The sequence below is a fragment of the Lygodium microphyllum genome, chromosome 5 (assembly GCF_053477565.2).
Source record: "Lygodium microphyllum isolate KBCC chromosome 5, Lygodium_microphyllum_v1.1.10, whole genome shotgun sequence".
In the NCBI taxonomy this organism is placed as follows: domain Eukaryota; kingdom Viridiplantae; phylum Streptophyta; class Polypodiopsida; order Schizaeales; family Lygodiaceae; genus Lygodium; species Lygodium microphyllum.
In genome coordinates, this window is record NC_141139.1 from 124,716,286 (window position 1) to 124,860,464 (window position 144,179).

A 144,179-nucleotide genomic window follows, 5' to 3' on the forward strand; every position below is an offset into this window, starting at 1 on the left:
TCATGCGAGCCATCACCCTCCTCCCCTCATCATTCATGATGATGGCTCCTGATCTACTATTGACTAGATATCCATAACCCCCTGGATTCTGCCTAAAATGTGTCCTCTCCCATCTGTTTCCATGCTCCTGGGCATATCCAGGAGACCCCTGTGCATCCGGTATACCGACGGGGATAATATCTCTCGGAGTGGCACCCAATAGGGGTGGCACCTGCTGACAGCTGCACAAAAGCTGGAGTAACTAGAGTAGATGTCCCCACAGGTGTGACAAATTCTGGAGGTGACGCATCTCCAGCTGAACGACGAGACGGAGACATCGCGTCTGTGTCTCCACAGCATCCACTTGAGCTTGAGGCACGCTCCTTGGAAGGGCCACGAGAGCGAGGAGTCGCACCTGTATCTCGTGTCGACCGCGGGCTCATTGTCTCTGTATCTCTGTAGCATCCCCCTGATCCCGATACACTCCCTCCCTCTGGCCCAAGTCATGAGCATCGAGCTCGTCTTCTCGAAGTCAAAGCATCCGATCGTGCTGAAGCAGATCTAGTAGAGTGCCCTGACGAAGACTGAGACAGCTCTTGGTCTGCCATCTCTCTAAATCTGGCGATCTAGTATGGAGACATGCGTGCGAAGATGTCTTATAACTCCTCATCTCTCATCCCTCGACTCATCCTGAAAATGTCACCTGCACAGACAAAAAATGATGTTAGAATAATCAATTTAAATCATACAAAGCATAGTAATATAAATCATTTAAAAAAAATCTCACTTAAAATGCATATCTTATGTACCCTTATAAGCGATTGGTCAACGAATTGAGTAAGTGGATGCTCCAATTATGAAGTATCCTGTGGTCCCATGTTAATCTCCTAACACAACTCCACATACATTGGAAGGTCGATAGACATGTCACCACAAAAGAATGAGTCTGCCTCGTTCTCAAAGAATTCTTGGACTCCTATATTTCGATCATTGTTAGCCGATGCTGGCTCCAAGCTTTCGACGGCCTCCACCCCATGCAATATCAATCCCTCTATTTCCATATTATCTTCATCTATGCTCGGAACATCACTTTGATCATATACTCTCGCACTTCGGGGAGTTGAAGGTATAACATACCACCATCGAGGTTGTCGGGGGTTTGGATAGAAGATTACCTATTCACAAACACGTACAAGAGAGTTCAAACCATTGTGACATAAACCATGTCATAATACAATTAGCAAGCAAATGAGTCCATGCACCTGTTCACAATGGGCCGGCAACACAAAGGTATCGCGCAAATCCGTCCATTTTTTTTCAGAATCTATTTCGAGAAATCCAGATGGACCTCGTCGAATTGTTGCTCCAGATCCTCCAAGTACCACTTTGAACCACTGCACATCGAATAGTATCATGGAGAAGCTACGGTAATCCACCATAACAATACTTTGCAAGTTCCCAAAATACTCCATCTCATCCACAACCGTGTTTGGATCCGTTGCTCGTCGCCGGCTCTCTTGGTCGAACCTTGCCATGATATCACAATCCATTGTGGAGCGCATTTTGTCAATGCGCTCCATGCGAAAATGCCGTCCGCACGACCATGCTGCACTATATATTTTGTACTGTACATTGAAACACTCAAATTAGATATCTTATATAAAATTTAGATACGACAGATTCTAAACCCCTCATCACCTTTGGACTGCATCCCCTTGAGAATTCCCACTCCTCCATTGAGACCTCTGTCCCTTCGGGAGACACTCACTACAAAAGAAATGCCCTATAGACGCGCACTCTACACGCGAAAAAGCAGGCGCATTTATAAGCGCGTGTATTAGTGCGTCTATTCACGCTAGTATAAAAAACGTGTCTACATATCCGCGCTGATAAACGCGCTTATAGATGCAAAAATAAACGCACATATTTTTCATTTCTCATAAAGTCCCTGAATATGACCAAACCTCTTTACAGCTAGTATTTGTTTGAATAGGGCATGATTGGATGTATATACAACATAATTACACCTGGATCATACGCTAGGACATGATATACATGTATAGGATCATAGGGACATGATATACATGTATATACGACATGATATACTTGTATAGGGCATATACATGCATATGACATGATATACATTACAAACTTTACTTCTTTCTGAGTATTACAAATATACATCCAATCATTCAAAGCTAATTATATATATGTGATTTCATGCCCTATATACATCCAATCATGCCATATACAAATGTGATTGGATGTATATATAGATCAAAGGTTGACTTGTGCATTTGCAATATATATATATATATATATATATATAGAGAGAGAGAGAGAGAGAGAGAACTGATCAATACACTCACATGTCTCATTTGTTGTGCACTTAACCTAGCCATGCATGCCAATTCATAGCATGAGTAGATTGATGTAAATCAGTTGGCTTGTGCATGTGCAAGCTATTCCAATCATGTCAAGGTGCACTTATAGCTCCCATATAATTTTAGATAAGGTGGACCACATGTAGCCAATGTGCACATGTCCTCTTTTCATCATCTTTAGCCAGTGTGTCCACTTATTGGTGACTAATACCAACAAGCCAACTACAAATCTCTTATCTATGAATTAATGTATAAGTAAATTAACTTGGTTAATTTGATGAGGCCAAGTTTTTCTTCCATGGACAATGTGGTTGGCTATATTCTACTTCAAGGTTATAGGAACTTACAGAAGTCAATGGAGCATCCTAAAAATGACGATACTTTTAATTACTATATCGAGTCACTTCATGTACATATCTTTGATTGATTGATAGATAATAAGCATTTCTCTATCTCTTTCATATGCACCTTCATTGCATTATCTCTCTCTAGCTAAAAACCATTCGTGCTTTATCCACCTATTGATACTTGTATGCAATTGTAAGTGGGATGGTCTAGTAAGTCACTACATATATGCCAATTGACTTGCCAATGTGTTATCTCTTATGCTCAAGCTTTGTTATATATGTCACCACACAGGTCAATTGATTCCTTAAATGCATGCATTGATTCCCTAAATTTTTCCTGTGCGTCTGTAAGCGTGTGTAATAGGCATTATCTGCGCATATACTCGTGCAATTACACGCGCTTACAGACCCGCCACGCAGGTATAGAAAAATTTAAAAAAAGTTGTGGCTTTCTTTTCAAACCTGTGCTTTCCTGCATTTTTTGTGCATTTTCTGTAGTTCGAGCTCGACATCACTACTCGTGTCTATCTATCACTTCATGAAGACAATGAGGCAAGGAAATAAGAGTAAAAAGAGGACAGGAGGAAAGAAGAGCCAAAGAGTAAAGAACAAGAGCCAAACAGCAAGGAAAAGAAGAAGATTCAAGCAACTTACCAAGGGAAGGGAGAAGGAGGACAAGGAGCTTGCAACCTAGCCGCCACCCATTGTTGAAACAAGCAAAGAAGGTGAGTTCTTCTTCTCTCTCTCAATCTTGTTTGCTTTCTCTGTTTGTTTGTCTCTCTCTTCTCTCTTCACATGCTGGATCTTGTCATCTATGGATTTTTTTTTGCACATTTTTTAAGCAAGTTTGAAAATAAATGGTCCGACTGTGTGCGTCTGTTAGCGCGTCCAGATGACAGTGTAGACACAGGTATAGACGCAGAAATAGACGCGCTGATAGACGCCCACAGAGACGCAGATATAGACACAGCATGTAATATGTTTTATCTGCACATGGTAATATGATTTTTCTTGTGTAGATGTGGAATCCTGGATCCTCCAGCACCCCATTCAACAAGGAGCAATTCATGGGGGAGATGACCAATAATCTTGGTCGCCCTCCCACTGCAGAGGAGGTTTTTAGTGTGATGTCTGGGACACCTATCACATCTTTGCCTACACAAGGAACACTTGAGGTACATGGATTGGCTGAAGCACGCGCATCTGCAGAAGCACGTGTATCGAGTGAGGTAGAGGGTAGTGCACGTCGAGGGAGGAGGGAGAGTCATGCGGGAGGACGAGGTGGTCGAGGGCTTTGTGGGGGTTGCCTAGGTGGTGGCTCTCGATCACCTCATCGGAAAATGAGAGAGGTGAGCCTCCACAAATGTACTACTCTCACTGATGTTGGTGGTATCTTGCATGACTTTGAGAGGACGGAAGTGATAGCCTACTTGAGGAGTGTTGTGCATGCCACATACAAAGATTGCATGATTCCCTTCAAGCACCAAAAAAATGGTTTCTGGCAAGAGGTGCTGCGGGTAGTACATAGAAGGTACCCTAATCCCGAGAATTCACGATTCTCAGATGATTGAGGATGGTCAAAGGTGAGAGACGCGCTTCATAACAAGAGGTCTCACCTTATGACGCACGCCAAGGAGTCATTGCGGAGACAAGAGTAGGGGCGCCCTGGATATGGCCAACCACCCAATTGCCACCGCAAGGAGTGGAAAGAGGCCAAGAAGAGAGCAGCGGAGAAAATGACAAGTCGCCAGTATGCAGAGGCGCGAAGTATCTAGATGGCAACCATCACTACAACAAAAAGGTCTCATAAATGCACATTTAGACACGATTTTTGAATATAGAGAAATTCTTACGGGCGCGTCTATCCGCCCATCTATTTGCATGTCTACCATTGCGCATCTATAATCACATGTATCAACAAACTTACACGCACAAATAGATGCGCAATAGACGCACATATAAACACGCTGGTAGACGCGCTTTTACAAGCACTGATAGACGCAAACGAAAAACAAAAAATGTCATTTTTTTTAAAAAAAATTAATTTATTTTTTAAATTTTAATTATGAAACGCGTGTATAAGCGCGTGTAGTCCGCATTGTAGATGCGCGAATAAACACGAATTATTTGCAATTTAGACGCGCTGATAGATGCGCAAAAGCTCTCTGGTTTTTTTTTTCCCCTCCCATACATCAGATTGTGTATTTGAGAAAAATACAATGTATCTTACAGGCACGAGAATTGAAAATAAAAGTCCATGTACTCATTATATATCAAAGCATTTACAAGGGAAGTTTAAGTGCTTGCGACCTAAAGCATGGCCGCAAGCTGTAGGCTCAAAGAGATATCATACATATAGAAGAAAAGAAGGCCTCATGAGGAGGTATGGTGCTCCTCTACGAATCTGAAGAGGAAACATCCTCGCTAGTACCACCATGGCTACTAGCGTCGCTATCCCCCTCCTCGCTATGCTCCACATCCGGGTTCGCCTACACACACAAAAGATCAGGGTTGCTTATATAGACAAGGTGGAGAAAAAGTTATAATTAGTTATACTTTTAATAGGAAAGTAATAAAAACATACCTCCTCTGGCTGTCGAATCCTCATGGCCCGGTTGTATTGGTCCTCAGTGATAAGACCCTCCTCATAAAAGTGAAGCCATGTCGCTGCGCGGTTATGGCCTCGATGGTAACCTACCTCTCTAGGGGTAGGTGTCCTACCAACGATGGTAGTATGCAAAACATTTAGAGATATACAAACAATTAGACGTCACAATATATTAGACTAAAATATATAAATAATTGAAAGAAATATAAATTAAAAAAAACTAAAAATCAAAATATACTTACAAACTCTGCCTCCCACGACTCTCTACCGCCCGATCCGTAATGCGACGATCCCATTGTTTCCATTTGGATCCGTCGTGCCTCTGTATGCTGGCGACTCTTCACTTTCTCAGCTGCTTTCTTCTTGGCTTTCTTCCACTCTATGCGGTGGCACATAGGTGGTTGGCTATAGGCTCCACGCTCCTTCTCCAGCCTCCGTAGTGAGTCCCTGGCCCGTGTCATGAGGTGGGATCTTTTGTTGTGAAGCATATCCCTCACTTTTGTACGTCCCCAATCATCCGAGAATCGCTGACCCTCAGGATTTGGGTACCTCCTATGGACTGCCCTCAACACCTCCTGCCACAAGCCGCTTTTCTGATTTTTGAAGGCAATGAAACAATCTTTATACGCCGCATGCACGATGCTCCTCATATACGCCATTACATCCCTTCCCTCATCATCATGAAAGATGCCACTAGCATATGTAACTCTATAGTACTGGTGTACTACCTCCTCTACGTGATCTACTGGTGAGGGTGATTGTTCGTCACCTCCTAGGCAATCCCCACACAAGCCTCGTCCTCCCCCTTGACTCTCCCTCATCCCTCTCTATCGATTGTCCTCTGCCTCACTGGACGCACGAGCTTTTGCAGATGCGCGTGCTTCTACAGATGCTTGTGCTTCAATCGATGCACGTGGAGCACATGGAGTACCTGCAAATGGAGTACCTGCATATGGAGTACCTGTATGTGGAGTACCTGCATGTGGAGTCTGGGAAGTAGTGCCATGAAAAGACGCCAGAGACGTCCCAGACATGACACTGAACACCTTGTCCACTGTGGGAGAGTGGCCAAGGTGTCTGGTCATCTCTCCCATGAAGTCTTCCCTACTAGGAAAACCTCCAAAAAATGCATTGATCCCCCTGCCAAAGGAGGCCAATGTATCATTCATGCAATCCACATCTGGGTCATTGCTAGATGAACCAGGATACGACATCTGTAGAAAAAACACAGGAAAAAGATAAATTTATTTGCATACAAAAAATCATGTATTACCTACATTTTCAAAGAGCTTTCTTTAGACATTGAGCATAACACTTAAGTGCTAATGCTTCTCTTAAACAAGAAAACTGATAAACACAAACATGGGATTGGTCACATTCATCATTGCAAAAATATATTGTTCACTATCAGAACTGGGAGACCTGGCATGTGTATCCCCGCGACTACATTGCAAGTTAGACACGCCCTCAGACGCGCTCCAGAGTGAACCTTCTATCCAACGCATCTATCTGCGCATCTAAGATGCAGCACAGACACGCTGTCAGATGCGCATTCCAGGTCAATGCGCGTGTATAATCGCGTGTAGACTGCAAGTTAACCTTCTATACAACGCATGTATGATCGCGTGTACACTGTAGAGCACACGCGCCAGCACACACGCTGTAAGACGCGCCCTCAGACGCTCTGAGAGGAAACATTTTTTCACGTCTATGTCTGCGTCTACATTGAGATGTAGACACGCTATCAGACGCGCTCGGTCGGCCGATTTTAGGCCGACGACCACCATTGACGATTTACAAAATGCAATACATAATGAAATCACAAATCCTAAATACACAGACAGAGCAGAGAGAGGAAGAGAGAAACAAAGAGAGAGAGAGAGAGAGAGAGAGAGAGAGAGAGAGAGAGAGAGAGAGAGAGAGAGAGACTCACCTTGGGTGTTTGGTGTGGTGGGTGGTGGCGCTTCTCCTTCTTCTTCTTTCTCTCCTTGGTAAGTTACCCTCCCTTGATGCTTGTTTGCCTGCTTACTGCTTCTTCTTGTTCTCCTCTTTCTTGTTCTCTCTTTCTTCCTCTCCTTGGCTTTCCTTTTTCCCTTCTTGTGTGGTTGAAATGAAAGAAGAGGTGAGTCATGAGGAGGTGAGGCATGAAAAGACTACGTGAGGCATGAAGAGACTGTATGTCAGCTAAACTCAAGCTTCAGAACTGCAAAAAACGCAGGAAAGAAAAGGCGCAGTTTGAAAAGAAATGATTTAAGTATGGTTTGAACTTTGACGTGTGCATCTATTTTCGCGTGTATATGTGCGTCTATTGTTCAGATAGACGCGATTATAGACGCGAATATAGACGCGTTGTTAAACGCAGATATAGACGCGCATTTGGGATTTATCATAATTTTTTATTTTTAAGATAAGTTTTGATAGTTAATTCTTATCATAAGTTTTAATGTATTTATGATGATTTTTGTGTATTTAAAATTAAGATCTTATGTAAACATATGAATGACAAATATTTTGATGTTGCCATGAATTAGGTTTAATCATGTCGATGTCGTCATCACCTAGTGCGGTGCAAGCTGGTGAGTCAATGAGCACATCCTCAAGTGTGGATGAAACATTGTGTCTTCATAATCGAGATGCATGGCTACGACAAAAAATTAAATGCATGTGTGATCGTTGTCGAGGGTGTATTTTTCGAGCACGTCGAATTGCAATGTCACACCTCAACTTGTATGGAGAATGGGACGGAGAAAAATCACTGCTATTCATAGTTTTTTTTTACCACTAAGATTGCATGTCTATGTTATGGGAATTATATATCAACGTACATGAAACTCCCTTTTGTGGTTGAGTAGGATGCGGTGCCACATCCGTAGATGCTCCCTCTCGGGCGTTGAGAGGCTACAAAACATCGATGCGAGGAGGCAGAGTCTTCAAGAAGAGTAGAGACTGACGACCATGATAGTAGCCCTCATGAAATACCCCATCAAGTCGTAGAGGATGAGATTTTGGACAACATGATACACCATCTATTTTCGCAACCGGTTCAAGGAGAACGTCACTCTACGAAGCCAGATGATCCACTATATGTAGCATCATCTACTCCGTTGTATGAAGGTTGTATGTACTCCGTTCTTCGTGCTCCCTCGAGATACTTAACTTGAAAAAAATTTATGGATGGAGTAATGTCAGTTTGGATGCATTATTGAAGTAGGTATCAATTCAGTTTGGCTTATATATGAATCATAACATTAATTGTTAATTCTATTTTGAAATCAGACAGAAATATATGTTGGTGTTTTTTTAACTCACTTTTAAAAATATATGTAGGTTATTATCACAAATGCTTCCAAAAGGAAACAAATTGCCAACTAAGAGAGAGCAAGCAAGACATTACTTGACATCTCTGGGAGGCCTCGATTATGTCAAGATCCATGCATGTGTCAATGATTGTGTCTTATTTCGTGGGATTCATGAGTTCGCACGAGAGTGTCCTGTTTGTGGCGAATCAAGATACGAAGTGGAGATGAAGTCAATGGATGTGCCTCGTAAGGTTTTGCGACATTTTTCGATTGTTCCACGTATAAAACTTATGTTCAAGTGTAAGTCTATTGGAAAGCTCATGTCATGGCATGCTAGTCATCGTTCAAGTGATGGAAAATGGAAGATCCCTGCAGACACACCCGCATGGCAACATATAGATAATTTGTGGCCCGTTTTCAAAGAAGAGCCAAGAAATTTGAGATTTGGTTTAGGTATGGATGTAATCAATCCATTTGGCATCAAAAGCACATCATACAGTGTATGGCCAGTGGTATTGGTGAACTATAATATTCCTCCATCCATGGCAATTAAAAAGGGACATGTGATGTTGTCCCTTCTGATTCCTGGAAAGCATAAGGTAAAAAACATGGACATTTACTTAGAGCCTTTGATTGAAGAGTTAAAAATGTTATGGGAAGGTATTGAGGTGCAAGATACAAGTGCATCTGCATCCTTTAGAGATTTCACATTGAAGGCCATGTTGTTGTGGACCATGCACGACTTTCCAAGATACGGAGAGTGTTCAGGTACATGTATGTAACTCTATATTTGAAATTCAAGACTTGAATCAATTGCATTTTATTAATTCACTTGTTTTTTCAGGTTTAACCACGTCAGGATATCATGCATGTCCTATTTGCGGTCCCTCTCTAGTTTCCTCTAGGCCGGCACATTTAAAGAAGGTTATCTACGACAATCATCATCGATTTCTTCCTATTGATCATCCCAAATATGTTCTCCCTACTAATGGAATGACTCCATAATCTCTAACCATTCGAGATTGGAAGGAGGGATGGATTAATGCCGACAGCCACCCTCCACTCGGCATGAGTCGGTAAGAAGTGCATTTCTCTCGATTGACTTTAAAGTATTTAGCATGATGAATTGTTTACATAATATATTGTTTGTTTATTAGGTTCTCTATATTCTTTCGTCTTCCGTACTGGACTGAACTCAAGATCAATCACCTATTGGACCCCATGCACATATTCAAAAATGTTGTATCTACATTATGGGATCACTTGATAGGGGCTCGTGATTCAGTTAATGTAAGGGAGGATTTACGTAACATTGGTTGCATGAGACGAGCCTGGCCATGCATTGGACCCAGAGGAAAGATTGAGCTACCCCATTCACCTTGGATGTTGTCAAAGAACGAGGAAACAATAGTGAAGGAACAAATATATATCTTTCGAACACCCATAGGATGTATGAGATGTCTCAAGGGAGCCTTCATAAAGAAAAAGAAAAGAGGTGTGGAGCAAGTATCTAGTTTGAAGTCCCACGATTGGCACAAAATGATTCAAGGGTATCTCTAACCATGAATATAGTAATTAGTGGAATAACTATGTGTAAACTTTGGGATATGATGACTTTTTCCTCAACTAATCATTTGATCTATGAATATTGTTTACATTCAGTTCGTACTTCCTACTAGCATATCCCATTGTGCCTCCAAAGATGTATGTGATATCATTTACAAGATGGGAGAGCTTGTGAGGTGTGTATACATTGTGTTTTTTCATTATATATCTTTGAATTTCTACACAAAAATAAACAATTCTCAAATACATCTTGAGAGATACGTGAGCTCGAAGGAAATTGATCCAAACACATTGCAAGATGCTCGAGTATTATCTGTTGAGGTGGTTTGTTTGATGGAGGAAATTTTTCCTCGATCCATTTTGACTACTCAATTACATTTACTCGTACATTTGATTGATGAGATCGCACTTTGTGGGGCAGCTCATGTAAGGTGGATGTTTTTTCTTGAGTGCTTCATGAAAACCTTGAAAGATTTTGTGAGGCAAAAAGCACGGCCTGAGGAAAGCATGGTTGAGGGTTGGTTAGTGCAATCATCCCTTGTTTATATCTCTGAATATCTTGCTGAAGTGGATCCCTCTCAACCACGACTATGGAAAGATGATGAAGACTTGAGGATGACCTCTATAGTACCTCAAGGAAAAGGAATGAGTAAAGTGCTAACAAAAGAAGAACTTCGTAAGTTCAATAGTTTTTGTGTGCTCAATAGTGATGTTATGAGAAAATGGGTGACACTATATAATGAAGCAAGGGCAAGAAGAAAAAGCGAAAGATAAGAATTTCGCACTAGATATGGACGTAATGTCTCATTTTCAGATCATCTAAATGCGCTCCCACGTCATATTGATATAGATTGGTTACATGAGGAAATGGAGAGAATGGAAAAAGATGAGGAAATTAATATATCTCAAGAAGAGTGGGAATATGCACGAGGTTGCTTATCAAAGGTGAGACATATTATCAAATAATTTGTTTCTATAAGTTTTATTTTATATAAATAATTGACATGTTTGATCTTTTATCTTTTACTACTAGTGCACATTATTCAATGCACTTTGGTGTGAGGGTAAACATCTTTGAACTCAACGTATAGATGAAAAGAGAAATACCCAAGATTGTGGTGTCCTTACTCACTTCAAGGCTGCCAATGGTACCATGGAAGGTTATTGTGGCTTGATCCAAGATATTCTGAAGCTTGACTTCAGATGATTCTTTATATATGTACTGGATGTGAAGTGGTTTAAAAAAGTGGTAACAAATGGTGAGCATTGCACAATCAGACGTCATCCAAGTGGTTTTGTAATCATTGACTCTACAAAATTTTACCAAAACAAGAATGACACATTAGTACTACCTCAACAATGCGAGCATGTATATATGCAAAGGTTAAAATTTTTTAATGTATACATGTGATACATATACACAATATAATAAGTACTTAAGTTTTTTGCTTTTGTTTTTCAAATACAGGTTGTGTATCATCCAATGGTAAACAATAACCGATGGTGGTATGCCATCTCTACATCTAATCGTTCAAAATCAATATATGGTAATATTACCGACGTGGAGATAGCAGATGACAATCCAACAATTAATGATGATGTGCATGATGACACCATAATGGATGATATGCGTGATATAGTACAAGATGAACCTCGCGAGGATGTTCAAGGAAATGCAGAAGAAGATAATAATGTGATTGTCGATGATATTGATGAAGTTATTGAGCAATATAGCAACACATCTAATAGTGGGATAGACTTATTTGTTTCGTTACCTCTTGGTAACATAGACCTAGTAGTAGATAGTTTAGCAAGGGCTAATCACATTGAAGATGAGATGGATCATTCACTGTAACATACTTAATTTGCTTATTGATTCAATGTGTATTCCTAATTCTATGCTTTTTATCATGCGCACACGTGCATACTCAAGAATCAATAGTCAATTTTAAAGCAAGCATTGAATTTTCCATAATAAAAAGGAAGTATCTTTTATCATCTTCAAGTACATAGAGAAATTACGAGATACATATTGCAATGCTTGCTACTAATTGTAAGGTTTCTGTCGCTTGCCGCTAATTATTTATATCAGGCTTGTCAACTGGAGGAACTGCCATTCATTAGAGAGCAATGAAAAAGTAATTATTAACTCTATTTTTTTAATTCAATGATTCAATGTGTATTCTTAATTCTATGGTTTTTATCATGCGCACATGTGCATGCTCAAGAATCAATTTTAGGTGGTTAAATAATTATTAACTTTGGTTTTTCAATTATGTGAATTGCTAATTTTAGGTGGTTAAATAATTGTGCGTCTGCTGGCGCGTCTATATTAGTGTCTATTTGCGCGGATATATAGACGCAAAATTCGTGTCTATTTACACGCACGTTTAAACGCATTTATAGACGCTCTGATAGATGCGCCCGACTTTGCGCGTCTAACGTGCGCGTCTATGCCTCGTTTCTGTTGTAGTGCATGGGATCATCGCATTATGGATCGGGTGGCAAGAAGTCATGGGAGGCTGAGTTTTTAAGTATTATTTGATTTCTTTTTTAAATTAAATTTTGTAATTTGTTTCACTTCATTATGTAGTGTGTTTTAATACGTTGTATGTTCAAATTGTTTTGTAGTATCATATTGTTTGTAGGATGCCTACTCCTAGAGAGGTAGGCTACTATCGAGATCATAACCGGCCGTCCACTTGGTAGCATTTCTACGAGGAGGGACTCATCATGGAGGAGCAATATAATCGCGCCATGAGGATTCCACCACCAGAAGAGGTATGTTTTATTTTTTATATGAAAAGTATAGATAACTCTAATTTATTGTTTGTAATGGTATTTATATACCTTAATCCTTTGTGTAGGCGAACCCTGATGCAATTGAGGATAGCGAAGGGGGAACTAGCAGTAGCGGTGGTGGCAACGGAAACGGCACAGGCAACAGTGGTGGTAGCGATGATGATGCCTCTTCTGAGGAGATATAAAGGAGCCCCATGCATGCATGCCTCCCCTTGGCTTGTAATTTTCATTCACTACAAGATATAGACCTTATAGCGACGTTTAAAGCAACGAAAATACAAACAAAAAAATTTATCCCCGTCGTCGCAAAAGTATCATTATTGACAACGCCATAGAATCATCGCTATTTGCGTCGCTATTTGCATCGCTATATGCGTCGCTGTCGCAAATGTGACGCATATAGCGACGCAAATAGCGATGGTTGCAGACAATTTGCGACACTCATAGCGACGCCAATAGCGACGCAAGCAGTAAATTTGCGATGCAAATAGCGACGATAACAGAGAAAAAAAAATTTGTGGCAGGGCAGCAAGCTACCCTGCCACATATAGCACTGTGTGCTGTATGAGAACCATACAAAATAGTTTCTGCACTGTTGCATACAAAGCATTTGCAAACAAAAAGAATGTATACTAAAATCATAAAACTGATACATGAAATAAATACATGATCGCATAAAATGCCATTGGTACAATCATAAAACGATATCACTAATACAAAGAAAATATCTATATAGATCAAGCGACTAAAAACTAAAGGTGTGTGAGCTCTAAGGATCCAAGGGCGAGCTACAAATCCTCGTCCCCCGAAAGCTCGTCCCACTGCAAAGGAGCATCAAACGGATTCTACAGAAAAAGAAACAACATATCAATCCACCATACAATAATGCATTCAAATATCTCATGGTAACTACGGACAAGAAAGATGAGTGACTTACAGGGCCGCCGCGTCTATATAATCCGTCGATCAATGCCCTGAGACCGTGCCTCTCTGCATATCGAGTCTCAAGGCCTTGCGGATCGCGATTTGTAATAGAGTGCTGCAAAGAAAACAAAATGCTAATTGTTAGAAACATGATTGTCAGTACAAAGAATATCTCAAAAAAACAAATAAGCAAAACAAAAGAGAAACTTACAAAGTCCTCCAAATATGTCCTGTGGCCGCCACTCCCAAGATGATGCACCGATCCGGCCTCGATTCCTGCCCTCGCCACCTCCCGCTGCTGACTCCAATGTCCTGGCGAATCTATAGCCTCCTCCCTCAGTCGACACCAGTCGTCTGCATCTAACCACTCGGGCTTTGGAGCCCCACTCTTGATTGCCTTGCGTGCGTTGGATCGTCTATGTGATATGTATGCATGCATGCAATCCATCATCCAGCCCGTAGAGAATCTATCTACTGCGGCTGGCACCGGGAACTCCTCGTGCAAGGATGCTACTATGTAGTTCTTGTTCCCCTCCGGTATGTTCCTCCAATGATCCAGGACGTTGTGCCGAAAAACTTGTTGGCACAACTCCCTCATGAGAGCCATCACCCTCCTCCCCTCATCATTCATGATGATGGCTCCTGACCTACTATCCACGAGGTATCCATAGCCCCTAGCAATCTGCCTAAGATGGGCCCTCTCCCATCTCCGTCCACACTCCTGGGCATATCCAGGAGACCCCTGTACATCTGGTGTACTGACGGGGGTACCCTCTCCCGGAGTGCCACTCAAAGGGGTGCCACCAAACCCTCTCCCGGAGTGCCACTCAAAGGGATACCACCAAAGGGGATGCCACCAAAAGGAGTGCCACCAAAAGGCGTGCCATCTGTTGGCGGCTGTGCAAAAGCCAAAGTAACTGGAGTGGACGTCCCCACAGGTGTGACAAATCCTGGAGGTGACAGAGCTCCAGCTGAACGACGAGACGGAGACACCATGTCCGTGTCTCCACAACAGCACCCCCCTGATCCTCCTGCAGTCGCAGTCCCTCCCTCTGGCCCAAGTCGCGAGCGTCGAGATCGCCTGCTCGAAGCTGAAGCATCTAATCGTGCTGAAGCTGATCTAGCAGAGCACCCTGACGAAGAACGAGACAGCTCCTAATCTGCCATCTCTCTAAATCTCGCGAGCTGATCTGGAGACATGCGTGCCATCATGTCCTGAAACTCCTCATCGCTCATCCCTCGACTCATCCTAAAAATGTCGATACCTGTACATATAAAAAATGATGTTAGAATAATCAATTTAAACTATACAAAGCATATTAATATAAATCATTTTTGAAAAATCCCTCTTAAAATGCATATCTTATCTACCTTTATGGAAGATCTAAACAACGAATTGAGTAATACAATTCTCCAAGAATGAAGTATTCTATGGTCCCATGTTAATCTCCTGACACAACTCTACATACACTGGAAGGTCGATAGACATGTCACCACAAAAGAATGAGTCTGCCTCGTTCTCAAAAAATTCTACGACTTCTGTATTTCCATCATTGTTAGCCGATGCGGACTCCAAGCTTGCGGTGGCCTCTACCCCTTGTAATATCGATCTCTCTATTTGCATATTTTCTTCATCTATGCCTGGAACATCGCTTTGATCATATACTCTCGCACCTCGAGGAGTTGAAGGTATAACATACCACCATCGAGGTTATCGGGGGTTTGGATAGAAGATTACCTGTTCACAAACACTTACAAAGCGAGTTCAAACCATTGTGACATAAACCATGTTGTATTACAATTAGCAAGCAAATGACTATTTGTACCTGTTCACAATAGGCCGGCAACACAAAGGTGTCGCGCAAATCCGTCCATTTTTTTTTGGAATCTATTTCAAGAAATCCAGATGGATCTCATCGAACTGTTGCTCCAGCTCCTCCAAGTACCACTTTGAACCACTGCACATCGAATAGTATCATGGAGAAGCTACGGTAATCCACCATAATAATACTTTGCAAGTTCCCAAAATACTCCATCTCATCCACAACCGTGTTCGGATCCGTTGCTCGTCGTCGGCTCTCTTGCTCAAACCTTACCATGACACCACAGTCCATTGTGGAGCGCATTTTGTCAATACGCTCCACCTGAAAATGCCGTCCGCGCGACCACGCTGCACTATATATTTTGTACTGTACATTGAAACACTCAAGTTAGATGTAGCAAGCAAATTTAGATACGACACATTCTAAACCCCTCATTACCTTTGGACTACATCCCCTCGAGAACTCCCACTCCTCCATTGAGACCTCTGTCCCTTCGCTGGATGTTGCGGTCAAGGCTCCATGCAACCATCGTTTTGACATAAACCGTGGGATCTCCTCCATACCTTCGGGATATCGAATCGGTCGGTGACGCATTCTGCGTCGGAATTCAGCTCGCGCTTCCTCTCGATCTTGCCTTGCAATCTGGTACTTGGCGAGCCACGTCTCCATGAAGGCATGGTGCAACATACAAAAGCGATTCACCTTCTCTTCCATTGAGGCATCCATTCTTTTTTCTACCCCATTTCCAACCACCACATCTCCAATCAGCCTATCATCGTCCTTCAGCGTCCATAGCATTTCATTGTCTGGTTCCACCGTTGGTAGCCATTATGAGATATGCACTAACACCTCTGACACCAACCAACCTTCGGCCATGCTACCTTCTGCACGAGCTTGTTGTCACACAAAGCCTTTCAGGGTTTTCATGAAGCGCTCCAGGAAGAACATCCATCGCGTATGGACAGGTCCAACAATCTCCACTTCATCCACAAGATGCACAAGAGGGTGAACTTGTATCGTGAGCATGCTAGTGGGCAGGTATTTCTCAAAAAGACAGACCGTCTCAACTGCTCCCTGCCTTGCGGATTCAATAGAGGACTTCTTAATGTCTTTCTGTGAGATCCATTGCACCAAAGTCAACAACTTGTAAATGGCCCCGCGAATTTCTGGAGTAAGGCATCCCGTGATCGCGATCGGTAGGACAAACTGCCACAAATGAGAAAGCATTATGAATAATGGCTGCATTCCAAATAGTAAAATGCCCACACTAATTACAATCCATTCGTAGTACAAACCTGACATATCTTATGCCAGTCATGGGATTTTAGCCCAGACATTTGGTCATCTTTAGAAAATGTGGACCTGAGAGAACGCATCATACCCGTCGGAGTGCGGATAGACTTGATTACTTGCTTCACAATGCACTCTTCTTTGGTAGACAAAACCCAAGGAGCGCGAGGAAGCTGCACTCCCCCTTCAGCACTCGACTGCGGCCAAAGCGCCTCCATCTTACCTACCTCCTTTAAATCCATTCGTGGCCCTATAATGTCTCTCTTTCCTGTGATGTGGTCCCATAGCAAGCTGCCCACATTTTTGAAAATATGCATGGGATCCAACAAGTGGTTGACCTATAAGTGGGTCCAATATGGCAACTCGTAGAAAATTGAGAACCGTCGCATTCCATTTGGATGTGATTCCGGGTTTACCATTTTCAGCTCATACCAGCTTACAGTGTTCATACGTGCTGGAGGTCGTCCAAGAAAACCTTCCCTGAGTTCATGATCCTCCGGCAAGAAAGCGGCGTGTCCTTGATATACAATCTTCTTCATGGTTCGTGACCTTCGGGAGTCTAACTGTGGCCCACACAATGGACATGCATGATAACCTGAGGTAACCAGACCTGTAAGGTGATCCATGACCTAGTGAATACTTGATTGAATGAAATAAAATATAGATATTACCAGCGAGAACAAAGGTCTGCTCACCTGAGCACTCTCCCAATCCCGAAAAGTCATGCTTCGTCCACATGAGAATGGCTCGAATGTTGGCTGACCATCGACCATCGCGCCTGCTTATATCTTGCACCGTGACCCCCTCCTCCCACAAAATCTTAAGCTCATCGACGAATGGACGAAGATACACGTCCATATTTTTTACTTTGTAGCCGCCTGGGACGAGCAAGCTAAGGATGAGATGTCGTTTCTTCGTAGAAAGCCATGGAGGGATGTTGTAGTTGACAAGCACTATAGGCCACACACTGTAAGAAGTAGAGCGCAGACCGAATGGGTTCACACCATCCATGGCGAGACCAAGCCGAAGATTCCTTGGCTCTCGCGCAAAGCTTGGGAAGGTAGAGTCAATGTGGCTCCATGCACGCAAATCCACTGATATTCGTTGAACTCCATCCGTGGACCTATTCTGCACATGCCACGTTGTCAAGCTTGCCATGGCAGACGTGCGAAACATGTGGTTTATGCGGGGGATGAGCGGAAAGTGTTTGAGAACTTTTTGAGGGATGGTTTGCCCTTGCAAGTCCTGTCGATACCTGTGAGCACCACACTTTGGACATGTCTCCATAGTCTCGTATTCATCTCGAAACAATATGCAGTCGTTGATACATGCATGGATGTTATTGTAGTCCATGCCAAGCTTCCGTAAAACATGTCGTGTATCATCACGAGACTCACGCATGGTATTTGTAGGTGGCAATATATGATATTTCAATAACCTGAAAAAAATCATAAAAGACCTTGAAAAAACACAAATGTTTGCAATAATACTGTTAAAAAAAAATCAATGAAGCCTGTGTGCAAGGTACCTGAATAACTCAGTCACACTCGTATCGCTCCAACCGTATTTTGCTTGCACACTTAAGAGTGCAAGCAATGTCTTCAATGAGATACTCGGCACCCATCATATAATGGTATGGATGCTTCCTCTCTAAGCGGGTCAGATGTCTCAACATCCATGGGAATCAATGCATTGATCATTGCCTCCATCTCAGGCTCCAAGATTGTAAGCAAGTCGGGAAGGTTGTCTGTCTCCTCTGGCATTGACGGTATAGATGGGCCTTGCGAGTGGTCGATTGGCTCGTGCAATCCATCCATCGCACGTCCACGAACTCTTCTAATTGGCCGCAAAGGGTGCACTCCCCCTTGGGTCGAGACATCACCCCCCTGGATAGAAAATTTGCCAACAAGACCCAATCTTATTGTGCATGGTTTACAATTAGCTTGAGAGTACAATGCATAATTAATATTAACTTCAAATTACCGTTTGCTGAAAATCCGCAATCGCCTCATCAATGATCTCAGATTGAAACTCGCCAAATCGTCATACGTGTTCTATAGACAATTGGCGTTTTCGTCTAATTGCCAACTTGCATTGAGAGCAAGGACATGGGACACGCTGATTAAGATACGTCTCGCGGTCTTGAACAATAAGACATTCTTCATTTTCCATCTTATCTACATTACAGACAAGGCTTAAATGGATAGCTTTATGGAGATGTACGTCAAGTTGCAAGTTGACCATAAATCTTGCATTGTATATAGTAGTTGAGAGATTTTCCGATGTTATATCTCGGCCTTGTATCATGCTCAAGGATTTGTTTGTCCCGGTAGATAATTATTTGTTATATCTCGGCTTTGAGTATAAGTAATCCATTTTAAAATTAATGCGCGCCATCTATGAAATTTAATAACTATAGTAATAAAATTTATTTCAATCAATTCTACTCATAGTCATAAGACCTTAATGAAATTATCCTATACTCAATTGAAGGGTTTCTTCTTCTATAACAATACTTTTGGGTTCATTTTGATGAAGTACCTTAATGACCATTAGCTAGGGTATCATTTTCTTTTAGTCCTTCCGTTGACTTGTTGGCATGATTTCTAATTTGGCATGCCTATAAAGTTAATACAAAAACAATGAATTATGCATATCACAATTAGATCCCCTACTTGGACATTATGAAGGAATTGACCATTTTTAAGCCATCTTAAAGAGTTACCAATGTACGTGGCCCATGGCAAAGCACATTGCATACCATTATCAATAAGTCTATTATCTTAAATTTCCTTCCCCTCCCTCTCCCTCTCTTTCTCCCCCTCTCTCTCCCTCCCCCTCTCTTTCTTTCTCTCTCTCACCCTCTCCCTCTCCCTCTCATTCTCTTTCTCTCCCTCTCTCATTTCCTTCCCCTCCCTCTCCCTCTCCCTCTCCCTCTCATTCTCTTTCTCTCCCTCTCTCATTTCCTTCCCCTCCCTCTCCCTCTCCCTCTCCCTCTCTTTCTCTTTTTCTCCCTCTCCCTCTCTATCTCTCATTCTCTCTCATTTCCTAAACAAGCAAAAAATAAAGTGATTTAAACATCCTCCAAGCAAAAGGGAGAGGGAGAGATACAATGCACTCTCCCTCTCTTTCTCTTTCTATCCCTCTCTCATTTCCTTCCCCTCCCTCTCCCTCTCGCTCTCTTTCTCTCTCATTTCCTCTCCTAAACAAGCAAAAAATAAAGTGATTTAAACATTAAACAAGCAAAAGGGAGAGGGAGAGAGAGAATGCACTCTGCCTCCTTCTCCCTCTCTTTCTCTTTCTCTCTCTCTCTCATTTCCTCCCCCTCCCCCTCCCCCTCCCTCTCCCTCTCCCTCTCTTTCTCTTTCTTTTTCTCTTTCTCTTTCTCTCCCTCTCCCTCTCCCTCTCCCTCTCCCTCTCTTTCTCTCTCACTCTCTCATTTCCTTCCCCTCCCTCTCCCTCTCTCCTAAACAAGTAAATAAGAAAGTGATTCAAACAACAAACAACCAAACCCGTCGTGAGAGAGTGAATGCACACACTCTCTCTCACCCTCTCCCTCTCCCTCTCGTTCTCTTTCTCTCCCTCTCTCATTTCCTTCCCCTCCCTCTCCCTCTCCCTCTCTTTCTCTTTTTCTCCCTCTCCCTCTCTATCTCTCTTTCTCTCTCATTTCCTAAACAAGCAAAAAATAAAGTGATTTAAACATCCTCCAAGCAAAAGGGAGAGGGAGAGATACAATGCACTCTCCCTCTCTTTCTCTTTCTATCCCTCTCTCATTTCCTTCCCCTCTCTCTCCCTCTCGCTCTCTTTCTCTCTCATTTCCTCTTCTAAACAAGCAAAAAATAAAGTGATTTAAACATTAAACAAGCAAAAGGGAGAGGGAGAGAGAGAATGCACTCTCCCTCCTTCTCCCTCTCTTTCTCTTTCTCTCTCTCTCTCATTTCCTCCCCCTCCCCCTCCCTCTCCCTCTCTTTCTCTTTCTCTCCCTCCCTCTCTCCCTCTCCCTCTCCCTCCCCCTCTCTTTCTCTCTTACTCTCTCGTTTCCTCTCCTAAACAAGCAAAAAAGAAAGTGATTTAAACATTAAATAAGCAAAAGGGAGAGAGAGAGAGAGAATGCACTCTCCCTCTCTTTCTCTTTCTCTTTCTCTCCCTCTCCCTCTCCCTCTCTTTCTCTCCCTCTCTCTCCCTCTCCCTCTCCTTCTCTTTCATTTCCTCTCCTAAACAAGCAAAAGAGAACGATTTAAACCTTCAACAAGCAAAAGAAAGAGAGAGGGACACTCACCATTGAGATATGGCGAGCGTGGGGCGGCTTCTCTTTGCAATGAGGGCTCCTCCTCTCCTTCGCGAACAACGGCGGTGGCGGTGGCAACGGCGGCGGCGGCAGTAAGTCTTGTTCCTCTTCTTCTCTCACAAAGCCTTCGCTCTCTCCCTCGCTCTCGCTCTCAAAAGTCGAAGCAAAAGAAATGAAAACGGCACTCGGGTTTCAGCCGTGTTTTTTTTCCTGCGGCAACGCAAATAGCGATGCCAATAGCGATGTAAATAGCGATGCCAATAGTGACGCCGATATTCGCCGTCGCTAATCGGCATCGCTAATTGCCCAATTCCTTGTAGTGATTTTTGATGTGTATTACTTTCAGCTAGTGCTTGCGACCATGACGTCACAAGCACTAGAACTCATAATGTAAAAACGTTTCATCTATATATATGAAATTTCGTGTTCTACATACATTATTTTGTTTTCAGTATCCAATCTTCAAAATAATATTTCTCTGTTTTTCCTAAGCATACAATTTGATGTTGATGGGGGGAAAAAAAACAGAGAGCATGTGGCTTGCAAAGCCACATGCTCTCTGGTTTTTTTCTTTCATACCTCTGTTTTGCGCGTCTAAATTGCAGGATAAATGTGAGTCTATTCTTGTCAAAAAATTGCAGAGTAAACGCGTTTTTAGACACGTAGATACATGCGTGTATAGACGTACAATATGAATATATTTACTTTTTTATAAATATGATTATATATTTACGTAGCGCATCAATACGCGCATCTGCATGCGTGTCTACATGGGCGTGTAACTCTGACTATAAGCTCGCTTTTAGATGCGATACGGTAGACACTGTCAAGTGTTTTTCTAAAAACTAAAAAGCCTTAGTCAAACTGTAGTTAGGTTTGATTTTTGCTAGCTTAGTTGTTTGCATGACAGTTTGTTTCGTTATTTCGTAGTTGGATTTCTTGTGTTTGTTTAGCCTAGGATTTGCTTTCGTCATTTTGTTTGATTTGTTGAGTGTGAAACTTGATAGCCTTGGTCAAGCTTGGTATTTTTTTGAACAGGATGAAGCTTGTATTTGTCAATAGCTACTGAACATTGAGGAGATAGGTAATGCACATCACAGGGATTATGGGTTCATGAGCACTTCACAATGCACTTGTTGATACATTGCACTCGGGGGTCATCTCCTGTTCTTATCAAATACTTCCATGCCATGGGTTGGGATTATGCACGTTTTTCACCATCATTGAGCACTAGCACGGCATGAGGTCCGCTGCAACTATATGTAGTAAATCTTAGATGCACGCGCACAAGAGAGAGCACCTGTCATTGAGCACACACGTTTCTTGCACGCACCATTTGGAATATTCATCACAAAGTTAGGAACCTCTGGTTGAGAGGGTAAGGTGGTTGGGTGACTTAGAGGGTCATGAAGGACGCCACCAATTGTGAGAAGGGTTGTTCATATTTGGTCAACATCTTGAGGACCACCATTTTCTAGAGTGATCGTGAGATTTTGGATGGGTGGAGCGGAGTATATCATATCTTTTCTATGAGAGTTGAGAGGTGAGAATAAGGAATTTTAAATTAACAAGGAATTTTGTTTGCATCTTTCATGACGCACGATCACATCTAGATAGGCTAGGCACAACTTCTTCAGTGCATTCATAATTTTTGTGTGGAACATTGATTGATTGGTTGCATATCATGGATCCAACACTGCATATTTTTTCAAATCATGATTGATTGGGCACGAAGTTCATTTCTAAAAACCATACTTCTACTAGGGCACACTGCATAAAAAATAGGTTCATATCCAGAGAATATTCATTTTAAAGACTCAAGGATCAAAGGAAAAGGTCATACATTTTAATCATCAGCGAGTACTTCTGAAGGAAAAGAGGACATGTGTGGTGAAAGAGTGTGCAATTACAAGAACAATAGGCCAAGGAAGAGAATAAGTCGTCCAAGATAAAAGATGAAGAAAAATGATGTGATTTACGAATATCAGTATTTTTGCTCGATTTTGATGGATTTTCGTAATTCTGCCCTCGCTAACTTATCGACCACATACGTTCCGATTGTTTTGAGTACCGAAACAACTATATTCGGAGTTCAAATGACGAAGTTATGATCCAAACAAGTTGCAAACAAGCATAAAGCAAAAAAAACAAAAATAGTGGAAAGCAGTAGAAAAGCAAAAGCCAAAAGCTGAAAGCTGAAAGCAAAAAGCTTAATGTGTGTGAGTGTGGATAGAAAAATATATAAGGAGAGGACATTGGAGAGTTAAGGGCCTTTCCCCTTTATTACAATTGTATTTTATGAGAGAGGAGAGTGGAGGGTCGCATGCTAGAGTGAGCTCTTATCATGCCAATTTGGAAGTTGGATCTTTTGGGTGTCAAAGTGCTGAGCATTGGCTTAAGGTTGTTAAGGTACGAGAATATATTTCTCTTGGTTTGCTTTCGAATTATTGGTATTTCCATTGTGTGGTTGTGTGATGCTCTACCCGCATACGGGTTTTTAAAAAAATTTGAGCTATAAGAGGCATTGTTTTTAGTCTTGTTTTGTGGTGTTTTATCGAATATTTGAATTTTTCAAATTGAGTTGTCCATTCGACAAAGTCAATTACCCCAACCCGCACTCCTTAACATCTCGTTATCGGGTTGTGAGTGAGGCTAGCTCTCGATCACCGCTCGCGTAACATCTCTTTTTTGGTGCCCCCACTGAGGAGTGCCGAAATTGACGTTGTTGTTGTTTTGAATGTGAGTTTGTTTTGATTTCTTGTGATTTTTAAAAATGGCTAATGAATTTCCTGAGTTCCATGGTAATCATACTAAAGATCCCAAAAGATTTTTAGAAAAAGTAGAGTTGTGTTGTTTGATAGGGAGAGTGACCAATCGTGAGGATAAACTCCAGATTTTTAGATATCAATTGCAAGGAGAAGCACGAAATTGGTTGCTTGACTTTGAGAGAAGCTTGAAATTTAAGAGACAATTTTTGGACTATGAGACCATTAAAAATGCTTTTTTATCTAGGTTTTAAAAAAAGAGAAAGTCAAAGTGAGATATGGGCAAAAATAGAAACTTGTGTTCAAAAAGCTGATCCATGTGTTGAGGACTTTGCTAGGGAGTTTGAAAGATTGTGGAATCGATGGAGTTTAACATTGTTGGAAGGTGAGATAGCCCCAGTTATGTTGAAGATAATGTATTTTGTAAATGGGTTGAAATTAGAATATTGGAGAGTAAGATTAGAGGTAAAAAACCCTAAGACTTTTGAGGAAGCGGTGAAGATAGCTCAATATCAAGAGAGGAAGACCAAAAGAAAAAAAGAGTTAGGGTTTAATGAACCAAGGGAAAAGTTGAGTTCAAGGCAAGTTGAGAGAAAAAAATTTGAGGAGCAGAGAGTTGGTTATGTCTATCCTGAGAGAGATATACTATATTCTCTATTTAGGAGAGATGAGTTGACTTGTGAGAAATCAATTGAAGTCTGTGAGGAGAAACTCCCTAGGGTGGTTGAGGAGAAAAATACTTGTTTGACTGATTGGAGTGAAGAGTCTAGGAGTGTGAATTCATACCCATTGACCACGGATACTTCTAGTTCAGTGATTAGTGATTTAACTAAAGAAGAGGGATCAACTAATGATACTTTGGAGCTTGAGAACTATAAAGATGAGCTAGAGTTGGATCTGAGTTGTAAAGAAGAAAATGAGAGACCATATTGTTTTAAGGACCAAGAGTTTTCTTGTTCTTTGGGAGAGGATGAGAGTCAAGAAAGTTTTGATTTTTCTGATAAGGGAAGGTGTGATGAAATTTTTTATAGTCATGGCAGTGTTAAAGAGAGTAAAGATAATTTAGAGAGTAAGCTTGTTTGCCTTGGTGATAGTATAGATGGATCTGATTGCTTGAAAGATGAAGAGAGAATAGAGGATGAATTTTTGAGTTTGTTATAAGACCATGAGAAGGAGGGCTTAGAAACTGTAAGTTTTCAAAATGAAGTTAAGGGTTCGAATTTTTTGCCTAATGAGTTTGTTGAGATTTGTTATGAGTTTGATGATCAAGAGAGTATTGAGGTTTTAGGTTCTGACTCATGTTGTGATTTTGGTGTTGGTGTTGTTGACTCAGTTGAGTCTTCCGAGTTGGTTGTTCATGGTTTAGTAGCCCTGGAGAGGCTTTTGTTTGTGGTGTTGATGATGTGGTTTTGAGTAGACCTAATCTCTTACTTCTTAATAGTTGTGTAGATAATTGTTTGGTTGATTTAGGCAACAATGTGGATGAGAAAACTTCATCTGATAGTCTTTTAGTTTCTTTGAGTTCTCCTGAAGGTTTTAATATTGTTTGTAATGATTCTGATTGGGGTTTTGAGGATCTTGAGAGTGACATTGATGAGGATGTGAGAGAGAATTTGAGTAAGGCTTTAAAAAGGATTGAGAATTTGAGGGAAGAGCAGTTTAAAATCAAGAAAATAGAGTTGGAAGAGGTTTGTGAGGAGGTAGTTGGGGATTTGGTAGTTAAGGAGTCTTTAGTTGAGGTCTTAGACCCAAAATTGTTGTATTGTGAAGATGTTATTTGTGATGATAAAGATGTGAAAGTTTCTTCAGTTTCTTATGAGATTTCTTGTAAGGATACTATGGAAGGTGTTTACCACTCTTTGTGTGTGAAAGACTCGATGGAGTCTTGTATTGTTGATGAGTTGAGTGATGTGGATGGGTGTCCTAGAGTGACCCCATTTGTGGATGTTGTTGGTTTTTGTAGTGTTATGAGTCCGGAGTTGACTCCTTTTGATGTTGTGTTTGATTTGGATATTGAGTTGGGAGATCCTTACATAGTATCTTTAGGAGAAGTTGTAGATGAATCAGTGGATGAATTTGAGATTGGTAATAAAGAAAGGGTCAAAACTTTATTTAGAGACTCTAAAAGTAACATGGTTTTTCCTAGGGAGGATGGGTGGGATATGAAGATTTTGGATTATGGTTGGGATTTGAAGACTTTGGAGGATGATATATTTTCCCTAGATGGTGAGGATTGTCTCAAGGATTTGGATGAGAATTTCATGGATGAGTTTTGTCTACCTATAAAGGAGTTGTTTGAGAGAAATATGCCATTTGTGTTTATTGAGAAGATTGTGGATAGATCATATGATTTGATTTTTGATTGGCTTATAAATGTTGCATCGTTTTATGAAAACAACTGTTGCACATGAATGTTTACACACTAGGGGGAGGGCTAAATATGTCAAGTGTTTTTCTAAAAACTGAAAAGCCCCAGTCAAACTTTAGTTAGGTTTGATTTTTGCTAGCTTAGTTGTTTGCGTGACAGTTTGTTTCCTTATTTCGTAGTTGGATTTCTTGTGTTTGTTTAGCCTAGGATTTTCTTCTGTCATTTTGTTTGATTTGTTGAGTGTGAAACTTGATAGCCTTGGTCGAGCTTGGTATTTTTGAACAGGATGAAGCTTGTATTTGTCAATAGCTACTGAACATTGAGGAGATAGGTATATTTTCTTGTCGAGACTCATGCACATCACAGGGATTATGGGTTCACGAGCACTTCACAATGCACTTGTTGATACACTGCACTCGGGGGTTGTCTCCTGTTCTTATCAAATACTTCCATGCCATGGGTTGGGATTATGCACGTTTTGCACCATCATTGATCACTAGCATGGCATGAGGTCCACTGCAACTATATGCAGTAAATCTTAGATGCATGCCCTCAAGAGAGAGCACCTGTTATTGAGCACGCACGTTTCTTACACGCACCATTTGGGATATTCATAACAAAGTTAAGAACCTCTGGTTGAGAGGGTAAGGTGGTTGGGTGAGTTAGAGGGTCATGAAGGACGCCACCAATTGTGAGAAGGGTTGTTCATATTTGGTCAACATCTTGAGGACCACCATTTTCTAGAGTGATCATGAGATTTTGGATGGGTGGAGTGGAGTATATCATATCTTTTCTATGAGAGTTTAGAGGTGAGGATAAGGAATTTTAAATTAACAAGGAATTTTGTTTGCATCTTGCATGACGCTCGATCACATCTAGATAGGCTAGGCACAACTTCTTCAGTGCATTCATAATTTTTGTGTGGAACATTGATTGATTGGTTGCATATCATGGATCCAACACTGCATATTTTTTCAAATCATGAATGATTGGGCACAGAGTTCATTTCAAAAAACCATACTCCTACTAGGGCACACTACATAAAAAACAGGTTCATATCCAGAGAATATTCATCTTAAAGACTCAAGGATCAAAGAAAAAGGTCATACATTTTTCATCGTCAACAAGTATTTCTTGAAGGAAAAGAGGACATGTGTGGTGAAAGTGTATGCAATTACAAGAACAATAGGCCGAGGAAGAGAATAAGTCATCCAAGATAAAAGATGAAGAAAAATGATGTGATTTACGAATATCAGTATTTTTGCTCGATTTTGATGGATTTTCGTAATTCTGCCCCCGCTAACTTATCGACCACATACGTTCCGATTGTTTTGAGTACCGAAACAACTATATTCGGAGTTCAAATGATGAAGTTATGATCCAAACAAGTTGCAAACAAGCATAAAGCAAAAAAAACAAAAATAGTGAAAAGCAGTAGAAAAGCAAAAGCCAAAAGCTGAAAGCTGAAAGCAAAAAGCCTAATGTGTGTGAGTGTGGATAGAAAACTATATAAAGAGAGGACATTGGAGAGTTAAGGGCCTTCCCCCTTGATTACAATTGTATTTTATGAGAGAGGAGAGTGGAGGGTCGCATGCTAGAGTTAGCTCTTGTCATGCCAATTTGGAAGTTAGATCTTTTGGGTGTCAAAGCGCCAAGCATCGGCTCAAGGTTGTTAAGGTACGAGAATATATTTCTCTTGGTTTGCTTTCAAATTATTAGTATTTCCATTGTGTGGTTGTGTGATGCTCTACCCGCATACGGGTTTTAAAAAAAATTTGAGCTATAAGAGGCATTGTTTTTAGTCTTGTTTTGTGGTGTTTTATCGAATATCTGAATTTTTCAAATTGAGTTGTCCATTTGACAAAGTCAATTACCCCAACCGACACTCCTTAACATCTCGTTATCGGGTTGTGAGTGAGGCTTCCTCTCGATCACCGCTCGCGTAACAACGCAAAAATAGACGCGGTAATAAACGCGCCCGATATTTTTTTTCACAGTTCAAATATTGCATCTACAAGCGTGTCTATGGAGCATTTTTGTTGTAGTAGCTGTGGGTCAAGGCTCCATGCAACCATCGCGTTGACATAAACGACGGCATCTCCTCCATGCCTTCGGGATATCGAATCGGTCGATGATGCGTACTACGTCGGCATTCAGCTTGCACTTCCTCTCGATCTTGCCTAGCAATCTGGTACTTGGCGAGCCACGTTTCCATAGAGGCATGGTGCAACATACAAAAGCGATTCACCTTCTCTTCCATTGAGGCATCCATTCTTTTTTCTACCCCATTTCCAACCACTACATCTCGAGTCAGTCTATCATCGTCCTTCAGCGACCATAGCATTTCATTGTTTGGTTCCACCGTTGGTAGCCATTGTGAAATATGCACTAGCGCCTCAGACACCAACCAACCTTTGGCCATGCTACCTTCTGGTCGAGCTCGTTGTCACACAAAGCCTTTCAGGGTTTTCATGAAGTGCTCCAAGAAGAACATGCATCGCGTATGGATAGGTCCAGCAATCTCCACTTCATCCACAAGATGCACAAGAAGGTGGATTTGTATCGTGAGCATACTGGTGGGCAGGTATTTCTCGAAGAGACAGACCGTCTCCACTACTCCTCGCCTCGTGGATTCAATAGAGGACGTCTTAATCTCCTTCTGTGAGATCCATTGTACCAAAAACAACAACCTGTAAATGGCCCTGCGTATTTCTGGAGTAAGATATCCTGCGATCATGATCGGTAGTACAAACTGCCACAAATGAGAAAGCATTATGAATAATGGCTGCATTCCAAATAGCAAAATGCCCACGCTAATTACAATCCATTCGTAGTACAAACCTGACATATCTTATGCCAGTCATGGGATTTTAGCCCTGATAATTGGTCGTCTTTAGAAAATGCGGACTTGAGAGAACGCATCATACCTACCTCCAAATCCATTCGTGTCCCTATAGTGTCTCTCTTTCCTGTGATGTGGTCCCATAACAAGTTGCTTACATTCTTGAAAATATGCATGGGATCCAACTAGTGGTTGACCTGTAAGTGGGTCCAATATGGCAACTCGTAGAAAACTGAGAACCACCGCATTCCATTTGGATGTGATTCCACGTGGACCATTTTCAGCTTGTACTAGCTTGCAGCGTTCATACGTGTTGGAGGTCGTCCAAGGAAACCTTCCCTGAGTTCAGGATCCTCTAGCAAGAAAGCAGCGTGTCCTTGATATACTATCTTCTTCATGGTTCTGACCTTCGGGAGTCTAACTATGGCTCCCACAATGGACATGCATGATAACCTGAGGTAACTAGACCTGTTCCAACACCACGACCTAGTGAATACATGGTTGAACGAGATAAAATATAGATATTTTCGGTGAGAATGGAGGCCTGCTCACCTGAGCACTCTCCCAATCCCGGAAAGTCATGCATCCTCCATATGAGAATGGCTCGAATATTGGCTGACCGTCGACCATCGCGCTTGCTCATATCTTGCACGGTGACCCCCTCCTCCCACAAAATCTTAAGCTTATCGACTAATGGACAAAGATACACGTCCATATTTTTTACTTTGTAGAGGCCTAGGACGAGCAAGCTAAGGATGAGATATCCTTTCTTCGTAGAAAGCCATGGAGGGATATTGTAGTTGATAAGGACTATAGGCCACACACTGTAAGAAGTTGAGCGCAGACCGAATGGGTTCACGCCATCCATTGCAAGACCAAGCTGAAGATTCCTTGGCTCTCGGGCAAAGCCTGGGAAGGTTGAGTCAATGTGGCTCCATGCACACGAATCCGCTGATATTTGTTGAACTCCATCCGTGGACCTATTCTGCGCATGCCACGTTGTCAAGCTCGCCATGCCGGATGTACGAAACATGTGGTTTATGCAGGGGATTAGCAGAAAGTGTCTAAGAACTTTTTGAGGGATGGTTTGCCCTTGCAAGTCTTGTCGATACCTGTGAGCACCACACTTTGGACATGTCTCCATAGTCTCGTATTCTCCTCGAAACAGTATGTAATCGTTGATACATGCATGGATGTTATTGTAGTCCATGCCAAGCTTTTGTAAAACATGTCGTGCATCATCACGAGACTCGGGCATGGTATTTGCAGGTGGTAATATATGATATTTCAATAACCTGAAAAAAAATCATAAAACACCTTGAAAAAGCACAAATGTTTGTAATAATAGTGCCGAAAAAAAAATCAATGAAGCGTATGTACAAGGTACCTGAACAACTCGGTCACACTCGTATCGCTCCACCCGTATTTTGCTTGCACACTTAAGAGTGCAAGCAGTATCTTCAGCCGAGATACTCGGTACCCATCATATAATGGTATGGATGCTTCCTCTCTATGCGGATCAGAAGTCTCGACATCCATGGGAATCAATGCATCGATCATTGCCTCCATCTTAGGCTCTAAGATTGTAGGTAGGTCTGGAAGGTTGCCTGTCTCCTATGGCATTGACGGTATAGATTGGCCTTGCGAGTGGTGGATTGGCTCCTGCACTCCATCCATCGCACACCCACATACTCTTTTAATTGGCTGCAAAGGGTGCACTCCCCCTTGGGACGAGACATCACCTCCCTGGATAGAAAATTTACCAGCAAGACCCAATCTTATTGTATATGGTATTCAATTAGCTTGCGAGTACAATGCATGATTGATATCAACTTCAAATTACCATTTTCTAAAAATCTGCAATCGCGTGATCAATGATCTCAGATTGAAACTTGCCAAATCATCGTACGTGTTCTATAGACAATCGACGTTTTCGTCTAATTGCCAACTTGCATTGAGAGCAAGGACATGGGACACGCTGATTAAGATACGCCTCACGATCTTGAACAACAAGACCTTCTTCGTTTTCTATTTTGTCTACGTTACAACAAGCAATTTGTTTTTGTTATCATTCATTTCTTTTCTTAGATTGTTATCATCTCCTTCCATCTCTCTCTTTTTTATGACCTAGCATATAGTATCATAGAACACTAGTATTTAGTACCTAGTACTCAGTACCTAGCACATAATATTTCGTTTTCTCTCTTCCTCTCCCTCTCTCATTTCCTCTCCCTCCCTCGCTCTCACCCTCTCTTTCTCTCTTTCCCTATTAGATTTAATGATATTTCTCTTTTTATCTCTCCTCTCTCTCTCTCTCTCATTTTCTTTTTCTCTCTCCTCTCACTCTCTCATTTCCTCTCCCTCCCTCGCTCTCACCCTCTCTTTCTCTCTTTCCCTATTATGTTTAATGATATTTTTCTTTTTCTCTCTCCTCTCTCTCTCTCTCATTTTCTTTTCTCTCTCTTCTCCCTTTCATTCCTCTCTCTCCCTCTCTCTTTTTCTCCCTCCTCTCTCTCTCATTTCTTTCCCTCCCTTGCCCTCTCTCATTTCCTTTTCTCTCTCCTCTCTCTCTCTCATTCATTTTTCTCTCTCCTCTTGCTCTCTCATTTCCTTTTCTATCTCCTCTCCCTCTCATTCCTCTCCCTCCCTCTCCCTTTTTCTCTCTCCTCCCTCTCATTCCTCTCCCTCCCTTACCCTCTCTCATTCCTTTTTCTCTCTCCTCTCTCTTTCCTTTTTTTCTCTCCTCTCCCTCCCTCGCCCTCACCCTCTCTTTCTCTCTTTCCCTATTAGGTATAATGATATTTCTCTTTTTTCTCTCTCCTCTCTCTCTCATTTTTTAATCTCTCCTCTCCCTCTCTCATTTCGTTTTCTCTCTTCCTCTCTCTCTCTCATTTCATTTTCTCTCTTCCTCTCCCTCTCTCATTTCCTCTCCCTCTCTCACCCTCACCCTCTCTTTCTATCTCTCTTTCCCTATTAGGTTTAATGATTTTTCTATCTTTTTCTCTCTCCTCTCTCTCTCTCATTTTTTCTTCTCTCTCCTCTCCCTCTCTCATTTACCTTTCTCTCTTTCTCTCCCTCTCTCATTTCCTGTCCCTTCTTCACCCTAACCCTCTCTTTTTATCTTTCTCTATTACTTTTAATAATTTTTTCTCATTTTCTCTCTCCTCTCTCTCTCTCTCATTTTTTTCTATCTTCCTCTCCCTCTCTCATTTCCTCTCCCTCCCTCACCCTCACCCTCACCCATACCCTCTCTTGCTCTATTTTCCTATTATGTTTAACATCTTATCTCTTTTTCTCTCTCCTCTCATTCTCTCTTTTTTTCTCTCTCTCTCCTCTTCCTCTCTCATTTCCTTTTGCTTCTTCCTCTCCTTCTCTCATTTCTTCTCCCTCCCTCTCCCTCTCTCACTTCCCTGTTATGTTTTCGTCTCTCCCCCCTCCCTCTCTCATTCCCTCTCTCTCCCTCTCCCTCTCCCTCTCTCATTTTCTCTCTCTTCCTCCCCCTCCCTCTCTCATTTCCTCTCCCTCTCTTTAATTTCCCTCTCTTTTTCCCTCTCCCTCTCCCTCATTTCTTCTCCCTTTCTCATTACATACAAATTATACAAAAAATAAATAAATAAGAGAGAGAATACACTCTCCCTCTCTCTCGTTCTCTCATTTCATCCCCCTCCCTCTTCCATTTCCTCCCTCTCACTCTCCCTTCATCCCCCTCTCCCTCCCTCCCCCATTTCCTCCCTCTCCCTCTCTTTCTCTCTCATTTCCTCTCCCTCTCTCAATATATATACACAAATTATAAAAGAAAAAGGGAGAGGGAGAGAGAGAATGCACTCTCCCTCTCTCTCCCTCTCTCATTTCCTCCCCATCCCTCTCCCTCTCCCTCTCTTTCTCTTTCTCTCCCTCTCTCGTTTCCTCCCCCCTCCCTCTCCCTCTCTTTCTCTTTCTCTTTCTCTTTCTCTTTCTCTCCCTCTCTCTCGTTCTCTCATTTCATCCCCCTCCCTCTTCCATTTCCTCCCTCTCCCTCTCCCTCTCTTTCTCTCTCATTTCCTCTCCCTCTCTCAATATATATACACAAATTATAAAAGCAAAAGCGAGAGGGAGAGGGAGAGAGAGAATGCACTCTCCCTCCCTCTCCCTCTCTCATTTCCTCCCTCTCCCTCTCCCTCTCTTTCTCTTTCTCTCCCTCTCTCATTTCCTCCCCCTCCCTCTCCCTTTCCCTCTCCCTCTCTTTCTCTCCCTCCCTCTCCCTCTCCCTCTCCCTCTCTCATTTCCTCTCCTAAACAAGCAAAAGAGAAAGAGAATTAAACCCTAAACAAGCAAAAGAAGGAGAGAATGGAATCACTGATGAGATATGGCGAGGGTTTGGCAGCTCCTCTTTGCGATGAAGGCTCCTCCTCTCCTTCGCAAACGACGCTGGCGACGGTGGCGGCAAGCCTTCTTCCTCTCCCTCTCTCACGACAGTCACTCTCTCTCTCGCTCTCCCTCTCAAAACGATCAACGAAAATGTGGAAATGAACCCGTGCTCGGTTTCGCCCTTTTTTTTTTCCTATGGGCAACGCAAATACCGACGTCGCTACCTGCATCGCTATCCGCCATCGCTATAGGTTTAAATCCTTGTAGTGTTTGAGGAATTCAATGCCTATTTTTCAACCACCAAGGCTTCCTTCTCCAACCCAACTCAAGCACTTCTCAATTGTTGAAACTCTCTTTGAATGTAATAATGGCGCACTAAAAAATTGACATGTGTGAAAGCAATTTGAAGTGATCGGAGATTATATCTAGTATGGGATGTTAGCAGTACATACATTAAAATAGGGCAGCTTCATCTTCAGAATTCGCCATCATCACCTTCAGAGCTCTTCTTTGTCACCTTCAGCGAAGATCCGTTGTCACTGCAACTTCTTCGGTCTTCTACGTTGTCGCTCTCTCTCAACTTCTCCTTCAACTTTGATGTCATCTGCTGCTTTGTCACTTGTTGCGACAATGTCTAGTCCTCCTCTATCGCATTTGCAGCTTCGTCTTTGTCTTCGTCGGCTGATGTTGCACATGATTTGACTACTTGATTGTTGATCAATCTTCTCCTCGTTGACACCTTTCTACCATTTCTCCAAGCACTTCATCTTATTCTTTTGCTCCTCATCTCCACTTTGTCTACAGGACTTCTAGTCTTCCTTCTTTACCTTCATCTGCTTCATCTTTGTCACCTTTATGTTTGTTGTTTTCCCTCTTCATTGCCTTTTGCATTGCTCCAGCTTCATCACCACCTTTGACTTTGACTAAGAGTCATGTTTGATGATTTTCCAAAGCTCATTGATCTCTCCCTTTTATAATCGTCTGCTACCCCGTAAGCTTTTGAAAAGCTTCAAGAAAAAAACCATTGTTTGCTAATATCGTTCTGCTTTTTCTGTTTGAGGTGCCAACAAAAGCTTTAAAAACATTCCTTATTTTTTTATTATTTTTATCATCATCATTTACGTCATTGCTATGAGACATGCTTTTTATAATGGCCCTAGTGTGCTCATCATTCACCTCAATAACAACTTTCTCAATGGGTTCAAGTGTATTGACACATACAATGTGACTTTATTGGCATTCCTTGTATTAAAATATGACTATTGCTTGCTTGGACTCCAAACTTGTCAAGGCCTAGGAAGATAACTTTGGTGTTGAATGCCATACTAAGGAGAAGCACATACTGAATACACCATGTTTAATTGGTGCGCAGATTGGACGCAGGTAGCTCACGTAGTGAATTCCCAAAGGTCCCCAAGAACAAAGCACTCTACTTTTTAGCACAAAAACCAATGTAAAAGCAAGCACGACATGAGACAAGAGACAAATTGGGTTGAATCTCCCCCATGCCTTGTGTGAGCGCTTCACAAAGCATGTATTTAATATATATTTTCAATCTTTTTGCTCAAAAATAGCCCAATTACAAAAATATGACAAGCTTTTAGCTTTTGAGTTTGCTTTCTACCAAAAATAGGAAAATAAAGCTAATGGACGGTGCCCAAAGAGTCTGGCACGCCCAATCTCAATGTCCAAATAAAAATAACATATCCAGGCGCATAAGCGCATACAAAATAATAATAAATAATCGATGTCTCTATAGACATAATCAAAATATAGGCGTGGCGCCTATCAAAATATAGTCGAAAGGTCAAAAACCCGCTAGACTCCAATGCTTTCCTCCGCCACTGCTGCTATCTCTACACATCAACTGAAGCATTCACAATCGTTAGTAAAATAACACATTTAAACCGACAAAAGTGAATACCTAGCAGTCTTCAGCTACATAAATAAATCAACTGGTTAGAAATAAATCCTAACCTTAATTTATTACGAGTGCGCACTCTAAACTCATAAACGTTTATTAATTTAATATGCATTTTGCGGAATCACCCGCTATGGAATCACCCATGTACACACTAAATTAATGAAACGCCCGAAAAGGACAGACGTCCCCATCAACTTCTCGCACAAAGAATCCTCTTTGCGTATGAGCCCCGATCATCTAAGTTTACGGAATCCACCGTAAAACCTCACGGAATCCACCGTGGAATATGCCTCCTGGCATCATACCCCCGGGGTGGGATAGCAATTGACCTCAATTGCTATTAGCTCAATGTGGAGCTAACAGAGTGGGGAAAGCATTTAGGTCTCTAGCGTGCATCCATTGTGCTTCTTCTACAGGATGGTTCTTAAATTTCACTAGATATCTAGAGTACCTTCGGCCAGTTCTAGTGGTCATGTAGTCAGTGTCTATGATGGCTTTTGGTTCAAGGATTTCAGTCTCTTCTTCTAGTAAAGGTGGGTTTTCATAGACAGGGTGGATAGGTAATTGTCCTCTAAATGGTCTCAATAAACTAATATGAAAGGTATTATGAATTTTCCAATGAGATGGTAGTTCTAACTTGAATGCATTGTCATTAATCTTATGAATGATTCTAAATGGTCAGTAGAATCTAGGGGCTAATTTAACAACTGGATGTCTATCTACACTTTGCAGTCTACGCTTTTCTATTCTAAGCCAAACATAATCATCAACTTTGAAATTCATGGCTTGTCTTTTCTTGTTGGCTTGTTTGGTATATGATTGTTGGGCTTTAGCAATCATATCCTTTACCTCATCAAAAATAGTGTTATGCATAACAGCAATATCATCGGCACTTTGTATTCTATTAGACAAAGATGCAACAGGTGTAGATAATCTATATCCATAAATAACTTCAAAAGGTGCTTTCTTTGTAGATGTGTGCGGTGTATTATTGTAAGCAAACTGTAATAAATGTAAATGAGTATCCCATGTCTGAGGTTTAGAGATAGTGTATGCACGTAAAAGATCTAAAATAGTGCTATTTGTGGCTTCTGTTTGTCCATTTGTTTCTGGATGAAATGCAGATGAGAAATCAATCTTTGTGCCTAGATTTGCAAACAGTGTAATCCAAAAATTATTACAAAATCTAGAATCTCTATCTGAAATAATCACTTTCGACAATCCATGGTTAGTAAAAATAGTTTTCAAAAATAACTGTGCTGCTTGTGATGCTGTTAAAGTTTTCTTACATGCAATGAAATATGCTTGCTTACTAAATCTATCTACAATTGTCCAAATCATGTCATGGTTAGATTTAGTATTTGGTAAGCCAGTAATGAAATCCATAGATATATGTTCCCAAGGTTTAGATGGAATAGATAAAGGCATTAATAACCCATACTGTTTACCATGATGTCTTTTTATTCTTTGACAAATCAGACATTCAGAAACAAAATTAGACACATCTGCATCCATATGCGGCCAATAAAAATCTTCAGTTAACATGCGTAATGTAGAAATGATACCTCTATGACCTTGATATGGGGGACAATGAATTTCATTCAAAACAAAAGATCGGAATGGAATAGTAACACACAGTCTCTTTTCAAAGAACATGAATCCATCATTATATGATAATGAATCAACAGGAATGAAATTATTTTGAACTAATTTTTGCCAATCAGAATGAAAAGTAATATCCTGGTGATATGTGTCTTTCATAGCAATCAAAGAATCAAAAGATATGATAGAAATGTTATAAATTGCAGGTCTTCTATTTAATGCATCAGCAACTACATTTTCTTTTCCAGGTTGGTATTGAATGATAGGATGGAAACTTTGAATGAATGAAGCCCATTTGATATGGCGGTCAGAAATTTGGGGTTGGCTAAGTAGATGTCTAATGCTTTGCTGGTCGGTCTTTATCATGAATTCTGAACCCATTAAATAATGCTTCCATTGTTTTAATGCTTGGACAACTGCTAAGAGTTCCTTGTCATAGGTGGAATATTTAAGCTCAGAGGGTTTCAGCTTAGAACTAGAATATGCTATTGGATGGTTATCTTGCATTAACACGGCTCCTATTCCTGATCCGCTAGCATCAGTCACAACTAAAAAGAATGGTCTACTAAAGTCAGGTAATTGTAGGACAGGGGCATTGGTCAATGCACGTTTAAGTAAATCAAAGGATTTCTGCTGGTTTTCAGTCCATTGATAAACAATGCCTTTCTTAAGAAGTTTGGTCAGTGGTAAAGCAAGTAATGAGAAATTACGTACAAACTTCCTATAGAAACTAGCAAGACCAAGGAATGAGCGTAATTCATGTACATTTTTAGGAATAGGCCAATGCAATATTGCGTCAATTTTCTTAGGATCAACTTTTATTCCTTCTTTTGATACAATATGACCTAGATATTCTATTTCTGTCTCAAAGAATTCACTCTTGTCAGGATTTGCAAACAATTGATTTTCTTTCAGTAATTGAAAAACTATTGATAAATGCTCGTAATGCTCTTTTTCACTTTGACTGAATACTAAAATATCATCAAAGAAAACAATCACACAATACTGATATTTTAGAAAAATACGATTCATCATTCTACTGAAAGTGGCAGGTGCATTAGTTAATCCGAATGGCATAACTAAGAATTCGTAATGGCCAAACTGTGTCCTGAATGCAGTCTTAAATATGTCAGATCTATCTAACCTCACCTAATGATATCCAGATTTAAGGTCAATTTTACTAAATATAGAAGATCCTTGCAGTTTGTCCATAAGGTCATCAACTCTAGGTATAGGATACCTATTCTTTACAGTGATCTTGTTTAATGCTCGGTAGTCAATACACATCCGATAAGTATTATTCTTTTTCTTGACTAAGAGCACAGGTGCACCGAATGGAGAACTGCTAGGTCGAATTAAGCCTCTATTTAGTAATTCTTCTACTTGACTCTGGATTTCTTTTTGCTCTATTTGATTGTGCCTATATGGGGCTTTGCAAGGTGGTTGTGTGCCAGGTATTAGGTCAATCTTATGGTCTTCTGGACGTGATGGAGGTAAACCTGGTGGTAGGTCTTCTGCAAAACAGTTCTTAAAATATGCAAGAAATTCCTTATGTCTAGGATGGATATGAGTTTCTTTTGCGTGCAATTCATTCACCCAAATGAGATATGATTTAGTATTCTTGCGTAGTGCACGTTTTGCTTGAGTATGCGAAAGCAGTGGAAACATATGAGATGCATGCATACCAAATAATGTAATAGATTTTCCTTGAAAATTTATATTCATTGTGTGTGTGGAATAATCTATATTGGGATTATGCTGGTGTCTCCATGGCATTCCTAGAATAATGTCGCTAGATTGTAATGGGACAACTAAGAAATTTCTTCTTTCAATATATGGACCAATTTGAATTTCTAAATTTTGAACTTCTTGTGCGCCATTGTACCTAGTGCCTAAAAATGCAGCTTTTATGCGATAGTGCGTAGGTACTGTATGCAATTTCAATTCCTTTACCAATTTTGCTGAAATAAAATCATGCGTACTACCGTCATCATGCAATACAGTTCTTTCTTTTCCATGCACCATACATTTCATAGTCAACAATGAATGTAAAGTAGGCATACCTGGTAAAGTGTCGGAAGTAGTAGTAGGATCGTCTTCTTCTTCAGTGAAATCCGGCATATCCTCATGCTCTTCTTCGTCCATAGCTCCAAGGTAGTTGATATGTGCTGATGGCTTCTTTGAATGACAATTTGCTGCGAGATGGCCTGGCTGGTGACACTTGTAACATACGATGGGCTTGGCTTTGGTCACATTATTTGCAATGGCTGGGAGTCTGGGTATATTTGGATTTGCTTGTTGGATAGGCTTAGGATTTGGATTGACAGTGGATGGTAATGCAGGTGGTTTAGGCCAATTCTTGCGGAAAGATGGTGATGAGAAACGACCTGGATTAAACCTTCTGAAATTTGAATTGAATTGTTTAGATCCATAATTACCGTTTGCTTGGAATGGCTGTGGTCGTCGATCTCTTCCACGTAACTTATCTTCAGTGTCGTGAGCTAAGGAGATGGCATCTTCAAGAGTAGCAGGCTTGAACATATTCACCTCAGCGTAGTAATGTCCAAGAAGTCCAGACATGTACTTCCGCTTATGGGTCGTCTCTGGTACGTCTTCAAGCATGCGTAGCTGTAGGAGTGCATTCCAAAAACGCTCTGTATACTGTGGAATAGGCTCACGGTCGCGTTGTTGAAGTAAATCCCATTGCTTGATTGCCTTCTCATGAAATTGCGGTGGAAGGAAATTTTGCATGAACTTCTTCTTAAAATCTTCCCATGTAGCAGGACATTCTATGCTCTTGCGGACGACAGTCCACCAAAGTGATGCTCTATCTATCAGATGATTAGTAACACACTTGATTTTATCTTTCTCAGGATAAGTTTCCTCATGGAAATAGTCATCAAACTGGCTAATGAATGATAAAACAGTCTTTCCTTCTCTTATGCCATTGAAAGTGCGAAACTTGAAACTTCGTTTACTTATCTTGGATTCCTTGCGAATGGTTTGTGCTTCAAGAGTGGCGTCGATGGTACGGCGTATCAAATCTTCAGCTTGGGGTTCTTCTTTATCAGTGGACGCTCCTTGTAGCTTTGTCAATTGCGCTTGCAAGGCTTGCCTAGCTCTTCGCTCTTCGTCCAATTGTAACATGATAAGATCCAGCTTTTGCTCCATGGTAGGCTCGGGTAGGTCGTCTTCAGCCATAGAATCATCCATATGTGGGGTAGTCATCCTGTAAAACTCAACAAACCTTTCTCACTCAAAATCAGTTAGCGGGATGAGCGTAGCTCAAATTTGGAGTTACAAGGCTATGTATTTTTGGGTATTTTCTTCTTCAATTTTCAGAAATTCTGAAATATTTCTGTCTCTGTTTGCTGAAAGTACTTCAACGAACTTGTAGATAGGTAAAACAGCTTGCTGCGAACAACTTTCCAGTTCAGAGTTTTTGCAAACGAACAAGTCTTCTATGAGTTTCGAGCGTTAGTCAGTTCTGATTTAGTCTGACTTGCAGAGTTGCAGACTTAACAGACTTGCAGGGTTGTTGACTTGCTGGACTTAGCCGACTTGCAGGACTTGCAGTACTTGATTAGTGTCGACTTGCGAAACTTGACTTCTGATGCGCAGGACCCGGAGTTTGGTGACTTCTCTGCCTTGTCTGACTTGAGAGTAGCTTAATGACTTAAGCTTAATAAATAAGCTTAAGCTAATAAGCTTAAGAGGATCAGTAAGTCCGCCGTTTTTTTGATCGTGGGGGGGGGGGGGGGGCCGTTTTTGATTCCGCCGAAAATTTAGGGGGTCCTCCTCTTGATCACGACTTGACGATTTGTTGCTAATCAAGCTTCTCTTAAGTTCTTAAGCTTTGTACTTAAGCTTTGTTAATGAAGAAGATAAGAAATTTCTCACTGTTCATCACGACTTGTTCATGGAGTTGAGGGAGTGGTCCTCCGCCGACAGAGAGTGGTCCTTCGCGATCTGAGAGTGGAAACAGGGGTTCTTAATCGCCAGAAGTCTGCCTGTATCGACGGTTCGCGACGAGATTGACTGTAGAGGCCGTTTGTTCCTGGAGCTCCGCCTTCGCCCGAGATTGGTAGCGATTGGAAGCCCTTGATCTCTGCTCCGCTCTGATACCACTGGTGCGCAGATCGGACGCAGGTAGCTCACGTAGTGAATTCCCAAAGGTCCCCAAGAACAAAGCACTCTACTTTTTAGCACAAAAACCAATGTAAAAGCAAGCACGACATGAGACAAGAGACAAATTGGGTTGAATCTCCCCCATGCCTTGTGTGAGCGCTTCACAAAGCATGTATTTAATATATATTTTCAATCTTTTTGCTCAAAAATAGCCCAATTACAAAAATATGACAAGCTTTTAGCTTTTGAGTTTGCTTTCTACCAAAAATAGGAAAATAAAGCTAATGGACGGTGCCCAAAGAGTCTGGCACGCCCAATCTCAATGTCCAAATAAAAATAACATATCCAGGCGCATAAGCGCATACAAAATAATAATAAATAATCGATGTCTCTATAGACATAATCAAAATATAGGCGTGGCGCCTATCAAAATATAGTCGAAAGGTCAAAAACCCGCTAGACTCCAATGCTTTCCTCCGCCACTACTGCTATCTCTACACATCAACTGAAGCATTCACAATCGTTAGTAAAATAACACATTTAAACCGACAAAAGTGAATACCTAGCAGTCTTCAGCTACATAAATAAATCAACTGGTTAGAAATAAATCCTAACCTTAATTTATTACGAGTGCGCACTCTAAACTCATAAACGTTTATTAATTTAATATGCATTTTGCGGAATCACCCGCTATGGAATCACCCATGTACACACTAAATTAATGAAACGCCCGAAAAGGACAGGCGTCCCCATCAACTTCTCGCACAAAGAATCCTCTTTGCGTATGAGCCCCGATCATCTAAGTTTACGGAATCCACCGTAAAACCTCACGGAATCCACCGTGGAATATGCCTCCTGGCATCATTAATCAAGAGCTAAGCTCTGCTTTCTTCTGGAATGTGTTACTATAACTGGAATATGATATATCAAAAAGAACAACAACAACTAACAAGCTTCTAGTTTTGCAGAACACTTTAGCTCCAAGATTCACATAAATGTAGCATTTGTGATAAGCCTTTTTGATTGTAGGAACACGGAATTTGTTATTTGAATGTAGCTTGTTCTAGCCATGATCTTTTAATAGTCTCAAAAGATTCTGGAAGGTACATTACAATGTTGATCTTGTGAAGGTGTGTAGTTCCTAGAAATGTCATGAAATTCAATTTATTAATCCTTCTAATATTGTCCTTGAGTGTCCACAATTTACATCTCTTTCTTTTTTCTAAAGTTCAATCTTTTCCTCAACATGAGAATAGATCATTTTAGTAATGTCCATACTGTGATTACTTGTCCTTGATACTTCAACTTTTCACCTCCATAAGCTCCATTATGGTGTACTAACCCTTATTGAGATGGCAAGCTCAACATGTGTGGACGTTGATGATGGACCGCCTGGCTACATGGGTCTGCACGTCTACACTTAGCACATTGGTGGTCATTATGATACTCACATGGCCACTGACTTATCACTTATTATATTTAGTTTGTTACACCTACCTATAGCTAGCAAAGACATAGCACCAGTCGATTAGTGTAGTCGGTTATGCACTGTTTGTGACTTAGTAGGTCACTTTCCTTTATGTTGTATCTTATCTATACTTTGTGTACATTGTATAGTGTGTGGAAGAAGAAGAAGAAACCAGCAAAAAAACATTTTGGCCTCCATTTCTCTTCTTGTGTTCTTGAGTGAGCTTCCTCTTGTGTATACAATGTGTGTTTAGCGCAGTAGCTCAAGCAAGTCCTCCCACCATGCAATTCTTGACATGGTATTAGAACCGTGCCACTGAGAGAGGTTGATTTCAAAGGCTGAAGTGAAGGAGAAGAAGCGAGGTTCGAGCTAACAAGCAATGGGTAAGAAGCTCTCCCATTCTTCCACTCTCTCTCTTCGATAGTGCATATGGAGGCACCGGAAGCAGGGTCGAGCAAAAATCTTAAATTGCTGTGAGATTTGGTGTGCGAGTAGATCACTGTATATTTTGCAAATATGCCCTTCAAGGCTTTCCTACAGTTATTTTGGGCGTCTGAGGCCATTTTAGGCCCCGTTTTAGAGCCGCAAGATTGTGGACATCAGTTTCAAAGTACACTGTGATTTCAGTTGTATTGACTGAAAGTGGGTGCCCAGGTTACAGATTGTGAATCTATAATTTTTGAGGTGTTTGCAGGAAGCAAACATAAGGTTTATCTGCAAACAGGTTGCAGATTATATGTACTATTGAGCAATCAGTGAAAAAGGTTGCTTAGTGCTTTATTGTACGTGTGTTGTGAAAGATTGCAGAAAACTAGCTTGTTGTGTTGTATCCTTGTTTGTGATAATGGCAAAAAATAGTGAAAATCCCATTATTGAGAAGCTCAACAAGAACAACTACCCTTCATGGAAGTTTTGTGTAAGGAACTTCCTCATTGAGAAGGGTCTTTATGAGTTTGTCTCAGGTGAAGAAAAGGAGCCAGAGCTGGGTATCCCTCCAATTGCATATGAGTTAAAAGCATGGAAAGAGTGGAATGTAAAAGAAAAAAAGGTAATGTATTGGCTATCTACAGTCATTGATAATACTATGCTAGAACATATCAAGAATGCAGAAACATCACATGCAGCTGGGATAATTTTTGTTTGAGAGCATGTTTTCAGTGAATACAAAGGCACAAAAGATTCAACTCAAGCAAGAGTTGAATGCCTTGAAGAAATGAAAAATGTCTGTCAATGAGTATGTGTTGAAGGTGAGGAGCATTACAGATGCTTTAACAGCGATTGATGCAATGCCAGATGATGATGATTTGGTTTCATCCACTCTGAATGGCCTTAACAATGAGAAGGCATGGAAATCATTGTTACTTCGGTATATGTACAGACGCCATTTCCAGATTTTAATGAGCTGATCTCTCTCATGATTACTAAAGAGATCAATATGTAGGGTGATTCGTCTGAAAGAAATGGTGAATAGGTCTAAGCATTTTACTCGAGTTCAGGAAGGGGACATGGTAGATCCTCTTCGAGAGGCCATGGTATGGGACATGCCGGCGATAACCAGCAAAATAGGTTCAATCAACAGTTTGCTGAAATGCAGGTTTCTGGAGGTAGAGGAAACTTTAGAGGCAAGAGGAGCTCTAGAGGAAGAGGTGGATGGTAGAATAGAGGTTCTGGAAATTATGCTATTGTTTGCCATTATTGTGGCAAAGCAGGCCATATTGCAGCCCATTACTATGTATATGCGGCATATGATGAACGCAGTTACAGGAAAGGGGACACATGATTATGTATGGTATGTCAATTTAGGTGCATCTAATCATATGACCAGTCATGTTGAATGGTTTGGAGAGATGCATAACTTACAAAACCCAAGTTATGTGCAAACCGGTGATGATTCATGTCACCCAATATCACACATTGGAAAGGTTTCCTTGTCCTTGTATGATGGCTAGACAAAGAGTTTGATAGATGTATTACATGTGCCATCAATTACAAAGAATCTAGTATCTATTGGCCAAATGGTAGAGCAGGGATTGCAGGTCCGATTCAATGCAAAAGGTTGTTTTGTAGAAGACTTTAATGATAAGTGCAGGTTGGTCGCAAAAGGAAGTAGAGTTGGTCGAATGTTCACTTTAGATACTGGAATTCTTGCAATGGATGCTGCTATGCATGCTAAAGGAAAAGGAGTAGCTGCAGATATTGAAATATGGCATAAACGTATTGGACATGCAAATGTGCAAAGGCTAAAATTAATGCAGTCCATAGGATTGGTTACAGGGTTGCCTTCATTTAGAGTTGCAGAATTGCATAAAGTCTGTGAAGCATGCCAGTTTGGTAAGCAGGCAAGACAACCCTTTACGCATGACAGAGAAGTGAGTAGAAAAATACTTGATATAGTGCATACAAATGTTTGGGAGCCTACATAAAATGTATCTCTTGGTGGCAGCAAATACTTTGTTACATTTATTGATGACTGTTCAAGAAAGTTATGGGTATATTTCATGAAGGAAAAAAGTGATGTGTTTGAGCACTTCAAATCTTTTAAGGCAGCTATTGAAACAGAAATAGGCTTAAAAGTAAAGTGCTTGAGATCAGATGGAGGGGGAGAGTACCTCTCTAATGAGTTCAGTAGTTTCTTAAGGACTCATGGGATAAAGAGGCAATTTACTTGTAGGTATACCCCATAGCAAAATGGTGTTGCAGAAAGAAAAAACAAGCATATTCATGGGCATTAATGATGACTAAAAAAGAATATGCCCAAACATTTTTGGTCTGAGGCTGTCCATACTAGTGTCTATATTATGAGCAGAACTACCACAGCTACAAATCATGGGATGACTCTTGAAGAGTGCTTTACTGGCAAGAAGCTCGATGTATCGCACTTGAAGGTATTTGGCTGTGTTGCATACGTTCATGTGCCAGATGAGCTACAAAAGAAGCTTGATCCAAAGGTAGAAAAATGTGTTTTTATTGGATACTCTTTAGAGCAGAAAGGGCATCGTTGTTATAATCCTATCAGAGGTGAGTTCAGAGTGAGCAGAGATGTTATCTTTGATGAGATGGAAAGTTGGTATACACTTGCTGGTCATGTTTTGGATGATGATAATGATTAGGACAACTATGTGCAAAAAGATAAACAAGAATCACGGAGTCTTAGTGGACCAGAAACATTATCTGGTACTACATCTACAGTGAGCCCTTGGTCTGGAGACTAAGAAGTAGCCCCACACCTTTAGGTGGATCTATAAGTATTGCAGGGGAAGGACAAAGGAAAGAAGAAAGTGTTGGATGGTAATGATGCATCTACTAGTCATTTGGAATTTGATGGAGATTCTAGTGGTTCGGAGAGTTTGGATGATGAGCTTGGCATTCCTTTAGTTAGGACACCAGGTGTATAAAGAGCTCATAGTAATGTTAAGGCTCCATTGAGTGATCTGGTGGTATGCAGATCTAGTAGGGTCAGATACCCTGTTAAAATATTTGGTTTTGAAAGTTATGCAGCTCACCATTATGTTTATATGGTGAAACTAGTTGAGGATACTGAGCACACTTGTTTTGAGGATGTTGTTGGTGCACCCCATGAGCATGACCAACAGCATCCTCAAAATAGGTTTACAATAGCTCCTCAAAATAGGTTTACAATAGCTCCTCAAAACAGCCAATAGCTCCTCAAAACAAGTGGGCTCAAAATAGCATCCTCAAAACAAGATGTTGAGCTAACTTGTTTTGAGAAGCTATTGGTTGTAAGTGGGTTTACAAAGTCAAGCATATGTAGACGGATCAGTTAGTAGGTATAAGGCTAGGCTGGTTGCAAAAGGCTACGCTCAAATATATGGCATAGATTATGAAGAGACATTCAGTCCAATATCTAGGATGGCAACTGTTAGGTGTGTGATTACCTTGGCAACAGCCAAAGGTTAGAGTTTGCAGTAAATGGATGTTAAGAATGTCTTCTTGCATGGTGAATTGCAAGGAGAAGTGTATATGGAGCAGCCAACAGGTTATGAGGATTTAGAGCATCCCACATATTTGTGTAGATTAAAGAATGCGCTCTATGGGCTGAAGCAAGCACCTAGAGCATGGTTTGACAAGATTGGAGTCAATATTGGATTTTTGTATTTATGATGTTTATCACTCACTTTATGTGAGAAAGGGAGATGCAAGTTTGGTCATCATAGTCATCTATGTGGATGACTTGATTATTACAAGTGACAGTGACAATGGGATTGCTAAAGTTAAGGACTTCTTGAAGAAGAAGTTTGATATGAAAGCTTTGGGTGAGCTGAGATACTTTCTTGGTATTGAGGTGATCAGATGTGATGATGGTATATGGCTATCCCAAAGGCAGTATAGCTTGGATATGTTATCCAAGTATGGTATGACAACATGTAAGCCTCTTTCAATACTATTGGAGCAAAATGTGAAGCTGAGTGCTCATGTTGGAGATGAGATAGTAGACCCTACTATGTTTAGGAGGATAGTAGGGAGTTTGATTTACTACGTCAGTTTATGCAGAGGCCTAGAAAGTCTCATTTGGATGTAGTTAGACGTACATTGAGGTATGCGAAGTCCACTTTACATTATGGACTTTTTTATGACGCAAGTAAGGATGTATAGATCTTTGGATACACAGATGCAGATTGGGCTGGTAGCATGTCAGACAGAAGATCTATAAGTGGATTCATGTTTTTCCTTGGTAGTGCAGTAGTTACATGGAGCAGCAAAAAGTAACCTACAGTTGCTTTATCGAGTACAGAGGCTGAGTATAGAGGTGCTGCTATGGTAGCATGTGAGGTGGTATGGCTGCAAAAGTTATTAGATGATTTGGATGTGCAGGGAGATGGTACAGTTGTCATTCACTGTGACAACATGAGCAGCATACAACTAGCTAGGAATCCACTATTCCATGCTAGGACAAAACACATTGAGGTGCACTACCACTTTGTGAGAGAGAAGGTACAGAGATTGACTTGATATATGTCAGTACACAGGATTAGAAAGTTGACATTTTCACAAAGGCATTGGGTGCAGAGAAGCTTCGAAGGTTCCGAAGCTTACTTGGAGTTTCAGAGATAGAGTTGAGCTTGAGGGGGAGTGTTGAGATGGCAAGCTCAACATGTACGGACATTGATGATGGACCGCCTGGCTAGATGGGTCCACACGTCTACACTTAGCATGTTGGTGGTCATTATGATACTCACATGGCCACTGATTTATCACTTATTATATTTAGTTTATTACACCTACCTACAGCTAGTAAAGACACAGCACCAATCGATTAGTGTAGTCGGTTATGCACGGTTTGACTTAGCAAGCCACTTTCCTTTATGTTGTATCTTATCTATACTATGTGTACATTGTATAGTGTGTGGAAGAAGAATAAGAAACCAGCAAGAAAACATTTTGGCCTCCATTTCTCTTCTTGTGTTGTTGAGTGAGCTTCCTCTTGTGTATACAGTGTGTGTTTGGCACAGCAGCTCAAGCAAGTCCCCGCACCACACGCTTCTTGACAACCCTTGGAATCTTCAAAATGAAAATTCTCTTCATATGAACCTATTCGTCCATGCAATGTGCCCTACAAAAAATATGCTTTGGAATAGAGCTTCATGCTCAATCATTCATGTGGTTTGCAATTTAAAATCCATGCTATGCAATCAATCGAGTGATGCTTACAAAAAAGTTTTGAATGCATTGAAGAAATTGTGCCTAGGATAACTTGTACGTCATGCAAACACAAAAGATACACACAACCAAATATTAAATTCCTAATGACGCTGACTAATGTGATAAATTCCTTGGCAAAAAACTCTGCCCTCAGATTTGCAGTGGTGGATGCGTAGTGTCACGACAATGCTCCACGGGGAAATGTCGTCCACGCAACCACGCTGCACTGTATATGTTGTACTATAAATTGAAAAAGTTAATTGGTTGTCACATATAAAACCTAGATATGACAGCTTATAAAACATGTGGTCACCTTTGGACTACATCCCCTTGAGAATTCCCACTCCTCAATAGAGACCTCCACCCCTTCACGAGAGGTTGCGATCAAAGATCCATGTAACCATCCCATAGATATAAACCGCGACTTCTCCATGCCCTCGAGATATCAAATCGGTTGATGGTGCATATTACATTGAAATTTGGATCGCACTTATTTTTTATCTTTCATGGCTTGCTCGTACCTAGCAAGCCATGTCTCCATGGAGGCATGGTGCAACATACAAAAATGATTCACTTTCTCCTTCATTGCAGCATCCATCCTTTTTTCTACCCCATTTTCAACCACCACATCTCTAGTTAGTCTATCATCATTCATCAGCCACCATAGCATGTTGTTGCTTGAATCCACCATTAGTAGCCATTGTGAGATATGCACTAATGCCTTGGACACCAACCAACCTTTAGCCATGCTACCTTCTCGCCAAGCTTGTTGTCACAAAGCTTTTTCGGGTTTTCATGAAGCACCCCAAAGAAGAACATCCATCATGTATGGATAGGTCCCGCAATCTCCACTTCATCTAAAAGATGCACTAGGAGGTGGGTTTGTATCGTGAGCATGCTGATGGGCAGATACTTCTCAAAGAGACAAACCGTCTCCACTGCTCCCCGCCTTGCAGATTCAATCGAGAATGTCTTGATCTGCTTCTATGAGATCCATTGCACTAAGTTTGAACACTGACTAGACTCAATAGAAAAATATGCAGGCCACTTACAATCCATTCGTAGTACAAACCTGATATATCTTATGCCAATCATGGGATTTTAGGCCTGATAGTTGGTCATCTTTAGAAGAAATGGATCTAAGAGAACACATCATATTCGTTGGAGTGCGGATAGACTTGATAATTTGCTTCACAATGCTCTCTTCTTTAGTGGATAAAACCCAAGGGGCGTGAGGTAGCTGCAAGTGACCATCAATACTCGGCTATGGCGAAAGCACCTCCATCTTGCCTACCTCCTTTAAATCTATTTGTGCTCCTGCAGAATCTCTCTTTCGTGTGATGTGGTCCCATAGTAAGCTGCCTATATTCTTGAAAATATGCATGGGATCCAACAAGTGGTTGATCTATAAGTCGGTTTAATACGACAACTCATAGAAAACAAACAACCGTCGCATTTTGTTGGATGTGACTTTGTATGGACCATTTTCAACTTGTATCCACTTTGGGTGTTCATTCGTATTAGAGGTCGTTTAAGAAAACCTTCTCTTAGTTCATGACCCTCTGGCAAGTGGTGGATTGGCTTAGGCAGTCCATCCATCGCACGCCTATGAACTCTTCTAACTAGCCGCAATCAGTGCACTCCTCCTTGGGATGAGATGTCACCTCCTTGTATAAATTTTACGACCACATCCAATGTTTTTGTATATAATATTCAACTAGTTTGCAAATATAATGCATGATTGATACACACTAAGCATACTGTTTGCTCAAATTTTGAGATCTCTTAATCAATGATCTTCGATTGAAACTTACCGAAGCATCGTACATATTCTATAGACAAGTGACGCTTTCATCTGATTGCCATCTTGCATTGAGGGCAAGGACACGGGACACATTGATTAAGATTTGCCTTGCGATCTTGAACATCACAACCTTTATCGTTTTCCATTTTGTCTACGTTACAACAAACAATTTGTTTTTGTTCTATTCCCTTTTTCATTCTTCATTTGTTTGAGAAGGGATTTCTTCTCTTGTAACTCAATAAGATTAATGTGAACTAAAGTCTTGGTTTTCTTCCCTTTCTTTGTGCTCTTTGTTTTATGTTCTCTCCCCTTTCTCTTTCTTTCTCTCTCTTTTTTTCTTTGTTGCCCCTCTCTTTGTTTCTCTCCACCCCCTTACGTTTTCTCACTCATTCTCCTCTCTCCCTCCCTCCCTCTCTCTCTCTCTCTTAATCCATTCTTTGTTATCTTTCATGTTTATTCTCTCTCTCTCTCTCTCTCACTTCTTGTCTTTCTTTCTCTCTCTCTTTCTTTGTTGCCCCTCTCTTTGTTTTTCTCCACCCCCTTATCTTTTCTCACTCATTCTCCTCTCTCCTTTCCTCTCTCTCTCTCTCTCTTTCCCCATTTCTTTGTTACATTTCATGTTTATTCACACACACACACACACACACACATACTCTCTCTCTCTCTCTCTTTCTCTCTCTATCTCTCTCTCTTTCTTTTTCTTTATTCTTATCCCTCTCTCATTTTCTATCTTTCTCCCTCAATGCACCTCATTCTCAAGAAAAAACCTCTCTTTGTTTCTCTTCACCTCTCTCTCTCTCTCTCTCTCTCTCTCTCTCTCTCTCTCTCTCTCTCCGCGGTGCGCAAATTGGATGTTGGATGCGTACATAGCAAGCACCGAAAGGTCCCAAAAAAAAAAAAGAACTCTACTTAGCTAAAAAAGCAATAAGGTAGACTTGTACGACATGGGGCAAAAAGACCAATTGGGTACAATCTCCCCCCATGCCATGTGTGAGTCCTTCACAAGGCATGTATTTATAGATTTATACATCTCAAAGCTAAAAAATAGCCCAAATTTTATAATAAGCATGCTTTAGCTTTTGTGTTTGCTTTTATCCAAATAAAGAATAAAGCGATTGGGTAGCCGAAGAGTTAGGTTGTGCCCAAATACAATGTCCAATAATAAAATATTTAAATCGTACCTCCATGCGTATATAAAATAATAAATATTTATCAAGTGCTTCAATCAATAAGCATGTCTAAATAAATATTAGCACCATGCCTTTAATGATAATGTGCATACCCATAAAAAATAATAATTCCTTTTAGGTAATTTGAATACATGCTATCGCCTAGTGCTTCCCAATGCCATCCCCACCTACTCTACACATCAAGTGAAGCATTCACAATTGTTAGAAAATAATCAAATTAAAAGTGAACCTAGTAGTCTTGAGCTACAAAAATAAATAAATAGGTTGGAACTCTATCCTAATCTTAATTAATACAAGTGCACTCTAAACTCATAAATTTCCATTAATTTAAATATGTATTTTGCAGAATCCCCGTTGTGGAGTCACCCACGTGCACATTAAATTAACATGACACTCGAAAAGGACAGGCGTCCTCGTCAACTTCTCGCACAAGGAATCCACCTTTTGTACGAGCCCCAAAAAATAAATATAGTTTTACGAAATCCACCGCAAAACCTCATGAAATCCACCATGAAATGTGCCTCTTGGTATCATACCCTCGGGGTGGGAGAGAAATTGTCATCAATTGCTATTAGCTCAATGCGAAGCGAGTAGTGAGGGGTAAGCACTTAGGTCACGGGCGTGCATCCATTGGGCCTCTTCAACAGGATGATTTTTAAACTTAACAAAATATCTAAAATATGTACGTGGAGCTCTAGTGGTGATAAAGTCGGTGTCTAGAATAGTTTCTTGTTCAAGGATTTCAATTTCCTCTTCTAATAAAGGAGGGTTTTCTTAGACAGGATATATAGGTATTTTCCCTTTAAAAGATCATAATAACAAGCTAATATGAAACGTGTTGTGGATTTTTCAGTGTTGGGGTAATTGTAATTTAAATACATTGTCATTGATTTTGTGAATGATTTTGAAAGGTCCATAAAATCTAGGGACTAACTTAACAACAGGGTGTTTCTCAACACTTTTTGATCTTCTCTTCTCAATGCATAACCAAACATAATCATCAACTGTGAAACTCATAGCTTTTCTTTTCTTTTTAGCTTGTTTATTGTATGATTGTTGAGCTTTCCCAGTCATATCTTTGACTTCAACAAAATTAGTAGCATGTGTATTGGCAATATCATCAGCAGCTTTAACTTTGTTTCACAATGATGTAACAGGTGTAGGCAACCTATTTCCATAAATGATTTCAAAGGGTGCTTTTTGTGTAGATGTATATGGTGTGTTATTGTATGTAAAAACTGAAGTAAATGCAAGTGTATATCCCATGTTTGTGATTTTGAAATTATGTATGTACGCAAAAGATCTAAAATTATATTGTTAGTAGCTTCGATTTGACCATTTTGTTTCAGGATGAAATGCAGATGAAAGTTTGATCTTTGTACCTAAATTAGTAAACAAATTAGTCCAAAAAATATTAAAAAATCTAGAATCAAGATTAGAAATAATAACTTTTGGCAAACCATGGTTAGTGAAAACTGTTTTCAAAAACAATTGAGCAACTTGAGATGCAGTTAAGGTTTTCTTGCATGGAATGAAATATGCTTGTTTGCTAAATCGATCTACAATAGTCAAAGTCATATCATGATTAGCTTTGGTGTTAGGCAAACCAGTAATAAAATCCATTGAAACATGTTCCCATGGTTGTTCAAGAATTGGTAAAGGAATTAATAAACCATATTACTTACCATGGTATCGCTTAACTCTTTGACAAATTAAACAGTCAGATACAAAGTTAGAAATATCAGATTCCATTTGTGGCTAGTAAAAATCTTCAACCAATGTACACAAAGTAGAAATAATACCTCTATGGCCTTGATATGGGGGACAATGAATTTTGTGCAACACAAATGATCGAAATGAAACAGTGACACACAACCTTTTCTCATTAGACATAAATCCATTAGTATAAGACAATCAATCTATTGGAATCCAGTTTTTTGCAAGTAATTTATTCCAATGAGCGTGAAAACTGGGGTCTCGGTCGTAGGTATCTTTCACAGGGATAAGGGAATCAAAAGGTATCACAAAGATATTATGGATAGTTGGTCTTCTACTTAAGGCATCAATAACAACATCCTCTTTTTCAGGTTGATATTGGATAAGCGGATGAAAACTTTGAATAAAAGTAGCCCATTTAATATGACGGTCAAAGATTTGTGACTAACTAAGGAGATGTTTGATACTTTGTTGGTAAGTTTTGATCATGAATTCAGATCCCATTAAATAATGTTTCCATTGACGTAAAGCTTATACTACAGCTAGCAATTCCTTATCATAGGTAGAATACTTGAGTTCAAACGGTTTAAGTTTACAGCTAGAGTAGGCTATGGGATGTGAATCTTGCATACGGACAACTCCTATTCCACATCCACTAGCATCAGTGTGACTACTAGGAAGAATTGTCTATTAAAGTCAGGTAATTGCAATACAAGAGCTTGTATTGAGGCATGTTTCAGTAAATCAAAAGATTTTTTTACTGATTATCAAAACAATGATACACAATACCTTTCTTTAATAATTTTGTCAAAGGCAATGCAAGCAATGAAAAATTTCTCACAAATTTTATGTAAAAGCTAGCAAGACCTAAGAAAGAACGTAATTCATGCACATTTTTAACTATTGGCTTATTCAAAATTGCTTCTATCTTTTTAAGATCAACTTTAATACCGTCAGATGAAACAATATGTCCTAAGTATTCAATCTGAGCTTGGAACAATTCACTCTTTTCAGGATTAGCATATAATTGATTTTCTTTCAATAATTTTAAAACCAAAGATAGATGTTCATAATGCTCATTTTCATTCTTACTGAAAATCAATATGCCATCAAAGAAAACAATGAGACAATGCTGATGCTTCAAAAATATGTGATTCATCATACGACTGAATGTGACTGGTGCATTAGTTAAACCAAAAGGCATAACAGGAATTCACAATGTCCAAATTGTGTTCTAAATGCAGTTTTGAAAATATCAGATGTATCCAATCGTACTTGATGGTATCCAAATTTAAGATCTATCTTGCTAAATATTGTGGTCCCTTGTAGTTTATCCATGAGGTCGTCTATCCTAGGAATCGGATATCTATTCTTGACAGTTATCTTATTTAGGGCACAATAATCAATGCACATCCTATATGTGTTATTTTTCTTTTTAACTAATAGGACAGGTACACCAAAAGGAGAACTACTGGGCCTAATGAGTCCTCGTGTTAACAATTCTTCAACTTGGGTTTGAATTTTTTTATATTCAATTTGATTATGTCAATAAGGTGCTTTACATGGTGGTTGAGAATATGGAATTAAGTCTATTTTATGATCTTTAGGACGTGTAGGTCGTAAGCCAAGTGGTAAGTCAGCAGCAAAACAATCTTTAAATTGTGAAAGAAATTGTGTGTGCCTGGGATGCATATGATTTTCCTTAGTTTCAATTGCATTCACCCATATTAAATAGGATTTGCTAGCTTTTCTTAATGCACATTTAGCTTGTGTGTGACTAAGTAATGGAAAATTATCTAAGGTATGCGTACCATGTAATGTGATTTGTTTCCCATTAGAATTAAGTGTCATTGAATGTGTGGAATAATCTATATCAGGATTATACTTATAACACTAAGGCATTCCTAAAATAATGTCACCAGGTTGCAAAGGCATAACTAAGAAATTTCTATGCTCAACATAATCGCCAATTTTAATTTCTAAGTCATGAATTTCTTGTGTTTCATTGTATCTAGTACTTAAGAATGTAGCCCTAATGCAATAATGAGTTGAAACAGTATGTAAATTCAATTCTTTGACTAATTTTATAGAAATAAAATTGTGTGTGCTCTCTTCATCATGTAAAACAATCTTTTCTTTTTCATGCATTGACCTTTCATCGTTAATAAAGAATGAAGATTTGGCATACCTAGTAAGGTATCTGAAGTAGTTCTGACATCGTCATCATCTTCCGTGAAATCGGGCATTTCTTCATGGTCTTCATCTTCAGTCACTCCCAAGTAGTTGATGTGAACAGTTGGCTTTTTGGATTGACAATTCACTGCTAGATGTCCAGGTTGATGGCACTTGTAGTAGACTGTGGATTTAGATATGTTGGGATTTGGCTAGAAAGATGGCTTAGGATTTGGATTTGTGTTTGATGGTAAAGTAGGGGGTCGTGTCCAAGATTTATAGAAAGAAGATGGAACAAAGTAATTTTGATTGAATCTTCAAAAGGTAGAATTGAATTGCTTTGTACCGAAGTTATCATTAGTTGGGAATTGTTGTGATTGCTTCTCTCATCCTCAAATTTTGTCTTCAGCATCATAGACCAAAGAAATCGCTTCCTCGAGGGTCGTTGGCTTGAACATGTTCACCTCTGCATAAAAATGACCAAGCATGCCAGACATAAACTTGCACTTGTGGATTTTCTCAGGTACATCTTCGAGCATTCGAAGTTGCAATAAGGCATTCTAGAAACTATCGGTATATTGTGAAATAGGCTCACGATCTCTTTATTGTTGCATAAGATTCCACTGTTTGATTGCTTTTTCGTGGAATTGAGGTGGAAGAAAATTCTGCAAAAATTTGTTTTGAAAAGCCTCCCAAGTAGTAGTACAATCAATACTTTTTTCCATAACAGTCCACCATAGCGATGCTCTATCCATTGAATGGTTAGTGACACACTTGAGTTTGTCTTTTTCGACATACTATTCTTCATGAAGATAATTATCAAACTGATTGATAAAAGGGAGAACAATCTTTCTGTCATGTAGCCCATTAAAAGTATGGAATTTGAAATTTCTTTACTTATCTTGGCTTCTTTCCTGATAGATTGTCCTTCAAGTGTCGCATTGATTGTACGTCGTATAACATCTTCGGATTGTAGTCCATTTTGTTCGAGAGTAGATCGTTGAAGAGTGGCCAGTTAAGCTTGCATAGTTTGACATGCTCTTCGTTCCTCTTGAAGCTCCATCATAATTAGGTCCATTTTTTGCTCCACTGTGTTCCGGTAAATCACCTTCAGCCATAAAATCTTCCATATTTTGATCGAACATCCTGTAAAATTTAAAACAACCTCACACTCTCGAAATCTTGTTAGCGGGATGAGCGTAGCTCAAAGTTAGGTTTACAAGGCTTGTTTATTTATTTTTTAAATTGCTTTTTTGCAATCTTTATTCTTTTTGCGGATACATAAGTTGATGAAATCCTTTTTCCAACGAATACTTTGTCCATGTAGACTGCATATAGCAATCTACTTGCTGGAAATTATCTCTGTCACAGCACCGGTGTGAATAGAGGCTTGCTAAAGTTGCAAAGCGGTTTCGGGGTCGGTTCTGTGTGAACATCTACTATGGAAAAGATTAAGGATTGGGATTTTGAATCTTTAATAAAGCTTAGCTTTAAGCTTTATATTAAAAATCTTAACAAATCGTAATTTCAGCATGAGCACGATAGTATAATGACACCGTTTTTTATGCTAGTGAGTGTGTGCTACCGCCACCATTGCTTGGACTTATGAGATTAAGCTTATTTTTAAAGCTTATTAAGATTTTAAGCTTAAATTGACTTATCTCTCTTCTTTTCTTTGAGAAAAAAAATGTGTTCATGAAGAAGCTTCTCAGGTGGTCCTCCATCGATAAGAAGTGGTCCTTCACAATCCAACGGCACAGTAAGGGGTTCTTCACTGCCAGGAACATGCTGGTATTGACGGATCATCACAAGAATGACTGTAGAGACCGTTTGTTCCAAGAGCTTTGCCTTCGCATGAGATGGTAAGTGATTGAAAGTCCTTGATCTCAGCTTCACTCTTATACCACTGGTGCACAAATCGGATGTTGAATGCATACATAGCTAGCGAGCGCCGGAAGGTCCCCAAGAATAAAGGATCTCTACTTTACTCAAAAAGCAATAAGATAGACTTGCACGACACGAGTCAAAAAGACTAATTGGGTACAATCTTTCCCCATGCCTTCTTGTGTGAGCACTTCACAAGGCATGTATTTATAAATTTATACATCTCAAAGCTAAAAAATAGCCCAAATTTTACAATAAGCATGCTTTAGCTTTTGTGTTTTTTATAATCCAAATAAATAATAAAGTGTTTGGGTGATGCAAGAGTCGAGTTGTGCCCAAATACAATGTCTAATAATATAAATATTTAAACCGTGCATCCATACGCATACAAAATAATAAATATATGTCAAGTGCTTCAATAAATAAGCACACCTAAATAAATATTAGCGCCATGCCTTTAATGATAAGGCACATACCCATCAAAAATGATAATTCCTTTTAGGTAATTTGAATACATGTTATCGCCCAATTCTTCCCAACGCCACCTCGCCTGCTCTACACATCAACTAAAGCATTCATAATTGTTAGAAACTAATAAAATTAAACTGACAAGAGTGAATACCTTGCAGTCTTTAGCTACAAAAATAAATAAATAGGTTGGAACTCTGTACTAACCTTAATTCAATACGAGTGTACTCTAAACTCATAAATATCCATTAACTTAAATAAGTATTTTGTGGAATCACCCGTTGTGGAGTCACCCATGTGTACATTAAATTAATATGATGCCTGAAAGATGCCTGAAAAGGACATGCGTCCCTGTCAACTTCTCGCACAAGAAATCAACCTTGTGTATGAGCCCCGAAAAATAAATATAGTTTTATGGAATCCACCGCAAAGCCTCACGGAATCCACCGTGGAATATGCCTCCTGGCATCAGTTTCTTTGTTATCTTTCATGTTTATTCTCTCTCTCTCTCTCTCTCTCTCTCTCTCTCTCTCTCTCTCTCATTCTCTCTTCATTTTCATTTCTTATTCTCCGTCTCTCATTTCCTATCTCATTTCCTCTCTTTCTTCCTCAATGCACATCATTCTAAAAAAAAACAAACAAAAAAAAGAAGAAAGAACAAGAACAAACCCTCTCTTTGTTTCTCTCTAGCCCCTCGTATTTTCTCATTCATTCTCCTCTCTCTCTCTTGTTCTTTCTTCATTTTCCTTTCTTCTTCTCCCTCTCTTATTTTCTCTCTTTCTCCCTCGATGCACTTCATTCTCAACAAAAACAAACAAAAGTAAAGAACAAAGAACAAGAACAAACCAAGAGGGAGCAATGTACTCACCACAAAGGCTCGAGGATGGATTCTTTGTCTCCTCTTCGTGATGGTCCCTCTTTGCCCTTCACGCACTTCATCCTCTTCTTCACGAGTGGCGGCAGTGGCGGTGGTAGGGGTGAGAAGCTCTCTTTCTCTCTCTTTCTCTATTTCTCTCCCTCTTCCTCACAAATACACGATCTCTTTCGCTCTCTCTTTCACTCTTCACGACAAAATGCGGCGCTCGGGTTTCGACCGATTTTTTTTCTCTGAGTACCATCACTATTTGTATCGCTATTTGCAATGCAAATAGCCACGCCACTGATATGCATTGCAAATGGCTGTCGCTATTTTCCTATGTCCTTGTAGTGAAATTTTACTAAATATAATACCCTTTTTTTTAAATCTCACATGGTATCTTACATGTTCTATATGGTAGACTCCCCAGGATCAATTCACAAGAATGTCGTTCAGTCTTAATGATCTTGGAAGTATAACTAAAAGAATGGGCAATGAAATATCTACAATTTTGATAGAAAAGAAGGTATTAGCCATATATTTGGATCACAAATCCATCCACAAGCAAGTGAGAAGAATATAAATAGATTCTAAACGAGGTTCTACAAAGAATAAACAAATAAAACTTACAATTGCAACCAAAAGAACGTAGATGGGGCATAAGTTGCACGAAATTCTCAAGCTTTCTATTGACATCTGCATTAATCCTAAAAAAGTCAATTTAGTTCAATGATTCCCACATAGAGATATAATAGCAACAATAAAAAAACTATAAAGTCTCCTAGGGCTAATCACATTCTCAACAAGTTTCATTCCAAATCTAATAGCTATGAAAAAATCATTGCAAGAATTACTAAACAAGGAAAAAAATACAAATGGATAGCCCAATGTGAAAGAAGCTTCAATGAACTCAAACAAGTGATGCAAAGGATACTTCAATTGAATTACTAGATTTCACAAAGCCGTTCAACTACAAAAAAATGCATCAATTGCTAGTATCGGTACAATCCTACTATAAGGAAAAGAGAAAACATCATAGCCTATATCACACATAAATTGAACTCTAACAAAAGGAGAAACAAACTAGAATACAACTAAAAAGGAGCTCTTAGCAATAGTTTTGGTTGTAACAAAGCTCCACCCATATCTACATGATGGCACAAAATTCATCATTAGGACTAATTATCAACCAATAATACCAATTATCTAGAAATCACACTCATTGTGGGATGGTTATTGAAGTGTGTGGTTGGTAGATGGTGTGTCGATATCGCTCTAAAGTCCCCCCATCTTCTCCATCTTCGTATGTAGAGCACCAACTGTAGCTTCCTCTTCATCATCTTGCCGATGTTTGCAAGCTTTGTCGCCACCTTTAGCCTTTGACATCTTCAAAACTCACCAGTTTTAGTGTCACCTTCAGCCTTCGTCGTTGTTATTGCCCCCCTTCATCACATCAAGCATCAACGTCCTTTTATAATTATCTGCCACCTAGAATTATTGTGGCTTTTACACAAAAAGGCTTTTAAAAATCTCACATTCATTGTGTTATCTTCCAAGATTTTTGTAATGCTGTCGCTTTTCCTATCAACCTAGCTTATCATTTAAGCTTGACAATCTCATTCGTGCCGAGCCTTTTTTTTATAGAAAACTTTTGATTTTGTCATTACTTACATTTAGGGCGCCACTACTATAATAGCAGCCAATAAAATCCAACAAATCAAATTCGAATCTGAAGTATTTACAAATTTGGATTTTGTCAAACAGATAACATTGTTTCATTGTAGAAAGGCAAAACATATTTTAGGTATTTATTTAGTTTTGACTTCCTTGGAGCCCTTGATGAGTAGAACATTCCCTTTGTCAATAATCCCATTAGTTTACATCAAAGATGTCTTTGCCATTGCTACTGTCCTTTTTGAAAGATACATGGTCCAACTCTTGGAATCACAAGAGTGGCATTTAGAATCCATGCCACCACCACAACTTTAATAATTCCAATTCGTTGTTGCTTTAATCTTTCATTTGTAAAGATACTTCTAATTGACTCTCATTGTGATATGCATCCTTTCCCTATTACACTCTCCATAAAGCTTTGCAATGAGTTCGTATATGCAGATAGACAAATTGCTCCCATGCTTTGTTTTGAATCTGTATTCCTAATGGCACTACACTTTCTTACCTCCCTTCAAAACAATACGACCTTCATCATTTTCCAACTTCAATCTTAAAAGCTTTGATGTATAGGCTGACGTGTCTTATCGGTAGAGGAAACATTCCACAATTCTCGTGACAAGAAGAATTTCCATGCTTCCCGTCTTCAAAATCTATGACCTTGCTTTGGATTGATCATTTAAACAAGTATTAGAATACAATGTGCCATATTAAAATATATCATGAGATAGAACTTCATGCTCATCCACTTGTGATTCAAGAAAATACACAACGTTGGTCCCATGCGATGGAATCAATTAAACAATGCTCCACACAAAGCCTATCTACATGTTCTTGTGTGTTTTGCAAAGAAGGAGACACACACAATGGGAAATAAATTCCTTACGACGTTGGATAATGTGATCAATTTCTTTGTAGAAAACTTTGCCCTCAGATTTGCAAGGGTGGATGTGTTAGAATATCATGTGTGACATTCAATAAGTCGGTGTAGTCAGTGACTTAACCACAATTAGTCTTGGTTAGTCATACCTATGTGTGTAAGTCTCTTTCAGTTAGTATGATGAAAGAATAATGGAAGAAGAACAACAATGAGCTGAGGCTCATCTTTTTCTGCACTCTCTCTCTCCCTCTCTTCCAACATGGTATCAGAGCTTGAATGCCTGAAGCTTGAAGGCTTGAAAGTGGCCATTTGACATCAAGACATCATATCTGAAGAAAACATCATCAAAGGAGACTATGCCTGCAACTCATTTTTTTGCAAAAGCTATATCTTGCTACAGAAATGGTTTTTGGAGAAATGGCCCACCGACCTTGACCATTTAGACGTGATCTACAACTTTACAGAAAAAAGTCTTTTCAAATTCCTCACAGATTTTGAGATATTCAGCACAGATTTGTGCAGACTAGTTGTTTACTGCAGTAAACATCAGGTGATTCCAAGGCATTAGTGGCTTTCATCCTAACAATGCATATGCCATTATTATCATGCATTTGAGCATGATATTGGAGTGTTAAATGCTCAGTTTTGGAGCTTATTTGTAGGTTGGAAATAGTGAACAGGTTGCTTTCCTAAATTTGGAAACAATATACCTACAGGGTTGAAGTATATGTGATGCTTATTTGCTAGTGACAAATTCTTGGATCATACCACTTGAGTGGTAGATGCTTTTTGGGATATTGTGAGTGCTAAAAGTACAAAGTTTGGACTGATTTATTGCTAGTTATACCAGGGTATTGACTGGTTATTGGCTGCAGGAAGGATACCTATCATCTTCACTTGACATACATGCAATATTTTATGACCGGTTAGACATGTATCAACTCCTACATAAGTGGAAACTAAATGAGATGTTTTGGGGTTGTTTTGAGGTTTGAATACTCTTGTTTTAATAGAGAAAATACTATTGGTTATAGCAATGGGCTGGCTATATTTGGTATTGCTACTTGCATACAATACAAACATTGATACTTGTATGGACATAGTTTGTTGTTGGGATGTTTTGCCACTACCATAGAATGTTTTGAATTGATTTGAGCTTGATTTATGCTCAGTTGACTATGTTTTCTCATTATTGAAATGCAATTCACAACAAGCAGGTTGTCAGGAAAACTATCCTGAATTGTAGAAAATTGTCCTGAATAGCAAGAAATTGGTCTTAAATTGTAGGAAAAGAAATCAGATACTTACAGGTTGTATACATCACTGAATACCTAAGCTCCAACTATGGAAAATGCTCAAGGCACTGAAAATATCACTCAAATTATGGGAGAAAAGTTGGACGACAAAAATTTTGCTTTATGGAAGTTTCGTATGAAGAATTTTTTGGTTGGCAAAGGTTATTGGGACTTATGTACAAGTGATGAGACTAAACCTGAAATACATGAAAGGAATCCAACAAATGATCAGAAAATGTCTCATAAGCTATGGATTGAGAGAGCATACAAGGTGTTACATTGGTTTTCCTTATGTATATCAGATTCTATGGTTATACAAATTACTAGATGCAGTTTCCCAAAGGATGCATGGGACATACTCATAAAGAATTATGGAAATGTAATACATGCAAGAAAGGTTCAGCTAAAGCAATAGTTCAATAACATGTCTAGGAATGGCAGAAGCATTCATGCCTACACTATAGAGATCAAGAACATAGCGGATGAGCTTGCCACCATTAGATCTTCAGTGTGTGTCTAAGGATAATATGATTGCAGTGACATTGAATGGACTTGGCAAAGAGTATAAAGAATTTGATACATCTATTTCTATGAGAGATGAATCCCTTGGCTCGGATGAGTTGATTGCTTTGTTGCCGCATGAGGAAGTTAAGCTTGGGCTGAATATAGGTTCTAGTATGTCTCAAAGCAGAGACACTGTTCTTTACTCTAGCTAGCGTGGTAGAGGTGGTAGAGTCCATGGCTCTTTTCGAGGTCAAGGAGACACTCGAAACACTTATGGACAATATCAGCTGAATGCCTAGCATGGCACAAATACACAAGGCCAACGTGGATCTAGCAGATTTAGAGGCAAGGGGAGATCACCCCATGGTAGAGGTGGTGGATATGGTTAATGGCAGTCAAATGTCATACAGAGATAAGGACTGTCATTATTGCGGCAGATATGGACACATTGCAAAGGATTGTTACAAGAAGCAGGGAGATATGAAGGCAAAGGGCAAACAACATAGGCACTACGCATCTTTTAGCACTGCTCATGATGAGCAGGTTGCATGTGTCTAAGAATGCATCTAGACAGAATAGAGATGAGAGATGGTATATTGATTTAGGGGTTTCAAATCATATGACACCCCATGGAGAACATTTTGATGAGATGGTTGCAGGTTCACACCCAGCATACTATTCAACACACGTGAATTGTTCCATTGTTGATGCCTAATGGCAACAAAAAGAGTCTGCATGATGTACTACATGTACCTACAATAACCAAGAATCTTTTGTCAGTTGGACAGATGGCAGAATAGAATCTACAGGTGAGATTTAATAGAGATGAATGCATTGTTGAAAAATATGGTAATGGCTGGAAAATGATTGCTAGAGGTCGAAGAGATGGAAAAATGTTTACTCTTGATGCGTCAATTCTAGAATTGAAAGCAGCCATGTTTGCACATGATGATGGTGCTATACAGGATGTTGAGATATGGCATAAGCAGATTGGCCATGTGAATTAAAAAAGTTGAAATCTATGTAGTAGAAGGAGATTGTGCTTGGACTGTCTAAGTTCAAGTATCATGACTTTGGACATGTATATGATGCATGTTAACGCACAGTTTCCATTTATGGGACATTTATGAGACATGTATGGAATAGCTCATGACCCTTGCAATTGGTACATCCAGATGTATGGGTTCCATCTCATAATGCTTCGTTTGGTGGTGCTCATTATTGTGTATCCTTCATTGATGATTTCAGTAGGTATACTTGGTTTTACATGCTGAAACATAAGGATGATGTGTTTGATGCATTCAAGGATTTCAAGAAGCATGCTGAAAATTATTTAAGCTATAAAATTTCATGTCTTAGATCAGATGGAGGTGGAGAATATGTCTCTAATTACTTTGATAGGTACCTTGCTAAACATGGGATCAGAAGACAGTTAACTTGCAGCTATACACCGTAACAAAATGGTGTAGGAGGAAAAATAGGGTACTGATGGAATTGGAAAGAGCTATGCTAAATGAGAAGAGTTTGCCAAATGGTTATTGGGCTAAAGCAGTAGTGATTGATGTCTATGTGTGAATGGAATCCCTACAGCAGGGATTCATGATGTAACTCTATATGAGAGGTTGTAAGGTCATAAGCCTGAGATTTCACACTTGAAGGTATTTGGTAGCATTGCATATGTGCATGTTCTTGATGAAAATAGGAATAAAGTGGATCCTAAAGCTGTCAAGAGTGTGTTCCTTGGTTATGCACAAGACCGGAAAGCTTACAAGTGTTATGTACCATCTACACATGAGACATTGATTAGCAAAGATTTAGTTTTTGATGAGCTAGCATCGTGGTATGGTGATCCTATTGCAGTCGCTACTGATGGATCAGCCAGCATTAGTAATGCTGAAAATACACCTTCAGTGAGTACATTTATGAGCGGTCCTACAGGTGATGGGTCACCTACAGTAAGTCCTTGGTCAAGACACTTGCGGAGTTGTACTCCTACGTCCACTAACATGGATATGTCAATGAGGGGGAGATTGGATAAGGGAAAAGAAAAGATGCTTGAGGATGTGACAGGTCCACTTACAGCAGGTTATGAGTTGTCCAGCAGTGATAGCTTGGATAGTGAATTGGGCATTCCATTTGTTATGATGCTTGGAGCAAGACAGAGTCGTTATGTACCACTTCATGAGAGGCAAGCTCAAAGTGAGCCATAGTTATGGAGATTTGAGAGAGTCAGAAAACCAGTTGACAAGTTTACATACACTGGTTATTCAGCCCGCCATTATGCATATATGGCCAGTGTGGCAGGTTACAAACCTACAATGTTTGATGATGCAGTAACAAATGATAACTGGTGTGCTGTCATGGATGAGAAGTATGCAGCCCTGGCTGAAAATGAGACATGGGAATTGGTTGAGTTGCCTGAAGGAAAAGTCTCCATTGATTGCAAATGGGTGTACAAGGTTAAGTGCAAGTTAGATCGTTCATTAGAATGCTATAAGGCCAAGCTGGTTGCAAAAGGATATGCACATCAATATGGCCTTGACTATGAGGAGACTTTTAGTCGGGTGGATAAAATGGCAACAGTCAAAACTATCATTGCTTTGGCAGCATGCAAAGGTCGGAAATGATGGAAAATGGACGTCAAGAATGCTTTCCTGAACGGTGATTTGGTTGAGGAAGTATATATGGAGCAGCCTGAAGGCTATGTCTACCCGGACTTTCCTACACATGTATGTAAGCTAAAAAATGTTTTATATGGAGTGAAACAAGTACCTAGAGCATGGAATGCTCAGATAAGCAATTATTTATAGTAACATGGATTTAGATTGGGTGATGCAGATCACAGTCTATTCACGAAGAAGACAAATCATGGATATGTATTTCTAGTGGTTTATGTAGATTATCTTATCATTACTAGAGATGATGAAGAGGGCATTGTTGAAATTAAATTATGTTTACAAGCTAAATTCAGAGTCAAAGACCTTGGTGAACTAAAGTATTTTCTTGGGATTGAGGTAGTCTCTATGCCTCAAGGTATATGGCTACTACAGAAGCAGTATGCTCATGACATGTTACAGAAGTATGGTATGACTGAATGCAAGCCTATGGAGACACCTCTTGATTAGAATGTCAAGATGCAGATTGATATTGGGAATGACATAGAGAATGTGACCATGAATCGATAGATAGTGGGTAGCTTGATATACTTCACTATTACCCATCTTGACTTATATTATGCAATGGGGCTGATTAGTCAGTTTATGCAGAAGCCTTGCAAACCACATTTAGATGCAGTTAGGAGGATCATGAGATATGCAAAGGATACTACACATTATGGGTTGTTTTATGCATATGGAAAATCCCTTGACTTGACAGGGTTTACTGATGCTATTTGGGCCAATTGTGCCTATGACAGGAGGTCAACCAATGGTTATGCATTTGGATTGGGTAGCAGCATGATCAATTTTGGCAGAGTAAGAAAAAGCCTATTGTTGCACTGTCTAGTACAGAAGCTAAGTACAAAGGAGCTACCTTAACAGCTTGTGAAGTAGTTTGGTTAATGAAACTACTGAAAGACTTGGGAATACAACTAGAAAGCAGAGTGAGATTGCATTGTGATAACCTCAGCAGTGTTATGTTAGCTAGCAATCCTGTCTACCATGCTAGGTCCAAACATATTGAGGTTCACTACCATTTCATCAGAGAAACGGTTCTTACAGGGGAGATTGACGTGATTCATGTGAAGACTGACGACCAAGTAGTAGATATATTTACCAAGTCTCTTGGTAAAAAAAAGTTCATTTACTTCATATAGCTACTTGGAGTTTATCAAATGGTTTGAGCTTGAGGGGGAGTGTTAGAATATTAAGCTCCCATTACTATCTTCATGTGTGTGACCGACATTAGTTGGATACAACTGTACACGTGTGTGACATTCACTAAGTCGGTGTAGTCAATGACTTAACCAGAGTTAGTCTTGGTTAGTCATACCTATGTGTGTAAGTCTCTTTCAGTTAGTATGATGGAAGAATAATGGAAGAAGAACAACAATGAGCTAAGGCTCATCTTTTGCTCCACTATGTCTCTCTCCCTCTCTTCCAACAGGACGCGCAGCGTCATGACATCCGCCCCCTCAAAACCTGCACATCCTCCGGATGGGCCACAACCACCCATCCTCATCACCACTAGGCTTGAATGTCAATGCAATCTCTTCATCTTCTATAAAAGCATATGCAATGTCTACATCTTCATCTTCATCATCTCTTGGCTCAAGTCCATCATAAATTGCATCATCCAACTCCTCAACTACATAGGCTGCATCATCTCTTCTCTTGAATAGTTTGATTCTCTTCCCTGCAATTGGAATCCGCAAGGCCGTACCATTAAGCTCTGCTAAAGAATATGTAGCATTATCATGGACATGCTACACTAAATACGGCCCAAACCATCATCTAGAAACCTTGCGGATAGCACTATACTGGTTATCTAGATTGCTATCATAGACCAACACCCAATCTCCCTCTTCGATCTCTTTAGGCCTCAATCTGTGTCTACTATCAAAGTGGTCTTTGTTGTGAATCCTAGCCTCTTTGAGATTTTGAATTTCTCTCTCAATATCTTTGGGTCTTCTCTCCAACTAACGAATACAAAGAGCCAAAAGATCTTCTCTAGTCATCTCTTCTTGCTGCCACGATAAAGCACTCCAAGTAAATGTGCAAGTTTGTGTAGGCATAACTAGATTCTGCCCATCATCAACTCAACTTGCATATAACTTGTAGTCACACTATGAGTAGTCTGATCAACCCATAAGGCATAGGGCAACAAGCTCGGCCATTCACAAACCCATCCATCGCATGCTTTGGCCAAGGCTTTCACAATCAGCAGATGGCCTCTTTCGCTCTTCCAGTTGCCTTCTTCTAGATTATATGCCGAAGTCAAAGCAAGTTTAATGCCAAGGTGAGAGAAAAACTCCCTAGTCTCATCAACATCCAACTCACCTCTATGTGCAGTAATTTTTCCAATACATCCATACTTACAAATAACATCTTCCAATAGAAACTTACAAACCACTTAAGTAGACTTTGTTTGTAATGCTCTTCCTTCCACTTAATTTGTGAGATCTTCTCGTGCCAAAAAAATATAGTGCATTTTCCATAAACTAACATGCATAGTAATCAAATCAAGAACCCACTTGTAGTGAATACATTGCCAGTAGGTAGGATGAAGCTCATCTCTATGCCTCACTAAAGAGAACAAATGACAATCAGGGCATGTCTCAACAGACTGTGAGATATATCTATACATGTCTCTCCACCAATAGCACTCTTTGATCTTCTCATAGGTCGCCCAAACAGCTCGATGTCCAACCCAAAGACTTTCATGAAATTCTTTTATGATCCAAACCTGTGAAGCTCTATCACATAAAACTCTCAATGGCTATCCTCCTCACTTCCGTGGATGCTTCCAAAGTAGCCCACTTCGCAAGAAGAAGCCATAATATTTTCTTCTGATCTTCTTGAATTGTGCATCAATCCATCCATCTTGTCTAGACGTGATACTCAAATAACGACCAATCTGTAAATACTCTCCTATATACAAAGACTCATCAAAGCTTTCCAAAGTAGACACATGACAAATATGATTAGCATGCATGGGTGAAGCCTCATCATTAGCATCATCAATGCAATAAAAATCCATAGCATCATACCTCACTCATGAAAGCATATCGGCTACTGGGTTGTCTTTACCTGTTATGTGTCTGAACTCAGGATTCATGGATTTTATGTACCCAATCCACCTAAGCATGGAAATATCTGGAGTAGAACAACTCGTGATCATACTTAGAAGAGGCAAACAATCAGTCTTGACCATCACAGTAGCTCTAATGAAGTACTCTCTGTCATTCTTTGAGAGCTGTGACAACTCCCAAGAGCTCTCTCTTAACCTATGAATACCTAATTGCCGCTCATTTATGACTTTCGCCCCAAATCAAATAGCATAGATATTCCCATCTACATCTTCTTGGCCAACAACCCATCCAATACTTATAGGACTAGTATCAACAGTAAGAATAATAGGTCTTCCACACTCACAATGTGCCTTTTGAAGAGTCAAAGTAGCTCTCAATCATTTCTTTAATTTCTGTATAGCTTTAGTATGTTTTATCTCCCAAGAAAAACGTTGCGCTTTCCTCAAGAGTTGGTAGAGATCATCTGCAATATAAGCAAAATGAGGAATCCAAATAAGATAAAACACGCAAGCTCGAAGAAACCTACGAACCTCCGAAGTAGAAGAGCAAGTCTCTGCAATCTTCTCTATGGCATCAACCTTTGCAGGAGAAGGTTTCCTACCATAATATCCACACATATGTCCAACAATCAAAACTTCTCTGGCTCCAAAAATAGACTTCAACCTTGATAAGGTCAAATTCACTTCCTCTATCCTGCAAAGAACATTCTCAACATCTCTAATATGTGAAGCCACAAAGAACTTGCATCCATGGTCATCTAAAGAATCATCCCTCTGTTTCTCTAAGCAACCCTTGATAGGTCATCAATGAATGGCATGGTAAGCTCAAGAATAAAATCTTGTAGAACCTTGTTTATTCCATTCATCATATGGGAAACCTAACTAGTAGCTCCTTGTGTAGGTGTACACATTCGGACAAGGCCTAAAGGTGTCTTCATTGTAGTCAAATCTTTACTCTCAAGGGCAAGCTAGAAGTGATCATATTCAAAATAAAGATCACTGAGTGAATAGATAGCATGTCCATAAGTAAAATATTGGCAAACTCATCCACAAAAGGACCCGTTCCAACGTTTTGAATAGTGACCTTGTTCACTGGCTGTAGGTCATGTATGAATCTGAGTGTCCCATTCTTCTTAGGAACTGTGAACCATTTGTTGGGATATGGAGCTGAAGATGGCTCTAGAATCCCCATCCTGATCCACTCATTCAAAAGCTCCACCAATTTGGGCAAGTGAGCCCTCAGCAAAGGAATAGGTCGTAGATTCCAAGGAACATGTGGAATGGTAAAAATAACCATAGGCATCACAACCCTAGGATCAATGCATCCAATTTCATGTGGAAAGAAAGAAAAAGCTTTCCCATCTCTGCGTAACATCTCTTCAAAACATCTTACCTCTTCTGGAAGCAAAAAATATTCGGTCCCAATCTTCATTTCTTTCAATGTCTTAGTTGAAAACTTATGTCTGATACCTACAAGATCTCGTAAAGGAGGTTGCAAAGCAACTCTCCTAACCATCTCATCACTATCCAAAGGTAGCGGTCTTGCAATTGGTCTAACCTTCTTGTCAACTGTCTTATATTTTTTCTAAACTCTAGCTTCATTGCTACAACCACAAATTTAAACCCTTGATGAAAGTACCCTGGTAAACACAAATTTTATTGTGTATAAACAGCAACATCCAACTCTTTTTGTTGAAATATGTCAGCAAAGAATACTTTTTGCTAAGAATCCTCAGTGCCCAAACTCTTTTGAAGCATGAAATCAGTAATTTTGCAATACATCTCCAAAAGAGAATGGACCTGTAAGACATATGACAACTCTTGATTGTTAGAATTGAGCAACACCGAAAGTTCTTCCATGGTATCTGAGCATGAAAGGCCATCATAGAGACCATCTATCCTGTCTTCTTCCTGCAAAACACCTACAAGCATCAATTCTTTTTATTTTCTTTTTACATACTACCTGGTAGCTCTACGCATATCAGAAATATGCTGAAAACACAAAGTACTTTGAGTGGATACACCATAAACACACGAGGAAAACTGCCATTGCCAGGAGGCAAGAGCTTCCCCTGACTTGTACCACTATCATTTCGCAAGACAGCGGTACCTAACAAAAATATCGCTCTCGTGCTGGAAGAGGGAAATCCCTCAAAGAATCCTTATTCCACTGATGATTGATGCAAACATGGTCATGAATTGGACAACTCTATTTCCATCCTTGCTTCGGATCCGTGCATAGGAAGACCCATAATCCAAAACCTTAGACTCAGCAATAAATGGCTTCCCCAAAATAATAGGATACAGAAAGAGTTTTGCACAAAGAAATGATAAGATTCACCCACATCTCCAATAGAAATCTTCAAGTTCGGACAAGCAACATACAAATCTCTTGCAGTGTTGTTGGCCGCACGCATGTGCCAACCATGATCCACATCAACTAGCCATCTACCAGTATCATATAAATGTTGCACAATGACATTAATCTCAAAGCTATGATCCAAAAGAGAAACACAAGGTGTCTCAATCTCACTAAGATTGACTACACTCTCTGTAGTCGCCAAGCCTGATGACTTTGAGAAAAATGGCTACGAGGCACCAATCTAGGCGCCGCATTTTCACTCTCATCATACTGTACGGGCTGATGTAAAGGATAAAGAGACTTCTTGGATTGCATACGTAAAGTTCCATCTATAGACTCCTCAAGCTCGTCATCAGAATCAATCTCCTCAATCTGTAACCCATAGAGAATAGCCTCGACAATAGCTAAAGCCTCTCCATGGATCGTATTCTGTGTTGGCTCTTCAATAACCTACCATTTTCTTTTAATGATGTCAATGATAACATCATGAAATTCCCTTTTGTCAATCCCCAAGACTTCTCCAAGAGTAAATTCAATTTTGCAATTGAGAATCTAATCCTCAAGTACCTTTTTCAAGTCTTGGTTACTCAATGTCGAATAGCAGCTTGAATCCAGGTTGCTTTTTTGGCTTTGGATCCTTTGTATTTGGGGCCTTCTAATCTTCTTATACTTTTGGATTTTGTACATCAGCCATACTCTGCTCCAATCCTGAAGAACAAGGCTGAAGAACTGGTTCACTCCTTCTAGTCGCCTTCTTCGATCCTTTAGGTTGATCATTATTTCTTTTCCGCTTTTCTTCAACAACAAGCACTTCAAATACTTGAGATTTTGCAATGTAAGCAAAGATAGAAAATACATCAACTCGATCTTTCCAATCACACTAGAATTTGATGGGTCGGGGGTAGGCTGTGGTTCTGCACAGTCCCCAGCACAGTCTCCAGAAGCTCATAAGAATCAAGGATAGTTGTAATTTTTAACTTCCACAAGGTGTAGTTTGTACCATCTAACTTTCCTTTGATGAAGGTTGGTGGACGAATCCTCAATGTTTGAATAGCCGGTACAGCAGCACCACCTCCTGCACCGCTTTCTGATGCGCCAGAACTGCTTTTACAAGTCGATATAGTTTCTCTTTACTGTTGAAGCCTTTGCCTCTTGCACATTCTTCGATCTTTAGAGCCCCCTGGGCTGTGATACCATGTAAAAATTACACGGCGCAGTGAACAGAATCTGAGAAAGAGATAGAGAGTACACAACAGATAAGAGGAGAATCAATAAATTCTTTAACTCCAAACAACTAATACAAAGATGGCTCTATCCACCCGTACGCTTCCACTGTGTGAAGCTTAGATGGCGATCTAGACAGAAGATAGGTGAAGAGCTTAAGGCTAGCTGGAACAACAACTCTAACTAGGTGAAAGATGAGTGATTGATGGCTGTGAAGGGGTTTAGCTTTTATAGCCTGCGAAGGTCGTTAGGTCGGCCTGACCGACCTACCATATGAGCCTCCACTAGTCGGCCAGGGAATATTCCAATGAATATTCTCTTTACCATTGGGCCGGGGGCGCTGCCTCTGGACCCCCAAAATAGGGGCCCCTTTTAACTCCCTTACCCTGCAACTCGATGCAATGCGCCTCGAGTTGCTACCAGCTGAACCACTCCATCTAACCCAAAGATTAGACCCATAATGGTCACCTTTTGGCCATCCGATCACATAGACCTCATCCGATATACAAGTCAGGACTCAACCAATGTCCGGGCTCACATTTGGCTTCTCCTCATAATGGGGGCCTTACAACTTTGAGCACCATGGATCATTGGTGGCACCTAATGAGGGTGGGGCATTGATCATATCTAACATACCTCATAGGGAAAGTTCCACCTCAACCCCACAAGAATCAACCTAAAGCAAGCCTTAATTGTGACTATATTCTCCTACCATGGTTATCTAATATTAGCTTAAGATAACTACTTTGCTATCATCTCTCAAACTTAAGTAGAAAATTGCATTGGTTTAAAGAGAGTGAGAAATGAGGGGGAGTAATATGCATCAACCACTTTATTAATAAGGTATAGTTCAACTCAAGCCCCCTAAAATAACATTGATTTGAGTCTAGGATGACACACTAGGATAGTTGATATTCGATCACTTCTAACTTGACCTAATCTAGCATTTCAAATTTTTAATGGAATTCTCTTGGCTAACCAAGACCACTTTGCTGTATAAAAAATCTATGGGCAATTTAAACACCCCCTTCCCTCGACGAAGAGTAGCTATAGTTTTCTAACTAACCTAGCACAATTTATCCACCTCTCTCTACGCTCTTCGTTCCATGTTCTCTCCCCCTTCTCTTTTTTCTCTCTCTCTTTCTTTGTTGTCCCTCTCTTTATTTTTCTCTATCCCCTCGTGTTTTCTCATTCATTCTCCTCTCTCCCTCCCTCCCTCCCTCCCTCTCTCTCTCTCTCTCTCTCTCTCTCTCTCTCTCTCTCTTTGTTATCTTTCATGTTTATTCTGTGTCTCTCGTTCTCTCTTCCTTTTCCTTTCTTAATCTCACTCTCTCATTTCCTCTCTTTCTCCATCAATGCACCTCATTCTCAAGAAAAACAAACAAAAGAAAAGAAGAAAGAACCAGAACAAATCAAGAGGAGGCAATACACTCACTGCAAAGGCCCAAGGATGGATTCTTCATCTCCTCTTCGCGACTGCCCCTCTTCCTCCTTCATGCACTTCCTCCTCTTCTTCGCGAACAATAGCAGTGGTGGCGACAACGGTATTGTGATGTTCCACGTCCACCACTGCGAACTTGAGGGCAGAGTTTTTTGCCAAGAATTTGAACACATTAGTTTGCTCTATCGATGGATCATGTTAGTTACCACATCAAGAGTTAAAGATTGAAGTTGGAAGTTGATGCAACAACATGGCTAATGCTACATTAGCAATTATTTGAGGCTACAAGCAAAACGTGGACTAGATTTCATTGAAAGAGATTAGAACATTACGACATATATAACAATAGGATTAGCTTGGCAACTATCAAGGACCCTAATAAAGAGCCAATATGTGCCTTAGAGAAACAGATGCATGCAAAACAAGAGAAGAACGCACGCTTAATTGAAGAGATGGTGAATGATTGGAAGTCGAAGACAACTAAGGATATGAAGGAGGGAGCTTGCTTGTATATCATCTAACAGAAGATAAATTGTGTTGCATGGAGGAAAGTTTGAGGTGGCTATATGGGTGGGTATAGATTTGGCATTCTGAAATTGGAGAAATTTGATATTTTCTTCATAAGCATATTCAAGCAAAGTTGACGAAACAAAAAGGTAAATTGATGACATGGGTAGCTTATTGGTGAATAGAGCGGATAATACATTGCTTTGCACTTAATATTTAAATCTGATATGCTGACTTTTTCTGGCTGCTATTATGGCGGAGGTATCTTATGTGAGTGGTGATCAAGAACAAGTCTCACTCACGACTCGATAAGAGACATTAAGGAGTGCCAGTTGGGATAATTGACTTCATGAGAGGTACAAAAAATCACAAAAATTTAAATATTTCAACAAACACTACATGAACCACACACAAAACCAAAAAACACAATATGCCTCTTGTAGCTCAAACAACTAAAAACCCAAATCTGGGAAGAGCATCACACAACCTTTCAACAATTTCAAAAACACCAACACTTTGCACAAAAGGTCAAAAACAAACTTTGAAGAAAAGTCTAACATTGCGGAAATTTCGTCCCTTGATAACTTGGGCCGACGCTCAGCGCTTTGACATCCATATTCTTCGACTTCACAACTAACACGACAAGAGTTCACACTCCCGCATGCGACCCTCCTCTCTCCTCACTCACAAGATATAATTGGAATTGAGGGGGAAGGCCCCTTGCTCTTCTCTTCCTCATCCTTATATAGTTTTCACAAGTACTCTCACATACATTAGGATTTTTTCTTTCAACTTTTGGCTTTTGCTTTTCTACTGTTTTTCACTATTTTGATTTTTTTTGCCCTATGCATATTTGCAACTTGTTTGGATCATAACTTTGTCATATGAACTCCGAATATAGTCATTTGGATACTCAAAACAATTAGAATGCATTTGGTCCACAAGCCTACGTAGGCAAAATTATGAAAATCTATTAAAAATATTTACAAATCGTATCATTTTTTGCATCTTTTATCTTAGACAACTTATTCTCTTTCTTGGTCTGTTGTTCTTGTAATTGCACACATTTTCAGCATACATGTCCTCTTTTTCTTCAAGAAATACTCACTGATGATGTAAAACTTACAACCTTTTCCTTTGATCCTTGAGTCTTTAAAATAAACATTCTCTGGATATGAGCTTGTTTTTTATGCAGTGTGTCCTAATAGAAATATGCTATGAAAAATGTACATTGTGTCCATTCATACATTATTTGAAAAAATATGCAATGTTGGATCGTGGTATGCAACCAATCAATCGATGCTACACACAAAAATTATGTATGCATTGAAGAATTGTGCCTAGCCTGTTTACATGTGATTGTGTGTTATGCAAAGTGCAAAAAAAGTTCCTTGTTAATTTAAGATTCATTATCCTCACCTCTCAACTCTCAGTAAGAAAATATGTCATACTCTGCTCCACCCATCCAAAATCTTATAATCACTCAAGAAATTATGGTCCTCAAGATGTTGACCAAATAAGAACAACCTATCTCACAATTGACGGCATCCTTCACGACCCTCTAGCTCACCCAACCACCTTACATACTCAACCAGAGGTTCCTATTTTGTGATGGATATCCCAAACATCGTGCGTGCAAAAAATGTGCGTGCTCAATGACAAGTGCTCTCTCATGTGCGCGTGCAACTAAGATTTAATGCATATAGCTACAGCGAGCCTCATGCCGTGCTAGTGCTCAACGATGGTGTGAAATGTGCTTAAACCCAATCCATGGCATGGAAGTATTTGATAGGAATAGAAGACGACCCCCGAGTGCAATGCATCAAACAAGTGCAATGTGAACTGCTCATGAACCCATAATCCACGTGATGTGCAAGAGTCTGGACAAGAAAATATACCTTGTTCCACAATGTTCGACAGCTACTACCAAACTCCAACTTCAACCTGTTTAAAAAAATACCAAGCTCGACCAAGGCTATCAAGTTTCACACTCAACAAATCAAACAGAATGATAGAAACAAATCCTAAGCTAGATAAACACAAGAAATCTAATTATGAAATGACAAAGCAATCTGTCATACAAACAACTAAGCTAATAGAAACCAAACCTAACTACAATTTGACTATGGGTTTTACATTTTCAAAAAAACGCTTAACAACGTCAAGATGGTGACAAAAAAAGAAAAGAAAAAGCTTTTCTTAGGCTGTTTTAGCTATGTGCTCCAAATTGGAAGAGAATGACGATTACGAGTGAGGCCGTCAAGCTTAAAAGACTGAAGGGGGGCGGGGGCATAGTAAAAAACCAACATGGAGGAGAGGCACATCGGATGTGGAGATAGGTAGTAGTAGTATCAAAGAAGACAATGCGCGTGTGGGAATGCGTGGCCTGCAAGTCGTGGACGACCTGACAGAGCCTAAGGTTGAGTGCATTGCTCATAGAACTCACGACAGCAAGCATGTAGCCCTTAAAAACAATTTCCCTGCACTATCATGTGCGTCACCCCAGCCTTTACGATTTTCTTGAGCGTTGTGTGGATCTTGTGGATGACTTTGGATATCAGCTTCCGAAAGACGTCGGCATGCGGCTTCTACGACTGGTCTACATATTGGGTGGTGAAGGCATAGTTGTAGTAGTTCTTGCCGATCTCCCTGAAATAGACTAAGGTCTTATTAGAGACCCGATGAAGCTCATCCGTGAGGGTGTAAGGAGGGAGGGAGGAGGCTGCAGTTTGTCTCATTGGCAAACCGAGATCGCTCGCAAGATGGAATAATCACCATAGTTCTCTCTCGAAAGAAGTCGGTCATCCAGCTCTCATGCGCACCGCCGATGAGCATCTTGACATTAAGTTTTGCTTCAGTTGGAGTGATTCGTATAAAAGAGGCATTCTGATGGTATATTTTTCATTAGCATTGATACAAAATTGTAATGTTCAATCACATGAACTTGTAACTATCAGTTGTGTTGAGCTGGATGTCTTGCGGCTGTGGCATATTTTGAAGATATGGGCAATTCCAATGAGATGTTCGGTGTAGCTTGTCCTTCATCTTCATCAAGTATCTCAGCAAAAATGACGACGTTAACTTCTTCTATATGTCGGCTATGAGAATGACTTCCATCAGTTTGGGTGTGGCCTTCATTCCATGTGTTTGGGACAAAATCCAACCCTTTGCCTTGCATACAAGCCTGAGTCTAGCTCATGAACATGAGCTCGCTGTTGAATTAGATGTATGGAAGACCAAATTGTTACACTGGCTGAATCGTGAGATGCAAAGAACGCCATTCAGAGAGCGCATACAACTATCAAAGAAGGTCATCAAATAAGATCAATAAGACACTTCCCCGATTTGGAAGCTATCACTATGACATGATGATGCTAGGTTTGTGACCCTATGACTATTCAGTAAGGATCGGTAGAAAAGACTATTGAGCAATACATCAAGTGTCCATGAATCTGAAGTGGTGAAAGCTTATATGTGGTCTCCTATGCTTGTCACAATTGATGAAGTAGAAAAGGTAGCTTTTGCTACAGTCGAATAGCCAACAATTGAGAAGAGTTTTGTATTTAAATTCTAAGCTATAAAGACTTGTAGGAAGCTTTCTTAATAGCAGTTATGTCTTGTATCCATGCTCTTGCTCTTATACTACTTATGTTCTTATTATCCTTGAACATACTTCCCCACTCCCTCTTACCTTACCTGCAATGAAGAATTATGGTACGTGCTAAGTGCTCATATAGTATGTTCTCGTGAAAAGATTTGATGTTTTCCGGATTCTATGTGTTGAGTACTCTACTTCATCCTTTGTTCCCATCTCACAAAGCGTCCCTGCAGCGAGCAACTTCATGTACTTTCATGCGACATTGGCGTGACATCTGGTGAACTTGACGTTAAACCATCACTTCTAATCATCGAGATCGACTAATCCACCCACTTCAACAACTGCTTCTTCCTTTTCGACCAATGAGATGAAGACATTATTACAAACTCTTTCTTCAGCTATTATGATGCAAAATCAACAGATGCAATTGTCTATGCAACAACAGTAGCAGTTATATCAGCAACAATTGGATGAACAAGGAATGTTGCATCAAGAACATGAGCATACGCATGGTGCAACCAAGGCAATCGAGGTTGTGGTTAGTGAGCACAAATTATTTGATGGCCGCAATGTCTTAGCCTACCTTAAAGCCTTTGAAAGTCAGATACGCTTCTTTGGAGTTCCATCCAACTAGAGCAACTATTTCTTATGGCTTTTCCTACTTGCCTTGCGGGTTAGAGTGACAGATTTGTATGTGCAAGACTCTAATTGAAATGTTTTCAAGAAAGTGCTCAAAGATGAATATTTTTTGGAGGATTATGGTATTGCTACGTGCAAAACATTCAGAGAGTGGGTCTATCAGCCCAACAAAGGAGTTGTTGCGGGAGTTTGAAAAGTGATATAACCAGTTGGATGCACTAGAGCAAAGAGCTCTAAACTCAGAGAAGGTGGAGTTATTCTTGCAAGAAGTTGATCCTGCACTTTAGGATGAATTAGGAGAGCTTCTTGAAGATTGTAGGCAGCCTATGGGATTGAAGACGGATTGACAGAATGTTGGTGATGCAGTTTCTACACTGACAAAGAGGGGATGATGGAAGTCTCGCTTGCAGAACGGAATGCGGTTACCATCAGTGATATCTTCACCTTCCTTGGATGCTGTGATGATTATACCTACTTTGATTCATCCATATGATCCAAGAGGATGATGTGATAACCTATGTCAGCTTACCTACTTGTCATATTACTCGGATGATTACCCATATGATCATGCTGGGAACAATGTTGCAAGTAGTGAATAAGTTGGCACATGCAGGTCTGGAGGGGGTGGATGTCGTGATGCTGCACGTCCACCATAGTGAACCCGAGGGCGGAGTTTTTCGCCAAGAATTCGAACACATTAGTTTACTCTATCGATGGATCATGTTAGTTACCACATCAATAGTTAAAGGATTGAAGTTGGAAGTTGATGCAACAACATGGCTAATGCTACATTAGCAATTATTTGAGGTTACAAGCAAAACATCGATAGTATTACTATTTTACACAAGGACTGAGTTTAATTGAAAGCGATCAGAACATTACGATATATATCGGACATACCAAATAACAATAAGCTTAGCTTGGAAGATCCTTAGTAGATTATAGATTATTTAGGGGACATTGTTCAGGTGGGAGTCACTGTTGATATATGAGCATGTGAAAATCAAATGATCGCAACCCAAGATGCTTTGTTGTCACCAAGCTCTTCTTCAAAGATTATCAGTATACATGTCATTCAAGTGGCTTCTGAAGGCACTGTTGGGAGCATGAGTGGCATGAGTGACAAAAGTTTTGAAGCTTGGAAGGTATCAATATTAATGCCATTAGCTCTTGCTACCTTCAAATGCATCAAATGTTGAAGGCAATGGTCCAAAATTAACTCTCACGGACCCAGTAAAGAGCCAATATGTGCCTCGGAGGAAGAGATGCATGCAAAACAAGAGAAGGACGCATGCTTAATTGAAGAGATGGTGACGGATTGGAAGTTGAAGACAACTAAGGATATGAAGGAGGGAGTTTGTTTGCATTCTAAACGCAAGCATTGACATCAAGATGGCGACAGAAAAAGGAAAGCAAAAGCTTTTCTTAAGCTTTTTTAGCTACGTGCTCCAGATTGCGAGAGAACGACGATTACGAGCGGGATAGTAAAGAACCCGGCATAGAGGAGAGGCACATCGGTGTCGAAGAAGGCAAGGCGCGTGTGGGAATGCGCAGCCTGTAATTCGTGGACGACCTGACGGAGCCTGAGGTTGTGTTCATTGCTCACAGCACTCAAGACAGCTTGCATGTAGCCCATAAAAAATTTTCCTTGCACTATCACGTGCGTCACCCCTGCCTTTAGGATTTGCTTGAGTGCTGTGTGGATCTTGTGGACAAAACTTTGGGTATCAGCTTCCAAAAGACGTCGGCATGCGGCTTCTGCAACAACTGGTCTGCATATTGGGCGGTGAAGGCATAGTTGTAGTCGTTCTTGCCGATCTCCCTGAAGTACTAAGGTCTTATTAGAGACCCGATGAAGCTCGTCCGTGAGGGTGTAAGGAGGGAGGGAGGAGGCTACATTTTGTCTCATTGTCAAACCGGGATCGCTCGCAAGTCTATGGAACAATCACCATAGTTATCTCTCTGGAGGATCAGTCAGTCATCCAGCTCTCATGCTCACCTCCGATGAGCATCTCGACATTAAGTTTTGCTTCAGTTGGAGTGATTCGTATGGAAGAGGCGTTCCGGTGGAATGTTTTTCATTAACATTGATACAAATTGTAATGTTCAATTACATGGACTTGTAACTAAATGCTGTGTTGAGCTGGATGTCTTGCGGCTATGGCATATTTTGAGGATATGAGCAATTCCAATGAGATGTTCGTTGTAGCTCGTCCTTCATCTTCATCAATTATCTCAACAAAAGCGACAATGTTAAACTTCTTCTATATGTTGGCTGTGAGAATGACTTCCGTCAACTTGGGTGTGGCCTTCATTCGGCCATGTGTTTGGGACAAAATCTAGCCCTTTGCCTTGCATACAAGCCTCAGTCTAGCTCATGAACATGAGCTCCTGTTGAATTAGATGTATGGAAGACCAAATTGTTACATTGACTTAATGGTGAGATATGCAAAGAATGCCATTCAGAGTGCGCATACAACTATCAAAGAAGGTCATAAAAATAAGATCAATAAGGCCCTTCCCCGATTTGGAAGCTATCACTATGACATGATGATGCCATTCAGAGTGCGCATACAACTATCGAAGAAGGTCATCAAAATAAGATCAATAAGGCCCTTCCCCGATTTGGAAGCTATCACTATGACATGATGATGCTAGCTTCGTGACCCTATGACTTTTCAATAAGGATCGGCAGAAAAGACTATCAAGGAATGCATCAAGCGTCCATGAATCTGAAGTGGTAAAAGCTTATATGTGGTCTCCTATGCTTGTCACAATTGATGAAGTAGAAAAGGTAGCTTTTGCTGCAGTCGAATGGCCAGGAATTGAGAAGAGTTTTGTATTTAAATTCTAAGCTATAAAGACTCATGGGAAGCTTTCTTAATAGCAGCTATGTCTTGTATCCATGCTCTTGCCCTTATACTACTTATGTTCTTATTATCCTTGAACATACTTCCCCACTCCCTCTTACCTTACCTCCAATGAAGAATTATGGTATATGTGCTAAGTGCTCATATAATATCTTCCTGTGAAAAGATTTGATGTTTTTCGGATTCTATGTGTTGAGTACTCTACTTCAATGTCCTTTGTTCCCATCTCACAAAGTGTCCATGCGGCAAGCAACTTCATGTACTTTCATGCGACATTTGCCCAACAACAGTGAGAAGCTCTCCTTCTCTCTCTTCCTCTCCCTCTCCCTCCCAAACCACGATCTCTTTCGCTCTCTCTCAAACTCTTTGCGGCAAAATGCCGCGCTCGGGTTTCGCTCGCTTTTTTTCCCCAGAGTATCGTCGCTATTTTTTGCAAATTTGAATCTCAAATGCCCATCGCTATACCCATGTTCCCTTGTAATGAGGTTGGGACTAAATTGAATCAAGTATCTCTTTGTAGTCTCTATAAGATTAGTTAGAAAGGTTGTATATCACAATATGTACCTAGTTAGTATAATATGTTATCACTTCTTGATACATGATGAGTTTTACCTTTGTAAACAAATAATGTATTTCGTTTATATTCATGTTAATACAACTATAAAACAAAGAGATGCCTTGTATTGATGTTGTATACCCAATTAGTACATAAGTTCATCACTTATCAATACAATGATGAGTTTTCTTTTTGTAATTTCATTACAAGTGTGTTGTTTCCTCTATTCATATTGTTTAGTTACATAGAAAGGAATATTGTTATATGTGATGTCAAGAATCTTGAACTCTAGATGTACTCATATATGGTTGCAAGACTCAAGGATGGATTTAGTGACTAGAATGGTTATGATGCCTCTACATGGGACACAACAAATTTTTTTTAATAACATAAATTTCCAAATTTCATACATAAATTTAGAGATTGAATCAAGATGTCACATATTAGTAAAGCATATTTCCAATATTTAGAGGCCATATTGGATTAGAGACCACCAATAATTGAACAACTTAGGTTATAACACATCATGGTGACCAAGGAACTTACATTATTGTCCGAAGTATTACAAAAGTGAGTCAAATACTTGCATGAATTCGAATGTTGATCTTATAATCAATTGTCTCTATGACATACTTTAGTACAAATCATTATAAAATGAGTCAAAATGCTTATATAAATCCACATTTTGATATTACATCAACGATGTTTGACATACCTTTCATGCACATGTACACCCCTTGAAAAGAGTCAAGGTATCCCAATATTTAAAGGTCATGATATTGGATTAAAGACCACTAATAATTAAACAAAATAGGCTATAACACACATCATGGTGATAAAGGAACTTATATTGTTGTTCAAAGCATTATAAAGTGAATTAAAGTACTCACATGAATTTGAATGTTCAAAGTATTATAAATGAACTTATATTTTTGTTCAAAGTATTATAAAGTGAGTTAAAATAATCACATGAATTTGAATGTTGATCTTACAATCAATGTTCTCTATGACATACTTTAGTACAAATTGTTATAAAATGAGTCAAAATGCTTACAATCAATGACATTTTAATCTTACAATCAATGATCTTTGACATACCTTTCATCCATGTGTACAACCCTTGAAATTCTCTATGTGTACACCCCTTGAAAATCTAAGTTGATTATATGAAATATTTTCTATACATAAAAACCTTATGAAACCTTTCTTGTAAGTGATCTCATCACCTCTTTAGTATGGATGCTCTTTGCTCAATTTTTAAAATAGATATTAAACTCAATACTTGGATCTCTTAAATCTAAGTAGCTTGAGATTCTTTCAAGTGATGTAATTTCATATCAATGTATATTGCAATATACCAAATAAAATTGAATTAAATCGATTTTCCTTCATTCACTTTGTGTGTCATATTTTTTGAAGACACATGTAAAGCAAAAAACCTTTGTATAACAAAATCACATGTCAAATGTAAAATTATGTATTTAATATATTCAAGAGTTGTTTTTTAACGTGACATGTATGTTAATAACATAGTTCCATTGAAAATGTACATATTATTCAAAAAATAAATAAAATGTATTTACCTTTTTTAATATTGAAAATATGCTTTTGCTAATGATATTCTCATTTGTCGTATATCTACATGATCAATTTCAAGCTTTATATCATTATAAAGAGGGATAAATGAAAGTCTTCAAATTTCATTTGTTTCAAGATTTTCATTGTGCTATCACAATGATGATACTAGCTTTTTAGTACCTTGGTAGTGAAAGGCATAATAGATCACATTCTGCGAACTTTTAATGCATTGCTAATTAAATGAATTGTAGACTATTTATACATCAAACATTTGACATATATTATTGTAATGCATTGACATAAATAATTCAATTTCTTAAAATTTTTAGTATCTATTTTAAAAAATGCTGAATTTTTTTCATTATATCTTATTTTACATTGTCTGGAGATTCTTTAATGAAGGTTGGATCTTTTACTTTGTTTTGTGTATATATCAAAATTATATCACATTAGTTTTATCAAAGTTTGAATATTTGAAATAATCTAGTCTAAGAATTAGCATTTGAAACTTCAATTTTATTTTTTTAATTTCACACTCTTTATAGTTAAATTTTTATCAATCAATGCATGTGGAATACATCATAATTATTGAAATTATATTTTCTATATAATCATTCTATTTATAAAAGAAGGTATAAAATAGTTTAATGAGAATTTAAAATAATTTTTTAAAAATAATAAGATAAATTTTAATTACTCAATATCAAATGCTAAAATATTAAGTGGTTTATAAGAATATCATTTTTAAACAGATTTAAAGATATTTAACCAAGGTTTTAATATTAAAACGTGTTAAATATATTATAAGCTTTTTTTAAATTGTTTAATTTTTTAGTTTATAAAATTATATCTAAATTTTTGTGAGGTCATAATGGAAAAGTAAATCAGTTTACTAGTAGATATGTGTTGCAATATTTATTTTTAATATTAGTAAAAGTTATTGAAATATGATTTCACCCATCTATATAAGAACATTAAATTTAAAAGTTTTTTTTAAAGCTATGATCTATCTAATATATGTGATTATCTTAAATAATAATTGAGATGATATGATTTTTACTTTATTATATATATTACATAAGTGTAAAATGAATAAAGATTTTGTAATGTAATTATTATAGTATGTATATCTATGATTTGTATATGTATATATATGTAATGACAAGATTATATAATTTAAAAGTATGGCATAAATTATAAAATGATTTAGCCAATTTTTTGGATTACAACATATTTTAGTATAATTTTTCTTTATTGTTGTCCATAAATGGTCTATTTGTGTCAAACATCTAGTTATTTTTTAAAAGAAATGATTTTACAAGTGATATTTATCTATTATTTTACTTAATATTATGTTATTATTTTTAAAAATATTATATTTGAATTTCTCAATAAAATAATAGCAATATTAGAATCACTTAAGAGATAATGATTAATAGCTTGAGACATAATTTATGGATCTATCTTTTGTTATATATATTTACTATTCTATAAATAATATTTCTTATTTTTTGAATAATTAAATATATCATATTTATATCATTCTAACTTTAGTAATGTTGTTAAAACTATTATTTATATGCTTTATATTTTTTAGTTTTTTACTTTTTTAAGAGAAAAACTATTAAAATAAACATTGTTATTGAGTAAATGAGATATTTGTATTCCTAATCATCTATTTTTTCTAGATTTAGCTCATGATAATGCTTTATTTTATTTCATTTTTAATATTAGAATATGATTTTTAAATATAATTCTCAATACTATCATTATCTCTTAAATTTTATTTTGTGAATTTTTAAATATTTATTTATATTTTAAAAAAACTTTAATTATATTTTTTGCTAATTTTGAGATTTTTTTAATAATCAATATTCATGAATATAAAATAAAAACAAATAATACATGTTGTTAATAAAAAATTTCAAAGTATTTGTGTTTGTTATATTTTACAAAGCTTATTATTGGTTATTTTTTTAATTTTATATAGTGATTACTTTTATTACTTAATATAACGCTATTAATTTAGTAAGACACGTTTACCTAATTTGTAACGAGTGCAATACATGAGAACTAGGGGTTACCTACTTAGTCACACTGAGCGGGGTATAAAAGGTGTAAGAGACCTAGTTTAGGGCATCCACGCATAATCAAAAACTAACTCCACCTTCTTCTTTAGCTTCCATGGCTTCCTTTCTCTTTCTTCCCTCCTTCCTATATTTCTCTCTCCCCTTCTAATATTTCTCTTTCCTCTTCTTTCTCTCTTTCTCTCTCTTTTGCTCATTCTCCTCTCAGTCTCATTCATTACAAGTGATATCAGAGGTTCAGGCTTTGGTCCTTTTTGCCTTCTCTTTTTCTCTATCTAGTTCCCTTTTCAAATATGAAAACCCTAGTTACTCAGGGAATAGGTACAGGTACAACATGTAGGACTACAATTAGTGTCAGCTTTCTTAAAGGAAAGCAGGAGCTATAGTAGGAGCTTTTGACATATGTGGATGTAAAATGATTAATTTAGCATGTCGCCACTCTTTCCCATGAAACTTTTAGGGGTCTCACAAAAAAATTGGAGGCTCAGAACTTAGAGGATGACAAAAATCCTAGTCATTAGGAGAAAATTGGACTCCCTTTTTTGCCCCTTAAGGATTGAATAAAAAAATATAGACCTAACCAATGAGAGAGTTGGGATTCCAAATTCATGTAACATGAATCTTCTAGCCATATCTTGGCCCAAATCTTCCCTCATATAAGAGGAAATGTGGAGAATACAATGTTGACACTTCTTGGAAGTTTATGACTCAAATTTTCATTTTCTTATTTTTTATGTTTGACTTTTCATTTCTCCCCTTTTCAGTTTTCCCCTCTTTCTTAGATCGAACTCAAATTTATCATATAGCTTTTCCTACTTCTTCTTTCCTGACGAAATCTTACAGCCTCATTATTCCTTGCCCTATCTATAACCCTATGAAATTTCATTTTCTCTACACAAAACCAGAGTGAGTTTCACATGTTTTATGAGACCAGAGCTTGTTCTACCAATGCCCTAAGATTTTCTTCACAAAACTTTATAGGTATATTGTTCTCTTCCATGGATGTTCTATGGTAAAGTTTTATCTCGTTTGAACAAAACTTGTGCAAGTTATCTGCATTCTCTGACATGTAATTTCTTTTGATTTTCTACTCTAGGAGTCTCTTACAATCAAGAAAAATGATATTTTGAACACTCAACTTCTTCAACGTCTTATGGTTTCTTTGTAAAAAAAGTTACAAGTACGTTGTCTTTTTTTTGCTGCTCCGTAATTAAACTTTATCTTGTTTGGAAAAAATGTATGCAAACTATATGCATACTGAGCTTTCCTTTGTTTTTTTACTCCAAGAGTCTCCAAGGATGGAGAACAATGATTTTTTTAAAACTCAACTTCTTCAACATCTTCGGGCTTCTTTGCAAAGAGAGCCACAGGTATATTGTCACTTTTTTCTGTTGCTCCATGGTTAAGTTTCAACTCATTTAGACAAAGCCTATGTAAGTTATATGTATGCTTTGACTCGAGATTTCTTTTGTTTTTGTACTCTAGGAATTTGTCAATGAAGGAACAATAGTCTTGTTATAAGTCAACTTCTTGTTCAACATCTCTGGGCTTCTTTGTGAAAGAATTACATGTACAATGTTTTTTTTTTATTGCTCTATTTAAATTTCATTTCATTTTAAGAAAACATTTGCAAATTATACACATGCTGATAGGTAGCTTTTCTATTTGGTTATTATAGATGTATTCACGAATGAAAATATCAATAACATACTTGCAGTGGAGGTCTTCAATAGGAACGATACTGGCGGTAATTGGAATTGTGATAAGTACCATAAGTTGGATTGGATTTTGATGCACCCAAGTACTCGAGGGAGTTTCAAGGTTAGGCGTAAGGATGTTGCAAACCCTAGCAAACATTAGAAAGATAGAATTTTAGAGTTCAGAAAATTGTTTAATGGAACAAGTACAATAACAGAAGTGTTGATCCAACATGTTTATACGCACAAACAAATCTATGTACACGACAAGAACTACATTGCAAATTATAAACAAAACAGTAAGCTTTTAAATTTTATCATTGTTTATTTTTTTTCATCAGAGTTGTTTTTAAAAATCTTTGCATTGTTCTAATTCAATCTTGTTTTACTGATAGCTCTATATCCATCAACTTTGATGAATGGTAGAATGTGGAATGTTTGAGTGGCAAGATACATGTTTGGCATGAAGACATAGGTTCTTTGATCTCTAATAATAACTCTGTAAGTCAACTTGCAACTCAAAATATCTTTTTTTATAATTCATTGTATGTAGTAGAAAGCCAGAGATTGCAGCATGTCCCATTGCTGCCACTATCTAGTCGTGGTGAATGGTTGATTGGTAGCTGGGAGTTGTTAGGAGCATATAAGTCCAAGATAAAATTTTACATTAATAGTGATATGAAACCCACCACATGCTCCAAAGATATACATCTTAGTTGGTTTATTCCATTCTCATTGTTTGCACATTTGTTTGGTTCATGTGTATTCTAAAGAAAACAAAGATTACTTCTCAATGCAAGTGTCCATCTGAGGAATGGATGAGTTAGTTATTGGGTGAGTCTTGGCAAGTCAAAAGAACACATTTTGATGAGACAATTGAATACAAGGTAGTCAACCAATCTGACCTCACATTCAGGTAAATCTTTTTTACTACTTTGAATGCCTTGATTTTATCTCCGAGAAGTTACTATATGTATATCCTCTACATCACGTGCGTTCAAGGCCTATTTATAAATATCTTTATTTGTGATTTTTCATTGAATAAAATATAATAATTTTCTATTCAATAGGTAAATAACCCCTTTATATTGCACCCTTCTGTATGTAAAAAATATACAAATATGATATTTTAAAAATACAAGATTTTAAACCCACGTGATACACACATATATTCATGAGTAACTTACCTGAGGAATTTATGGATATAGGTCTTGCTTAGATGAATTGTTGTGTTAGTTGCATTTACTTATCATTATTTTTGTTTTTATTACAGGTATTTCATCTCTAGACAAACTTTGTGCATTCACTTTCGATATAAAATATGGCGATTTTTGCAAGGGGAGTGGATCAGCTTGGATCAAGATACCCGAGATGAGACACATACAACTCTCATAGATATGGTTATCTTGTGGAATGGTCATAATCCTTTTGTGGTCAGCGTAGAGAGCCATTGGCCCATTTCTTTAATGTCCATCCGAGGAATGGATGAGTTAGCTATTGGGTGAGTCTTGGCAAGTCAAAAGAACACATTTTGATGAGACAATTGAGTACAAGGTAGTCAACCAATCTGACCTCACATTCAGGTAAATCTTTTTTACTACTTTGAATGCCTTGATTTAATCTCTGAGAAGTTACTATATGTCTATCCTGGACATCACGTGCGTTCAAGGCCTATTTATAAATATCTTTATTTGTGATTTTTCATTGAATAAAATATAATCATTTTCTATTCAATATGTAAATAACCCCTTTATATTGCACCCTTCTGTATGTAAAAAATATACAAGTATGGTAATTTAAAAATACGATATTTTAAACCCACGTGATACACACATATATTCATGAGTAACTTACCTGAGGATTTCATGGATATAGGTCTTGCTTAGATGAATTGTTGTGTTATTTGCATTTACTTATCATTATTTTTGTTTTTATTAGAGGTATTTCATCTCTAGACAAACTTTGTGCATTCACTTTCGATATAAAAGATGGAGATTTTTGCAAGGGGAGTGGATCAGCTTGGATCAAGATACCCGAGATGAGACACATACAACTCTCATAGATGTGGTTATCTTGTGGAATGGTCATAATCCTTTTGTGGTTAGCGTAGAGAGCCATTGGCCCATTTCTTTAGTGTCCATCCGAGGAATGGATGAGTTAGCTATTGGGTGAGTCTTGGCAAGTCAAAAGAACACATTTTGATGAGACAATTGAGTACAAGGTAGTCAACCAATCTGACCTCACATTCAGGTAAATCTTTTTTACTACTTTGAATGCCTTGATTTAATCTCCGAGAAGTTACTATATGTCTATCCTCTACATCACGTGCATTCAAGGCCTATTTATAAATATCTTTATTTGTGATTTTTCATTGAATAAAATATAATCATTTTCTATTCAATATGTAAATAACCCCTTTATCTTGCACCCTTCTGTATGTAAAAAATATACAAATATGGTATTTTAAAAATACGAGATTTTAAACCCACGTGATACACACATATATTCATGAGTAACTTACCTGAGGATTTCATGGATATAGGTCTTGCTTAGATGAATTGTTGTGTTAGTTGCATTTACTTTTCATTATTTTTGTTTTTATTACAGGTATTTCATCTCTAGACAAACTTTGTGCATTCACTTTCGATATAAAAGATGGCGATTTTTGCAAGGGGAGTGGATCAGCTTGGATCAAGATACCCGAGATGAGACACATACAACTCTCATAGATATGGTTATCTTGTGGAATGGTCATAATCCTTTTGTGGTCAGCGTAGAGAGCCATTGGCCCATTTCTTTAGTGTCCATCTGAGGAATGGATGAGTTAGCTATTGGTTGAGTCTTGGCAAGTCAAAAGAACACATTTTGATAAGACAATTGAGTACAAGGTAGTCAACCAATCTGACCTCACATTCAGATAAATCTTTTTTACTACTTTAAATTCCTTGATTTAATCTCCGAGAAGGTACTATATGTCTATCCTCTACATCACGTGCGTTCAAGGCCTATTTATAAATATCTTTATTTGTGATTTTTCATTGAATAAAATATAATCATTTTCTATTCAATATGTAAATAACCCCTTTATCTTGCACCCTTCTGTATGTAAAAAATATACAAATATGGTATTTTAAAAATACGAGATTTTAAACCCACGTGATATTGCTTAGATGAATTGTTGTGTTCGTTGCATTTACTTATCATTATTTTTGTTTTTATTACAGGTATTTCATCTCTAGACAAACTTTGTGCATTCACTTTCGATATAAAAGATGGCGATTTTTGCAAGGGGAGTGGATCAGCTTGGATCAAGATACCCGAGATGAGACACATACAACTCTCATAGATGTGGTTATCTTGTGGAATGGTCATAATCCTTTTGTGGTCAGCGTAGAGAGCCATTGGCCCATTTCTTTAATGTCCATCCGAGGAATGGATGAGTTAGCTATTGGGTGAGTCTTGGCAAGTCAAAAGAACACATTTTGATGAGACAATTGAGTACAAGGTAGTCAACCAATCTGACCTCACATTCAGGTAAATCTTTTTTACTACTTTGAATGCCTTGATTTAATCTCCGAGAAGTTACTATATGTCTATCTTGGACATCACGTGCGTTCATGGCCTATTTATAAATATCTTTATTTGTGATTTTTCATTGAATAAAATATAATCATTTTCTATTCAATATGTAAATAACCCCTTTATCTTGCACCCTTCTGTATGTAAAAAATATACAAGTATGGTATTTTAAAAATACGAGATTTTAAACCCACGTGATACACACATATATTCATGAGTAACTTACTTGAGGATTTCATGGATATAGGTCTTGCTTAGATGAATTGTTGTGTTAGTTGCATTTACTTATCATTATTTTTGTTTTTATTACAGGTATTTCATCTCTAGACAAACTTTGTGCATTCACTTTTGATATAAAAGATGGCGATTTTTGCAAGGGGAGTGGATCAACTTGGATCAAGATACGCGAGATGAGACACATACAACTCTCGTAGATGTGGTTATCTTGTGGAATGGTCATAATCCTTTTGTGGTCAGCGTAGAGAGCCATTGGCCCATTTCTTTAATGTCCATCCGAGGAATGGATGAGTTAGCTATTGGGTGAGTCTTGGCAAGTCAAAAGAACACATTTTGATAAGACAATTGAGTACAAGGTAGTCAACCAATCTAACCTCACATTCAGGTAAATCTTTTTTACTACTTTGAATGCCTTGATTTAATCTCCGAGAAGTTACTATATGTCTATCCTGGACATCACGTGCGTTCATGGCCTATTTATAAATATCTTTATTTGTGATTTTTCATTGAATAAAATATAATCATTTTCTATTCAATATGTAAATAACCCCTTTATCTTGCACCCTTCTGTATGTAAAAAATATACAAATATGGTATTTTAAAAATACGAGATTTTAAACCCACGTGATACACACATATATTCATGAGTAACTTACTTGAGGATTTCATGGATATAGGTCTTGCTTAGATGAATTGTTGTGTTAGTTGCATTTACTTATCATTATTTTTGTTTTTATTACAGGTATTTCATCTCTAGACAAACTTTGTGCATTCACTTTCGATATAAAAGATGGCGATTTTTGCAAGGGGAGTGGATCAGCTTGGATCAAGATACCCGAGATGAGACACATACAACTCTCATAGATGTGGTTATCTTGTGGAATGGTCATAATCCTTTTGTGGTCAGCGTAGAGAGTCATTGGCCCATTTCTTTAGTGTCCATCCGAGGAATGGATGAGTTAGCTATTGGTTGAGTCTTGGCAAGTCAAAAGAACACATTTTGATAAGACAATTGAGTAGAAGGTAGTCAACCAATCTGACCTCACATTCAGGTAAATCTTTTTTACTACTTTAAATGCCTTGATTTAATCTCCGAGAAGGTACTATATGTCTATCCTCTACATCACGTGCGTTCAAGGCCTATTTATAAATATCTTTATTTGTGATTTTTCATTGAATAAAATATAATCATTTTCTATTCAATATGTAAATAACCCCTTTAACTTGCACCCTTCTGTATGTAAAAAATATACAAATATGGTATTTTAAAAATACGAGATTTTAAACCCACGTGATATTGCTTAGATGAATTGTTGTGTTAGTTGCATTTACTTATCATTATTTTTGTTTTTATTACAGGTATTTCATCTCTAGACAAACTTTGTGCATTTACTTTCGATATAAAAGATGGCGATTTTTGCAAGGGAAGTGGATCAGCTTGGATCAAGATACCCGAGATGAGACACATACAACTCTCATAGATGTGGTTATCTTGTGGAATGGTCATAATCCTTTTGTGGTCAGCGTAGAGAGCCATTGGCCCATTTCTTTAATGTCCATCCGAGGAATGGATGAGTTAGCTATTGGGTGAGTCTTGGCAAGTCAAAAGAACACATTTTGATGAGACAATTGAGTACAAGGTAGTCAACCAATCTGACCTCACATTCAGGTAAATCTTTTTTACTACTTTGAATGCCTTGATTTAATCTCTGAGAAGTTACTATATGTCTATCCTGGACATCACGTGCGTTCAAGGCCTATTTATAAATATCTTTATTTGTGATTTTTCATTGAATAAAATATAATCATTTTCTATTCAATATGTAAATAACCCCTTTATCTTGCACCCTTCTGTATGTAAAAAATATACAAGTATGGTATTTTAAAAATACGAGATTTTAAACCCACGTGATACACACATATATTCATGAGTAACTTACTTGAGGATTTCATGGATATAGGTCTTGCTTAGATGAATTGTTGTGTTAGTTGCATTTACTTATCATTATTTTTGTTTTTATTACAGGTATTTCATCTCTAGACAAACTTTGTGCATTCACTTTTGATATAAAAGATGGCGATTTTTGCAAGGGGAGTGGATCAACTTGGATCAAGATACGCGAGATGAGACACATACAACTCTCATAGATGTGGTTATCTTGTGGAATGGCCATAATCCTTTTGTGGTCAGCGTAGAGAGCCATTGGCCCATTTCTTTAATGTCCATCCGAGGAATGGATGAGTTAGCTATTGGGTGAGTCTTGGCAAGTCAAAAGAACACATTTTGATGAGGCAATTGAGTACAAGGTAGTCAACCAATCTGACCTCACATTCAGGTAAATCTTTTTTACTACTTTGAATGCCTTGATTTAATCTCCGAGAAGTTACTATATGTATATCCTCCATATCACGTGCGTTTAAGGCCTGTTTATAAATATCTTTATTTGTGATTTTTCATTGAATAAAATATAATCATTTTCTATTCAATATGTAAATAACCCCTTTATCTTGCACCCTTCTATATGTAAAAAATATACAAATATGGTATTTTAAAAATACGAGATTTTAAATCCACGTGATACACACATATATTCATGAGTAACTTACCTGAGGATTTCATGGATATAGGTCTTGCTTAGATGAATTTTTATGATTAATGTCCAATGAGCCCCTTTGCAACTCCTATTTTAAGTTAGATAATAAAAAATTCAGGATTCGTAGTAATCAGTCTATGACATGTAAACAATGTGCTTCTCCACATATGATGCCAAGAGGCATATCCACAGTGGATTCCGTGAGACCACAGTAGATTCCGCGAGTTTTTATTCCACGGTGGATTCCGTGAGGTTGTGCGGTGGATTCTGTAAAACTATATTTATTTGCTGAGGCTAGTACACAATGTGGATTCCTTGTGTGAGAAGTTGACGGGGACGCCTGTCATTTTTGGGCATCATGTTAATTTAATGCGCACGTGGGTGATTCCATGGCGGGTGATTCTGCAAAATACATATTCAAATTAATGGGTGTTTATGAGTTTAGAGTGCATTCGTATTAAATTAAGGCTAGGACAGAGTTCCAACCTATTTATTTATTTTGTAGCTGAAGACTGCTAGGTATTCACTTTTGTCCATTTAATTTTATTATTTTCTAACAATTGTGAATACTTCAGTTGATGTGTAGAGCAGACAGCAATGGCATTGGGAAGTACTCGGTGATAGCGTGTATTCAAATTACCTAGAAGGAATTATCATTTTTTATGGGTGCACGTCTTATCATTAAAGGCGTGGTGCTAATATTTATTTAGGCATGCTTATTTATTGAAGCGCTTAACAAATATTTATTATTTTGTATGCCCATGGACACAATTTAAATATTTCATTATTGGACAATGTATTTGGACACAGCTCAACCTATGGGACGCCCAATCGCTTTATTCTTTATTTGGACAAAAGCAAACAAAAAAGCTAAAGCATGCTTAATATTGTAAAATTGGGCTATTTTTGAGATTTGAGATGAATAAATTTATAAATACATGCCTTGTGAAGTGCTTACACAAGGTATGGGGGGAGATTGTACCCAATTTTTCTTTTTGCCTCATGTCGTGCAAATCTTCTTTCTTGATATTTGAGCTTTAATAGAGTTCTTTGTTCTTGGGGATCTTCTGGCGCTCGCTGCGTACACATCCAACGTCCGATTTGCGTACCAGTGGTATCAGAGCGAAGCTGAAATCAAGGGCTTCCAATCGCTTACCATCTCATGCGAAGTCGAATCCCTTGGAACAAACGGACTCTATAGTCAGTCTCGCAACAAACCGTCAATACTAGCATGTTTTTGGCAGTGAAGAACCCCCTACTGTGTTGTTGGATCGTGAAGGACCACTCTTTGTCAACGGAGGACCACTCGAGAAGTTCCTTTGTTAAGTCTTCTTCTTCTCAAAAAAACAAACAAGAATTTTAATCAAACTTGAGTTTATAAAGCTTAAGATAAGCTTAAGCCCTCCAAAGTTTGGTGGCAGTATGTATTGATCACCGTACTGATGTTCTCATGCTATCGACACGATTATGTAAAGCTTTCTTATCCAAAGCTTAAAGCTAGGATTTGCTAAAGTCTCAATTCAACCTTTAAATTCCCTTCCTAGCAAGCGTTCACACTAAGTTAATCCCGAACTCGCTTTCAACTTCCCTCCAAGCCCCTGTTCATACCTACACTCTGACAAAGCCAAATTCTAGCAAACAAATTGCTATACATAGTCTACACGGACGAAGTATTCATTGGAAGAAGGAATTCATCAATTTTCATACCCGTAAAAAGAACAAAGATCGCAAAAAAACCACATTAAAAAAAAGAAGCAAGCCTTGTAAACCCAACTTTGAGCTATACTCATCCCACTAACAAGGTTTCGAGTGTGTGAGGTTGTTTGAAATTTTGTAGGATGTCCGATCAAAATATGGAAGATTTGATGGCTGAAGGTGATTTACCGAAACCAACATTGGAGCAAAAACTAAACCTAATTATGATGCAGCTTCAAGAGGAATGAAGAGCACGTCAAACTTTGCAAGTTTAACTGGCTACTCTTCAAGGATCTACTGTCGATCAAGATGGACCGCAACCCGAAGATGTTATACGACGTACAATCGATGTGACACTCAAAGCACAATCTATCAGGAAAGAAGCCAAGATAAGTAAAATAAATTTCAAATTTCTTACTTTTAATGGGCTACATGACAGAAAGACTGTTCTCGCTTTTATCAATTAGTTTGATGATTATTTCCATGAAGAACAGTATGCCGAAAAAGACAAAATCAAGTTGTGTGTCACAAACCATTTAGTGGTCGTTATGGTGAACTGTTGTCTGCAAAAGTACTGATTGTCCTACTACTTGGGAGGATTTTCAAAAGTAATTTTTATTTACAGAATTTTCTTCTACCTCAATTCCACAAAAAAGCAATCAAACAGTGGGATCTTTTGCAACAAAGAGATCATGAGCCAATTTCACAATATACTGAGCGTTTCTGAAATGCCTTATTGCAAATTCGAATGTTTGAAGACGTACCTGGGGTGAACCACAAGTGCAAATTTATGTTTGGTTTGCTTGGTCACTTCTATGCCGAGGTGAACGTGTTCAAACCAACAACTCTTGAGGATGTGATTTCTTTGGCCCATGATGCTGAAGACAAAATTCGAGGATGAGAGAAGCAACCACAAAAATTCCCAACTAATGATAACTTCGGTACAAAGCAATTCAATTCTAACTTTTGAAGATCTAATCAAAATCGCTTTGTTCCACCTTCTTTTCGTAAATCCTGTGCACGACCCCCTGCTTTACCATAAACACAAATTCAAATCCTAAGCCATCTTTCCAACCAAATTCCAACATACCTAAACTTCTAGCCATTACCAATAATGTTTCCATAGCCAAACCTATAGTCTGCTACAAGTGCCACCAACCTGGGCACATAGCAGTGAATTGTCAATCCAAAAAGCCGACTGTTCATATCAACTACTTGGGAGCGACTGAAGATGAAGACCATGAAGAAATGCCAGATTTCACAGAAGCGATGACGATATTGGTACTACTTCATATACTTTACCAGGTATGTTGAATCCTCATTCTTTATTAACAATGAAATGCCTTGTGCATGGCAAAGAAAATATTGTTTTGCATGATGATGGGAGCACACATGATTTTATTTCTACAAAATTGGTCAAATAATTGAATTTACATACTGTTTCAACTCATTATCACATCAAGGCTGCATTCTTAGGTACTAGATACAATTATACACAAGAAGTTCATAATTTAGAAACTAAAATTGGTGATTATGTTGAGTGCAAAAATTTCTTGGTTATGCCTTTGCAATCTAGTGTCATTATTTTAGGAATGCCTTGGCGTCATAAATATAATTCCGATATAGATTATTCTACGCATTCAATAAAGATTCATTCTAATGGAAAACAAATTACATTACATGGAACTCACACTTTACATAATTTTCCATTGCTTAGTCACACTAGCTAAACATGCATTGAGAAAAGGTAGAAAATCATACTTAATATGGGTGAATGAAATTGTGAAGCTAAGGAAAATTAGATACTTCCTAGGCATGCACAATTTCTTTCACAATTTAAAGATTGTTTTGCTGCTAAATTACAACCTGGTTTACCACCTACATGTTCAGAAGGTCATAAAATAGACTTAATTCCTGGTTCACAACCACCATGTAAAGCACCTTATAGACATAATCAAATTGAACAGAAAGAAATGGACTCATTAGGCCTAGTAATTCTCCTTTTTCTGCACGTGTCCTGTTAGTCAAGAAGAAAAATAACACATATAGGATGTGCATTAATTGTCATGCCCTAAACAAGATTACTATCAAGAATAGATATCCAATTTACAAAGTATTGAGAAACACCATGTTGTTAAGTTAGCCCCTAGATTTTATGGACCTTTCAAGATCATTCACAAAATCAATGACAATGCATTTAAATTAGAACTACCCCAACACTGGAAAATCCACAATACTTTTCATATCAATTTGTCACGACCTAATTTTAGAGGCCAATTACCTATTCACCCTATCTATGAAAACCCTCCTTTGTTACAAGAAGAAACTGAAATCCTTCAACCTGAAACTATTCTAGATACTGACTTTATGACCACTAGAACTGGCCATAGATACTCTAGATATTTGGTTAAGTTTGAAAATTATCCTGTTGAAGAGGCCTAATGGATGCACAATCGCGATCTAAGTGCTTACCTCTCACTGCTCCCTCCACATTGAGCTAATAGCAATTGAAAGCAATTGCTATCCCACCCTGAGGGTATAATGCCAAGAGGCATATTTCATGGTGGATTCCATGAGTTTTTATTTCACAGTGGATTTCGTAAGGTTTTGCGGTGAATTTTGTAAAACTATATTTATTTGTCGCGGCTCGTACACAAGGTGGATTCCTTGTGTGAGAAGTTAATGGGGACGCCTGTCCTTTTTGGGTATCATGTTAATTTGATGTGTACGTGAGTGATTCCATGGCGGGTGATTCTGCAAAATACATATTTAAATTAGTGGACGTTTATGAGTTTAGAGTGCACTTGTATTAAATTAAGTTTAGGACAGAGTTCCAACCTATTTATTTATTTTGTAGCTGAAGACTTCTAGGTATTCACTTTTTTCCATTTAATTTTATTATTTTCTAACAATTGTTAATGCTTCAGTTGATGTGTAGAGTAGGCGGTGGTGGCATTGGGAAGCATTGGGCGATAGCATGTATTCAAATTACCTAGAAGAAATTATCGTTTTTGATGGGCGTGCATCCTATTATTTAAGGCATGGTGCTAATATTTATTTAGATGTGCTAATTTATTGAAGCACTTAATAAATATTTATTATTTTATACATGCATGGGTATAAGGTTTAAATATTTCATTATTGGACATTGTATTTGGATACATTTTGACTTCTGGGCCACCCAACTGCTTTATTCTTGATTCCAGGAGGCATATTTCACGGTGGATTCCATGAGGTTTTACGGTGGATTCTGTAAACTTTGATGATCGGAACTTATACACAAAGTGGATTCTTTGTGCGAGAAGTTGATGGAGACACCTATCCTTTTTGGGCGTTTCATTAATTTAGTGTGTACATGGGTGATTCCATAGCGGGTGATTCCGCAAAATGCATATTAAATTAATAAACGTTTATGAGTTTAGAGTGCGCACTCGTAACAAATTAAGGTTAGGATTGATTTCTAACCAGTTGATTTATTTATGTAGCTGAAGACTACTAGGTATTCACTTTTGTCGGTTTAATTGTATTATTTTACTAACGATTATGAATGCTTCAGTTGATGTGTAGAGATAGCAACAGTGGCAGAGAAAAGCATTGGAGGATAGCGAGTATTCGATTTATCATTTATATTTTGATGGGCGCATACCTTAGGCATGGCGCCTATATTTTGTCATGCCTATTTATTGAGACGTTGGATATTTATTATTATTTTGTATGCGCATGGGCGCACGATTATGTTATTTGTACTCGGACATTGTATTGGGCATGCTAGACTCTTTGGGCATCGCCCACTAGCTTTATTTCTTTTTTGTGCTAAAGCAAACTCAAAAGCTAAAAGCTTGCTATTTTGTAATTTGGGCTATTATTTGAGCTTGAAAATGATTAATACATAAAATACATGCTTTGTGGAGTGCTCACACAAGGCATGGGGGGAGTTTGCACCCAATTGGTCTCTTGTTCACGTCGTTCATGCTTTTCACCTTGAATTTTGTGCAAAAAGTAGAGTTCTTTTGTTCTTGGGGACCTTCCGGCATTCACTACGCAAGCGTACAACATCCGATCTGCGTACCAGTGGTATCAAAGCGAAGCTAAGATCAAGAGCTTCCAATCGCTACCCATCTTGTGCGAAGGCGGAGCTCCTCAAACGATCAAGCTCTACGGTCAATCTCATCGTGAATGATCGATACAGGTGGATTTCTGGCGATCAAGAACCTTTGTTTCCATCATCAGACTGCGAAGGACCAGCTTGCAGAGGCGGAAGACCACGTGGATATCTCCTACATCAAGTCGTCTTCATACACAGAGATAAGACTCCATAGCCTAAAAGCTTAAAAGCTTTTATTATTATTAAGCTTAGTAGTAAAGCTTAAAGAAGCTTTAAGCTTCTCAAATTCGTCGTGAGATATCAGAATATGCCCGCGATTTTTCCACCGGGCTGAAAAATAGACCCCCCTCCCCACGATTCGACGTTTTTTGTTATTAAGCTTAAAAGCTTTATTATTTAAGCCTCAATCAAATAAGTCATATCAAATCTGCAAGACACACACAAGCAATCAAGTTCTACAAGTCTATCAAGTCGAAATTCTACAAGTCAGATAAAGCAACTAAGTTCTGCAAGTCATGGAACTCTGCAAGTCACATAAGTCTGCAACTCTGCAAGTCAGACAAGTCACCTGAAGTCAAAACTGACTTCTGTTCAAAACTCATAGAAGGGCTGTTCCTGCGCAGAAACTCCGAACTGCAAAGTTATTCATTGGAAGGTACTCTTCGCATACGTAGGTTTGCTGAAGCATTTTCAGCATACGCAGAAGATTAAAACACAGATTTTTCAAAGATTACAAATCCCGCAATAGTCGAAGACGAAGATTGTGAAAGCCACACACAAAAATATATAAGCCTTGTATACCCGATCTTGAGCTACGCTCATCCCACTAACTTGATTTTGAGAGTGAGAGGTCTTTTGAGTTTTACAGGATGACGGAACCACATATGGATGATTTAATGGCTGAAGGCGACCTACCTGAACCTACGATGGAGCAAAAGCTAGACTTAATTATGATGCAGTTGGATGAAGAACGACGAGCTAGGCAAGCATTACAAGTTCAATTGGCTAATTTACAAAGATCGACTACCGACAAAGAGGAACCTCAATCTGAAGATCTTATTCGACGTACCATTGATGCAACTCTCGAAGCTCAATCTATCCGCAAGGAAACAAAGATAAGTAAAATAAATTTCAAATTCCGTACTTTCAATGGCACTCGAGAGGGAAAAACTATTCTTGCATTCATTAGTCAGTTTGATGACTATTTTCATGAGGAAACCTATGCAGAAAAAGATAAAATCAAGTGTGTCACTAATCATTTAGTGGATAGAGCATCTCTTTGGTGGATTGTGGTACGCAAGAGTATAGATTGTCCCACTACCTGGGAGAATTTCAAGAAGAAGTTTATGCAAAATTTCATTCCTCCACAATTCCATGAAAAAGCCATAAAGCAATGGGATCTTCTTCAGCAACGAGATCGTGAGCCTATTCCTCAGTACACCGAGCATTTTTGGAATGCATTACTCTAGTTACGCATGCTTGAAGACGTACCTGAAGTGACACACAAGCGCAAGTATATGTCTGGACTACTTGGGCATTACTATGCTGAAGTTAATATGTTCAAGCATGCAACTCTTGAAGACGCAATTTCATTAGCTCACGACACTGAAGACAAGCTGCGATGAAGAGATAGACATCCACAGCAATTCCAAGCCAATGGTAACTATGGATCTAATCAATTCAACTCAAATTTTAGAAGATTTAATCAAGGTCGCTTTCCTTCATCATCTTTTCGTAAAAATTGGGCAAAACCACCTGCTCTACCATCCAATATCAACCAAAACCCTAAGCCTATTCCACAGCCAAATCCTAATGTACCTAGACTTCTTACCATTGCAAACAATGTAACCAAAGCTAAACCTATAGTATGTTATAAATGCCACCAGCCTGGACATCTAGCAGCAAATTGTCATTCGAAGAAGCCACCTGTCCATATCAACTATCTTGAAGCAATGGAAGAAGACGAACATGAAGAAATTCTTGATTTCACGAAAGATGAGGATGACATTACTACTCCTTCGGATACTTTACCGGGTATGCCAACTCCACATTCTTTATTAACAATGAAATGTTTAGTGCATGGAAAGGAAAAGATTATTTTGCATGATGATGGTAGTACTCATGATTTTATTTCTGCAAAGCTAGTAAAAGAATTGAAATTACAGACTGTACCTACGCATTATCGCATTAAAGCAGCATTCTTAGGCACTAGGTATAATGGTACACAGGAAGTGCATGACTTAGAAGTTCAAATTGGTGAATACACAGAAAGAAGAAATTTTCTAGTTGTACCACTACAATCCAGTGATATTATTTTAGGTATGCCTTGGCGTCATCAGCATAACCCTGATATAGATTATTCCACACATTCGGTTAATATTAAATTTCAAGGAAAACATATTACATTGTATGGTATGCATGCATCTAATGTTTTTCCACTGCTTTCGCATACTCAAGCTAAACGTGCATTACGCAAAAGTAGTAAATCTTATCTCATTTAGGTGAATGAACTACAAGTTAAAGAAAATCATATGCACCCTAGGCATAAAGAATTTCTTGCACATTTTAAAGACTGTTTTGCTGAAGATCTACCACCTGGTTTACCTCCTTCACGTCCAGAAGACCATAAAATAGATTTGATTCCTGGTACACAACCACCTTGTAAAGCACCATATAGGCATAACTAGATAGAGCAAAAAGAAATTCAAAGTCAAGTTGTGGAATTACTAAATAGAGGATTGATTAGACCTAGTAGTTCTCCATTTGGTGCACATGTTCTGTTAGTAAAGAAGAAAAGTAATACCTATCGTATGTGCATTGACTATCGAGCTTTAAATAAGATCACAGTAAAGAATAGGTATCCAATTCCTAGAGTCGATGACCTTATGGATAAACTGCAAGGTTCTGCCATATTTAGTAAAATAGACCTTAAATCTGCTTATCATCAGGTAAGGCTAGATAAGTCAGACATATTCAAGATTGCATTTAGGACACAGTTTGGTCATTATGAATTTTTAGTGATGCCTTTCGGATTGACTAATGCACCTGCTACATTTAGTAGAATTATGAACCGTATATTTTTGAAATATCAGTATTGTGTTATTATCTTCTTTGATGATATTTTGGTGTTTAGTCAAAATGAGAGAGAACATTATGAACATTTGTCATTGGTTTTCCAGTTATTAAAAGATAATCAACTGTATGCAAACCCGGAAAAGAGTGAGTTCTTTAAAACAGAAATTGAGTATTTAGGTCATATTGTATCATCTGATGGAATTAAAGTTGACCCTAAGAAAATAGATGCAATATTGAACTGGCATGTACCTAAAAATGTGCATGAGTTACGATCTTTCCTAGGTCTTGCTAGTTTCTATAGGAAGTTTGTGCGTAATTTTTCATTACTTGCTTTACCATTGACTAAACTTTTTAAGAAAGGTATTGTTTATCATTGGTCCGATAATCAACAGAAATCCTTTGACTTATTGAAACATGCATTAACCCACGCTCCTGTACTACAGTTGCCTAATTTTAATAGACTATTCTTTTTAGTAGTGACTGATGCTAGCGGATCAGGAATAGGAGCCGTACTTATGCATGACAATCATCCTATAGCCTATTCTAGTTGTAAGCTGAAACCCTCTGAACTGAAATATTCCACATATGACAAAGAATTATTAGCTGTCGTACAAGCCTTAAGACAGTGGAAACACTACTTAATGGGTTCAGAATTTATTATTAAGACCGATCAGCAAAGTATTAGACATTTACTTAGCCAACCTCAAATATCTGATCGACATATCAAATGGGCATCCTTTATTCAGAGTTTTCATCCTATCATTCAATATCAAGCCGGTAAAGAAAATGTAGTGGCTGATGCATTAAGTAGAAGACCTGCTATTCATAATATTTCTGTTATATCATTTCTGTTATATCATTTGATTCTTTGATTGCTATGAAAGATACTTATCATCAAGACATTACTTTTCATACTGATTGGAATAAATTAGTTCAAAATAACTTCATTCCTATTGATTCACTATCTTATAATGATGGATTTATGTTTTATGAAAAGAGATTATGTGTTATAGTTCCATTCAGATCCTTTGTTTTAAATGAGATTCATTGTCCTCCATATCAAGGTCATAGAGGTATCATATCTACTTTACGTACATTAACTGAAGATTTTTATTGGCCGCATATGGACACTAATGTATCTAACTTTGTTTCTGAATGTTTGATTTGTCAAAGAGTTAAGAGACATCATGGTAAACAATATGGATTACTTATGCCTTTATCTATTATGTCAAGACCATGGGAACAAATTTCTATGGATTTTATTACTGGTTTACCTGATACTAAATCTAACCATGATATGATTTGGACAGTAGTAGATAGGTTTAGTAAACAAGCATATTTCATTCCATGTAAGAAAACTTTAACAGCATCATAGGCAGCACAATTGTTTTTTAAAACTGTTTTCACTAACCATGGATTACCAAAAGTTATTATTTCTGATCGTGATTCTAGTTTTTGTAACAACTTTTGGATTACTTTGTTTGCTAACCTAGGCACAAAAATTGATTTCTCATCTGCATTTCATCCTGAAACTAATGGACAAACAGAAGCCACTAACAGTACTATACTAGATCTTTTACATGCTTATACTATTTCTAAACCACAGACATGGGATACACATTTGCATTTATTACAGTTTACATATAATAATACACCACACACATCTACAAAGAAAGCACTATTTGAAGTGATTTATGGTTATAGATTGTCTACACCTGTTGCATCTTTGTCAAATAGAATTCAGAGTGCTGATGATATAGCTAGTATGCACAATACTATCTTTGATGAGGTTAAAGACATGATTGCCAAAGCCCAGCAATCATAGACCAAACAAGCCAATAAGAAAAGACAAGCAATGAATTTCAAAGTTGATGACTATGTTTGGTTGAGAATAGAAAAACGTAGATTACAAAGTGTAGATAGACACCCAGTTGTGAAATTAGCCCCTAGATTCTATGGACCATTTAGGATCATTCACAAAATTAATGACAATGCATTCAAGTTAGAATTACCACCTCACTGGAAAATTCACAACACATTTCACATTAGTTTATTACGACCCTTTAGAGGCCAATTACTTGTACACCCTATTTATGAAAACCCACCTTTGTTAGAGGAAGAGATTGAAATACTTGAACCTGAAGCTATCATAGATACTAACTTTATGACCACTAGAACTGGCCAAAGATATTCTAGATATCTAGTTAAATTTAAGAACCATCCTGTAGAGGAAGCACAATGGATGCACGCTAGAGACTTAAATGCTTTCTCCACTCTGTTAGCTCCACATTGAGCTAATAGCAATTGAGGTCAATTGCTATCCCACCTAGGGGTTATGATGCCACGAGGCATATTTCACGGTGGATTCCGTGCCACGGTGGATTCCGTGAGGTTTTACGGTGGATTCCGTAAACTTTGATGACCAGGGCTCATACAGAAAGTGGATTCTTTGTGCGAGAAGTTGATGAGGACGCCTATCCTTTTTGGGTGTTTCATTAATTTAGTGTGTACATGGGTGATTCCATAGCGAGTGATTCCGCAAAATGCATATTAAATTAATAAATGTTTATGAGTTTAGAGTGCACACTCGTAATAAATTAAGGTTAGGATTGATTTCTAACCAGTTGATTTATTTATGTAGCTGAAGACTGCTAGGTATTCACTTTTCTCGGTTTAATTGTATTATTGTACTAATGATTGTGAATGCTTCAGTTGATGTGTAGAGATAGCAGCAGTGGCGGAGGAAAGCATTGGAGGATAGCGAGTATTCGATTTATCATTTATATTTTGATGGGCGCATACCTTAGGCATGGCGCCTATATTTTGTCACGCCTATTTATTGAGGCGTTGGATATTTATTATTATTTTGTATGCGCATGGGCGCACGATTATGTTATTTGTACTCGGACATTGTATTGGGCATGCCAGACTCTTTGGGCACTGCCCACTAGATTTATTTCTATTTTTTGCTAAAGCAAACTCAAAAGCTAAAAGCTTGCTATTTTGTAATTTGGGCTATTATTTGAGCTTGAAGATGATTAATACATAAAATACATGCTTTGTGGAGTGCTCACACAAGGCATGGGGGGAGATTGCACCCAATTGGTCTCTTGTTCATGTCGTTCATGCTTTTCACCCTTGAATTTTGTGCAAAAAGTAGAGTTCTATTGTTCTTGGGGACCTTCCGGCATTCACTACACAAGCTTACAGCATCCGATCTGTGCACGAATTCTTCATTTGGACAAAAGCTAAAGCATGCTTACTGGGCTATTTTTGAGTTGTGAGATGAATAAATTTATAAATATATGCCTTCTGAAGTGTTCACACAAGGCATGGGGGGGAATTGTACCCTTTTTTATTTGCCTCATGTCATGCAAATCTTCTTTCTTGCTTTTTGAGCTTTAATAGAGTTCTTTGTTCTTGGGGACCTTCCGACGCTCACTACGTATGCATCCAGCATCCGATTTGCACACCAACATATCCTTGAGATAGTGACATCCTTGTAAATTTTCTTTATAAAGAACAAATATAATTTTTTTTAAACTTCTAAGTACTTTCAATTTAGATAATCTTAATTTACTGTGATCCAAGCGTGCGATAATACATATTGTAATTAGTCAATCGTGCTGGTTAAAATCATAATTAAATTGCAGGCTGGAGTTCTATAATCTATGCAATATTGTCATTGCATAATGATATATTATAGCTCATCTATTCTACTCATTTCTTAAATTTAAATATTTAATTGGAACCAAGGGATTTTGAAGGTCTTTTAGATTTCTTTTCTTAAAAATTTTCTATATTTTCTCTAGTTGGACTTGAATATACTCAGCGATCCAAGTATATTCGAGGATATAATAATGTAGAACAAAGTGTTTGTCTGTATGAGTAATTTTAACAGTGACTTTAAAGTATTGAAATAAAGAAACTAAGGTAAGAGTTTTAATTTGAAACTTTCTCATGGGCATTGCCTTTTCCTTTCTATCCTACCACTTGAATGAAGTCCATAGGACCTACTATTATTAAAATGGGCATAACTTTTAGTAGGAAACTCTAATCAAGGATATTTTTATTAAAATCAAAGGGAATGAGTCCCTCTTTGAGATGAGATATAAATCTTTTTAAAAAATGATTGGAGAGTTCTACAATTGGATCTCTATGTCTATCCTAGAGTGGTTTGCATCTTATCCACAGCTATCTCAATGCACAAAAATGGCCATATCTTTTAGGCTATAGCTCTGATTGGGGAGAATTTTTATTCAAATCAAAGAGTAAAAATCCCTCTTCAAGATGAGCTATAGGATTCACTCATAAATGTAATAGAGAATATATTGTAGCAAGATTTTTATGACTATTCATGAATGCCTGAGTGAAACACTTATATCCTAATTCCAACATGCACTGCAAGTATGAGTGGCTCATGGGCCAAGGAGCCTAAGCATCATATTAAGAAACATCTTAAGCATACTGAGTATGATCCCAAGTACATTTAAGCATCCATTTTCTCTACCATTATTGCATAAGGAAGGCTCAGTGTCATACATCTTGCATAGACTACTTACATGTCAAGTGCCATGCATGGGGGTGTCTTGATCACTGAAAGTGTGTCAAATTGGGGACATCTCATCAAGAAAGGGGTGACAATGAAGTGTACCTACACCTTCATACAAGTATCAAGCTTCCGATCATGGGGAGGTTGGCAAAGTTCCCCTTGGGTCGCAGGTTGTGCACCCCTTCAAGGTCTTAAAGTGGTAAGGTAGAGTCATCTCTCTTTTGGCTTACCACCTCGCTTGGCATTGGCCCTTTTCCTTAGTCGGAGTATACATGGTAGATATTTTTAATAATGAAATTAGCATGAGATACATTGGAAAATAGACATTGGGCCTTTTTATGAGATGCATGGAATGAACAAGAGCTTGGGTGGGACTTACCTTGGTAGTCTAGTGACTCAGTGGCTACCACTTACCCTTTTACAATGGCTTATTATCCACTCAATATTTATTCACCACACACATGATTGGATAAGTGTTAGAGTCAGCAATAATCAATGAAGAAGAGTTAATATGATACATTGGAAAGTAAATGGGAAGAAATTAGGCTATTGATTCCATGTGGAAAGCATGCATTCAATGAAGGACTCTTCAATGTGGGCAACATGCATCCTTATCTTTTCAACAAAAGGACTATGCTCAATAAGTGGACTAAAATGAGAGATTAAGATTGAATTAATATACCTCTTTAGTTCTTGAATGGATGAAGCATAATCTCACAATGATTCAAGTTCTCCATTAAGTCATCCCAAGTAATCAAAGCACTCCAATGTGTACAATCTTCAAAAGCTTGGTGCTTCCTTTGATGGTGGGGGCTCCCATGCTTGATCTCGAGCTTTCTATTCTATAAATGAAAGCTTTAAGTGGAGCTTTCATGGCTACCCATAAGAAATCCCAACATGCTAAGATCCATGTATCCAATCTCGGTAAGTGTGGTCAAGAATGGTTGAAGGAGCTCTTGAGAGTTGAAATTTGAGAGGTTGGGGAGCTTGAACTAAGCTTTAATGTGATTGATCAAAATAGGGTATAGCAAGGCTTGTATGCCTAAGAGTAGGGGGGTCAACAAAAGGAGGAGAGATGCAATCACAATGAAATGGACCACAAATGGGAGCTTGAAGGCCAAGGGAGAAATAGCCAATAAGGGTTTAGTTGTGGAAAAGCACAAAGAGGACAATCCTAGGTAGTGTGAAATGTAGCAAAAATTGTGAGGGCTTTCTTAGAGGCCACACAAGGCTGATACCAACCAACACACTATTCAATCTCAAGCTAGCGATGCCAAGGGCCAATAAGTACAAGTAGTAGTTGATGTCCTAGAGAGGTAGAAGTGAAGATCTTGAAGGTTCTTTTGCCCGGAAGCCATGGTAGCTTATAGGGGTAGAAAGAGAAAAAGGCTAGAGTAAAAAGTAATTGGGATTTTTGCCCTCCTCTAACTCCTAAGCCTCAACATTTGTTCTAGGACCCCTAAAAGTTGCATAAAAAAGAGTGACGACATGATAAGTTAACCATTGTACCTCTAGATATGTAAGAGGCTCCAGCTATAGCTTTTGCTTACTTAAAGAAAGGTGTCACTAGCTATACTCCTCTTGTTGTACCTATACTTGCCACCTGAATAGCTAGGGTTTTTAGAATTGAAAAGAGAGCTAGCTAGAGAAAAAGGAAAGAGAAAAGTAACCCAACCTTGGAGCTCTGATACCACTTGTAAATTCGATGGCTGAGAGAAGAGAGGAGAATGAGTAGAAGAGAGAGAAAGAGAGAAAAAAGAACAATGAGAAAGATTATAAGAGGAGAGAGAAAGAGAGGAGAAGGGGGAGAAGGAGAAGGAGAAGGAGAAAGGAAGCCATGGAAGCTAAAGGAAAAGGTGAAGAGTCAGTTCTTAATCATGTCTGGATCCCTAAATTGGGTCTACTACATCTTATATACCTTGGTCAATATGTTTGGGTATCTAATTCCTAGTTCTAGTGTATCCCACTCATTACATTTTTTTAAAATCCACAATGTTGAAGCTAAGCAATTCATCTAAAAGCACTCCACTAAATTGTGATCATATTATTATTCTCATTTAGCTTCATTGCAAACTTAATATCATTTTCTAATTGCATTATAGACAAGTAATGATTATTTTCACACTTGGAACAAACTTTTTCATGAATTGTACCATCAACTTTAATAAATTTTAGAATTTTAATTACTTGTAGAGTAAAAAATAAATATACTTTAATATTTCTTTTGAAAATGATGAGTTATAAATAATAATCATGTTCAACTACCTCTTTAGGAGTGAAGCTATTTTTAATATTAGTTTGAACCTTTTTTAAATAAGCTAAGATTTGTGGATTGATTACAAGAGTGACAATAGTGCCATCCCAAATACTTAAAGTTATAACATCTAAAGGTGAATATTTGTAGGCTCTCACATTTTGGAATATGTAATATGCTTTGTATAACTTTGTGAAAGATTTCCATATTTTTTAAAATCATACTCTATTGGTTTCCAAAAGTATACCTATATGAGAGCAAATATTCAAGATTTAATAGATTAAAACTTCTAATTTCAATGTTATAATATCTGAAAATATTAGTTCATATATGTACCATTATGGAATATTCTCATTCACTTCCATCACGAACATTGATCAAGCTATAAGTACTTGTTCTTTTTAGTAAAGATAATATGATGACAATGAGTATTGTTGTTGGGTATATTTTGTTTTAATTATCAAAAAATTAGTATGCAACAACACTATTATTTTCACTTCTAATAATATTAGAAGGATATAACAATGGAAATCCATTAAATTTGTTGATGTGCTTTTTTTTGTGGATGGTTTGAAAGATAAATTATATTTGCTTGTCTCACTATCTCTTTGATTTTTTATAGGGTAAACTCCAAAGTCATAGATTTTCATATTGTGATCTAAGTTTATTGTATCTAAAAATATTTTAAATGAGGTCTCACAAATGAAAACATGATTAACCCTTCTCCATGTACATCTATTAGATAAAGTTAAAGTTGTTTTGGATACTCTTCTACAATGAAAATTCCATATGTACCATACTTGCTAAAACCCTATCTTAAAAACATTCATTTTTAATTTTGGGCCTTATGTGAAATACATTCAAGATATTATTATCTAAAAGAACAATTATGGCAACATTTTTTTCATATACTATAATACAATCATCAATATTATCATCTCTTTTGACTACTTGTATTTCTTTAAGAGATAGTGGATGTATCTTCTATGTTATCTTTTACAAAACATTTAGATGTAGGATTCACTTGATCTACATAATCATCGATTCAATCACACTCATGTACTTTTCTTGCACATGAACATTCTCTAGTAAGGTCTATTATGATTTTTTTCTTTATAAGAAAAAAATCAAAAGTATTATTTATATAACACGCATATTTTTCAAATTGTATTGACAATTTGCTATTAAGTTGATATAAAAAATGTACCTTTAGATTCTTTCATTAGTGTTTTAATATCTACAAACATTTGGCTTTTGATATGGCTTCTAAAAATTTTAACATGCTATTAAGTTTAATTTTATTTTTTTATAAATATATCTACTATTTAAAAATCTATATTCTATATACTATATTTGAGATTGGATTTTGAATACATGCAAAATATATTTATAATTATATAAGCTAAAAAGTTGAAAATTCATATAATTAAATAGTTTCTTGATGTGAAACATCACATTCAAAATTCTTATTATATATTTTTTATATTAAAAACTTTTTTTCCATCGTTAGACTTTTTTAAAAATCATGTTATACTTTATCTTATACTAGGATCTAGGGGACAATCCATATAACTTGGAGAAAAAAAGAACATTTATGCTTTTTTAATAGAATATAATTAACATAAAAATACATTTTTTGGAAAGTCCCTTAAAGTTAAAGAATGTTGCATTTCTTTTATAAGCTTTTGGATTCTAAATCATGCTCATTTAGTGGAAAATTTTAAACTATATTTTTTGTTTATTTATCATTGGTTAGTAGGCTATTGCCCTTATTAACAATAAAATGTTCAATTGATACAAATCAGTTTTAGAACAATCATTATTTATGTTGATACAAACTCTTTTAATTTATAATAACTTATAAACCAATATTTTTTGTAAAATATTTGATTTTGATTAGTAACTCATATATATATCTAACAAAATAAAAATTATAAAATACTTTTTTTTCTATTTTTTGTCTGTTTCATATTATCATGTGGTTGTAACATGGATATAAACAAAAAATAAATTTTAATGTTAGATATTCACACATATGTTTTAACTTATATATAATTTTTATTTTGTTAGATATATATATGAGTTACTAATCAAAATCAAATATTTTACAAAAAATATTGGTTTATAAGTTATTATAAATTAAAAGAGTTTGTATCAACATAAAGAATGATTGTTCTAAAACTGATTTGTATCAATTGAACATTTTATTGTTAATAAGGGCAATAGCCTACTAACCAATGATAAATAAACAAAAAATATAGTTTAAAATTTTCCACTAAATGAGCATGATTTAGAATCCAAAAGCTTATAAAAGAAATGCAACATTCTTTAACTTTAAGGGACTTTCCAAAAAATGTATTTTTATGTTAATTATATTCTATTAAAAAAGCATAAATGTTCTTTTTTTCTCCAAGTTATATGGATTGTCCCCTAGATCCTAGTATAAGATAAAGTATAACATGATTTTTAAAAAATTCTAACGATGGAAAAAAAGTTTTTAATATAAAAAATATTTAATAAGAATTTTGAATGTGATGTTTCACATCAAGAAACTATTTAATTATATGAATTTTCAACTTTTTAGCTTAAGAATGTGAATTATGTAAAGTATTATATGATTTGAAGCACATAATTAATGTATAACTAAACATGAATAGTGTTTGATGAAAGCTTATTCATAAAACTAATAACTTTAAAATATTTTTGAATAAATTTGAATTTAAGTAGTTTGATCATAAATATTATATTTAATGTATTGTTGTTAATGAGATACAACATTTCTTTTCATTACTTGTAATTATTGTGCTTTATATTACAATTATATTTTATATTATAAATTTAATTAGATTGTACTCATAAATATAGCACTAAATGCATGGGAGCTTAATCATAAATATATTATTTGAAATGATAAGGATAGATATAGGGTTTAATTAATCAACAAAAACATGTAAACATTAAATTAAGTGTTGTAAATTTCATATCAAACTAGTTGATATACTAGCTCATTGTAAAAATACATGAACTTTCATATATTTGTTTTCTATGTTCTATTTTCATTTGTAAAAATTACAACAAAATTTTTATATTTAGTACAAGTCAAATGCAACAAATAATCTCTATACAATATTTTACAAGTGAAAGCTAATTAACTATAATAACAATAAACACCTTACAGTAAATGTGTAGATTAAACAAAGTCTTATAAAGTCTCAAATACATATACAATGTGTGACTACAGATAATTACTTTCTTATCTAACTTACATTTAGTACTTTACATGCTAATCAGTAATTATATATAAACAAAATATATAATCATTATTGATTGTATTTGTCAAAGTTATTACTATACATGAATTACATAACAAGTTTTAATAACATTTCATTTGGTAAGCAAGCAAGATAATCTTTTTCACATGGTAGAGATGTGATCAAGAATATAGTTGATGTTATGCATACAGATGTTTGGAGGCCTACATAGAACATATCTCTTGGTTACGGTACATATTTTCTCACATTTAATGATTATTCAAAAAAAGATGTAGTTGTATTTCATGAAGGAAATGAGTGATATATTTTAGCACTCAAAACTTCAAAGATTGCCATTGAAGTAGAAACATGCTTGAAAGTTAAGTGCTTAAGGTCAGAGAGAGAGAGAGAGAGAGAGAGAGAGAGAGAGAGAGAGAGAGAGAGAGAGAGAGAGAGAGAGAGAGAGAGAGAGAGAGAGAGAGAGAGAGAGAGAATACCTCTCTAATGAGTTCAATGACTGCTTGAGGTATCATGGGATAAAGAAATAGTTTACTTGCAAGTATACCCCATAGCAAAATGAGGTTGCGAAAAGGAAAAACAAGTATATTGCAAAAGTTACATGGGCATTGATGAAAAAAAAGAATTTACCAAAACATTTTTGGTCTGAAGTTGTTTATATTGTTATCCATATTATGAACAAAAATCCCATAGGTACACTTCATTGAATGGTCTCCAAGAATGCTTTACAAGTAAGAAGTCCAATGTGTCACACTTGAAAGTGTTTGGTTGTATTGCACATGCTCATGTGCTAAATAAGCTGTGAAAGAAGCTTGATCCAAAGGTTGAAAAATACAGTTTCATTGGATACCTTTTAGAGAAAAAAGGGTATCCTTGTTATAACACTATCACAATTGAGTTTAGAGTAAGCACAAATGTTATTTTTTATGAGATGAGCAATGTATGCATTTAGTGGTGATGCATTCAATGATGATGGTGATGATGATCAAGATAGCCATGTTTAGAAAGAAAAGCAAGAATCATGGACCTTAGTGGTCCAAAAACATAATTTAGTACTAGATCTAAAGCTATCATTTGGGAGACTAACCAGCAGTCCCACATCTTTAAGTGTGTCTACTAGTGTTGGAGATAAAGAAAAAGAAAAAAGAAAGTGTCAAATGGTAATGATGCATCTACTATTCATTTGAGATTTGATGGAGATTCTAGTGGTTCAAAGAGTTTGGATGATCAACATGGTATTTCTTCAATTAGGACACCATGTATACAAAGAGTGCATGGTATTGTAAAGGATCCATTGAGTGATCCAATGGTATGTAGGTCTAGTAGAGTTAGATACCTTGTTAAGAGAATTGGTTTTGAAGATTATGAAGCTCACCATTATGCTTATATGGTAAAGGTGGTTGAGGATATTGAGCCCATTTTGTTTTGAGGATGCTATTGGTCATGCTCATTGGGATGCGGCAATGGATGAGGAGATGGCTACATTAGAGGCCAACAAGACTTAGGATCTAAGACTGTTACATAAGACCAAGAAATCTATTGGCTATAAGTGGGTCGAAAAAATTAATCATAATAAAGATAGTTATGTTAGTAGGTATAAGGCTAGGCTCATTGCAAAAGGCTATACTCAAACATATGGCATAGATTATGAAGAGACATTCAATCCAATTGCTAGGGTATCAACTGTTAGATGTGTGATTGCTTTGGCAATAGCCAAAGGTTGGAGTTTACAAATAAATATACATAAAGAATGTCTTCTTGCATGGTGAATTACAAGAAGAGGTGTATATGGAGTAGCTAGTAGGTTATGAGCATTTAGATCATCCCATATATGTGTGTAGGTTAAATGAGTCGTTCTATGGGCTGAAGCAAGCACCTAGAGCATGGTGTGACAAGATCGCAGAGTATCTTATCAAAATTGGCTTTTATATTTTTGATGTCGATCACTTATTTTATATGAGAAAGGGAGATGCATGCTTGGTCATCATAGTCATCTATGTGAGTAACTTGATCAGTGTGACAATGATAGTGGGATTGGTGAAGTCAAGGACCTTTTGAAGGAGTTTAAGATGAAAGATTTGGCTAAGCTAAGATACTTTCTTAGCATTGAGGTGATCAGATATGATCGTAGTATATGGCTATCCCAAAGTCAATGTGGCTTGGATATGTTATCCATGTGTGGTATGATAGCATGTAAGCCTTTTTTAGTGTGGGAGGTAGATGGTCCAGTTGTCATATTAGGTGATTTGGATGTGTGGGAGGTAGATGGTCCAGTTGTCATTCATTGTGACAACATGAGTACCATATAATTAGGCAGAAATCCTATATTCCATGCCATGACAAAAGATATTGAGATGCATTACAACTTTGTGAGAGAGAAGGTACTTGCAGGTGAGATCGACTTGGTATATGTCAATGCATAGGATCAGATAGCTAACATCTTTACAAAGGCATTGGGTGGAGATAAGCTTCAAAAGTTTCAAAGCTTACTTGGAGTTACAAAGATACAATTGAGCTTGAGGGAGAGTGTTAAGATGTCAAGCTTAACACATGTGGACATTCATAATGGACCGTCTAGTTAAATGGGTCTACATATTTATACTTAGCATGTTGCTAGTCATTATAACTCTTACATGATTATTGACTTATCACTTATTGTATTTGGTCTGCTACACCTATCTAGGTCTGGTATAGTTATAGCACTAATTGATTAGTATAGTTCACTATTTGACTTAGTAGGCCACTTTCCTTTATGTTGTATATTATCTATGCTTTGTGTACATTGAAAAGTGTGTGAAAGAAGAATAAGAAACCAAGAAAGAAAATGTTTTAGTCTCCATCTATCTTTGTGTGTTGTTGAGTGAGTTTCTCCTTATAAGTATTGTGTGTGTTTGATGCAACAGCTTGAGTGAGTCCCCCCACCACACGATTTGTGACAACTTCTACCAATGGTGGACATGGGTCTTAGTGGGGAGCTAGCTGTATGGATGAGTCGAAAGAGGCTCTTCATTTCTGTGGGAGGGCTCACTAACCTCATAAGTGATAGATGGGATACCCCTAGCTTTAATGATGTCTTGCAAGCCATGTACCTAGTCCAACTGGTGGAGGTTTTCATGCTTCAAGCTTGGACTCATTTGCCTTCTCTTACACCAAAGTAGTAGCTAACTAAGCAATAAGAGTGGTGAGATTCTTCAATGTTTGTTGATTTTGGGAATTGGAGGGTCATTTGTTGGATTTATTGATCAATCTTAGAGAGAATTTGGTGATGATTACTAACCATGTCATTATGCCTCTACATAAGGCAAAGTTCATGTTGATATAGGGTGTGATTGAGCATGCTATAGGGGTCCAATATATCTAACACTTTTTCTTTCATTTCTCCATTGTACTCTTGGTTTTGAGCTACTCTTATCATTCATGGATGATCAAGAGTCTCTAATGTCCCTTCAAAAAGCCCTTATTGAGCCTTAACTTGTTTGCCTCTATGTCCTACCATTTTAGTGCACTCCATAGGACCTTGTTGCACTAAATCAAGTGTAACTTTTATCTTGTAAGTGTGAGTGGAGAAATTTTTTATTCAAACCAAAGGGAGAGATGTCCCTTTCAGATGAGCTATAGAGTTATGTAAGAAAAGTAATATAGAATTTTGTAAGAAAATTTTATGGTTGTTTAATAGTTCCTGCACCCTATCTACAACCTATCTATGATGACATTTTTATTTTTTGGCCTCTTTAAGGACTAAATACACTGTCCTAACCAATAAACCCTTTTCATTTGTGTGCTCTCCTTGATGAAATCTACAAAGAAATTGTAAAAGAGTAAGGTAGTAGGCTAGTGAGTCACTGAGCTATTGAGGTAATCCCTCCCTCATCCCATTCCCCATTGCTCTTGCATAGTGACCCTCCCTTGCCACCCATTAACGAGTTTGATGGGGTGCACAAATTGACTTGGGGAGGAACTTTGCACACCTCTCAAGTCTTGGAGCCCCACACTTGTTGTAGGTGCATGTATACTCCCACTTTGCCCTTCCATACTTCCTTATACTGTTTGAATGCATTGATAATGTCAAATGTATTCATTATGAGCTTATGTATTGATTGTTTAGTGAGTTACAAACTATTTCAGTCCATATATTGAGTTCCTAGCATGTATATAGTAATGTATAGGTCATGCATGAGATCGCTCTCATGAATAGCATCAACACTGTAGATACCCCATCATTTGAACTGTGATCCATATGCCAATGTTTCACAAATCCACTTTGATAGCTTTTTATGAACCAGTTTGTCTCCATCCAATAAAAAAAAATAGGATCTTGTGGCAGAAACAATCATGTCAAAAGGAAACTAAGATGTATTTAACATGGCCAAACAATCACCATTGATGCTCCACATAGACAATTGTGTTCAGTTATATCATTTGCATGTGTAGCAGATGTTGTTGTAGGCACTACACTGGTAATTGTGCTGCTCCTTAAATCCCAAAGAATGACTGTACGATCCTCAGAGGCACACAAACTATGAGACTATAAGCATGGTGTACTGCAAGGCATATAACTTTGTGTGTGGCTACACAATGTCTTCTATAGGCGCAATGCCTTATTTTATTTGACACCATGGTTACGAAGTCACCATACTACCACCACCCATCTTATTGGCATACTCCAAGGGGAAGGACACTCCTCACCCTATCAATCCATCCAAGCATTGTTCTCACCTCCTATCAACCCTCCATATGCTCTTACAAGAACAACCCACCATAATATGCTATATAACTTCAGATCTTCAAAAGGTTCTTCCAAAAGTTTCAAGAACTTTTCAACATGCTCTCTCTCCTATGTTTTAATCCCCCGATCTCTCTTTAAGCTTTAACCAAGTGATATTTTCTCAAAGGTACTTACTTTGATGTCATGCGACATGTCCTAGCAAAAACTATGCTTTGGAAAATAAACTTCATGCTCAACCATACATGACTTTGAGAAGAAATGTAAAATTGGATCCATGCTATGCAATCATACAAGGAATGCTACACATGAAAAGATGGATGCATTGGGAAAATAGTGCCTAGCCTATTGACATGTGCTTGTGTGATATGCAAGATGCAAACACAATTCCTTGATTTTACAATCCTTAACCTTACCTCTCATTTTTCAACAAAGAAGAAATATTGTACTCCACTCCACCCACTCAAAATCTCACAAAATCTCAAGAAAATAATGGTTCTCATGATGTTGACCAAGAAAACAACCCATCTCACAATTGTAGGTGTGATGAATATCCCAACTCTCATGCGTGCAAAGAACTAGGCATGCACAATGAAAGGTGCTCTCTCAAGTATGTGTACATCTATGATTTATTGCATATGGCTATAGCAGGCATCATGCCGTGCTAGTGCTCAACAATGGTGCAATAAGTGCATCAACCCAACCCTTGGTCCCATGTAAGTAATTGATAAAATTAGGAGATGACCCCTGAGAGCAGTGCATTCAACAAGTGCGATATGAAGTGCTCATGAATCCATAATCCCTGTGCTATTCAAAAATATTGGCAAGAAAATATACCTATTTCACAATGTCCAGTAGCTACCATCAATTTTTTTGCTCCAATCTATCCAAAAAATTTCTAGTCTCGACCAAGACTATCAAGTTTTCACACTCAAAAAATCCAAATAAAATGAAAAAAACAATTCTTGGTCTAGACAACCTCAAAAATCTAGCTACAAAACAACAAAATAAACAACCACACAAACAACTAAGCTAACAAAAATCCTGCCTATCTAATGTTTTTCTAGAGGTTTTTAGTTTAAACAAAAGTAGTTGACACTGTGAATGCTCCTCCTTCAAGAAATTGAAAGCCTAGGTGAAGCTTTCATAGGTTCCCATGAAGCATCCTTTCATTGGGACCTCCATGTCTTCAATATTGGGAAAACCTGATTAAGAAGGGCTATAGATGGGACCCTTAAGGTGAGATTCCAAGGTTTCTTCAAGCTTATGAGCTCAAGGCTAAGTGACTATTGTTATCCTTTTCTATACATAGTAGGGTTTGCTTCAAAATTGGGATAAATGCCAAAAAGGGAGGAGAAGAAGGTCAATGTAGGTCAAGGGACTTCCATTTGTGCCAAGGATGTAAGCTTAAATCATTGCCAAGTGGTGGTAAGCAACAAGAGAGCAGCAAAAAAAGTAGTCCACTTAGCACATTTTGCACTGCAATTTTTAGGTAGTAACCCGGAGACTAACTATGGGCTCTAAAACTAAGGTATGGTTCTCAAAATGGTCTTAGAAAATTAAAGAAAATTCTTGTGAGCTCAATGATCCATGATGAAGGCATATCTTGGAGAGATATGGGGGTTTTCCTACAATAATATAGGGCATCCTGAGCAAGAAGAGAGAGAGAATGTAATTAGCAAAAGGTAATTGGAGTTTGTTCCTTCTCTAACTCATGTGGAGGTCTTCCTTTTCAAAAACCTAAAACTAAGTACAAAACTTAGTGAGTATGGCATGCTAATTTAACCATGTTACCTCTAGATATGTCAAAATCCCCACCAACCATAGCTCCTACTTGTCTTCTAAAATGGTTATCTTTGCTAACTATAGTCCTCCTTATTATACCATTACTTGTTGCATGAGTAACTAGGGTTTCGTATTTTGAAAAGAGAGCTAGATTGAGAAAGAGAAAGGGGAAAATGACCAAAGCACTGATCTTTGAGACCAATTTAAAAAAAAAGGAACAAAAAAGAGAGAAGAGGAGAGGGAGAATACTACACATATAGAGGAGATAGAAAGAGAGAGAAATCCTAAAGAAGGATAGAGAAAGGCAAAAAGAGAGGGAAAGAAGGCCATGGATTATTCACATTGTAAATTTTGAAAAATGTAGAGCTACTTAACCAATATTCTTAGTACTTATTTCCAAATGCCAACATATTTTGAGGTGTCCTCAAGGGATGCTAAAGATCAAATTGTGGATACTTATTAAATAAGGAGGAACTAAGGATTGTGGAATACAAAACATTAGATAGAAAGACTATCATTCATCCAGGAAACACGCTATCTATCCTAGCAAAACCAATAATCTATTGGGTGGTAGCATGATGATAAGTGTCTCCACTTTTGACTCATGTTTTTTCTTCATATGTACATTTTCCAATACTCCTTAAAGCATAAACTGGCCAATCTCACCTAAACTTATAATAAATTTTTAGATGATTTGACTTCAATAAGTAAAGACATTTGAAAATTTCAAAGAAGTCCTACATACTTTTCCATTCTAGATTTTTCCTAATCAAGAAGAGGTAACATTGATAAAACAACTCAGACCTTGCAATGTGCATGGGGCCATTTTGACAACTCTAGATTCCATCCTTATACACCTAGGGTTTGGATTCACACACACACACACACACACACAGAGCTTCATAAAATATCTAGGCTTTGCTAATATAGTAGATTGGACTTGGATGATATAATAGAATTTAATTTCATCACAATAAAAGAATATGATTAGAGTTGGATAAAAAATAGATCCATGAGTTAAATTTTGAGATGGAAGGTGAACACTAGTAGAAATAATATAATTATTGATGCAATATTTTTTTGGGTAGGGATTTTGACTATTTTAAGGCCACGGATGAGCTCATAAGACCTATTTCAATCATTTTGAGCATAAACATGACCTCATTCTAAGCTTTGGAGTGAAATTTATTGTGCTTCTTATGGTGCATTTGGACCTAGATCCTATGGTAGTACAATACCAATCTGACCTGGTTAGATTGGTCCTATATGTGCCTTAGGGTCCGAGTCAAACTATATCACAATAAGGATGGTAATTTTCACTTTAGAGCTCGAAATGGGATTATATTTGTACTTGACAAGAAGATTGTAACGAGACTTTTGAGCTTGTCTATGGCCTTAAAATTGTCAAATTTCCCACCTTTAAAAATCTACATCAAGAACTATATTATTTCTACTAGTTTGTACCTCGCATCTTAAATTTTGGCTCATGATACTATCTTTTTCTCCTAGTAATTAGGGTTACCATATTTCTTATATATTCTCATATTAGCTTGAACAATTATCCTTTTCTCTAAGTAATTGATGTCATTGATGTATAAAGGAAATAAGCATTGGTGCAAAAGCCTTATATAACCATAGTATAAAGGATAATTATACTGGATAAGAAGCTATCAATAGAGAGGAATTGTCAAGTGGGAAGTTTCTTTTCTTCCTTTATTAAGTTGGACAAACTTATTGCTTTAACAATGTCACAACAAAATATTCAATGTACCATACAATATATTGTAAGTCATCTTATCAAACACTTAGTAATGATATTGGGGATAAATATTTTTGGAGCTAAAATCCAATTGTGAGAGGTTTCATTGCAAGTACTAGCTATTGTTAATATTAGGTATGAATATGTCTAATGGAGGTGCGATTGCTAATTTAAGATTGTTTATTTGGTCATGTATAGTATTCACAATTGCATGAATATACAATGGAAAGTATCTAAATATGCCAAATATAAAGCAATTGTGTTATTCTATACCCAAACCCTACAATTCACTAGGTGAAAATTTGATAATGTTGAATTGCCTTCTAGTATGCCATAGGATCCAAGTTAGTTTCAAGTCCAAATTTTGTTAGTATATCCTATGTATAGGTGTTTTTCTCATTTATATACCAATGTAGAGATTAGAGGAAAAGGAAGATAGCAACCACACCATTTGGTCATGTAGAGCCACTAGAAGATCCAAATATTAAAGAGGAGATGGAGTTCATGTAGAAGCCTCAGAGAGCCAAAATACAAATGAAAGTTGGAGAAGTTTTAAAGCTTTCTCAAACAAAGCTTGTTATACTTTTGGTGTCTTTCAGCATTAGGAAGACTTGGAACAAAGTTTATTATATTGTAATACTCTATATATATATAGAATAATAATCTTAAAATATATACTAAATAATAATAATTACTATTTAATTTTTTAAATTCATTAGGTAGCCTAATCTTGATTGTTCATGGAGCTCCTCCCAAAGTGTTGTTATACTTAATCTCTAATTTGGGGAAATGAGATTGATGACTTTTTCCAAGGAGATCCTGATAAATGTTCAATATATTTCAAGAAGAGGGTTGTATGCTACACAAGAAGAGTCCCATTTAGAAAGGAATAAAGAAATAATATTGTACTTTCTTCAAGTTTCTCAACAATTGGATACTAATACTTATGGATGGAGAGTAATAACAAATGCTTAGAGGTTTCTAGAAGTAAAGTTACACTTATAAAGAACAGGATGATTATAAGTAATCTGTCTATTTGTTTGAATATAATCCATGGTATCATCTATGAATCTCATGGCTTTGACAAATTATCTTTGATTGAATCTTGATGGATTGAAGGCTTGCATGTCTCCATCATATCAGGCATAACCCAATTCATAAGTGAACTGAGATTGAGTATAAAAAGTTCTTTCAATCTTTCATACATTGTACCTTTGCTGGAAGAACGTCTATTATACAATAAAGAGATAACTCTTTTCTAAAATGAAGGACGAATGATAGCCGAGGTAAATAAGATAGACAAATTTTGTATGCATGATGCTTAATATACTTATCAATTATTTCAATGCTTGCCACTCCATACTTCTTAACAGGACTATATCAACACAAAGTTCTCCTAGTTAGGCCTAAATTTTACTTTAAAAATAATAATACAAATAATTGACACAATTATTGCCTTATAATAACCAACACGATTATTATCTTATAATAAGATTAAAAATTTTATTAAAGGAACTAGATAAAGATTTTATATAATATATATGTTAAATGTTTATATATCTTTTTTCATCCTATTATTTGAAACACTCAAAATATATTCTTCCTCATAAGAAAATCAACATGATCTCTTTTCTATTTATTGATCTTGTGATAATGTTTGTAAGAGGAGATCATTCTTGTCCAATCATGGATATTGTAGGTTGATGGATGATATACATCATTCCACCTTTGGATTTTGACTTGTGTATAATCATATAGATCTATATGGTTTCTTACAAAAAGCCATGAAAGAGATTTGAGGTATTAGAAATAAATCAGACACACTAAAACTAAAATAAAAATTTCTCAAAGTTGGTTTATGGGCTTAATTGAAAAATAAAAACTAAAATAAAAAGATGCACATTGGACATTAACCTTTCTTAAAAGATATATTTTGCTACCTTCCAATAAGGTAAAAAAATTATTATATAAAAGACATCAAGTGAAGATTTTTTGTAGATTACATGTATTGAATTTTTATATGTCATTTTTAATTATGTAAAATTAGAACCCTAGAATTTTTCCTTTGTAGTGAAATCTTACCTTTTCTATTTTCTATTTAAAATTTTGAAGATCTTTACATGAGAAAAACCTTGTTATCCAATCATGGAGCTTGTAGGTTATTGGATAATATATATGATTCTCATTGGCAATGTAGCATTACTTGCTTATATAGAGCTAGACGGTTATTGAGAAGAAACTATGGACGAAGAAGTCAAGAGTATTGGTGAGAAATAAGGTTAGAATAGAGTTGAAAAGAAATGAAGTTAGAATAGAGTAGAGGCAATGCAAAAATGAGTTTGGAGGAGTTGAGGCACCAAAATAATGAAAGCTAGAAGACAAATGCACACAAAAAGGGCACAATGTCAGAGGATTTAATGTGCTAGGCAAAACATGTGGAGTCAAACAAGTTGGGATGTACCAATGGATTCATTTATAGCATATGCATTCTTGGCTAAAGTACAAAATATTAATGTTGTTGTTGAGGAAAAGAGAAAAGAGATTATGAGGCTATATGTACCTCAAAATCGATAACACAAAGTAAATCAGAGCAATAGAAGGATGTTGGAAAAGACAATATTGAGCATGTTATGGAAGGTGTTGGGTAGAAAAAGATGGAAGATGGGAAAAAGAAAGGCAAGTATCCTAGCTATAAATGGCAAGCTAATATAAAAACCACCACGAACATTAAGAAAGTGCTCGATGAGAGAATCTTGAGTAGCATGGCTAAATTTATGCTTGGTGAAGTGCTTGGAATTTCATGATGAACATGTAGATATTTTTATAAGGTTGTGGTTCCTGAAATTTGCACATGAATAAATGCAATTCATGCAAGTCATGGGCATTCTTTTTGCTTTTAAGAAGGCCTTCAAGGATGAATAGTTTTTGGAGGATACAGAAAAGGTTTCAAAGATGACTTTTCTAGAATGGGTTGCAAAGCCTACAAAGAGGCATACTGCTCCCAAATTGTTGAGGGAGTTTGAGAAGCATTATGATTAGCTCGATGCTATTGAGTAGTTGTCTTTGGAAACAAAAAATAATATCTTATTCTTGCAGCTAGTAAATCCACCATTGTAGGGTGAGTTAGAAAAGCTTTTGGAAGATGATACTATAGTGAAAACTAATTGGGATAATGTACAAGCTAGAGGGACAAAGTTGATCAATAGGCAAAAAAGAAAATAATTTATGATTACACCTGCTATTGTTGCTAGTCCTTTATAGACTGAGCCCATTGTCTGGGGTGATCGTATTGCTAAGTGAGAGCTTGTTTTGAGGCAGTTGCATGCCCCAAATCTTACTTCATCTAGAGATGATGTTTTCAAGGAGATAAAAAAATATTTGCATGATTTACATTTGACGTATACAAAGCTTGAAAAATTTGGTGGTTTAGAAAATTAAAGCACCTAGGGATGGCTTTGTCAGGTAGTGTGTGCTGTGTGACAGCTCACAACATGAGTAGCAAGACTATGAGTCATATCGTCATGCTTTGGATGATAAGATAGTTTATTGGAAAAAAAATAAAATTCATGCATGGGAAATGGGTATGCCTCTTGCCTTGAATTTTGGAAAGAGAGGTATGCAAAAATTTGTGGAAAATTTGGTTGACAAGAATATAGTTTCAACAATCTATGCATCTACTTTTGGATAACATATAGAGGAAATCCGTGCTAGGGTGGTTGTTGTTCCAAAATCTGATATATGGTCACAAGCTTTAGATTCTACAGGAAGGGAAAATACATATATGGATAATATATCATGTGTTGGGAAAAATGTAGAATAGGTTGGGATGCTCTGGTGGATTCATTTATGCATACTTCAATAAAGTACAGAATATTGATGTTGTTGTTGAGGAAAAGAGATGATGAGGCTACAAGTACATCAAAATGGATGACACAAATTAAATCAAAGCATCAAAAGGAAAATAAAAAGGCCATTCCTGAGCATGCTATGGAAGATGTTGGGCAGGAAAAGATACAATATGGGAAAAAAAAGGTAAGCCACCTGCTATAGATTGCAATTTGATATAGAAACTACCATGGACATTAAGAAAGTGTGCGACGAGAGAATCTTGAATAGCAAGGTTGAGTTTACACTAATGAAGTGCTTGGAATTTCCAAGCATGAATTTCATGATGAAATAATAGACACCATTAAGAGAAAGAAAAAATTTATTGGGAAAACCACTTACGCTTTGTTGTCAATTGATGAGAATTTGGATTCTCAAGGAATTCATGTAGTCTGCTACTAACAATTTTGTTGCTGTTTGGAAGTGAGCTAAAGCTACAAATGGGTGAAAAAGTCTTACTTTATTCCTAGTAGTCATCATTCTCATACACACTGCAGAAGAGCCACGATAGAGACTACAATAGAGATTAGCGAGCGGGAAACTCCAAGTGTTGCATTGCTGAACCATGGGTCTGAGATCAATGTCATGTAGCAAAGCTTGTATGAAAATGGTAGCTAGGCGATTGATGTAGATCATGGCTAGAGAGAATGAGGGTTGCAAATAACTCATTGGGGATTTATATGTTGCATGCTCGAAGGTTTGGGTTACCATTGAAGATGTCCAAGATGACCAACATTTCTTTATGGAGGATATGGGTAGTTATCCAATGATTTTGGGACAAACATACATTATGCACACTAGGATGGAAACAAAAGCACTTGATGATTGGTCATCATATGCTCGTGTAAGGCTCTCTGATAGTGAGTCTCAATCATCCATGCAATCAAGATATGCTCAGGATCATCATGTGCCATCAAGCAAATGACAAGGAGTCTAAGGGTTTTTAGATGGTGATGCCATGAAGGGAGGCTATGGTAGTACTAGTTGTAGACAACTCTTGCCTCTTGGTGGTAAAGGGGAAATTGTTTTTATTGCTAGCTTTTATGTTTCGACAACAAGTAATTCTAGGCTATTTGAGAGAATTGATAGCATGAATAGGGCTACAAAGAATTATGTTAAGAAGGCAAAAAAAGAGCTAAAAAGGCATGAGGTTTTGGATGCAGATGACTACATTATGGGCCTATTTCAGGGGATGATTTTTTTTGACACCATAGTTGAAATTTTAGTAGCTATAATTAGTAAAAATGAAGTTGAAAATATGGTACTTTCAGTATGTTCTTTGGAGATGTATGAGGCTATAACACTTTTTATCAATAGGAAGAGTTACAAGTAAAATAATAGGTTGATGCAATTGTAGAAGTAAAACATAAGACAATTGATAAGAAAGTTAAGCCAATCGCTTTGCCATTGCCATTGCTAGTGAGGGTATGTGTAAGCAAGTATCAAGGCAACCAAGCTTGTGTGATTTGAAGAATAGAGGGCATAAATTTACAACGAAAACACTGAAAGAATTTAATGTTGGTGGAGAGTCATTTCTCTTACAACACTATATTAGGGAATTTGGGAATTCCCAATATAGTTAATATTTGGCCATATGATCAAATATTGTCACCTTATTTGAAAGTGGAGTCTACCCTAATTACTATATAGGTTGTGTTTATAAGTCTCACTTTGAAGCATGGGTTAAGATTTAGCCACATGGCCAAATATTTACCCCTTATTTGAAAGTGGGACTTGAGAGATTTCCAAATTCTTGAAAGGTGAGAAGGATCGAAGCTTGCACGCGAGCTATGGCGGGAGAGCAAGAGCAAGAAAGAGAGAGACAAGAAATGGGAACTCCAACAGTCACAATGTGTGACCGGGCCTTCCTTTATTTACTAGTCACTAAAAAATGAATGTAAAGAATAAAGTGGCGTGACGGGCGCCCGCCACCTGCAGTGTGCAGTGGCGGGTATTGTCAGTGTAGTAATACACGGGGTGGCACGGCGGAGGTGCCTTTACCCCAACAACCTCCCACTTAAAGGCGAATCTGCCCCAGTGAGAGAGAAAGAAAAGAAAAAGACAGTACAACTGTACATAGGTACAAGGGATGAGAAAAGGCAACATCTCATCCAACGCCCATCAATCTCCTGAGGAAGGCAAAGCGCTCAGTAGTGAGGCTTTTCGTGAGGAGATCTGCAGGATTCTCGTCAGTGGAGATCTTGACAAGGTCAATAGACTTGTCCTCAACGACACCACGTATGAAGTGATACCTCACCTCAATGTGTTTTGTCTTCGCATGGAAGACCGGATTCTTAGCCAACTGAATGGCACTCATAGAATCCGAATGCAGTGTAGGTATAGCATCAATCCCAAGGTTAGCAACTAGACGGCCTAGCCATATGGCCTCCTTGCAAGCCTCAGTGGCTGCAACATACTCGGCCTCAGTGGTAGACAAAGCTGTACACTTCTGAACCCTGGACATCCAAGAGACAGCACCTCCAGCATAGGTGAATACATAGCCAGAAGTGGACTTCCTACTATCTGCATGTCCTGCATAATCGGAGTCAGTGTACCCCATGACCCCTGTATCCTGGCTGCCGTAGCAAATACACATATCTGTTGTGCCCTTCAGGTACCTCATAATACCCTTCACGACATCCCAATGTTTCCTACCAGGTGTAGCCATATAGCGTGCCACAACACCAACTGCAAAGGCAATATCTGGACGAGTGGCTATCATGGCATACATCAAACTGCCCACGGCTGAAGCATAAGGGATCTGGGCCATCTCGGCCCTCTCCTCATCTGTCTGCGGACAATCGGCCTGTGATACCTTCACATAAGAAGGCAATGGACAGCCAATAGGCTTTATGTCCTACATGCGGAAGCGCTCAAGGACTTTATGAATATACTCCCTCTGTGACAAGTAGAGGAGTCCCTGATGCCTGTCGCGTCTAATGCACATACCAAGTATGTGAGAGGCCTGTCCCAAATCCTTCATCTCAAAGCTCTTCTTCAGCTGAGATTTAAGAGCATCTAGCTCATCATGAGCTTTCCTTGCTATCAGCATATCATCCACATAGAGTACCAAAATAAGCAATGAACCATCACGGGCTTTCTTCGTGTAAAGACACGGATCTATAGCACTCCTGCTGTAGCCCTGTGACTGCATAAAGGCATCAAACTTATGATACCATTCCCTAGGTGCCTGCTTCAAGCCATAAAGACTTTTCTTCAACTTGCACACTAGGTGCTCCCTGCCAGGTTCTGCAAAGCCCTTAGGCTGCTCCATATAGATCTCATCATGCAAGTCTCCATGTAAGAAAGTCGTCTTGACATCCATCTGATATAGATCTAAGTCAAGCTGAGCAACCAAAGCCAAGACCAAGCGCAGGGTGGTCATCTTAACCACAGGAGAAAAGACCTCATCAAAGTCTACACCATGCTCTTGCTTAAAACCCTTTGCTACCAATCTAGCCTTGTATGCCGGATTGGGGTATCCAGGGGTACTTTTCAGCTTGTACACCCACTTGCATGGCAAAGCCTTCTTGCCCTTAGGCAAGGCAACCAAATCCCAAGTCTCATTCTTATGCAAGGAGTCGATCTCAGACTGCATAGCCCTCTCCCAGGAGTGACTGTCACCCCTGCGCATAGCCTCATCATAAGTGAAAGGCTCTCCTGCATCTGTAACCAAAATATAATGCATAGAGGGCTGAAATCTATCAGGTGGACATCTGTCTCTAGCAGACCGTCTCACTGCAGGCTCTGCTGCCTGCCCAGCTGCCTGTCCAACACCCTGAACATGAGCATCTGCTGCAGCTGTAGACTGTCCAACTGGCTGTGAAGGAGCTCTAGGCTCCTCCTGAAAGATCACTCTGTGGATCTCAACCACTTTCTCAGGCTGCCTGTGCATCTTGTCTTCATGGAAGACTACATCATGGATGTGTACTATTTTCCACGCCTGCGGATCCCATAGGCGATAGCCCATCTCTCCTGAATCACCATAACCAAGAAAGATGCATTTAATGCTCTTTGGATCCAACTTACTCCTCTTGTCCTTGGGCACATGGTAGAATGCCTCACATCCAAAGACACGAAGATGCGCATAAGAGGGTGGCTTACCATCCCAAACTTCCTCTGCAACGTGGAAATCCAATCCACTAGAAGGCGATTGGTTTATGACATGCACTGCCGTACTAACTGCCTCAGCCCAAAAGCTCTGTGGTAGGCCTACATGGCTAAGCATAGAGCAGACACGCTCCTGAATAGTCCTGTTCATGCGCTCAGCCAAACCATTCTGGGTGGGGGTGTAAGGGGCGGTCAACTGACGCTTAATACCCCTGTCATCACAAAACTGCTCAAAAGCACATGAGACATATTCTCCCCCATTGTCAGTCCTAAGGCATTTCAGCCTATACCCAGTCTGGTTCTCAACAAGAGCAAGCCAACGCTAAAAGACTGCCAAGACATTGGACTTTTGCTTTATGGGATAAGCCCACACTTTCCTAGAAAAATCATCAATGAAGGTAACAAAGTACTTCGCGCCACCCATAGACATACACGGCATGGGCCCACAAACATCTGGATGCACCAAAGAAAAGGGCTCACTCATGCATGGCCTACCCGATTTCTTATGCGTAGACCTATTCTGCTTACCATAAAGACAATGATCACACGAGTCAAAACGTGCATAGTCCAAAGGCAGAAGATACTGCAAACCAGATAACATTTTCATTCCCTTCAAAGACATATGCCCCAAACGGGCATGCCAAAGTGATACATGTGGGATAGAGCCCACTGCCAAAACATGGTCTACAGAAGACCCAGATACAACAAGAGGATAGAGGCTGCCAGCCTTGGCGCCTCTAGCAAGCACAAGTCTGCCTTTGGTAATCTTCCAGGCAGAATCTCCAAAACAGACATGAAACTCTACATCATCCAACTGTCCTGCAGACATAAGACTGTGTGTAAGCGCATGTACATGACGTACATCCCTGAGCAAAAAGGAACTACCAGTGGAAAACTACAACTGAATATCTCCACAGCCCAAAATATCAAGAGACCTGTCATCTCCAAGTCTGACTGATCCAGATACAGTACGGTAAGAGTGAAACCACTCACGGTAAGGCGTCACATGGAAGGACACACTTGAATCCAATAACCAGCACTGTGCATACATACTAGGTGTCTCAGTCAAGTGTGAAGCATCAGAACTAGCTGCAAGTATGAACTCATCACTACCATCGGAATCCTCGGTCTGCATGACATTAATTTCTTCAATCTTGACACTGGACTTCGTAGGTACTATGCTGCGATCAGAGGACTTCTCCTGCACTTTTTCTTTGCCCTTATCCTTGCACTTCTCATTGCGCAACTCATGACAGTGTGGTCTGATATGGCCCTTTTTCCCACAATGATGACAAGTGACATTAGCGTTGCGCCCACGCGACTTACTACGCGACTTTCCACGAGATTTAGACCGACCCTTCTGCGAGTCACGGCCACGGTTATTACCACAATCATTCATGTCATTCCTGCCTCTAACTGTCAAAGCATGTGAAACACGAGAGGCATCCAAGTTTTTGCGATTAACCTCTTCCTGCAGAAGAGCACTCTCAACATCATTCAGTTTCAGAGTAGCACTAGAGGCACATAGGGCAGTGCGGAATACATCCCATGACTCATTCAGAGTCCCAAGAAAGAAAAGAGGAGTTACTTCCTCTCCAAAGGTGATATCTTGCGAAGTCAGGTTCTTCAGTATAGCATGGAACTGGCTCAAGTGAGCAGACATAGTCGCATTATCCTTCATGCGCAGATCCATAAGCTGCTTCAACCAATACATCTGACTCGCCGGACTTTTCTTATCATAAAGATTCTTGATCTTATTCCATAGATCCCATGCACTCTGTGCTTCCTCAAATACATTATAATGTACCTGTTCGGTGAGAGACAATACAATCGTGGACTTGCATAGCTCATCAAGTTCAAGCCAGTCGTCATTGTCCATAGTTTCAGGCTGCTCCCCACTCAACCAAAGTGGCTTAATCTGAGATTTCTGCACCAAGACCTGCCAAATTTGACTCTTTCAATAAGAGTAGTTGGTACCATCCAACTTTATGATGTTAAATATGGCATTATCAGTCGAAGAGGATGGCATAATGTAGGCTGGAAATGCACAGACAATGTAAAACTGCTGGTTGTTTTACTACAGAAAATGCCCAAAATCCACTGAAATGAGCTCCAAATGGCGAGAAAAGTGTGCAAAAAGATGCTGCCCACTTAGTACTAGGTGTGGTACACCAAATCAAGATATTTCAGCATAAAAAATACTGCTCAGTCCACCAATAAATGCTTGTTGTAATAAATTTCAGAATTGCAATAATGAGAGCAAACTGTCCCAAAACTGGATCTAATGTCAACTAAACAATGCTAGGTCCAAAGCCGGCATAAAGAGGACAAAGCAAAGCCAAATGACAGTGAAAATACATGAGCATAACATCGAGAGATGTCAAATAGCATCTGCCAGTAAGAGGCACACCCCCAGACAATCTAGGCAAAATGTAGAACCAACTGCCAAAACCTGACACAAATAGGTGTCTGCTCAAAAGAGAGCGGATCCAAAATTGAGACTCGGCTCATAAGCATCCTGTGAACCAAGACATATACTCAATGCAACATCCAATTGTCGGAGTATAATCCCAAAGTCTCAATACATCTATAACTGCTCAATGACATAGACTGCTCGAATAGCATATAATCCCTGCTCAAGGTCAAGTAAGCATGCAAGATGCTCCCACTGGCACAAAAGGTGTACAATCGAGTTAAGGGATCAAGCAACCCAAGACAAAGTACCAATGACAAGTGACCAAGTCAATGCGTCATACGCTTTCCAAGAGCATGACATACATGAAGCAACTGATGTAACAACCACTAAGTAAGACATAATCCCAATGGCAAGATCTTTGTCAAGTCAATACATCCAGTAGCAAGCCAAAGTCAATATCCCTGTGAGTCAGAAGTGCTCAAAACATCCAAATCGGAGCTCCAAAATATCTGTCAAGCATGGACGAACTAAGAGGCATCAACCACGGACCAAAGCATGTAATGCATAGAGCTTATCCATCAAGTACAGACAATAGGCATAAGCGGCCCAAATGCCAGTCAAGTCGACCAAACTGCCAATGACAAACCAATAACAACGGAGCAAATGCGATGCTCAAAAGCATTCGGGAATCACGATCATGAGTTCGAAGTCGATCCCCAAAGTGTAATACATCATAACATAACCCATAGCATACATCCAGTATCGATAGAGAAGCAATACATGTGACAAATGAGCTTCAGCCCGCTCATGTACAGCAGCTCTAAATAGTCCAAAACTGTCAATTTCTAGCCCAAAAACAATGCCAAATCATGGGGAAATCGAATTCATACATTCCCAAGACATTAGGCATCATGTAGACCGCATACGGGCATCAAACAAGGTAACTGGAGTAGAGTATAAGCATCAAATGCCAATGCCAAGTGTGGCTGCCTTGTTTCCAGCACTGTATAACAATACATAACAGTCCCAAATCAGCCAATATTTCAGGCCAAAATCATGGCATAATCATGTGCATACATTCCCGAGGCACTAGGCATCATGTAGACCGCATACGGGCATCAAATAACACAACTGGAATGGAGTATAAGCAAAAAATGCTAATGCCAATGGTGCTGCCCTGTTTTCAGCCTGTTATGATAGTTTATGACAGTCCCAAATCTGAAGAAATCAGCCCCAAATGATCAAGACCAATGCCCAAAGCTTGAATGACATCAAACATGAAGTCTATAGCCCTCTTGATCAAGGTAGAGAGCAAGAAGCAATGGCCAAGTATGGAGCTGAAGTAGACGAGTGCTAACAGCCTGGAAAAAAATGGTGCAATCTGCCCTGTTGGTGTTGAACTTACTGCTGCTCCACATGGGCTAAAAAGGGGGTGATGGGGGGCTCAAGAAGGGCCTATCAAAGGCCTATGACAAGCCTCTTTGAGCCTTGATAGGTGTAAGGCACAATATGAGGAGAATAAGCTTCAAGGGTTTGAAGCCATGGCTGCCCTTGCTGTTTGAAACCTGTAGACTGAAATAAAACCCTGAAAGAATGATCAAATACCTCAGTATCAATGCCTTGAAGGTGCCTCAATAGGCCGGGAAGGTGCTCGGGAAGCCGGGGAGTGACGGGAACTCGGGGAGATCGGATATGGTTGCCGGGATGGAGATCCAATGCATGAAGGGAGTCGATGCGAAGGTAGAGAAGCACCGAGTCGAGCTCGAGCAAGAGGAAGCCAAGCTCTGATACCAGTTGAAAGGTGAGAAGGATTAAAGCTTGCACGCGAGCTATGGCGGGAGAGCAAGAGCAAGAAAGAGAGAGACAAGAAATGGGAACTCCAACAGTCACAATGTGTGACCGGGCCTTCCTTTATTTACTAGTCACTAAAAAATGAATGTAAAGAATAAAGTGATGTGACGGGCGCCCGCCACCTGCAGTGTGCAGTGGCGGGTACTGTCAGTGTAGTAATACACGGGGCGGCACGGCGGAGGCGCCTTTACCCCAACAATTCTCTAATATGGCGTTTTACCTCTAAAAGGGAATGTTTCATGAAGATGTTGGCATAACATGGGAAAGCATTTGTATTTCAACTTACTAAAATAGGCTGCTTGGATTTGAATATTGTGTCTTTAATGTTGATTTTCACAATACCACATGTGCCATGGAATCTAAGGCCCATTCCAATACCTAGAGCGTATTTTCCTAAGTTGATGTAACTCTTGAATGACTCAAGATATGCATGAAGATGTTCAGCTCCATAATCTAACCATTGGCTTACTATACCCAAGAAAAATGGAGCACTAAGACTTATTTAAGATATATAGAATTTGCATTGGCTTTTGCATGTAAAGCAATTTATTATTTGAGTGAATTATACTCTAGCAATGATTAGTTTCAACTGCCTATTGAAAGTATGGATATCACAACAATCAAGACACTCTTAGTATTAGGTACAAGTGTGTACTCTTCCAGAGGGTGCTACGAATTCAATTGCACACATGATGAATGCAATGAAAAATGTGCTTAGGTATTTTGTTATGCATCTTACTATGCCCTTTTTGGATGATGTTCCAATAAAGGGATGTTTAGTGGATGAGAGGAATGATGGTTGGATGCTCATGAGTGTAGATAGTTTTTTGCAAACCATATTTGTGATTATGAAAAGATATTAGCTTGTTTGGAAGAGACATACTTTACTCTTTTAGGCTAGAAGTCCATTTTTGGAGTTAAGGAGGTTTTGATTGTATGCTATATGTATGGCCCTAATGGGAGAAAGCCATCACCAGCTAAGATAGATGGGATTGATATAATGTAGAATGTGTGCACTAGTGTATGAAAATTTCAAAGTATCTTGGGAGCATGTGTGTTCTACTTAGTATGGATTTCTCATTTTGCACAAGTAGCCGATGCTCTTTATTAGTTGTTCATAAAAGGTAATTGAAGAGGCTCTTGATATTTGCATCAACTTTAAAGAAAGATGATTATTGAAAAGGAAAACCTATAATTGTTGCAATGGATATAGGCCCAATCGAAAATTGGATGGGTAATTAGGCAAGATGATGAGACAAGGGATAGAGATATGCTATTAGGTTTGTTGCTAAATTGTTGAATGAACGGTAGTGATGATATCCTCAAGTGAAAAGAGAGCTTTGGGGGGTTGTTATAGCCCTTAAATGTGATAAGGGGTATTTTATGGGTGCTCAAATGGTCATTGAAACCAATTGCTAGCCAATATTGGGTATGATTTCTAGTTGTGCCACATTGGACATCGCCATGTTATAGTGGATTACACACATAAAAATCATTGAATCCTAAAATTTTAGCATATTACAAGGAGAAACAATCCAATGGAAGACATGTTATCAAGAGCATAGGATGAAGATGAAAATGGCATGATGGCTGAGGAAGGGAAGATGATTTTCTAGCTGACAATGCAAAAATTACTACTAAAGTTGAATTGGCAGATGTTCTAACTACAAGCACAACTATCATTAATGCAGGGAAAACATTAATTGTAATAAGTATAGTGACTGGAATTGGCTAGAGAAAGTGTTGTAACACTAAATTGAGTAGTACATAAGGTCACTACATAAATGAATCTAACTTGGATAGCAAAGACGAAGCATTTTGGATGCTATATAAGTATTGTAGAGGTGTTTTTTGAAGACTCATATGCAAGTGGCTTGCTAAAAATTGGATAATATCTTAGCACTCTAATAAAGAGGAAATAATGGAGAGAAGAGGAATTCAAGAGAATGAAGAGGAAGAAAACATGTTTTTTCTTAACAGATCATTATTTATGGAAACATGCTAAGAAGAAGCAAGGGCCTCCACTATGGGATCTTGGTGAGGACATAACTACACAAGTGCATGTTATTTGAGAGTTTCATGAAAGCTTATGGGTTGGTCATAGGGGTGTGTGGGATACCTTTGAAAAGATCAAAGAGAGATATTAGTGGTAGGGGATGTATAAAGACATTTCTCACTATGTTGAATCTTATGCTATCTATCAGATGTGTTCAATTGTGAGGCATTGAGATGGATTGTAGCCAACTAACCCATTGTCTCTTCACTTTAAATGGGTAGTAGGCTTAGTTACTATGCCCACAAATCTCTAGAAGATGATATCTTGTGCTAGCATAAGAGGATTTGACAAATCAAGTAGAAGGAAGAGCTTTATGGACAAAGACTACACAAGCAATGTGTACATTTCTCTTGGAAGATATATTTTACTAGTATGGCCGTGTGGAAAAATCATAGTAGACAGAGGAGATTTGGATGCTGATGAAGCTCAAGAGTTCTTATCTTGATTCAAGATTAAGTTTTCTCTAGCTTTAGCTTACAATCCAGAGAGCAATGGTAAAAGTGAGAGGTGTCATCTACCTACTATGAAGGCATTGGCAAAGTCATGTGGTGGGAAGATAAATGAGTGACCATAGTTGCTACCCCATGCTTTATGAGCTAATGGAGCCAGAAATAGTTCTATGATAGGCTACACGCTGTCGTGCCGCTACACGCACACTGTGTAAAAAAATCTAGAGTGTGGCTTTCTTTTAGATTTAGAGAGCCAATGCCACTTTAGGCATTAGTATTAGTGTCCATGGTTCAAAATATTAGATTTTTTTGGACAAGTTTTTAGTCAATTTTTGATATTCTAGATATTATCTCTTGTAAAAATCCATAAAACTATAGATAACTTCTAGATTAGGAGGACATGTAAAAGAAAGCATGTAGCTTTCAACCAATTTGAGAGGATTTTATGTAAAAAAAGAGATTAGCAAAATCGTGCAATGCGCGATCGCTATTTTCAAGCAGTGGACAGCACTCTGAAAGTGGGAGATGAAGAAGGAGTAATCTGGCAGGATTCTGGTCAGGTGTTCTAGTATTTAACCCCCCTTTTGAAGCCATTAGAGGCATCAGATTGGCGATTTGAGCAGCATAGAGGAAGGTATTATTTTGTACACGTTTTTGTCTATTAGAGTTATATTTTCTTATAATGCTGAAAGAAACTGACAGGCTTTATCTCTGTTAGTATTCTTCTAAATTTTCTAATTCTTTTTTGGAGTATTCTTCTACATCTTCAATCTCTTCGAACCCCTTCTCTTCCGTCTACTCCTCTCCTTGAATCTACCTACATCCTGTTGTCTCTTATCTTCAAGAACTTGGCTTGAAACCTTCAACCCTTCTCCTATCTCTACCATCTCCGAAGTCTAAGGTCTTGAACCCCCATACATTCAAACCCTTGTGGTGACCTTCAACCCTATGCGCTGTGACATTGGTGAACCTGACGTGAAGGTCGGTGTAAGAGAACTCCAAGATGGGGGATTCTTCAGGAGATACTCTACAACAATTGGTGCGCATACTACAACAGACTCAGCAACAACAAATCCAAATGTTACAACAACAACAACAAAGGCAAGATAAAGAGAAGATTGATTCCATAGCTATCAAGGCCCTAGAGGAAGTTGGGCGTGAATTAAAGCAATTTAATGGTCAAAATGTCTCTGTTTTTATTCGCTTATATGTTGAAAAAATGCTCTTCTTTGGTGTACCACGACATGCATGGAGCCGTTATTTTACCAGACTAGCCAAGCATGGTCTTCAAGAAAGAATCCATGGTCTTTTTCAACAAGATGCGGATTGGGTTGCATTCAAAAAAGCCCTATGTGAGAAATTCTTCTTAGAAGACTCTGGCCTAATGACGAAGAAAAGTTTCACTGAATGGGTTGAAAAACCCAACAAAGGTTTAGCTGCAACAGCTCTATACCATGAGTTTGAAAGTAAATTTGGACAACTTGATGCTGAAGACCAACAACGTATGGAAGTTCAGAAGATTGAATTATTCCTTAAGGCTGCAAATCCCATTCTGCAATAGAAGCTTGCTGATTGCCTAGAAGATGCTACCTCTGAATCAGGATTCAAGACTCCATGGACAGATGTTACTGATGTAGTTAATATGATTGCTCGAAGAGAGCGGATGCGACTAAGATTGGGCTCTACTTCAACTTCAACAACTCCATTGATGGAGCTTGTTCCACCTTCAAAATCCCCTATTCCTTTGACTAATCAACCAACTCTTTTTTCTTCTCTTCCTTCTAAAAATGATGTAATGGATGAACTCATTAAAAGCATGCGTGAGGTTCATCTGAATCTTACAGAAATTAGTTCCAAAGTAGAGAAACTAGATGTCAAAGTCGAAGAGTGAGGACGAGCATCAACTCAAAGACCCATGAGAGAAGGCTTTAAGAGGCACTATATTTAGTGTGACAGCCAACAACATGACGAGAGGGAGTGTTCTGCCTTCCGTGAGGCTGAAGCATAGAAGCTTGTCTTTTGGAAACATAGAAAAATTCATGCGGCTGAAACTCGTCTTCCACTGGAGCCAAATTTTGACAATGGTGGAATGAAGAAAAGATTAGAAGATTTAGCTGTAAACAATGCCTATGCAGCAATTGATGCAGCTACCTATGGGCTACAAATTGAGCCAATTAAATCAAGTTTGAAAGCATGTAAAGCTAATGCGCAATCTAAAGTATGGATGCAGGCACCAGATCAAATGGAACATGGTAAAGCAGCCAAAGAAGATTTGGCTAACACCAATTAGTATATTCGAGGAATAACTGGTTGGAAAGAACTAGTAGATTCTTTTGCCGCCTTTGTACATTTGGCTGACGTCAATCATAAGAAGTCTTGATTGAAGAAAAGAGAAGATGACAAGATGAACCAGGGCCTTCCTCTTCTAGCCCTCCGAAACGGGTAACTAGAAGAATGCCTGAACAGCCAAAGCTTACTGAAAATATAACCCCAGATCAAGAGATGGAAGATGTGCCACAAACAAAGAAGACCAAAGGAAAGAAGAAAGGCAAGCAGCCAGGCTACAAATTGCAGTGTGATATAGAATCTACAACCGATCTCAAACGAGTCCTAGAAGAACGAATTCTAGGAAGAAAAATTGAATTCACCTTAGGCGAAATTCTTGGAATTGCCAAATGTGAATTCCATGATGTAATTATTAATGTAATCAAAAGGAAAAGACAATATGTTGGTGATGAAGCTGAAGAAACACTGCATGCTTTTTTGCAAGTTCTTCGAGTTTTTGTGCAAGATAAAGAGAAGCTCACTTCACAAGGAATTCAACTTGAAGTAGTTAAAGAATTAATTGTAGCAATTGAAGCTGAAGATAAAGAAAACATGAATGCAAAAATTAAAGAAGCGAAAGCTGAAAATGTAATGGTTGGCTGGTCCAAACCAGTTGGGCAGCCCACCTCTCAAAAAGAAGTTCATCTATAGCACATGCATGAGGAAGAAGAGGCTTTGTTCATTCCAAGCAGTCACTACTCCCGTACACATTGGGCAAGAGCAACAACAAAGACAATCGTCAAAATTGGAGAAAAAGAAACACCATGTATTTCACTCTTAGACCATGGCTTGGAGATAAACATCATGGCAAGGAGTCTCTATGAAAGTGGCCGATGGCCCATAGATGTTGATCCAGGTTGGTGAATGAGAGCTGCAAAAAACTCTTCTGGAGAGTTATATGCTGCATGTCCTAATGTGCATGTAAATATTGGAGACATAAAAGACAATTTTCACTTTTTTGTTCAAGACTCTTGTAATTACCCTATCATTCTTGGGCAACCTTACATTTTTGAAGCCCACTTGGAAACAAAAGTTCTTGATGATGGTTCTTCCTATGCTTGAACCTGAAGCAAGGATAATGAACAAGCTATCCAATTTCTTACTGTGTGTGTTAACCATCATCAAAACAGAGTTTGACTGCGTGATTATCCTGTGCCTCTTAATGCCCGAGAATTCAAGGGTTTTCGGGTTGCACTACTATAAAGGGAGGCTATGGTAGTGCATCATGTAAAAAGATTGAACCTCCTTATGCTACAAAAACTGTCTCTAGCAAATTTGTATATATGTACAACCAATAGTATGGGCTGTTATAAGTCTCTTCCAGCCATGACTAAGGCTGAAAGAAAATATTTATGTCATGTAAAAAGGAAGCTGAAAATTTATGACATGATGGCTAAAAATGAAGTTATTTCGGGTTTTTTTTTTGGACTGATTACTATTGACACATTGGCTGAAATATATGCAGCTGCTCATGTAGAAAATTAGACTGAAAATTAGTCCATAGAAGTATGTACATTGGATTTTTATCAAACAACTCAAGAATTTGTTGAATAGGAAGACAATGGTTTACTCAACAAGGCTGAAGTACAAGTGAAGACAAAATACAAGATAGTGGATAAGAAAGTCAAACCTGTGGTAGTCCCACTACCTCCTGAAAGTGAAGGGCTTACTGATAGGGCAACAAATCAGTCAAGTCTTTGTGATCCTTCCAACATTGGTCACAAGTTCACATCTGAAAGTATAAAAGAGCTCAAAATAGGTGAAAATTCTTTCCTTTCGCCGGCTGAAAAACACTCTTTTATCCAAATGCTAATGAAACATGGAAAAGCTTTTGTATTTCAACCAAGTGAAATAGGCTGTGTGGATCCAAATATTGTGGCTCCTATGGTCATTTTTACAGTCCCACATGTGCCTTGGAACCTCAATCCCATTCACGTTCCAAGGGCGCATCTGCCCAAATTATTGGAACTTCTAAATGAGAAGATCAGAATGAAGATTTGAGAACCTTCTTCAATACCTTACTCAAACCGATGGTTTACTGTGCCTAAGAAAAATGGTTCTTTATGATTCATTCAAGACCTATAGCCTCTCAATCGTGTCACAATCCAAAATGTTGGTTCGGGTCCAATTGTTGACGAGTTTGCTGAAGCTTTTGCAAGTAGAGCAATTTATTCTATGGGTGACTATATTCAGGATATGACCAATTTTAGCTTTTATTAGAAAGCCGAGACATTACCACAACGAAGACACCTCTTAGATTGATCCGCATGTGTACTCTACCACAAGGTGCAACAAACTCTGTAACCCATATGATGAATGCCATGCACAAAGTCTTAAGGGACTTTATTCCACAACTTACTCTTCCATTTCTTGATGATGTACCTATCAAGGGATGTGAAGTCAATGAAAAGAATGAGGAGCTTGATGAAGATGGTTGTAGGACATTTGTAGTTAACCATATTCATGATTGTGACAAGATTTTGACAAGGCTAGAAGAGGTACATCTTATCCTTTCTGGAGCTAAGTCGATTTTTGGAGTAGAAGAAGTCCTAGTGGTCAGTCATCTATGTGGCCCCTATGGACACAAACCTTCTCCAATCAAGATAGATGCCATAGCAGAATGCAAGAAAAATGCACAAATGTTTCAGAGGTGAGAAGATTTCTTGGCACATGTGTATTCTATCTCATATGGATACCACATTTTGCTCATGTAACCGAAAATCTTTATCAATTATTAAGAAAAGGCCAAAGATTCTCTTGGAACAAAGAGCATACTCTCACTATGCGTAAATTAAAGAAGCTTTTAATTTCATCCCCCACTCTCAAAAGGGCTGACTATGCAAATGGTCAACCCATCATCCTTACTGTGGATACAAGTCCCATTGGGATAGGATGGGCTGTCGGCCAAGAGGATCTTGAAGGTAACAAATATGCAATTCGTTTTGGAGCAAAATTTCTCAATGAACGTCAAAGAAGGTATACACAAGTAAAAAGGGAAATGTGGGGAGTTGTAACAGCCTTAAAGTGTGATCATGAATACTTTTTAGGTGCTTCCATAGTGGTAGAAACTGATTGTCTTCCACTCTTGGGCATGATTGCCAACTGCTCTATACCCGACATTGCTATGCTAAGATGGATTGCATATATTAAGTCTCTCAACCCCGAATTAAAGCATATTGCAGGAAAGGCAAATCTAGTTGCTGATATGCTATCATGTGCAAGATATGACAATGAAGAAGAGCTAATGAAAGAAGATGAAGCTGAAGAATCTATACTTGCTGAATTTCATTCCACGGCTGCTGAAAATACCTTTTCAGTTACTGTATATACTAGTCCAAAGCTGAAAACAATAGGATGGTCAACTAAAAGCCAGCATGCTCATTGCATTGCTCAAGTTCTAGTTCATTTCCTTAAAGAGGATTATGAAGAAGACTGGCTAAAGATCGGCCAATATTTGAGCACAATGAAGAAGAAGGAGACTTGGACTGATGAGGAGTTCAAGCATATCAAGAGGAAAGCTTATGGCTTTTTTCTTAAAGAATGACATCTATGGAAACACGCAAAGAAGAAGAAAGGAGCGTCTGTCCGAGTTTTAGGTAACAAAAGATTGCAACAATAGGTAATGAAGGAATTTCATGAAAGCCTATGGGCTGGCCATAGAGGCATATGGGAAACCTTTAGTAAAGTCAAAGAAAAATATTGGTGGCAAAACATGTATCAGGACATAGCACATTTTGTTGAAACCTGTTATGTGTGTCAAATTTTATTCTATGGTCAAGCATCGAGATGGGTTACAACCAACTTATCCTTTGTCTATACATTATAGATGGATTATTGATCTTGTAACCATGCCTACATGAATATGGAATATGCGGTATTTAGTGCTTGCAAGAGAGGAGCTAACCAATCGAGTTGAAGGCAAAGCCTTAACAACCAAATCCACTCAAGTTGTTTGTCGTTTTTTTCTTGAAGTGTTTTGTAGATATGGTTGTGTGGGTAAAGTAACTGCAGATAGAGGAGAGTTGGTTGTTGATAAGGCATGCAACTTCTTTGCTCAATTGGGTATTAAGTTGGCTTTAACATCATCCTACAACCCTGAAGGCAATGGAAAGAATGAGAGAGGTCATCAACCTATTCTTGAAGCTCTAGCACAGTCTTGTAGAGGAAAGATCAAAGAATGGCCTAAAATGCTACCTTTTGCATTATGGGCTGACCGGACTACTCACAGTTCAGTGACTGGCTATATGCTAGTTGAACTTATGCATGGACAACAACCAATTATGACAATTGAAGAATCTATTCTCACATGGAGTCTTCTACCTTGGGAGAAAGGCATGAGTAGAGAAGAGTTGCTGACTTTGCGCATATGGTAGCTAGAACAAAGGCCTAAAGATGTTCAAGCAGCTATTGAGAAGCTAAAGATAGCAAGACTAAAGAACAAAAGAAGATTTGATAAGCGACATCGACTTCAGCCAAGAGCAATTCAAGAAAATGACTAGGTACTTGTCTATGACAGCAGCCTAGACAATCAATACAGTGCTTCTAGGAAGATGGTAAAGAGTTGGTTTGGCCCATATGTGGTAAAGGTCATTCATGACAATGCCACATATTCATTGGCTGAATTGGATGGAACAAGCATGAAGATACCCATAGTTGGAAAAAGAATCAAGCTCTTCAAACAAAGAGAAAGTTCAACATATGAGCTAGAAGAATTGAATATAATTCAAGAGCATGAAGACATAGAGGAAGAAGGAGAGGCAGAAGATGAAGACATTGACATGGCAGAAGATATTTCTTCTAACACTGCAAATCCATAAGACTTTGGCACATGCCAGAGGATGTGTAGGTTAGGAGGGGGTGGATGTCGTGCCGCTACGCACACACCGTGTAAAAAAATCTAGAGTGTGGCTTTCTTTTAGATTTTAGAGAGCCAATGCCACTTTAGGCATTAGTATTAGTGTCTATGGTTTAAAATATTAGAATTTTTTTTACAATTTTTTAGTCAATTTTTTATATTCTAGATATTATCTCTTGTAAAAATCCATAAAATTATAGACAACATCTAGATTAGAAGGACATGTAAAAGAAAGCATGTAGCTTTCAAACAATTTGAGAGGATTTTATGTAAAAAAAGAGATTAGCGAAATTGCGTGACGCATGATTGCTATTTTTAGGTAGTGAATAGCACTCCGAAATAGTGGGAGATGAAGAAGAAGTGATCTGGCAGGATTTCTAGCCAGGCGTCCTAGTATTTAACCCCCCTTTCAGAGCCATTGGAGGCATCAGATTGGCGATCTAAGCAGCATAGAGGAAGGTATTATTTTGTACACATTTTTGTCTATTAGAGTTATATTTTCTCATAATGCTGAAAGAAACTAACAAGCTTCATCTCTATTAGTATTCTTCTATATTTTCTAATTATTTTTGGGAGTATTCTTCTATATCTTCAATCTCTTCGAACCCCTTCTCTTCCATCTACTCCTCTCATTGAATCTACCTACACCCTATTGTCTCTTATCTTCAAGAACTTGGCTTGAAACCTTCAACCCTTCTCTTATCTCTACCATCTCTGAAGTCTAAGCTCTTGAACCCCCATACATTCTTCTCTTGCCAAACCCCTGTGGTGACCTTCAACCCTACGTGCTGCGACAATGCTAGTTGAATGAATGAATAACCAAAAGACCATCATACCCATAGAGGAGATGGCAACTACATGGAGTATTTTACCTTGTGAAGAGGGACTCACTAAAGAAGAATTGTTGGCATTGCATATCAAATTGTTAGAGAGAAGGCCAAAGGACATTGAGACAGTAGTGGCAAAGTTGAGGACATTAAGGCCTAAGAGTGAGAAAAGGTTTACTGGATGCATAGACTCTGACCAAGAGTCATACATGAAGGATATTGGGTGTTGACTTATGATAGCAATTTGGATAATCAACATAGTGCTATTCAGAAGGTTTCAAAACAATTGTTTGTCCCTTTGTGATAAGAGAGACACACGACAATGCTACTTATTCACTCAATGAATTGGATGGGAGAGGATTAAAGATTCCTATGGCTTAGAAGAGGATTAAACTCTTTAAGCGATGGGAATCTATTGTATACGAGCTATATAGGCTAAATACTGGTATTACACATGATAGTGTGGAAGAGGAGGAAGAAAAGGACATGTTGATGGATGGTGAAGGCTCTGAATCTGCAAATGATTGAGACTCTAGCACATGCCAACCCCAAGGGATGTGTAGGTTTGGAGGGGGAAGATGTCAGAGGATTTTTTTGTCTATACTGTGAAAGCATC